Source organism: Coenobita brevimanus, chromosome 60 (assembly GCF_032717465.1).
Source record: "Coenobita brevimanus isolate Jiangsu-jjx chromosome 60, ASM3271746v2, whole genome shotgun sequence".
NCBI lineage: Eukaryota > Metazoa > Arthropoda > Malacostraca > Decapoda > Coenobitidae > Coenobita > Coenobita brevimanus.
In genome coordinates this window covers 20,646,722-20,790,900 of record NC_137013.1, presented here as the reverse complement: position 1 = coordinate 20,790,900, position 144,179 = coordinate 20,646,722, and positions in this window count along the sequence as shown.

Below are 144,179 nucleotides of genomic sequence, written 5' to 3'. Positions count from 1 at the left end.
AGGTCGACACCGCCCTCCATAAGAGAGCTGCAGGGTAGGAGTACGGCAACTGAGAGACTTAAAGATGCAGAGGTTCTGGTAGGTCACGCCATTGCTGCCACACACGGGGTCATAGGACGATGGACAGGGGACGTCGACACAAGGACCTGATGTGGTGCCTAAGGGAGTATGGAACAGGAAGGACAGCTTAGTGACAGGTGGCCATGTGTTTCCTTATGGAGTCTCGGCCAATTTAGTATAATTAATTACTGACATCAGAGAACAAACCAGGAACGAAGCATTGCAGAACTGCTAAATGATTATCTTATGCCACTGAAAGAGCCAATATCAATGACTGTCCCTAAAAGACAAAAGAAGCGGAGAAAGAGAAAATGATGAGGTACCTGAGAATAATACATAACCACTTCCTCTCCCATTGTCAATAATGGCGCAGTGTATCTCACCATGATTTATATATATATATATATATATATATATATATATATATATATATATATATATATATATATATTTGTGACCGACTCTAGGCATAGGCTTCACAGCCAGCTATCAAGGCTATATCCATCCATACATCATCCAATCCTACATTACCCCATGAGGAGCGAAGGAGCCCGGGGCTAGGCAGTTGGTACCGACATTTAAGATGAGAGTGACCAGCCTCACTCATCCCTGAGTGGTATTGCATGAGCAATCAACCCCAACCATCCCTGGATATAAACCTTCACCGGCTCGATCCAACTAGAGTGCAATAATTAACCACTAAACCACCAGACGCCAAAATTTGGTTATGTGGTTACCACCCAGCGTAGTAAGTGGTTTCCTGGTGTTCAGGAAACCATTTGGCTTGTTACTCAGTGCAGAGTCACCCACAGCCAGATGGAAGAGGAATGAATGAAGGAAAGAAAGACAGAAGAGGGAGTATAAAGTCACCCGTAGGCAGAAGGACAAGGAAAGAATGAAGGAAAGAAAGAAGAGGATGGAAGGAAAGAAGGATGGAGGAGAGGAAAGGGCAGACACCCGACAGCAGCACTACATCGAGTGAGTGGATGGTGTGTACCCCCACCTACCATTATATAATATATATATATATATATATATATATATATATATATATATATATATATATATATATATATACACACAGGCAGACAGACATATATACTGTATATGTCTCTCTCTCTCTCTCTCTCTCTCTCTCTCTCTCTCTCTCTCTCTCTCTCTCTCTAAACAGTTAGAATGGTCTTTGAACACGATTTTCAGGTTAGGAAAACCCCACAACATTTACAGTGTTAGGCTTAAAAGGGGTACAACTTGATTATGTTCTTCAAATATATAAATGAGACTACAATTATAAGCTAAGCTGATAGTACAGAATTATAGGTTATTCAGTTCCTGTATTAATTACAGTTGATTTTTCATGTAACAAAACCTTGTAATTACGTATTGTTATAGGACAATGCCAGTTATCTCCTTGACTTAATGATTTATAAAATATATTCAGTTCACTTCTCTCCCTACTCAACATTGCATTGTACGATACAAATATTAACTCATTATCATTGTCTTTCTAAGTGTTCGTAGTGATTGTTCTTTAAATTGGAAACAGAATACTGTACCAGTATCTTTTATAAATGATGCACACAAACCATAGATACTCTGGTATTTACTGACGTTTGTGACCAGCAGCTGAAGATTACCGAGCTGACGTTTGTTTCATCCTATAGTAGGAGATAAATACCACTTATCACATTCCACTGAAATGGACACGCAACGCAAAGAGTAATGTCAACACTGCCTACACACCTATACGCACCACCACCGCCACTTCCACTATTATTGATAAATAATATAAATATTACTGACACTTCATATGTGCATCATTATATTTACCGTTATTGCCATCACTATAAAATAATCATGACAACGAGGACTATGACGTCCACAAAATAACCACTGCCACAAACAGTACCTCTGCCACGCCTACTTCTTGTACAACAACAGTAACCACATCCACTTCCGCCGCAACAGGCAATGTCACTATCACAACAACTACCACTACCACAGTCACCAATAATCACCATCACTGTCACACTCACCATAATTGCCAAAACCCCTACCAATGCCACAACCACTGTCCCTGCCACACCTACTACCACTGCTATAACCATTACCACTACCACTGCCACAGCCACTACCACAGCCACAACCACTACCAAATCCATTACCATTCGTATAACCACTGTCACTACCAGTGCCAGTGCCACTACCAAAACCAGTACCAATGTCAAAATCAGTACAACTGCCACTCTGCCATAACCACGCCCATTGGAACAATCACTACCTGACACAATCACCGCTACTGTCAAAAGTACTTCCACTGTCATTACCAAGAGTACTAACACAACCACTACCTCAACCGCTGCCATTGTCACAGGCACTACCATTGTCACAATAACTACGAATGTCACTACCACTACCATGCCACAATCACTACCACTGGTACAACCACTACCACCTATACAGCTACAAACACTGCCACACCGACTGCCACTGCAGTAACCACTAATAATGACAGAATCACTGACACTGCGATATCCACTACCACTGAGAAAGCCACCGTCACTGCCACAGCTACTATCACTACCACAACCACCACCACTGCCAAAGTCACTGCCACTACCACAACCACTATTACTGTCGCTACCGCTACGACTACCATTGCCACAAGTATAGCCACGAGTAGCAGCCACAAGGTCTTACCTTCACAAGCTCCCACATGGTCGATCAGCAGGGTGACATTGAGGCAGCTGGCAGACTTGAAGTAGCAGAGATTGTCGTATGTCCGGCCGTTGTTGCCACACACGGGGTCGTAGGAAGCTGGACAGGCGACGTCGTAACATGGCAGAGGTGTGCTTGCTGAGGGAGTGTGAGACAGTAGGGTAGTCTTTACTGACACGTGGTCGTGAGTGTCTTGCCATATTATTAATCAGGTAGAGAGAATTTACTGACCGGTGGCCAAGTGTATCGACGTATTATTGAAGAGTTAAGGAGAACACAGTGACAGGTGGCCATGTGTGTCTTGACTTATTATCGAACAGTTAGGGAAAACTTACTGACAAGTGACAAGTGGCTGTGTGTGTCTTGACTTATTATCGAACAGTTGGGGAAAACAGATTGACAGGTGGCTGTGTGTGTCTTGACGTATTATTACTGACAGGAGGCAGTTTGTGTCTCGATATATTGTTAGACAACTAGGGAAAACGTAGTGACAGGTGGTTGTGGGTGTCTTGACGTATTACTGAGTAGTTAGCAAGAAATTTGTTACAGGTGGTTGTGTGTGTCTTGACGTATTGCTGGAGCTATAGAAAACTTGAGTGAGAGGTAGCCGTGAATGTCTTGACGTATGAATAGACAACTTCGGGGAACTTAGTGGCAGGTAGTTGTGTGTCTTGAAGTAACATTGAACAACTAGTGTGGCTGAGTGTATTCTGACGTAGCCTAATACTGAACAAGATGGGATAACTTAGTGGGTTGCGGCCGTGTGACTCTTGACATTATTGGATAGTTCGGCAGAATTTGGTGACAGGTGGCCGTGTGTGTCATGATGTATTTGTGAAATATAGGATAGAATTTAGTAACAGGTGTGCCGTGACGTATTACAGATCAGATGGGGAAAGCTGTGCGACAGGGATCTGTGTGACTCCAAGGAAACTGTTGCTTAGAGTTGTGTAATTACTGTTTACTCTAGTTTCGTGGGTGATCGGTGTTTACTGAACTGGCTCAGACCTACTCAGTTTAGCATATGACAACAATAATGAGTGACTTAAAGGGACCAATTAATGGTTGAAACAAGTGAGAAACAGGGTAAGTGTTTTGGAAGAAATTTCCATCGTTACTATATCCATTGTTTCATATTGTGCCACTGTAAATTCCGGTAAGATGCACTGCAGAAATATGAACATCTTTGTCCTGCGACAGAACTATTCTACTGTATCTAACGTCAAACACTTCTATTCAGTAGAATTAAATCCGGTAGTATCCACTTGCTTTCGTGGCAAGAAAGGACTGATGTTGAAACTGTCAACGAAGCAAAGCTCAGACCAATAGGATCTTATTCAATAACTTCAGCTTTTATTTTTTCTGTTGCTTTATGCACTTGAATCAGTTGAACAAGATTATTGATGACTAAAACTAAAATGATTTCTCCACATACATTTCCCTATACGAATTAGGTACCATGAACAGACATCGGTTCTCATTCGACATATATCCAAATATAATAGAAAGAAAATATTTCTATCGTTTTCTTAATTTTAATAGACATTGTTCCTCACTGGGGAAGAGTATTTAATTTTGTATGCCACCAATACTACCCAGAGAGCTTCCTTTACTCTGACGTCATTACATGCAAGATTATCGACAGTATGTTCTTTTGCAACCGATACGAGAGCATAGATATCTGGTTCCCTGAAATGAACACATACAGCAGAAAATAAACCAGCACTGCTAACACACTTACAGCCACTACTTCCACCATTCATATACATAATTCTAATATCGTTAAGATCACATCAATCGTTCAAAATAATTATCATTACCATTAATACAGCACATATAAAACAAAACTACGATTTCCACAAAAACCGCCACAGCCTCGACCACATCCCTTCTCAAAACCGCTGATACTGTCACACCCGCTACCAAAAAAAATACCACTGCAACAGATACAATGACTGTTATACACCACCGTCAAAACCACGGCCACAGCCACTGCCACAGTTATAACCATTGCCCTCAGTGCCGCAAGCACTATCACTCCTGCAACTACTGCTGCATGCTCGCCAAAAACCTTATCACTGTCAAAACCACTACCACTGCCACAGCCTCTAATATCACTGCCAACAACACTATAAAAACTGCGACAACTGCAGGAACCATTACCACTATCACTCCCACCAAAACTATGATTGCCTCAGGTAGACAACTGCCAACAACAGTATCAATAGGTCTTACCTCCACACGTTCCCACATAGGCGATCTGCAGAGCATCATTGTGGCAGCTGGCAGATTTGAATTCGCAGAGATTTTCGTAAGTGAGACCGTTGTTGGCACACACGGGGTCGTAGGACGGTGGGCAGGGAACGTTGGGACACGGCGGTCGTGCGTTTGCTGAGGGAGTATTGGACAACTGAAATAAGCTTCCGCTAGATAATAAAGCACATTCTGAGGAGATGTGACAATTACACACACACACACACACACAAACATATACTACATATATATATAAATATATATATATATATATATATATATATATATATATATATATATATATATATATATATATATATATATAATGCGAATTAGAAGGAACCAAAGGCCAGGAACCCGCAAACAATTCCTTCCAAGAAAAAAAAAAAAAACACAAGTGAGCCAAATTCAAGATCTGTACATTTCGAGATGCTTGGAGACACTGCGTTTGAAAGACTGGAGATCATAGAAAGTAGGAGATAGACAGAGGGAGACAGTTCCAGAGTTGGCCCGTTACATACATGGACTGGGAGTAACGGTTAACTCTTGCATTAGAGAGTTGGACGGAAAACGGATGAGCTTTTGTTGCTAGACGGGCACTACGTGCCCGTCATAGAGGTGGAGGGATGCAAGCAGGCAGTTCAGAGGAGCAGTGACCATGGAAGTAGCGATAGAAAAGAGACAAAGAGGCAACAGTGTGGCGAAGAGACAGAGGTTGAAGGAAGCCAGTAAGAGAAGGAGAGTTAATGAGACGAAAAGCCTTTGACTCCACCCTATTGAGAACAGCTGTAAGTGGGGAGCCTCCCCACACATGAGAGTTGTACTCTACACAGAGGCGAATAAAACCCGTGTATAAAGTCAACAACTGTGCAGGGGTAAAGAAGGTACGGAGTCGGCTTAGCACACCTAATCTCTTGGAAACTGATTTTACAAGAGATGTAATATGATCTTTCCAAGATAAATCCCAAATGAATGAAACCCCAGGCATGTTCAAGGATGATGCAGGATTAAGCTGAATATCATTAAACATTAGTGGGTACTCCTGTGAAAGATTTTATCGGGTTGATAGGTGTAAAAACCAAGTCTTTGATGCATTAAAAACAAGATTATTTTTACCCGAGTCAGAGATACGAGCCAAGTCAGACATTAGGTGTGCCATACCCTCATCCCTTGTTTGCTGAAGTAATTGCTGAGATGGACGTTGCGGGAACCGAATGGAAAGGTGAATGGTGGAATGATCAGCGTACGAGTGGATAGGGCTAGATGTACAGCTTAGAAAATCATTCATGAATAAAAGGAAGAGAATTGGTAATAGGACAGAGCCCTGAGGAACACCATTGTTGATAGATCTAGGAGAAGAACGATTGCCGTCTACAACAGCGGTTATAGAACGACCAGAAAGGAAGCTGTAGATGAAGGCACAGATAGAAGGATAGAAACCGTAAGAGGGCAGTTTGGAAATTAAAAATTTATGCCAGACTCGATCGAAAGCCTTTGAGATGTCAAGTTCAATGGCAAAGCTTTCGCCAAAGTCCCGAAAGGAGGATGACCAGGAGTCAGAAAGGTAGGCGAGAAGATCGCCAGTGAAGCGTCCATGACGGAACCCATACTGACGACCAGAAAGGAGGTTGTGATAGGAGAGATGCTTTAAAATTCTTTTGTTAAGAAGAGACTCGAAAACTTTTGAGACACAGGATATTAAAGAAATTGGACGATAGTTAGAGGGTTGGGAACGGTCACCCTTCTTTGGGACTGGCTGAATGGGAGAAAACTTCCAGCAAGAAGGAAAGGTACAAGCTGAAAGACAAAGGCGAAAGAGTTTATATATATCTGTCTATCTATCTACGTATATATATATATATATATATATATATATATATATATATATATATATATATATATAACTTACATACGCAGTCAAAAACACACACCCTCTCCCTTCCTATTTTTTATGTGTCCAACTCTGGGCATAAGCTTCCTGCTCCCAAGGCCCAATAGTCCTCCTACATACCATACACCTATACATGTCACCACTTTGGCGCTAACTCTCATAATCCTTATTGAATACATGCTACGACTGTCTCATACAGGGCTGGTGTATTGGTATTAGCGGAGGTATTTTTATGACATGTCAGCTGGTCTTCTGGCATATCAGTAACGTCTGTTTTCCATCCATTATATTACCAATATGCCGAGAATCGAACCCAGGACTCTCATGTGAGAGCCAGACAGCATACAACTACACCACGACCAGGTAAAAGTTACCTCTCATTGTCACAATCTTGTAACCAATCTCCCTCCGCCCCCACTGTGGACCTGAAGAGGATGATATAACCCCCTGGCACCCGGGCAAGTAGATGCTTTTAATCTATCCCAAGCACTTACGGCAAGTCAGAATGAAGAGAGAAACCTGTTTTGTACACAGGAAAAATCATCCAATTACTACCAGTATACCTGGTCGTGGTGTGGTGACATACTGCCTAGCTCTCACCTGTGAGTCCCGGGTTCGATTCCCGGCATACTGGCAACATATTGGATGATTTTTCCTGTGTACAACACAGATTTCTCTCTTCATTCTGATTTGCCGTAAGTGCTTGGGATAGATTAAAAGCATCTACTTGCCCGAGTGCCAGGGGGTTATCTCATCCTCTTCAGGTCCACAGTGGGGGCGGAGGGAGATTGATTACAAGATTGTGACAATGTGAGATAACTTTTACCTGGTTGTGGTGTAGCGGTATGCTGCCTGGCTCCCACCGGAGAGTCCCAGGTTCGATTCCCAGCATGCTGGTAATATACTGGATGATTTTTCCTGTGTACAAGACACGTTTCTCTCTTCAGCGTCTGTTTGTATGAAATTCAAATCCTTAGACTGATCCCTGCCCCAGCCGGGATTTGAATCTAGGTTCATTAGGACTGCAGGCCAGCTCTCTACCAATTCAGCCAGCGCTAAATATATAAACGATAAGGTCCTAGGTTACGTCATTCTCGACCTGCGTCAATCTCAAGGTTACGACACTCCGCTACAAGGAAATTAAACAAATAATAAAATAATGAAGACACAAACGTAAAACGCGGGTTTTAAAATGTTGTCTGCAGCGGGGATGGCTCCTTCCACTCTATTCTCTTCCCATCTCTCCTTCTTTATTTCCTCTCCTCCCTCACTCATTCCCTGTCGTTTCCCCATTCCTGTTTCCTTCCTTGACTCCCTCCTTCCTCTATTATCCCCCCTCTCGTTCTCGTTCTCCCCCCCTCCCCTCCGTCCATTTCCTCATTAATCCATAATCCCTCGTCTGTTACTTGTTCTCCTCCTCATTCATCTCATCTTTCGCCCTCCTTTTATTCCCTTCTTTTCTGAGCTTCTTACACCCATTTATCCATTTTCCCCCACACATCACGCTTCCTTTCCCCCCTCCCCTTTTATTTTCTGTCCTCCCTTCCCTTCTTCCTTTCCATTCCTTTACTATACTCCTCTCCCTTCTCCAGTCATCTCTGTTCTCCCTCTTTTTTCCCCTGACGTATCTTTTTCCTTCAATTTCTTTCGTTTCTCCCTTTTTCACTCACTCTTATCTCCCTTCTCCCTTCTTTTATTCATCACCTTCTCGTCTCGTCCATCCTGCATTCCCAGTCCCTCATATTTCACATCACCTCCCCCCTAACTCACTCCCTTGAGGTACAGTCAGGGAAAGTTCCGCGTTACCCACTGTTCATAGCATTGGTGGTCGAATAGTCACGAAGTTGCAGCCAGACCCCCCCATGTCTGGTAACTGTGAGTGAGCGGGAGTGTGGCTGGGGGTGGGTGGGTATCAATACATGTTTACTGTCAAAGGTATGCTTCTTTGGCTTCGTTTTGTCATGTTCGATAGGAATGATAGTTACAGAGACTGATCTTATAATTAGGACTTCCCATGTCATTCTGTCTGTAGGAAAACGAAAATCCTGTTAATCGCTCATATAAAATTTCTTTTTAGTATTATTATTATTGCACACTATCGTTGACTAAGTTCGAGATGAATAATTACCAAAATATAACTGAAAATGTTTGCAGGCAAATATTTACAGTGGGACGACAGAGGATAAATAGACAAATTTATACGAATTTACATAAATACATTACACACACACACACACACACACATATATATATATATATATATATATATATATAGAGTGAGAGAGAGAGCGCGAGAGAAATTGGAGAAATGAATTCCCCGAGCTAGGCAACTAAGGCCATATAGCCCCGCTGGGTTACAGGAGGGCGCTACCCCTCCCGGCAACGGTAGCCCGGGCTAGGCTCGAACTTGCGACCTCCTGATCACAAGCTCAGCGCGATACCACTGTGCTACCGCGCCCCCAGAGAGAGAGAGAGAGAGAGAGAGAGAGAGAGAGATAAGGATAATATAGTGGTGGTTTTGTTTTCGAGCCAACACAAAATATTAAAATATATCATTATGAATATCTCCTGGGGAAACATGTTAAAGTCGAAATGGAATGAAAGCAGTCAAACCTCTGTCCGAATCCAGCAAACTTCCATAACTTTCCTGACAACATTAGCACTACAGACATTTTAGTAATTTTTTTTCATAAAATGCTAGCATCATATTGTCATCTATCCTTACTAAATAAACTCAAGCACACCATTCCCAATGTATCACTAAACCCTCCTCTGCCCCCAATCCCCCGCCTTCCCCTCCTTCACACTCACAATTACCACACATGTAAGGTCTTGCTGCTGCTTCACATTAACCCGTCTCACACCAGTGCTTCAGGAGGTGGGTAATGCGGAACTTTCCCTGACTGTACAGCTGCCAGCACTGCCGCGTGTTACAGGGGCACGAGGGTTTGAAGAGATGGGCACCACTGTGATTATTTACTTCGAAACAGTCCACGTGAGTGAAGCGGAATAACGTCGATATAGTTCCGTTAAGGAAAGATGTTTGTTGTATGTAAGCTCCACTTATCAAGGCTGACATTTCAACCCCAATTATTGGCATAATTTACATTGTTCTACCTAAGTATCATAATCGCCTTTACATGACGTATTATGACTGTTCACAGTTTTGAGGTGAACTGACGTGTAAAGGAGGGTGGGAGGGGAGAGAGAGTGTTCCCCAGCCCCAACTGAGGTAAGAGGGAGGATGCCCCACATGGAGTCGGAGAGAGAGGGGGGGAGGGGGTGCTGTAAGCTTCGCACTTGACACGGTGAGACGAGACCACATCTGCTTCATTATCCTCAATACGGTAACTCAGAAATACTGAACAATCGTAAAATAATGAATAACTTCATGCACTATGTTTATGTTAGGGATAAATCATGATAAAAAGACAAAACTATATGTTTCAATTTATATATTAAGGAAATATTACGATGTTTAATCATAAACTGTGGGTGAAACCATGCTCATGACTTGAGAAGACACTGATCCAGACTGAGATTTGTGGACTGCAGCCTTCAGAGATCAAGGTCAACCCACTCTAGTAGTGTTAATCTTATGTTTATAATGATTATAACATCTTAGGCTAAAAGACAAAATAACACGGTGATCCTAGCATTAACACCTACTGTACACTGAGACAAAAATTGATAATGAAGTTAAATTGCTTATATATAAATAATTTATATATATATATATATATATATATATATATATATATATATATATATATATATATATATATATATATATATATATATATATATATCTACATATATATATCTATATCTATATCTATATCTATCTATCTATATATATATACATATTCATATATAAATCCATATATATATATTCATATATAAATCCATATATATATATATATATATATATATATATATATATATATATATATATACCCCCTGGGGGTAGGGCCCCCCTGGGGGTAGGGGGGTTTTTCAAGAATACTCCCCCAGTATCCCTACTTGTCGTAAAAGGCGACTAAAAGGGTTGGCGGAGGGTTAGTGCCCCTCCCCGGAAAACAACTAACTAAAAAAACAAACAATAAGCCTCGGACAAGGACTGACCAAACGTTGACGACCAAGGACCGGACAAAGGACATTGCAATTGGAACATGGAATGTAAGGGGAGCAAATGATGAGGTGAAAGAGAGAGAGATTGTCCAGGTGCTTGAGGATGCGAAAGTGGATGTATGTGGAATAACTGAAACAAAATGAAGAAGAGAAAGTGTGAGAGAATGGGAGTATGGATGGGGTATATGTGCAGGAGTAGGTGAGAATGAGAGGGCAAAGGAAGGAGTATGTATAGTTGTGAGTAAAAGATGGAAGAGGAGCATAAGACAGTATGGATCAGTTGGATCAAGGATTGTGTGGGTAAAGTTGAAAGTTGGAATACAAATGTGGGGGATTGTGTGTGTGTATGCGCCAACGCAAGATCGTGCTAGAAGAGTGAGAGAAGAGTTCTGGACAAATGTAGAAGTGTGTATGGAAAAGTTTGGAAGGAATGATAGAGTGTTTTTGATTGGTGATATGAATGGTAAAGTTGGGAATGTGAAGGTGGATGGAATAGTTGGTGAGTGGGGTGTGCCTGATGAGATAGATGAGAATGGGAGTGCGTTAGTGGACATTTGTGCTGGGAGGGGGTTGGTGATAGCCAATACCCTCTTCAGGCATAAAATGATCCACAGGTATACATGGCGAGTGATGAGAAGGGTGGGTGGTGAACTGAGTGAAAGGAAGGCAATGATTGATTATGTGTGTGTGGATGAAAGGATGCGAAGATGTATATTGGATGCAAGAGTTTATAGAGGTTGGGGGAGTGGACTTTCTGACCACTACTTGGTGGTGGCCAGAGTTAAAGTTCAAGTAAGATGGAGGAACAGAAGAAGGGAAAGACGAGAGGAAGGAGTAGTTGCAAAGAGAGTGGAAAGGCTACAAGAGGATGAGAAAAAGGCAGAGTATAAGAGAGAAGTGGAGGAACGATTGGGCAAATATGAGTTGGAGCAGATGGGGGACGTGGAAGGTGTGTGTAGAATATTTACAGAAGAAATATGTGCAGCTTGTGATGTGGTGTGTGGAAGGAAGAGAAGACGGAGGGGGGTGCAAGGAACAGCGTGGTGGACTGAAGAGGTGAAACGGGCTGTGGCACAAAAGAAGAAAGCATACAATGAATGGATGAGAAATAGGGGCGTGGAAGAAGTTGAAAGGCGGAAGAGAGAGTTATATGTAGAAAGAAAGAGAGAGGTGAAAAGATTAGTAAGAGAGAGTAAGAAGAGAGTGGATGAGGAATTTGGAAGGAATTTGAGTGTAAAGTGGAGGGACTGTAAGAAAATGTTCTGGAAAGAGGTGAAAAGAGTAAGACAGGGTGGAAGTGAAGTTAGCAGGGGAGTGAAAGATAAAAATGGTAGATTACTAGTGGAGAAGGGAGAAAAAGTGAGCAGATGGAGAGAACACTTTAAGGAATTGTTGAACGTGGAGGATGGAAGTAATGCGAGTATAAGTGGCTGGGGAATGGCTGGAAGAAGGAGGGAGGTGAGAAGACAGGAAGAAATCAGTAGGATAGAAGTTGTGGAAGCAATGAAGAAAGTTAAATCAAGGAAAGCCCCAGGAATTGATGGAGTGTGTGGTGAAATGCTGAAGCATGGGGGAGAGATATTAGTAGAATGGATGTGGAAGATGTGCAGATTGGCCTGGGAGGAAGGTAGAGTCCCGGAGGATTGGAAGTCAGGTATAATTATTCCCTTGTACAAAGGAAAAGGGGAAAAAGAAGTGTGTGGTAATCATAGGGGCATTTGTCTTCTTAGTATAATAGGAAAAGTGTATGGTAGGATACTTATTGACAGAGTTAGAGAAAGAACAGAGAAATTAGTTGGAGAAGAACAGGGAGGCTTTAGGAAGGGAAGAGGTTGTGTAGATCAGATATTCATTCTCAGATCTTTAGTGGAAAAGTTTCTAGAGAAGGGAATGAAGTTGTATGTGGCTTTCATGGATTTGGAGAAAGCATATGACAGGGTGGATAGACTAGGATTGTGGAAAGTGTTAAGAATATATGGAATAGATGGGAAGCTGTTGAATGCTGTGAAGAGTATGTACGATGGTGCGAAGGCTGCAGTGCGTGTGGATGGTGAACTAAGTGAATTTTTCTTTGAAAGTTGGGTTGAAACAGGGATGTGTCATATCTCCATGGTTGTTCAATCTGTACATGGATAGGGTAATAAAAGAGGTACAAGGTAGGGTAGTGGATGTTGGAGTGGCCCTGGTGAGAGAGGATAGTGTTTGGAAACTCCCTGTACTGTTGTTTGCAGATGATACCGTGTTGTTGAGTGAAGACGAAGGGGAGCTGCAAGGCTTGGTGGATGAGTTTGAGAGTGTGTAAGAAACGGAATCTAAAGGTGAATGTAGGGAAGAGTAAAGTGATGGTCTTTGAGAGAGGTGAAGTCAGTGAATGTACAGCGAGGTTGGATGGTGAGGAATTGGAAAATGTGAGTACTTTTAAGTACTTGGGTAATGTGATGAGTAAGGATGGAGGTTTGGAGGGTGAAGTGCTTGAAAGGGTACAGCAGGGAAGAAAGGTTGCTGGTTCTTTGAAAGCAGTGATAAGAAACAGGGAAGTGAGCATGGAAGTGAAAAAGTTACTACATGACAGTATTGTGATACCAACTCTAACGTATGGAAGTGAAGCTTGGACATTGTTGGAAGGACACAAGTCAAGAGTGAGAGCAGTGGAAATGAGTTATTTCAGAGGAGCCTGTGGAGCCACATGGAGAGACAGGCTGACGAATGAGGATATAAAGGAACGTTGTGGTGTTGATGTGGATGTGATAGGAAGCGTTATGAGGAACACACTGAGGTGGTTTGGCCATGTGGAGAGGATGGAGGGTCAAAGACTGACGAAGAGAGTGTATGTGATTGAGGTGGAGGGGGAAAGAGGGAGGGGGAGGCCGAGGTTGAGATGGAGAGATGGGGTGGAGAGGTATATGAGAGAGGGGGGTGTGAGTTGGGAGCAGGGGAGTGAAATGGCGGGGGACAGGGCGACTTGGAAGCGATTTGTTTGTGGCCACCCCAAACGGGATTGAGGCGTCTGGCAATAGATATATATATATATATATATATATCTATATATATATATATATATATATATATATATATATATATATATATTCATATATAAATCCATATATATATATATATATATGTATATAAAGTGAGTGTGTGTGTGTGTGTGTGTGTGAGAGAGAGAGAGAGAGAGAGAGAGAGAGAGAGAGAGAGAGAGAGAGATTCACACTTTGCCTATATCCTTATTAGCCAAGAAGTGATAGTGTGATTCAACTTAAGATAATTTAGGGTAAATTTTCGAACCATGTTGCCACCACCATCACCACCACCACCTCTCATTCCATGCCATGCTTAGTTTCTGGCAGACTATAAGGTAAAAGTGGATATAGCTTCCTCACCCGCGAGGTGAAGAGACCTGAGTTAAATCATCATTAAAGTGTGATTGGGTGCAGAACTAACAATTGATTTGATTTGATTAATTTATTACGCACAAAGGCGACAAACCTATTACAGTGCCATGCGGCCATATGTGAGGTGAGTACAGGGGAACTCGTGCCACGCAGAACACGCTGTCGAGCTATAACAAATTAACACCCATCAAAGTATGGATGACGCATGAGAATAACATCTAGGTTATCATCTTCCAGTAAATGTTTACAAGTGTCCACTAATGTCAGTCCGTGTGGTATTAAATCAGAGACACGTGGACATTGCAGGCAATAATGGTCAAGGGTGCTGGCACTGGGTGTGTCACACAACTTACAGGAGGAGAAATGAGGTGCGTCGCCCGCCCCAGCCACCTGCCACACAGGTTGGTAGCCCAGTCTGAGGTGGGCACACATCACATTATGTCAACGAACCATAAGACCACTGCGATGATATCTATGGGGACGAGAGAGAAAGTGGTCATAAAGTTGGATGGACGCACTGTGAGCCCTCTCAGCATTTCTGCGGTGGAGAATAAGGGAGCGGGCTGCTCTGAGTATTATCTGCTTGTAGCAAATGTGGGAGGCATTAGTGGCATCCACAGCAGGCGGATCCAGTCCACAAGCAGTCCTTGTAAGGAGGTCAGTGGTGTTGTTGGCTGTGAGATAAATATGAGAGGGAATCCACAGAAAGTGCACCACCAGTGAACGATCGCGGGCAGTGGCCAATTGACGGGGTATCTGCATAACGAAGTGTTTGTATGCAGGCCTGGGAGAGGAGAGGGCATGGAGAGCCGGCTGTGAGTCACAGATGATCAATCCGTTGTTGTTCGTCCGTATTAATAAAGTAACTGCATCCAGGAGTCCATGTAGTTCGCAATACATAGAGCTCGACGAGGTTGGCAGTTGACGGCCCAACCAGGCCCCTTGAGGTGGGTCCAGACTTGGGGGAAATACAGCACAGCCAGCACTCCCATCCTCCTGCAGGGAGCCATCTGTGTAGATATGGTGGGTCGAAGGGAGGGAAGATGACAGCCTGGCAATGGTCTCCAAAGCTAGCTGTTTCTGAAGCTGAGGCAGGTCAGCCTTGGAGGCCGGAGTGTATGAGATAGCAGGCACAGGGGTCTGCCTCAGCAAGCACCGGTACTTTGATGTTTAGCCGTCGGACGTTTGAACAAACAGTATTAGCTAGTGTGCGGCCACCACTGTGAAGCAGAGGCCTTGGTGCAGTGGGATCAAGGGAAGTCCGAATGATGTGAGAGTAAGGGGGAGAAAGATGAGGAGAATGCAGGCACTTAATGCTGAAGCATGTAACCACCGAGTATATTCTCTCAACAAGTGATGGAAGGCTGAGTTCAAGTTGCATGTTGACAATTCTGGTTGAGCCAGGGCAGCCCAGGATGAGTCTCATTACTGCGTTTTTGGAACTTCTCAAGAGGTTGTAAGGCTGTTCTGGAAAGTTGACAAAGAGCAGGGGAGTGAAAATCAACGAGTGATCGAATGAAAGCTATGTATATGGTTCTTGCTACAGGAACAGATACCCCAGCAGCATAATTAGTGAGCCACTTGAGAGGTTTTAGGCGCTGCTGTAGCCGGGTCAGCAGATCATGAACAATTGGATGCACACATTGTCTTGCAGGAATAGAGGAAGAAATCCGTACAGGCGCCCCCAGATAAAGGTACTGTGTGCACAGAGGGATAACACAATCCCCGACAAAGAATATAGGCAGTGTTCTTGCTGGACAGGAAGTGAAGATTCTATTCTTTTCTGGAGAGATAATGAGTCCGCATTTGGAAGCCGACTCGTGAAACAAGTGAAGGACACGTTGCAGATCTGCTGGGGAATTTGAGTGAATGCAGATGCCATCAGCGTAGCAAGTAATCGTGGTTCCAGGGATGTCAGGAAGGAGGGTGAGTAGACAATGTATGAGGATATTAAACCAAAAAGGACTAAGGACACCACTTTGTGGAGTACCAAGCTCAAAATCCTTAGCAGTGCTGTATGCTCCCTTAAAAAGAACACGAGAGGACCTATTAGACAGGTAACCATGTATCCATTGCAGCAGGTTTCCCTTAACTCCAAAATCTACTAGCTGGTCGAGGATGATGTCTCTGTTGGCAACATCAAATACACTCTTTAAATCAATGAAGGCCACTACACTGGTGGGGGATAGGAGGGTGTATAGCTCCATGAGGCAGTGATGTGTCCCTTGCTGTGGTAAAACGCCGTACACTCGGGGCAAGAGCTTATCCTGCAGCCTAAACAAGAGTCTTGTAAGGAGGATGCATTCCATTACTTTACTGAAGCAGGAGGTGAGGGAAACAGGTCGGAATTTATCAATGCCAGGTTTAGGAATAGGCACGATTGTACTGTGGGTCCAGGCTTGTGGCATGTATCCCAGACGGATGCAAAGGTTGAACAGCTGGAGAAGGGGATTACCAGGAACTTTCAGTAGGACAGAAAAAGTGATGCCATCATCACCTGAAGCCGTTACCCTACCCCTGGCGAGGGCCCGTCACAATTCATCATCAGTTATAGCCAAACCAACCTCATCGTCTGTCCTCAGTAAAGTGGCGGTGAGACGGAGTGCACGAAACTTTTTCTGGGTGGAAAGCATGTCCTGTATGTGTGCAGGAAGGGCACAAGCCTGTGACCGTGCAGACCAGGCATCTACAAGATCCTGTGCTTACTGTGCTGGACTGTGGTGGAGGACACTAGGGGGCCTCTTCTTGACAACCTTGTTGATAAGGCACCACATGGAACCAACAGTCGTTTGATGGTTAATGCTATCATTATGTTTATGCCACGAATCGGTATAAACGCAGTGCTGGAGAGCAACTAGATCATCCATCAACAATCGATACCAATGGAGACTCTCGGGGGAAGGTCATCTTTGAAAGGCAAAACCGTCTTCCACCCCCTTCCTCTCTGCTTGAGCGATGCGATTATCCAGAGTCCAGGTGTGGGCATCATGATGGCACGTAATATGTGGCCTGCTGACATAATGGGTGTAGAAGTCATGTGTGAGCTGACAAGTGATGAATACAACTTTTCAGGACAATGAAGGTCGAATGTGGGAAGAAGGTTGGTCATATAGGAGATGTATGTAGGGCAGTACTTGGGTGGGATTGCAATGCGAGTGCATCTGTGTACAGGAGAAGGTGTAGCAGGGAGGGAATAATGAAGGCTGAGAGCAAAGCGATCAGAGATGAGTGCGGGGATAGATGAACACCTGACCTGGGATGCCATGAGGCCGGATGTAAGGACGTGATCTAGTGTGCCTCCTCGAGAGTGTGGCCCCATCAGTGTCTCAATGGGTGAGCTGATTTCGACTAATATACTCAAGAAGTTTAGTCCCGTTACAGTTAACGGTGGCAGAAAGGTCCCCCAAAGAAGGGCGTTTGGTATTATAATCCCCCATGTATATCATGCCACGGATTGTGGGAGCTGGGAGAGCAGCTGTATTCAACCTGCCTTGTGCAGTGTACACATTGCACAACCGAATTGTGCAACTTCCAATGGTGACCTCAAGAAGCTGGAAGGTTGTCTCGTCGTCTACAGAGATTTGGAGGAAACGGTGCTGGATGGAGGAGTGGACATACGTGAGAAGGCCATTCCTAACTCGATGGACATAAGAAAGATAACCACTGAGAGTGGGTCCCTCTACCCCGAGTAGCGCACAACCAACAAATGATTCCTGAATGAAAATGATATCCGGGTGGCAACTGTATACATATCCTTTGAGTGCAGTAAGTTTAGACTAGTTAGTAAAACCACAGGCGTTCCAAGAGATGACATGCAGTTGTGCCATATTACCGAACTATGCCATGATGTTTGCAAGGGCCAGATGAGGAAGTAGTGGTGGCATAAGAAGTGCTACGCAGCGTGCCATGATGGGAAGACTCCCTGGGGGGAGCATTCAGTTGTCCAATGGGAGTGACAATGGAGTCTAGCTTCTCCGTAAGGGCTGTGACAGTCGTAATGATGACTTGTTGTAATTCAACCAGTCAATTTAATGTTGTCTCATGTGTGGCTTGCTTGCTAACCAAGCCAACAATGCGGGCTTCTGTTCCATCGAAACGTGCCTTAAGTGAGCTAATCCGAGTCCTGAGAGTGGCAACAACATCGCGAAGTTCAGTGACTGCAGCTGAGTCTGAACCGACAGTGGAGGCAGGGGGAGTGGCAGCACGGAGTGGTGGTGGTGGTGACGCTAGTGGAGTCCCACCGTTAGCAACAGGGGCCAAGTTAGCCCAGCGTCCAGTGCAGCCATGCCAAATATTAACCCCTTCTTGATGACATCAGGGACATCTCCAGTGCAAGGTATCTGGAGGTGGTGGGTTGGGTTGCATCAAGGCTGTATCAGAAACAGGTGGAACGGGTCGGTGGGGACAGGTCCAAGAGTCGTCTTGGCCAGAGCACCATGCACACCATTCTGGCGCAGAGCAATACCGGGAGATGTGACCAATGCCCCAGCATTGAAAGCACCATGGTTGCTCATCTTTCATCTTGCGAAACTCACAAGATGGGAGGCAGGGAAGGAAGCTGAAGGTGACAATTGGTGGTGGCGGGTGAGGAAGGCTCCAGGTGACTACCAGCCAGTTGATAGGAGTGCCATTCTGGTGGAAACGTCGGGTTGAGTAGATACCTGGCAGCTCCTTGGAAAGTTGGGATCAATGCAGACAGGATAACATGTAAGGAGATAAGTAGGAAACTTGCGGGGCCTCTCAGGTGGGTCTTGAATTTCCAAAGAAAGGGATAGGAACTCTCCTTTAGTTATGCTATCTACAATGTCCCTGCGACGTGAGGAGAAGTAGACAAAACGGGAAGTGATTGCAGACATCTTGACCTCCACTTAGGTGTGGTCAGGGTGAAAAGCACGGGTGACCTCAGACAACCACCGAAGTTTGATGTCCACAGCTGGGTTGTCTTTGAATGAAAGCTTGATGTAGTCAGCCCTGGGTGTGAACGCTGGAGGTGTAGAGGCAGGAAGCATCAGCGAAACTAAGAGGGATTGAACAAGCTGCGGGAGGCGAGGAGTGTTGGATCCAAGGACGGTTGCCTGCTGCAGAGGATCAAAAGTCTCCTGCCGCTTGGAGGATTTGGTAGCAGGTGATGAAGGCTCACTGTTGCTGTCCGAGGTGTTATGCACGGGGCACTTGACAGAGGAAGATGCCTGGCCAACAAGGTGAGGCTTGGCAGGTACAGATAGTGCTGGTTTCGTAGCTACTTCTCCAGCTAGCAAGACACTGCTACTATTTTGTTGTAGCTGTGGCCAGTCACTGTGAGTCATTTCATCTTCGTCACTCAGTGCTAGGTCAGCTTCAAGGTCCTCGAGGGTGGCAGGGCCGGATACTCCATGCTGCACAATTAGGCAGGTAGCAGGGTGAGCAGGACGTCAGCTTCACCAGCACGACAGAACAGACCAATGGTAGCAGGGGATGTGGAGTGACTCGTCCATGACGTCACACAGGTCGTACTGTGCATGTGCAGAAACGAGAAAACCTGACCAGGGGGGGCCCCGTCTGCCGTATTGAACTTTCCCCCAAACTACAGGCCAAGTCCAAACACCAGAAACACAACCAAAGGTAAAGTAAGCACTAGAGCTTTATGTTGCTCCCTGCAACGACAGAAGAGTGTTGGAAGGCAAGGACCAGCGGAAAAACCAGGAATATGAGCCGCACACAGCAATGGTTTGTTTATGTCAGGCTCTCTGGTGGGGAAATCCAGAGACCAAACAAGACGGATATGATTGGATGGTTCCTATATCCAGCTACTGTGCTGTCAGGAATAGTTAGCATATATTAGAGGACTGTTAAAAAATAATATTCGAGTTTATCCCTTCTTCCTGTCAAAGTTAAAATGGATTTCATTCAATAAACAAATCAGTTTGACAGAAGAAACGAATCGGACTAATATAGCGTCCGAAACACTGGTATAGTCAAGACCTTCATGCAAATCTTGACATAGTTTACTATATATAATTGAAAACATTTTACTCAGTATTATTTATAAACAATTAATATCGTGTCACTTTAATCCACAGTCCTACATGGACGTTATAAACTACCAGAAACTAAGCTTGTCATGGAATGAGAGGTGGTGGTGGTGATGATGGTGTGAACTTGGTTCGAAAATTTATCCTAAACAGTCTTAACAAGTTGAATCACACTATTATTTTTTGGCTAATAACGATATAGGCAAATCTCTCTCTCTCTCTCTCTCTCTCTCTCTCTCTCTCTCTCTCTCTCTCTCTCTCTCTCTCTCTCTCACATTACACACACACACACACACACACACACACATATATATATATATATATATATATATATATATATATATATATATATATATATATATATATATATATATATATATATATATATATATATATATATATATATATATATATATATATATATATATATATATATATATATATATATATATATATATATACTTACCACATTCATTTGGTGTATCAAAATCCTTCATTACTGTAGTTATTAAGCAATTTAACTTCATTATCAATTTTTGTCTCAGTGTACAGTAGGTGTTAATGCTAGGATCACCGTGTTATTTTGTCTTTTAGCCTAAGATGTTATAATCATTATAAACATAAGATTAACACTACTAGAGTGGGTTGACCTTGATCTCTGAAGGCTGCAGTCCACAAATCTCAGTCTGGATCAGTGTCTTCTCAAGTCATGAGCATGGTTTCACCCACAGTTTATGATTAAACATCGTAATATTTCCTTAATATATAAATTGAAACATATAGTTTTGTCTTTTTATCATGATTTATCCCTAACATAAACATAGTGCATGAAGTTATTCATTATTTTACGATTGTTCAGTATTTCTGAGTTACCGTATTGAGGATAATGAAGCAGATGTGGTCTCGTCTCACCGTGTCAAGTGCGAAGCTTACAGCACCCCCTCCCCCCCTCTCTCTCCGACTCCATGTGGGGCATCCTCCCTCTTACCTCAGTTGGGGCTGGGGAACACTCTCTCCCCTCCCACCCTCCTTTACACGTCAGTTCACCTCAAAACTGTGAACAGTCATAATACGTCATGTAAAGGCGATTATGATACTTAGGTAGAACAATGTAAATTATGCCAATAATTGGGGTTGAAATGTCAGCCTTGATAAGTGGAGCTTACATACAACAAACATCTTTCCTTAACGGAACTATATCGACGTTATTCCGCTTCACTCACGTGGACTGTTTCGAAGTAAATAATCACAGTGGTGCCACATCTCTTCAAACCCTCGTGCCCCTGTAACACGCGGCAGTGCTGGCAGCTGTAAATGTACAGTACGTTGTACAGCCAGAAACTCGAGTTACATACAAAATCGACTTATGTCACGTCTCAGGAACGGAACTCTGACTTGTATATATATATATATATATATATATATATATATATATATATATATATATATATATATATATATATATATATATATATATTATCGCTCTCCAATCGGATTGAGCTGGTGAAGGTTAATATCCAAGGCGTGGTTGGGGTTGGTTCCTCATGTAATGCCACTCAGGGATGAGTGAGGCTGGTCACTCTCATCTTAAATGTCGGGAGGACCAACTTCCTAGCCCCGGGCTCCTACACTCCGCATGGGGCAATGTAGGATTGGATGATAGAATATACAGTGTATATATATATATATATATATATATATATATATATATATATATATATATATATATATATATATATATATATAAACTTGTAGTTACACATAAGACGAACGAGACGTTTGATAGGCGCACGTACGACTGCAGTTCATTAGGAAGACAGAAATATTTACGAGGGAGGTGGGTGGAGAAACCTGTGGGTCCAACCCTGCATAAACTCTAGTTCGGGTAAAGATCTACCACCATTTCGTATTCTTATGTAAAACTAGGGCTTTGGCCTCACTAGAGGCATTCCCTTACCCGGCCTTCCATGGGGGGGAGGGAGGAGGCCAACGAGGGTTCCTTTATGCTCATAATGGGTTCAGCGTAAACACCTACCTATATGTAACCTTTTATGTTCCTACGTTAAATGCTATTACGGTGCATAAGGGATTTAGTCAGGGTCTTCGTGATTGGCTTCCGCCCGTCCCCCGTGGTTAGTGACATTGAAGCATTTCTTCCTTCCTAGAAGGTGGCCCCAGCAAAGATATGCTGTTGTGTAAGATTTCATTAGCTTAAAAAAAAAAATAATAATAACTATGTTATGGTAATATCCCCCACTCTCCTTGTATGGGATGCTGTCATCTGGGTTCCCATTTTGCCTAATATGTGGCCAGGATAAACTCCTACCAATATGAAGAATTGAATGTTCCTAGGTTAAAAACAAAGGCTGTAAAAAATTGAATTCCCAGGACCCATAGGGCTACCTGCCATGCGCGAAGAGCCACCCTAAATGGTTCTGTTCTTCCGAAAACGTGTTCGGGGTGAAGATTTATTGGTCAGTTTTCTACTACACAAACACACACACACAAAAAAAATCCATTTCTTTGGTTCATTGGGTCGTTCATAACTAGTACTATACGATCAGGCAAAAATTCCATCTTGCTATAAGGGCATGTAAAAATTCAGTATAGGAGGTGTAACATTTTTTAAGTCAAAAGCAGAAATGGCGTAAAATCTCTATTTAGGACCCATTTTGCTCAGATTTTATCTGGAGATTTCACTGAACGTGGCACTTATGGAAAAATGTCAAAGTAAAAAATTCAGGCCACCAGGGGGTGCTGTAAGCTTATATATATTTTGAAAGTTTGAAAATTTTTTCCCCAAAAAATCACTGGTAAAAGTGTTATTAAATCCTATTTAATGACCACATTTGCTCATATTTTAACTGAAGATTTCCCTGAGCTTGGTACATATTGAAAATGTCAAAAGCCAAAAAATTTTGCCACTAAGTGGTGCAATAATCTGATATAATTTGAAAGTTTGCAAAAAATTCCAAAAACTCACTGGTACAATGGGATTTTTTCTTTTTTCTTTTTTTTTTTTTTACCAGTTTTGCTTATACTTTAACTGGAGATTCCTCTGAGCATGGCACATATGGTAAAATGTCAAAAGAAAAAAATTCAGGCCACCACAGGCATTCCAACGCGTTATATTTTGAATGTTTGCAAAAATTCCACAAAAAATTGCCGGTAAAAAAGGGATAAAATTCTAACTTATGGACCACTTTTGCTAGGATCTGACATGGAGATTCCTAGAAGCTTGGTACATAAGGGAAAATGTCTAAAGCAAAACATTCAGGGCACTGTGTGGTGCAATATGCTTATGTCTTTTGAAAGTTGGCAAAAATTCCTACGAAATCACCAGTAGGAATGGGAAAACAATCCTTATTCAGGGTCCAATCTAGTTCAGATTTTGGTTTGAGATTTTCCTTAGGCTGGCAAAAAGGAAAATTGCAGAAAAGTTGAAAATTTTGACTGCTATGTGGCACAGAAGCCGATTTGGGGATATAAATTGGCAAAACTTTAGAGGAAAATCATTCATAAAAGCTAAATTTATAAACCAGTCTTCCTCAAATTTTCACTGAAATTATCCCTCTTTGTTTGGCATAAAAAGGACATTTTGAAGAGCAGAAAATAAATAAACTTAAGGTTACTTTCCTTTCAAGAAATGATGACTTAGAAATTATCCACGATAGTTGCAAAAATTACAGTCACAACAGTACTGTAATTTTTTCATAACATTCATTTTCACAAAAATGAAAATGATTTTTTATTCCAATTAACAATTACGTTTCCAGATTTTTTTTTTTTTTTTTCAGAAAATGAAGACTCGTTAGACGTGATAAGAGGAGACTATATGATGAAAAGGCGACAGAGACAGAAATTAAATTAAGTAAAAATGACGGTCAGAGCACAAGAGTAGCGTATCAGGCCATAAAGGAGTTAACTGGGACTGAAAGGAGAAGGAAGGAAATACCTGTACGAGATAGAAATGGTAATTTGATGACTAAAGATTTGGATATAAAAGGAAGATGGAAAGAGCACTTTGAATCTGTTCTAAATAGACCTATCCCAGCTGAAGAGGACATTTCGCCAGCCGAGAGAGATTTGCAGATAGAAACAGGGGATATAACTTTGGAAGAGGTAGCAAAATCTATAAAGAAGTTAAAGAATTTTAAGGCTCCAGGTGAGGATGGAATATTCCCTGAAATGCTTAAGGTGGAAAATGACGAGTTGATGAATGCGCTTTTGAAACTTTTTAATGTGGCTTGGGATAATGGTGGAATTCCAGAAGAGTGGAAGAATGGAGTGATTATAAAAATACCAAAAAAGGGAGATTTAAGTGTGTGTGGCAATTGGAGGGGGATAACTTTGACACCTGTAGTTGCAAAAGTCTTTTCCAAAATCTTGTTGAGCAGAATAGAGCCAGTAATTGATAAAATTTTAAGAGAAGAACAAGCGGGATTTAGAAAGGGTCGAGGTTGTAATGATCAGATTTTTATTGTAAGGCATCTAATGCAACAAGCTAATGAGATGAAAATGCCACTTAACATGTGTTTTGTGGATTTTGAAAAGGCGTTTGATAGTGTTTCACGTGGAGCTATGTTGAAAATTATGAGAATCTATGGTATACCAGAAAAGTTTGTAAATATTATTAGAAGCCTGCATGAAGGTACTTTTTGTAAGGTAATGGTGGGTGGTTCTTTGAGTGATCCATTTCAAGTTAGGTCAGGAGTAATTCAAGGAGGAGTTCTTTCGCCATTGTTGTTTGTTTTGGTTATGGATTATGTTATGAAAAAGGTTGTAAGGAGAACAGGTGCAGGAATTAACTGGACAGAAAATAAGAAGCTGATGGATTTGGACTATGCTGATGATATTGTACTGATTTGCGGAAGTATTTACGAGATGCAGAGGGTGCTCGATTGTCTGGTGGAGGAAGGAGAAAAAGTGGAATTGGTAATAAATTGTGGAAAGACTGAAATTATTAATATGAACGTGGAGAACCAAATCGATTGTGTAATTGGGAATAATGTGGTGAAGAATGTAGAAAACTTTAAATATCTGGGAACGATTGTATCATCTAATGGATCATTAAACAATGAAATTGAGGAGAGGATTAGACAGGCTTGGCGAGCTGTTGGAATGTTGAAATCTGTTTGGAATAATAATATGCTTTCGGTACATACTAAAGTGAAAATTTACAAGTCCATGGTTAGACCCATTTTAATTTACGGGCATGAGTCATGGTACAGTACAATTGCAACAGATCAGAAAGTATTAGGATTTGAGAATAAAATACTGAGATAGATTCTTGGGGTAAAGTGGCAAGACAGAGTTACAAATGAAAGAGTAAGAGATATTACGAGAGTGGAACCAGTTAATGAATATGTGAGACTGTCTCGCTGGAAGTGGGTGGGGCACATATACAGAAAAGAAGGTTGTTTAATACAGGATGTGCCAGAGTGGACTGCTAGAGGAAGAAGAGGTAGAGGTAGGCCGAGGGAAACCTGGTTGAGGACAATGAAAAAAGAAGCAGGAGAGGAGTGTTGGTGGGACCTGAAGGAGATGGCAAGAGACAAATATTGGTGGAGAGAGTTCATTGAGGCCCTATGTATCCCGTGGGGTGCCACAGGAAATGATTGATTGATTGATTGATTGATTGAATAGTTGCATGGGTGCATTCAGAAATGCTGCTATATTAATACGCAAACCACTGTGATAAGGTGTATGACTCGTCTCCAAAATGACGATTTTTACATAGGGTGACATTATTAATAGTTAGCAACTGGTGACTTGGTAAAAAATTATGCTTATTGGTAGGATGGTTTGCATGGAAATTCTGCTTTAAACTGACAAAAATAATACTTTTAGCAAATTTTTAAAACTACAGTATATAATGCAAATTCCTAATTCTAACGAATTTCTACTGAAACGTGAAAAAAAAAATATATATATATATCTTGAACTTTTTGTATTGTTGTTTGGTGATTTTTTAAAAATTTGACCACTATGAACTTTGAAAATAGGTAGCGAATATTTAATATGGAAAAACTAAAAAATAAAAGTTTTGGAAAGTTTCCAAGGAAAGTGGCATTTTTTGCAATTAATTTTTTTTTTTTTTTTTTGGGCAACAACTGGTGACATTGTTTTTCCTGTTGGCGACAACGGAACGATTTAAGTGAAAATTCTGGTTACCCTGACGCAAACAGAAACTCGTTCAAACTCGTATATTGTCCGTTACAGCATTAATTTCCAGAGAAAAAGTTTTGAAAATTCAAATACCAATATTTCTGTCTTCATCTGAAAGTATGGTTTATTGTGGGAGAATCAAAGTACTACACATGAATTAGGGGAGATCTTTTTTACTTCAAAGAGTTTTTTCTTTACGCCAGGGATCTTTCACAAGGAATTGTCAATCTTTTTTCTTTAAAAAACATCTATTATCTTTGGTTGAAGATATAATTATTTAGTAACCAGCATCTTGTCCTGATATATATATGCGTTGAAGATGTTAAGATTGTAGTCACCTCGCCCCGGTGACCAGCACCTTGTCCTGTGGACGCCATCACTTGCCCTATATGTCAAATTTCATGTTCTTCAGTTAAAATCTTTGGCCGATCGTAACGACTTGGTTTGACTGTCGGGGACCCACCTAATTAAAAAAAAGAAGAAAAATCTGTCGCAAGTAAAGTTCTACCTATTATTAAAAAATTCGTATTCCTTGGACATTGTTGGAAGGACACAAGTCAAGAGTGAGAGCAGTGGAAATGAGTTATTTAAGAGGAGCCTGTGGAGTCACATGGAGAGACAGGCTGACAAATGAGGATATAAAGGAGCGTTGTGGTGTGGATGCGGATGTGATAGGAAGCGTTATGAGGAACACACTGAGGTGGTTTGGCCATGTGGAGAGGATGGAGGGTGAAAGACTGACGAAGAGAGTGTATGTGAGTGAGGTGGAGGGGGGAAGAGGGAGGGGGAGGCCGAGGATGAGATGGAGGGATGGGGTGGAGAGGTATATGAGAGAGGGGGGTGTGAATTGGGAGCAGGGCAGTGAAATGGCGGGGGACAGGGCGACGTGGAGGCGATTTGTTTGTGGCCACCCCAAACGGGATTGAGGCGTCTGGCAATAGATAGATAGATAGATAGTATTCCTACAAAAACTACAGTCTGTATCAAACGGTTTTCGATGGGGCAACTGGGAATGCAGCCCCCGTGGGGAGCGACCCTCAAGAGTCTCACCCTGCCTGAAACCAGGCTTAGAGGGTGGTCTACCATTGTGCAAATATTCCTTTTCCTAACATTCCTCTCATAAGGCATGGACGCCATTCTTCAAGAAAGTACAGTCACAGTGAGTGAGGGAGTGAATTTGGAAGTGACGGCAAGTATTATATTCGGCCGCCATTGTGGGTGTACGAAGTATCTTATGGCGCTTTCGTGTATTTACGCCTGTAGGGGAGAGGAAAGTGAGTGAAACTGAATGCAGCCATAATATTCATATACAAAAAATTGGTTGGAAAGGACCCTGGAGGACATAATAAGTCCCTGGCAACATACCAGTGTGAATAACTTTCTCATTTCTACTGCGAAAATGTAACAAATTACGTAGCTCAAAATCAATATTTACATTATCATGCCTAAAAAAACAAATGCAGTTACCTTTAAGCTAACACTCTCAAAATATCTATCTATCTATCTATCCAGTATGTGTGTGTGTGTGTGTGTGTGTGTGTGTGTGTGTGTGTGTGTGTGTGTGTGTGTGTGTGTGTGTGTGTGTGTGTGTGTGTGTTTGTATATAGGGGAGGGCGGTGATGTTTCGGACAGTGGGATGGTTCGAACATGCATTCCCTGAGAAACGCAAGGGACCTAGGGCTGTGTGATCTTGTGTGAAAGTGGGCGAGTTTGTTTACTTCGACCACACGGAACCTCCAAACTAGAAACGCCTCACTTTTTGATGCAGGTCAGTTTTTTTTTTTTTTTATTTATTTATATTTATTTATTTATTTTTTGCATTTCCTGTGCTATAATTTGAGTGTACAACGTAAGCTCTACCTTTATGAATATCCCAAGCATCGTACTATGCATTATCAGAGTGAATCTGTGTTGCATGTAGAACATACTGCTATGAAAAATGAATGTTAAACTCTCTCGGGAGAAACTTGAGAGTACCCATCAATTATTACACAGATTCTGGATGATTCTGACAGTTGACGAGGGGGATGGTTCGGACAGTCCGAACACTCCCTCCGCTGTTACCAAGTCATGACCTTATCAAATGATAAAGCTTCTTCGTTTAATCATTTATATTTGAACACATAGTGAAACCCCATTCTAAATTGTTATCAGGGAGTATGTATTTATATTTTTGTTAATTTAACCTGTTCCTCAAAGTGTAGAAAGAAGGAAGGGGTATTACAACTTCTATTTCAGTGTTGCATGCTACATTATGTGTTAAAAGTCTTCAGTTAGTCAGTCTGAAATAGGGCCTAGAAATTGAAAAGTGCAGTCAATATTCGACAGAGAGAGAGAGAGAGAGAGAGAGAGAGAAAGAGAGAGAGAATTATGTATAATTTTGAAGCAGAAAGTTAGAGGTTCAGCAAGTTATTAATAAATCTAGTGAAGTTTATTTCAGTTATAATATATCTGTTTTTTATTTTAACAAATATTAAGAGGTTCACTTGGATTCTGAAGTTTAATATTGTACTTTAAGGAAATGATATGTCTTTGAATTAATAAATGTTTGTTTTTATCTAATCCAACTCACATAATTTTAAGAATATGCCGGATAATACACATGGCCGAACTATCCCACCCTTCTGTCCGAACCATCACCACGGGCAGGGATGGTTCGGACAATTTAGTCACTTGTGTTTCGTTAACTATAGCTTGAAGCTGAAAACAGCTAAGAATTTCATAATATCAGCCTAAAGAGCCAAATGATGTGGCAACATATTAACATAAACCAGATTACACTCCTGCATGAAACTGAATTATCATATTTTTTAAAGTGTCCGAACCATCACAGCCCTCCTCGTATATATATATATATATAGCAGCCGTGGGTCAGTGGGTTAGAGCGCTCTGCTCTGACCGTAGGGTCGGAGGATCGAATCCACCCAAGGGTCATTGGTAGACATCAGGAAGGGCTTCCGGTCATAAAATGCTACACGCTCCAAACCAAAGTCCTCTACCCAGGGGCAACGCCTTAGCCCTTATCCAAAAAAGGGGTACCTGGCATAAAACTCTCTCTCTCTCTCTCTCTCTCTCTCTCTATATATATATATATATATATATATATATATATATACGAGGAGGGCTGTGATGGTTCGGATATATATATATAGCTTCACTCTCATCTTAAATGTCGGGACCAACTGCTTAGCCCCGGGTTCCTACTCTCGTCATAGGGAAATGTAGGATTGGATGATGGATGGATATATGTATATAGGCTATATATATATATATATATATATATATATATATATATATATATATATATATATATATATATATATTTTATATATATATATATATTTTATATATATATATATATATATATATATATATATTATATATATATATATATATATATATATATATATATATATATATATATATATATATATATATATATATTATATATATATATATATATATATATATATATATATATATATATATATATATATATATATATATATATATATATATATATATATATATATATATATATATATATATTGCCAGACGCCTCAATCCCGTTTGGGGTGGCCACAAACAAATCGCCTCCAAGTCGCCCTGTCCCCCGCCATTTCACTGCCCTGTTCCCAACTCACACCCTCCTCTCTCATATACCTCTCCACCCCGTCCCTCCATCTCATCCTCGGCCTCCCCCTCCCTCTTTCCCCCTCCACCTCACTCACATACACTTTCTTCGTCAGTCTTTCACCCTCCATCCTCTCCACATGGCCAAACCACCTCAGTGTGTTCCTCATAACGCTTCCTATCACATCCACATCAACACCACAACGCTCCTTTATATCCTCATTCGTCAGCCTGTCTCTCCACGTGACTCCACAGGCTCCTCTTAAATAACTCATTTCCACTGCTCTCACTCTTGACTTGTGTCCTTCCAACAACGTCCAAGCTTCACTTCCGTACGTTAGAGTTGGTATCACAATACTGTCATGTAGTAACTTTTTCACTTCCATGCTCACTTCTCTGTTTCTTATCACTGCTTTCAAAGAACCAGCAACCTTTCTTCCCTGGTGTACCCTTCCAAGCACTTCACCCTCCAAACCTCCATCCTTACTCATCATACTACCGAAGTACTTAAACGTACTCACATTTTCCAATTCCTCACCATCCAACCTCGCTGTACATTCACTAACTTCACCTCTCTCAAAGACCATCACTTTACTCTTCCCTACATTCGCCTTTAGATTCCGTTTCTTACACACTCTCTCAATCTCATCTACCAAGCCTTGCAGCTCCCCTTCGTCTTCACTCAACAACACAGTATCATCTGCAAACAACAGTACAGGGAGTTTCCAAACACTATCCTCTCTCACCAGGGCCACTCCAACATCCACTACCCTACCTTGTACCTCTTTTATTACCCCATCCATGTACAGATTGAACAACCATGTTCACCATCCACACGCACTGCAGCCTTCGCACCATCGTACATACTCTTCACAGCATTCAACAACTTCCCATCTACTCCATATATTCTTAACACTTTCCACAATCCTAGTGGAAATATATATATATATATATATATATATATATATATATATATATATATATATATATATATATATATATATATATATATATATATAGCTTCACTCATCTTAAATGTCGGGACCAACTGCCTAGCCCCGGGTTCCTACTCTCGTCATAGGGCAATGTAGGATTGGATGATGGATGGATGGATGGATATATATATATATATATATATATATATATATATATATATATATATATATATATATATATATATATATATATATATCGCATTATATGTTTAATCAGAGCGGTGGAGACGGAGTTCTGGAGAAACGTGTGCAGATAAAAGGTAGAGTAATAGATAATGTGATTCCTGAAAGACGCGCAGTAATAAAGTCTGCCGACAACAGAGCTGAAGAGACAGTTCTTAGATGTCATTCCGATATGGAGAGAAGGATATGATTATCATGATGAAAATGGTATTGATGATTGAGTTTCAAGGTGGGAGGAAGCGTGGTAGGCTAAGAACTTGGATAGGTATAAGTGTGTAAGAAAGAGGGGGATGGAGACTGACGAAGCAAACGAAGAGACAAATTATCTACCTAGTTGGATGAATTTTGTATGAAGGAGTGCATGACACTTGTTTGACACTTTTTTTCTTCTTTTTACCCCACAGTCGTCGGATTTACCATGGCTGTTAGGAAATTATGAAGCCAAGTGTGGAAGTGAGTAGCTCTGAGTTGGAGCTAGAATTTCGGGAGTTTGAATGACAAATGAATCCGTGTTTGTCCCATTTAACTGGGAATGGTCTATCTTAATTTTCAAATTGTAATCTTTCCACTTTCTTGCATCCTGTACCCTTGCCCATCTCATTTGCAGGTGGGAAAAAGAAGCAGGATGATGATGATGATGATGATATCCCACTATCACAAAAATTACCAGTATCACAATAACCACGAACAATGCTAGCACAACCCTTCAGTAACAGTATCACCACTATCAAAAACTTGCTCAATCGGTGTAATGAACTATTTCAGTGTATTTTTATAATCTCTTTATGTTACCTTCTTGCTTAAAAGAAACCCTTACTAGTAAAGGGTTTAATGACGGTTTTCTTACTCCCTCCGTTTAGGGCAGTCTTGTCGGTGTTGAATAAAATCATCTGATTTTAACCAGAATATAATGAGAGAACGATGACTCAAGGAGTTAATCACTATTATCGACATTTCCTTTAAGACAGCCCATACTAAAATATCCCCGTGTTTACGACAATATAGGTAGGATTCTTCTCCATTTCCTCAGACATGCATTCAGATGGCGAAAACGAAATGCTTTGTTCACCAGAATGTCGTACATGAGGCACGTATCAACTTTAGTGGCAACTGGCCCTGCAGTGGATAAAAGACAGTAATCTCAAACACGAATGCACACTCTGGACCCACTTGGAAACAGCTAGGATTCATCATGAGATCAAATAATGCTTTCTGTGTAAACTTTGGTGGCAACTGTCCCAAAAATCTGGTTATGCTTGCTAACTTACTGTATGTGCACATGGTCACAATACTATTACTAGTTATCATCATGTTGTCTTTTCTGTAAGTAACTCAGGAGATGATGCATGATACTTAATTATTCTTAATAAAAAAAAATGTAAAATGCATATTGTGTGTCATGAGTTACTAACGTTTTATTTTGTTATTCGTTATGTCTTGCATCCACACATCATCTTTGATATTGGTGTGATCAAAGACTGCAACTTAACGCAGTGTATTGCCCCCCAAAAAAATCTTTAAATGTCTGGAATGAACTTCAGATGACACCGACGAAGTATACTAATACCACTTGGATACATCTGCCATAATCAGAACTACCGGTCACAAACATTGCAGGTTCACTGCAAATTCCATCACTCTGGCCTCATTTGCCGTTAACATAACACCATTACCATCTTAAGAAGCCTCACTAACAGTGCTCTATAATTACCACTTGTACCATTTCTAGATAGGTGGTGACGACCATCATTGCTCACTTGATGTATTGCTGCTTACGTCTTCCTTCATCTTTATCATTTTTTTCTGTGTCTACCCTCTTCTCTTCCAATTTCTCCCATTTTTCCTGTCACTTATCATTACTCTTTTTTCCTTTATAGGTAGCTTTACATCGAGTAACAAGCCTAATGGTGGTTTCCTATAAGCCTGGAAGCAATTTCCAACCCTGGGTGGTAACCATATAACCATCCAACACGTGTTCCCTACTTATCGACAAGTGGGTTGGCGGAGGGTTAGTGTCCCTTCCCGTAAAACAACTAACTCAAAGACAAACGGTCACCCCTTACGGGATTATGGCGTCTGACTATGCAGTAGATAGACAGACCATTGCTGGAACAACCACTGCTACAACCAGAATTAGCGACACTACAATCAACAAGACTATAGTGACAACAATGCCACATGCAAAAATCACCAGCTCTTAGCTTTACACTGACCCTCGTATAGAAACTTCAGGGAGGGGTTACGGCAGATGACAAATTTAAAAATGTAGTGGTGCTGGTATGTATGGTCATTGCTGCCACATATGGGGCTGTAGGATGGTGGACAGGGGATGTCGACACTCGGTGCTGGTGTGGTGGCTGAGACAGTACTGGCGAGAGGTTTGTGACAGATAACAAAGCGTGTCCTTAGGAAGAATTGGTTAATGTAATGCAACCTGTCACTGGCTTACGGAAATAGAGGAGGAAAGAAATGCTACACAGCTGGAACAGGTGTGATCATACTAGTGCAAGAGCGACTGGAGTGATACGTCAGATGATTGGTGACATGAGTGTGATGGTTGACATTGGTCCTGTGAATTACTTAATGGGTTGTTACGGATTTGTTACTATTGTTACTGCTGAACCTCAGTCTTCCTGACTTACCAGACACATCCACCACAAGAAAGCAACTGCCTCTTGAGGGCTGTCCCGTAAGTCCCCTACACCGATGATGCTGTGTTCGCATCTGTGTGGAGTGTGTGTTTTGAAGTTCTTCGTAATATTGGTTATGTTTTATTGGCCTGTTACATATGCAGGGCACGTGTCCTCTATAATTCCATCCATCCCAGATCTTAGTAACTGAGGAGTGGTAAGTGTTGTCCTAATCTAAGTCTAACTAGGTCATACTCGTGGTGGAGGATGTTGCGTGGGGGTCGAGTGATTGTTGTAATGTTCTGATTGAGGATTTGTATTGCCCTATTGTTAAAATGAGTATGTTGGTGCTACTTCATTGGTAGTATTAGAAGAACTGGAGGTGGGATATCTATGAGCAAATTCTGGTAATGGTTGTGGGGTACAGCAATTGTTTTGTGTGCCTGGTTTTATTGCACGGCTCTATTATATAATGACAGGGGTTTTATGTGCTAGCGCAAACAAAAGTACAGAACTATGTGTCTCATGTCAATATATTCTCTAAGTTTCAAAATATAATTGATCTGTGTGACTGGTTTTGGTTCAGCTAGTAATGGTGCATTAACCGTTATTCTGCATGATCTGCAAGGAGCAATTTTGGTGTTACATAGGATGAGGGCCTATACCCAAGAGGCATATAGTATTGCTGACCTGATATATCGCTTGTAGAGGAATGTGTTTCTGAATGTTGCCAAAGTCTGTCCCTGTAACTGCAATGAGAAAGCCGAGTCTGGTGGTGCATCACGGTTTCATGTCTTGCTTTTCGTCGTTGAGGGTGAGTCCGATGCTACATGTAGTTTCAAAGATCTTAGTGGACAGTGTGTGTGGAACTGATACATTGTTAAATGACGGTAAGGGTGTGCCTTTGGTCCATATATCTGCTGGTGATAAGTGTCAGGTGAGTTTGGCTGCAGCGATCGTCAGCCTGTTGTCCTCGACTCATACTTGAAAGGTGTTCAGGTAGTCTAAGTCCAGTGTGCAGTCAGTGTCTATGATATGATGTGTGGTTATAATGGTAATGTCATCTGCATGTGAGGCAATGTTTGTGGGCACTTTTTTGTGCAGGATTTTCATGCATGTATAGGCTCAATAGCATGGATGAACGAATGGAGACATGCGCAACTCTCACATGAAATATTCGTGCCTGTGATGACTTGACTGGAATGTAACATATGCTTCTTTAGCTGCTAAGTAGTTGGCAGTGCAGCGTTTAGTGTTGCCCACCAAGCTTGTGTTTTGATTACTAGTTTGTACTGGAGAGTGACATCAAAGACTTTCCTTATATTGTTTGTTACTATATAAAGCATACGTTGCATGTCTTCGGGAATAACTGAGTGAGTCTGAAGGTGTTAGAAAGTGTGGAAAGGCAAGAAGGTGGAAGGATATGATAAATGAGAGTGTGTAAAAGCAAGGTATTCAGTAATGCAGCTAGTAAACTGACAGCAGATCGAACTTTTTGCAAAAAGACTGTACAGAGAAATAAATGACTAAGTTTTTTACGCCTTTCCCTTCCTTGTGAAGTGATAGTCATGAGACTGAGCCTAATTCATGGGTGGAATGAAACGCGTATTATGCCTAAGTGTGACTGTTAGGTGAAGCCAGGATTCCCAAAGTTTGAACGGCGAGAATAGGTGGTGTCACCCATTCAGCTGGGCAGACTTTGCTTGCTTTCTTTTTCTATTACATTATTTTCTTTTCCGGGTTCTCTGGACCCCATCTTTCCTTATCCAGAGATGAGAAGAAAGGTATGGCTTCATCATCACCATCATCTTCATTAACATCATTAATAAATAATAATAATAATAATAATAATAATGATGATGATGATGATGATGATGATGATCATCATCATCATCATCATCATATCATCATCATCATCATCATCATCATCATCATCATCATAACTATCATCATCGTCATCATTATTATTATTATTATTATTATTACCTTCCCCAAGGAGGTTATGTTTTCACCCCTGTCAGTTTGTTTGTTTGTTGATTGGTTGGTTTGTGAGCAAGATTACACAAAAAGTACCGGATGGATTTCCACAAAATTTGGTAGAAGAATGGCCCTTGACCCAGAATACACTCCATTAAATTTTGGTGCGGATCCGGATAAAGGTGCGGATCCAGGATTTTTTTTTTTTTTTTTTTCGCTTTCTTTAACATTGCGAGATAGGGCGTTGGCGGAGGTATGCGCTCTACTGAGTGCCATTCTAGTTATTATTATTATATTATTATTATTATTATTATCATTACTATTATCTCCGCAAAGGAGGTTACGTTTGCACCCCTGTCCGTGTGTTTGTTTGTTGGTTGATTTGTGAGCAAGATTACGCAAAAACTACTTCGCGGATTTCCACAAAACTTGGTAGGAGAATGGAAATTAGCCCAGAATCGACTCCATTATATTTTGGTGCGGATCCGGATAGGGGTGGGGATCCAGGATTTTTTTTTTTTTTTTTTTCCACTTTCTTTAGCATTGCGAGGTAGGGCTTTTTTCGACATTTTCGTAAATTTTTTCGGTGAATATTGCATGGATCTTGATCAAAAAGATCAGGCATATTTGATTAAGAGTTATGGGTACTTTAAAATTATGGTGTTGCAACTTACTGGGTTATGAGTTTGATATTGGGTTAGACTTGACTGAATTAAAAGGCACTGCATGTTGGGCCTTGGTGGAGGTGTGCGCTCTGTTGAGTGCAGTTCTAGTTATTATTATTAATAATAATTTCATTATAATTATAATAATTATTTTATTATTATTATCATTATTATTATTATTATTATTATTATTATTATTATTATTATATGTGGTAGACAGGGGCGCTAGCCATCCACTCGCTCGATGTAGTGCTGCTCTCCGGTGTGTGCCCTTTCCTCTCTTCCTTCGTTCTTTCCTTCCTTCCTCTTCTGTTTTTCTTTCCTTCACTCTTTTCTCTTCATTTTGCCTACGGGTGACTTTACACTCCCTCTTCTTTCTTACCTTCATTCTTTCCTCTTCCTTCTGCCTGTGGGTGACTCTACCTTGAGTGACAAGTCAAATGGTTTCCTGTACACCAGGAAACCGTGTACTGAGCTGGGTAGTCACCATATAACCAAATTATGGCGCCTGGTGGTTTAGTGGGTAATTAAGGTGCTCCAATCGGATTGAGTGTGTAAGTTTATACCAAGGGATGGTTGGGGTTTATCGCTCACGTAGTGCCATTCAGCGATGAGTGAGGCTGGTCGCTCTCATCTTAAATGTCAGGACCAACTTAGCCCCGGGCTCCTACGCTTCCCATGGGACAACATAGGATTGGATGATGGACGGATGGATAATTATTATTATTTATTATTATTATTATTATTATTATTATTATTATTATTATTATTATCATCATCATCATCATCATCATCATTATTAGTATGATTAGTGAAGAAGCATTGTGGTGTGGATGTGGATGTGATAGGAAGTGTTAGGAGAAACACACTGAGGTGGTTTGGCCATGTGGAGAGGATGGAGAACGAGAGACTGACGAGGAGGGTGTATGTGAGTGAGGTGTAGGGGGGAGAGGGAGGGGGAGGACAAGGATGAGATGAAGGGATGGAGTGGAGAGGTATATGAAAGAGGGGGGTGTTAGCTGGGAGCAGGGCAATGAAACGGTGGGGGAAAGGGCGACATGAAGGCGATTTGTTTGTGATCACCCCTTACGGGATTAAGGCGTCTGGCAATAGACAGATAGATAGACAGATGATTAGTATTTATTTGTTCATGAATTGTGCGATGCTGGATGTTATTTTTGGGCAACGCGCCCTGTACAGTTGTAGGAGGTTCCACCTGCTCGCGCCCGCGCCCGCCTGTGTGTGTGTGTGTGTGTGTGTGTGTGTGTGTGTGTGTGTGTGTGTGTGTGTGTGAGTTAGTCTGATTATTGGTAAGGTGTTTCACAATATGTAATATTTCAGTCATGGCTTTTAGTGGGAGTAAGTCCTCCTCACTTAATTAAAAATTCTCAGTAATTCAGAAAGGAAGGTAGATATATGGCTCTGATTCTTAATACACACACACACACACACACACACACACACACACACACGTGTGTATACGGTATATATATATATATATATATATATATATATATATATATATATATATATATGTATATTCCACAATGGGCTGTCATTCGTAATGCGATATTTGTGGAGCATGATCTTCCCAATGAATTTTTGGGGGGGAGAGGGATGGCTCTCTCCTAAAAAAAAAAAAAAAAAATGTAGTGAGTATAAGATTTGTACGAAATTTCTGAGGTCAGTTCGTCTAATTTCTGGATAATATTTTCCAATCATGAAAACTTCCACCATTTTGGGGGGCCAGCCCCCTCCAAATCTTCAAAGGTATACATAATGGGGAAGTAGGGCAAACATGACTTTGACCTTTTGCACATGTTGTACAGTATAATGGACTCTGATCTGTAATGCTGTATTTGGGGATGGTGAGCTCCTCGATGATTCCTGGAGGTGTCAGCCCCATTTCAGAAATAAAAACGATCAGAAATAGGGGAAATGTATGAATGAAAATTCCTAGGCGAATTTCTCTGGTGATTCGATGGACTTCCACTCTAGACGATTTTCTAGCCATGATTTTTACGGGGGTCAGTACCCGTCACCTAATTTTAAAATCTCAAAAATAGTTGATGAGGGGCAGATATTGCTCTGATATCTCAGTACATGTTCAAAAAGTATTTCCACTCATCGTGCAATATGTGGGGAGCGTGACCCCCAGCGATTATTGGAGGGATCAGCCCCCTCTGAAAAAAAAGCAAACGATCAGAAATGGGGGAAAGTAACCATGTGGATGTCAATGAAATCGTCATACATATCACAGGATTTGGTATGTAGTTTTTCATGTTTTCTCTGGATGGACAGAAATAAACCGAAAATCTAATTCATTATTATTATTATTATTATTATTATTATTATTATTATTATTATCATTATTATATTATTATTATCATTATTATATTTTACTGTTAATTTCTCCTATAAATTATTTATAATATACCCTGTTTTCTTAGTCAGCACAGTTTTGTATTACGAGAATAAGAGTTATTTTATTTTCTTGTCATTTTTGGGGGTCGTTTTCGCATTAGCGATGAGAATACCAACTTAAAATAAATATTTTTTTATATGAGCCATAATAATACTGTATATTTGAGTTTATGACGTGTACTGTAGATGAAAGTTATCGCGTGTGCTGTGTATACTAGAACATACAACTGGTTACTAGATAGGGAAGCCTTCACATGGTGGCACCCCTGCCGTTATACAAACATCCCTCAGCTTCCTCCTTACCCTCCAGAGGGAGATTAAACGACTGCAAGAGAAGGGCCGCTTAAGGCAAAAGTCCACCAGATTCACGCTGGGATGAGCCAGGGACCACAACAACAATAACAACAGCAACAACAACAACAACATCATCATCAACATCAACAGAGATTAGTAGGAAATTTGTATCACACATTTATGAATGAATACCTAACGTACACAACGATCCTAAAACTACCAAGACCCCTACGGGTACCACCATCACCCCCACAAAATAACTTCTGCCTCTACTAGACTAATACACCATTACCAAAACTTATGCTAGAGCCACAACGAATTCCTCAATACAACCCTTGCCATTGCCACAAACACCACCACAGCTCCAACAACCACTACGCAGGCCACTAAGACTATGAGGGGTAGACTGTAGCACCAGTCGAGCAGGGCAGTACTCCCATGGTGGATGGAAAGCCGATGACAGGGAGACCTGCAGATCTCGTTTCATCAGCCCTGGGGACTAGATCCTGACCATCCCTCTTTGCTGAACTTTTTCAGTGTTTCAGTAACACAGAGAGTAGGCCAGCATGCTCTTCTGCACGAGTATCTCTAACTGTCAACACCAATCTACATGCACAGTACACACTACACTTCCTTTTCAAAAAAAAAAAAAAAAAAAGTACATAATAACCAGGCCTCGGAGTCCCCCGTGGGGGGGGATCATAAATGCCCCCATCCGCCCCTCTCCCTGTGACGACTCAACGAGATGCCTGGAACCACTGTCTGGCTCACTTCTTCATTTCTGCAACATTCGCGGCCTTTCCTCTAACTTTCTCTCTCTCGAGCACCACCTTTCCTCCTCTAAACCTCACCTTTTCTTCCTTACCGAGACTCAGCTGTCTGAGGCAACTGACAGCAAACCCTTTTCTGTTTCCTCCTACTTTCTCTATATTCATTTCAAAGCCAAAGGTGGCTGTTGTTTATATGTATGCAATGACTTATCTTGCTCTCGTGTTCCTGAACTTCATTCTTGTGAATTCTCTCTCTGGCTTTGGCTTTCCTGTCATTCTGTGACTAAATATGTCTGCACTGTTTACTTATCCCCTAATTCTACTGACTATCAAAAATTCCTCGACTATCTTACTTCTAAGATGGAACACATTCTATCCATTTCTCCTTTCTCTGAAATCTCCATTCTAAGAGATTTCAATGTTCACCACCACCTTTGGCTCTCCTCTCCTTTCACTGATCCACCTGGTGAACAAGCCTGCATCGTTTCTACCCTTAATGACCTAGAACAGCTTGTATAGTACCCTACGCGTATCCCTGACTGTCTTGGAGAGAGCTCTAACATACTTGACCTCTTCCTTACAACTAATCCTTCTGCTTACACTGGTAATCTTTCCCCTCTGCTGGGCTCCTCCGATCACAACTTATTGCCTTAACCTGTCCTAGCTCTCCGGTACGGCCTGTGGACCCTCCAAAGAAACGCTGACTGTGGCACTTTGGAGCTGTGGATTGGGAGGCCCTCAGGCAGTGCTTTTTTGATTTTCCCTGGAATGATACTTGCTTGCATGGCCGAGAGCCATCTGAGTGTGCTTTGTGCATTACGGACGTTATTCTCTCAGGCATGGAAGCATACATTCCCTTCTCATATCCTTTGACTAATGCAAGAAAGAATTGGTTTAATCTCACTTTTCTAATGCTGTCCGCAACAAGAAGATGGCCTATGAAAGGTACCAAAGCCAACCCACCCCTGAATCACATCTTTGTTATGTTTCTGCCCAGAATCGTGCTAAGTCTATTCTTCGCTCTGGTAAAAATTTCATCTGTACTAAATGCTTTCAACTCTCCACCTCAAATTCTTCCTGCTCTTTCTGGCACCTTGCCAAAAACCTTTCTAACAACTTTACCTCATCATCCTTCCCTCCTCTTTTCTACTCTCATGGTTCTGTAGCTATTTCTTCTACTGATAAAGCAGATCTCTTCGCTCAGACTTTCTCCTCCAATTCCACCTTAGACGATTCTGGTGCTGTTCCTCCATCACTTCCCCCTCTGACTTCCTCATGGCTAACATTAAAATTTCTTCAGCTGATGTATTTTCTGCCATCACTGGCCTTAATACTAACAAGGCATATGGGGCTGATGGAGTCCCGTATGTTGTCCTCAAGAACTGTGCTTCTGTGCTTACGCCCTGCCTAGGTAAACTCTTTCGCCTTGGTCTTTCAACTTGTACCTTTCCTTCTTGCTGGAAGTTTGCTCTCATTCAGCCAGTCCCAAAGCAGGGTGACCATTTCCAACCCTCTAACTATCGTCCAATTGCTTTAACATCCTGTGTCTCAAAAGTTTTCGAGTCAATTCTTAACAGATAAATTTTAGAGCATCATTCCCATCACAACCTTCTTTCTGATCATCAGTATGAGTTTCGTCAGGGACGCTCCATTGGCGATCTTCTCACCTACCTTTCAGACTCCTGGTCATTTCTCCTTTCGGGACTTTGGCGAAAGCTTTGCCATTGCACTGGAAATCTCAAAGGCTTTCGATCGAGTCTGGCATAAATCTTTAATTTCCAAACTGCCCTCTTACGGTTTCTATCCTTCTATCTGTGTCTTCATCTATAGCTTCATTTCTGGTCATTCTATAGCCGCTGTTGTAGACGGCAATCGTTCTTCTCCTAGATCTATCAACAGTAGTGTTCCTCAGGGCTCTGTCCTATCACCAACTCTTGTCTCTTTATTCATCAATGACCTTCCAAGCTGTACATCTAACCCTATCCACTCGCACTCTAATGATTACACCCTTCACCTTTCCATTCGGTTCCTGCAACATCCATCTCAGCAGGTACTTCAACAAACAAAGGATGAGGCTATGGCACACCTAATGTCTGACTTGGCTCGTATCTCTGACTGGGGTAAAAATAATCTTGTTGTTTTTAATGCATCAAAAACTCAGTTTTTACTCCTATCAACCCGACACAATCTTCCACAGGAGTACTCACTAATGTTTAATAATATCCACCTCAAGCCCACATCATCCTTGAACATGTATGGGATTTCAATCACTCGGGACTTATCTTGGAAAGATCGTACTGCATCTCTTGTAAAATCTGCTTCCAAGAGATTAAGTGTGCTAAGCTAACTCCGTACCTTCTTTACCCCTGCACAGTTGTTGACTTTGTACATGGGTTTTATTTGCCCCTGTGTAGAGTACAACTCTCATGTGTGGGGAGGCTCCCCACATACAGCTCTTCTCAATAGGGTGGAGTCAAAGGCTTTTCGTCTCATTAACTCTCCTCCTCTTACTGACTCCCTTCAACCTCTGTCTCATCGCCGCACTGGTGCATCTTTATCTCTTTTCTATCACTACTTCAATTGTCACTACTCCTCTGAACTGTCTGCTTGCATCCCTCCCTTCACCTATACAACGGCTGCGTAGCACCCGCCTAGCAACAAACTCTCATCCCTTTTCCGTCAAACTCACTAATGCAAGACTTAACCGTTACTCCCAGTCCTTCATTTATGCAACAGGTTAGCTCTAGAACTGTCTCCCTCTGTCTGTATTTCCTGCTAGCTATGATCTCCAGTCTTTCAAACGCAGTGTGTCGAAGCATCTCGAAATGAATGAATCTTGAATCTGGCGCTCTTTTGTATTGTTTTTGTTTTTTTCCTGGAAGGAACGGTTTGCGGGCTCGTAGCCTTTGGTTCCTTGTTTCTTGCTTAAAAAAAAAAAAAAAAAGCTGCAACAATTAGAACAACTGATACCATTGACACAGACATGACCAACTAACACCGCTGCCACAACCACTAGCACTGAGAACCAGGAGCACTGTTACAACCACTGCCACTGACACAAACAATGCCACTGGCAACCACGACCATTGTTACAAGCACTAAAACTGCAAATGCGACTACCACTGCAGCAGCCACGGCCAATGCTTCAACCAATACCACTACAACAGCCACACCCATTGCCACAACCACTACAACTGCCACAACGGCAGCCATTGCTACAACCACTGTCAGTACTATTGCCTCTGTCATAACCAGTACCACAACGAAAACCAGTTTTACTGACTCAAGCTCGACCACTACTACAGCAACCACAACTCCCATAATAACTGTCACAGCCAAAACAGCCTCCACTGACACAACCACGACCACTGCTAGAACCACTACAACTACCATAGCAAATTGAACAACTGTTACAACTGCCAGAATCACAACCACTGCCACAACCAGTAAATCTGCCATAAACACTAACACTGCCATAACCACTACTCTGACACAACAGTGACCAAAGTCACAAGCACGATGACTGCTATTACCTGTACCACAGCCACAACCACGATCACTGCTACAACCGCTAAAACTGCTAATGCGACTACCACAGCAACAACCACAGCCCATGCGACAACCACTAAAACTGCCACAATCACTACCACTGCCACAACCACCAATAACAGCTACAAGGTCTTACCTTCACAAGCTCCCACATGGTCGATCAGCAGGGTGACATTGAGGCAGCTGGCAGACTTGAAGTAGCAGAGATTTTTGTATGTCCGGCCGTTGTTGCCACACACGGGGTCGTAGGAAGCTGGACAGGCGACGTCGTAACATGGCAGAGGTGTGCTTCCTGAGGGAGTGTGAGACAGTAGGGTAGTCTTTACTGACAGGTGGTTGTGTGTGCCTTGACGTATTATTGAATAGTAAGGGAGAATTCACTGAGAAGTGGCTGTGTGTATTGACGTATCACTGAAGAGTTAGGAAGACAATAGTGACATGTGGCTGTGTGTCTTGACGTACCAGGTGTTACTGAACAGTTAGGGAGAACTTAGTGACAGATCGCCGTATGTGTCTTGACGTACTCTATTATTAGGCAGGTGGGAGAGCTTAGACTGCTTCATGAGAGAACATTGATTACGTAATGCAATTTTTTCAATCCATGTTACAGTGAACGAATAAAATGTCAGTGAACTGGAAATAATCTAAATATTCTAGTAAAAGTCCACAGCAATGACTGCCCCCGATTGTCTTATTTATTAAGGAGTTACTTGAGAAACGGAGTAAGTGCTTTGTAAGAAAGTTCCATCACCATCACTTCGACCGTTGTGTTGTGCGACTCTATATCCCGAAGAGATATGACTGCGTAATATCAGAAATTCAGCTGATCTATGCAATCAAATATTATATTACAACAAAAGTCAGACGGTTATGCTGAACTGAAGGAAACCCGGTGGCACTTACAGAGAAAATGGAGGAATAATCGGTTACATTGTCCATATACATGAACGATACTGTAACTGTCTGGGGTGAAGCTCGGGCCATGAGAATTAATCCACTTAATTTCGATTTATTCATTAGCTTTGGAAGACTTTTAATGTTTTATGTAATTAATCCTGTTATTGTTTTCCGAAGGGCTTTTTAATACTAGTTTATTTTACAGTTTTTGCTGGAAATTATCAAAATCTAAATAGCTCTATATAATACGAACATCTGTCTTATTGTGTGATCAGTTTTTTAAAGTTATCATTGTATGTTTTCCTAAATCTGAATTAGGTATTCTGAGATGATTTGTAAACTGTGATTAGAATGGAGAAGGAAACAATGAATAAGCGAGTTGGTGTGAGGAAGGTGGAAGGGGAGAGAGGGAGGGGGAGGCCGAAATTAAGATGGATGGATAGGGTGGGCAGATATATGTGAGTGTTGTGCGAGTCGAAGGGAAGCCATGCTGATGCCGGTGGACTGGGTGACATCAATGCGATGTGTTGATGGCCTTCCCTTCCAAATAAGATACCTGGTTTTAAACAGGTAGACAGACAAAATGCTAAAGAAACAAAAACAAAAAATTATCCTAAAACGATTGTTAACACGTAGAGGTGCAAAAAGTTGAGAAACATGATATAAATAAATGAAAAGCCGAGAACTCAGGCCTCGAGCTGTGGACGCAAATCTTCACTCGGTATGACTCCGCCATGCCTTGCCCACAAACTTGCCTTACACCCTCCATGACAGAGTAAGCTAAGTCTACCCCATATAACCTTGGCCTTCGATCCTTGATTGTGCTGACCTATTCAGTTCATCGTCCCTTCATATTATATCACTATCAAAAGTTTGGTGGAAATCCGTTGAGGGGTTCAGGAGATATCGCGCCCACACCCATTACCTTGACCTATGACCTTCTGACCTTTATGACCTAATCAGTTCATCGTCCCTTCATCCTGTATCGCTTACAAAAGTTTGGTTGAAATCGGTTTAGGGGGTTCAGGAGATATGGCGTCCACACTCATATGACCTTGACCTTTAACCTTTTGACCTTGTTGACCTAATAAGTACATCATCTCTTCATACTGTATCACTGGCAAAAGTTTGACATAGCCACTACAACTGCCACAGTTGCTACCATTACCACAGCAACTATCACTGCCACAACCAATACCACAACCACTGCCATTCTCACTACCACAACCACTGTCAATACCACAACAACCACTACTTATGTGGACACTACAGCTGCCACAGCCACTATCACAGACCCCACTATTACTACATTACTTACCTTTACCACAACAACTGCCACTACCATAACAATCCCACTGCCACAGCTGAGGTACAACTGTCACAATCACTGCCACAACCACTACTGTCATTTCAACAACCATTACCTCTGTCACTATCACCAAGGCTATAATTTTCCCAACCACACAACTGCCAACAACAATATCAATAGGTCTTACCTGCACACGTTCCCACATGGGCGAGTTGCAGAGCATCATTGTGGCAGCTGGCAGACTTGAATTGGCAGAGATTTTCGTAAGTTCGGCCGTTGTTGGCACAGACGGGGTCGTAAGACGGTGGGCAGGGGACGTTGGAACACGGTGGTCGTGCGTTTGCTGAGGGAGTATTAGACAGTTTAATATCACATACTTGTGTTTCTCCTGTTCATGTTGTGATCTTATGGAAGTTCTGGACTGTCGGTAATACTGCATCTTATAGCCCGTGTATCTCAGGTATATTGTACACTAGTAAAGTTAGCATCGGCCCTTCCAGCAGTGTTTCTTTATTGCCGTCTATTAGAATCTTTAACTTAAAATGGGTGTCTTTTGGAAGAATTTTTGTATGCCATTTCCACTGTCATTTACGCTGACAAATAGATTTAGGCTACACACAGATCGAAAACTGTGCTGTCCGCATCTCATAATTCATGTCTGTAGCTACGGATGTAAGTAAAGAGTATAGAGAAAGATAAGAGGGGACAGTCGCTCCATCCCCGTGTAACTCAGGATAACAGTGGCGCCCCAAGCGGCAGGCGCGGAAACAGAGCTGGAGAATATAAACATCATGTCGGGCAGTCAGTTGTGTCCTGCTAATAACTGCAGAAATTCTAGGCAAAAAAGGCCGGGCCTATATTTTTTTCGATTCCCAAAGGACAAAGAAAGGTGAGTGATATATTGACAATCACATCTAAACTAAGTTCACGCTGATGAAATTGTCAGAAATGTTGACCTGGTTGGTTATTCTCTCATTATTGCTTTGGTATTTAATTCATCGTGATTTATCTAGACACTACAAGTGGTTACTGGGCGTTGTTCTAGGGTATGAGGCTCTTTTTATGTTGCTCATGCTGTGAAATTTCTCAGTGTTTTATCTATAGACTACTATGGTTACTGAGTGTTGTTAACTTAGAGGTCAAGGAGATGGGTCCAGAATTCGAGGAGGGCAAATCTCCTGGGGAGGACATCCGAGTCTCTGTTTAGAAATTGTGTTTTTTGTGCTGAGCACTTCGAATACAACCAGTCATGAACACGGACAGAAAAAGGCGAAAATACGGTTCCTGATTTAATCTAAAAGCAAGCTTTCATCAGCCAGCTACACTTGTCTCACATGTTTTTATCAGCTTTTATCAGCAAGCTACATTTGTCTCCCATGCTTTTATCAGCAAGCTACATTTGTCTCCCATGCTTTTATCAGCAAGCTACATTTGTCTCACATGCTTTTATCAGCCAGCTACATTTGTCTCACATGCATTTATCAGCCAGCTACATTTGTCTCCCATGCTTTTATCAGCCAGCTACATTTGTCTCCCATGCTTTTATCAGCCAGCTACATTTGTCTCACATGCTGTTATCAGCCAGCTACATTTGTCTCACATGCTTTTATCAACTTTTATCAGCCAGCTACATTTGTCTCACATGCATTTATCAGCCAGCTACATTTGTCTCACATGCTGTTATCAGCCAGCTACATTTGTCTCACATGCTTTTATCAACTTTTATCAGCCAGCTACATTTGTTTCACATGCTTTTATCAGCCAGCTACATTTGTCTCACATGCATTTATCAGCCAGCTACATTTGTCTCACATGCTTTTATCAGCCAGCTACATTTGTCTCCCATGCTTTTATCAGCCAGCTACATTTGTCTCACATGCATTTATCAGTCAGCTACATTTGTCTCACACGCTTTTATCAACTTTTATCAGTCAGCTACGTTTGTCTCACATGCTTTCTTATTATTAAATTAAGGTTTAGTAAAACATGGAAGACCGCTTTTACTTTTGCAATTGAAATTTTTTTAAATTTAGTTGTAGGAGAGAGAGAGAGAGAGAGAGAGAGAGAGAGAGAGAGAGAGAGAGAGAGAGAGAGAGAGAGATTTGGTAAAAAAAGAAAAAAATGCTTGGTTGGTTTAAAGCCACCAACCCTGTATATACATTTATAAGATTTGCCGTTACACCCCCCTCCAAAAAGTTGCAGTGATTTTTTTTCTCTTGTAAAAAAAAAAAAAAAAAAAAAAAAAAAAATACGTTGTTGGTACAATAATTCCTATGCAGCAAAAGTGCTTTGATTAGTATTGCCATTGACATAATCATTATTCCATGACTGTTAATATGGAGAGGTTAAAGTATTTAACAGAATAATTTGAACCAAGAGATAATCTTCAACTACCGGTATATATTCATCACTATTATATATTTCTTTTCTGATAATTTACTGGCAACTCTCCCTTTCTCCCTCTTCTTTATCATTCTCTCTCTCTCTCTCTCTCTCTCTCTCTCTCTCTCTCTCTGGGGGTCATTCCTATGTTCCCAAGGATAGGTTAGGTTAAGTTAGGTTAGAAGGATAGGTTAGGTTAGGTTAAGTTAGGTTAGTTTAGGATAGGTTAGGTTAAGTTAGGTTAGAAGGATAAGTTAGGTTAGGTTAAGTTAGGTTAGTTTAGGTTAGGTTAGGTTAAGTTAGGTTAGTTTAGGATAGGTTAGGTTAAGAAAGGTTTGGTTAAGTCAGGTTAGAAGGATAGGTTAGGTTAAGTTAGGTTAGGTTAGTTTAGGATAGGTTAGGTTAAGTAAGGTTTGGTCAGGTTAGAAGGATAGGTTAGGTTAAGTTAGGTTAGTTTAGGATAGGTTAGGCTAAGTAAGGTTTGGTAAGTTAGGTTAGAAGGATAGGTTAGGTTAAGTTAGGTTAGTTTAGGATAAGTTAAGTAAGGTTTGGTTAAGTTAGGTTAGAAGGATAGGTTAGGTTAAGGTAGGATGTAAAACTAGGGAACATGCTCCCTCTGTCTGCACACATAGTTGTACGTTCAAACAGAACAGATATTTTCTTAAAATCATACTAATGCTGCACCAGATACAGTATTGTTATTATTTATTTGCAATGAAGAGTTTCAATTTCTTAATAGATTGGCCTGATATATTTCATTTATTTACTCCCTACGTCTCAACCTTTTGAATGACACTTGATTTAGTGCCAGGTTAAGTTTTAAATGGAGATGTAAACCACAGTCAGAGGCCAGCGTCCAGTCGAGAGGTATGAGTGTCAGTGACGAGCGCCACTCATTTGTATTTATTTACTAATTTTTTCCTGCAGAATATTTAGTAAGATTTCCAAATTACAGCATCGCTTTATATATATAGGCTATAATGGAACTTAAGATATTGTTACAACCCACATAAGGGCTAAAATTCGCCTTAAACACTGGTGTGGTGTGAGCCAGCACAAACGACTGCTATCACAATTTCCGCACGTGACGTCGGGCAGCGCCACCGTTCCCGGAGTTACACTTTTCCCATAGACTCGCACGACTGTCCCCTCTTATCTTTCTCAATACTCTTTGGTGTAAGCACAACCATTATTGTGGGTAGCAAAGTACAACTTACAGCACATCTTCCCAAATTATATACTTCGAATATTGCACCTTTGTATTATGAGTTTCATAGTGTTCATACATCTGTCAGTCTAAGTCTATCGAGAGAGAGAGAGAGAGAGAGAGAGAGAGAGAGAGAGAGAGAGAGAGAGAGAGAGAGAGATACATATAATTTTAACCTATCGGTCTGTATATACTCGTGTGTGTATATATATACCGTAGAGAGAGAGAGAGAGAGAGAGAGAGAGAGAGAGAGAGAGAGAGGTAGGCCGAGGGAAACCTGGTTGAGGACAATGAAAAAAGAAGCAGGAGAGGAGTGTTGATGGGACCTGAAGGAGATGGCAAGAGACAAATATTGGTGGAGAGAGTTCATTGAGACCCTATGCATCCCGTGGGGTGCCACAGGAAATGATATATATATATATATATATATATATATATATATATATATATATATATATATATATATATATATATATATATATCAGCCATAACTAGTCCACTGGTGAACAAAGGCCTCCCCCAACCTTTTCCACGAATTCCTTGACTGAGCCAATCTTTGCCACGTTTTCCCTGCAAATTTCTATATCTCATCTCTCAATATCCTGTCTGGCCTTTTTCTGCTACAGTTACAATCTCTTGGTGTCCAGTCAGTCAACCTCTTGCTCCATCGGTTATCCCTTATTCTTGCTGAATGGCCTGACCACTTCCATTTCTGTTCTGTTTTTTTCCTATAATATCTTTGACTTTAGTCTGCTCTCTCACCCAAGTTGATCTTTTCCTGTCTCAAAGATGTTCCCAACATTGACCTTTCCATTGCTCTCTGAGAACAGGTTAATTTATTTTCCATTGATTTTGTCAGTTTCCAGGTCTCACAACCATGCGTCATAGCTGGAATTATACATTCATTATAGACTTTTCGTTTGATAAAAACTGGCAAGCTGCTTTTCATGATGTCTCTATATTTACCGAAAGCTTTCCATCCAATTGTAATGCGTCTTTTTATTTCGCTATCATGATCTTTCGTTAATTTTAGTATTTGTCCCGAGTAGTTGTACTCCTCAACTTCAAGAATTTCATCGCTGATTCTGATGACGCTCTCTGCTATTTGTGGATTAAACATTAGTTTTACTCCGGTTCATCTTCAGTCCTACTTTCAGACTTTCTGTGTTCAGGTCATTTAACATGTCTTGCAATGTCTCTGCTGTTTCTAGATTAGGACAATGTCATCTGCAAATCTTAAATGGTTTAGCTTTTCTCCATCTATGTTCACTCCTTTGTTTTCCCAGTCTAGCTTTCTGAAAATACTTTCTAGGCATGCTGTAATTAATTTTAGTGAAATTGTATCTCCCTGACGCACGCCCTTCTTAATCTTAATTTTTCCGAGTCCTTATGTAATTTAACTGTAGCAGTTCCCTCTTTATACAGTATATGTTTTCGAGCAGTTTTACAGTGTTCTCATTCAATCCATGTTCTGGCAATAAATATATAATCGCTATGTGCTCCACTGAATCAAAAGCCTTTTCGTAATCAACAAAACCTAAGCACAGTGGTTTATTCTGTAGTTTTCTCAGTTAGCTGATTCATTGTATGCAGATGATCGGTGGCTGAATACCCGCTTCGGAATCCTGCCTGTTCACGAAGTTGGTTCTCCTCCAAAATTGTTGTTATTCTGTTCATAAGGACTTTAGTGAAGAGTTTGTAAATGACTGATAATAAGCTAATGGATCGATAGTTACTAAGATCTTTTGAGTCACCCTTTTTGTAGAGCAAAATAACTATTGCATTACACCATGTTTTGGGAATTTTCTTGTTTTATACAGTGGGTAAATAAGTGAGCAAGCCTATTTTGTACTTCTACTTTGTACTTCTACTCCTGCATCCACCTATATATATATATATATATATATATATATATATATATATATATATATATATATATATATCCCACCGTGTCCCGGCAGATTCTTCACCACTAACCCTCCCTCCCAATCCCGTCAGATGTTCGAAATATATATTTTTTTTTTTGGGCTAAAATCTCCGCTTTTTATGAAATACATTGAAAATTCAGAGAGAAAGTGCTCAGTTAGTTTAGAAATACCAAATACAGGTAACAGTACCATCACCTTTGTGCCGTGTTCTCTCAGGCCAGGCTCCAGAGAAGACGTTTTCTTTGGAGGGGTAATTATTCCAAACCACTCATTATATGTAAATATTTATTTATTTGGTGCGAATTTATATGCAGTACAAGAGTATATTGGTTTTCACACAATAATATAGGCAATATAAGCGTTGTTCACTCACCAAAAACATCAACATTTGGCACCTTCCTTTACGACGTTACAGCCTCATCACTTTACTTGTTTCTTCCTCAGGCTTCTTTCTTCCTTTGTCCTTCACCTCGGGAATCACTTTTGCCTTGAATTTCGTCATTGGAGAGACCGTGGTGCGACATGTCTTTACTGGCTGGGTCACTGCTAACAGGAAAGCTGCCGAGAAAATGGAGTGTGGGGGGGTTAGGGGGGTCAGGTGGATCCAGGCATTATCCCCACCTAGCTTTGGGTAGAGGAAGGTCTCTCACATATTCCCTCCAAAAATCACCCGTGACACTTGAAAAATGTGCAAATGATGGACCTCACAATTTCAAAATGTATGGATACTTTGTTGGGTGTCACCGTGACAAAACGTGGCAACATATCCATACGTTGTCAGGACGCCTTGGGATATATAATTATATACCTGTGTATATATATATATATATATATTAGATAGATAGATACTCTCTCGCACACACACACACACACACACACACACATATATATATATATATATATATATATCATCTTATCTCATCAGCCGTTTGAGTGTCTACTGCAGGACCGGCCTATCCCGACTGAAGTGGGGACGATACAGCCAATGTATCTCTACTAAGTGGCTTAGGCTGTCTGGCAGCGATTATATGTAGGGTGAGAAGTGCTTGTAAGTGTAATTGTAGTGTTGGAGTGGCTTTGGATGTGTGTGTAATCTGTGAACCAAGTGTAATCGGCCCGCACAAGCTGACTGTGCAAGCATACTTTATACAGAAGTGTGCAACACTGGTTCATCCAGAGCACCCCTTCTGTCCGCCAATGCAGTACAAGGCCAGAAGAACGATCCCAAAGTTTATTACCCTGGCGGGGTGCGAACCCTCGTTTTTCAGTGTACGAAAACGCAGTTTACCACAGTACCTCCATGTACATATATATATATATATATATATATATATATATATATATATATATATATATATATATATATCCCATTGGATCCCAGGGGTGCTGGGCGAGGCATGGCACTGGAAGGGCACTAAGCGTACCGCCCTCCACCTATCAGCTCATAGTCGCTAAGCTCCCTACTTTTTAAAGACTTGAAAAATCCCAGTTCTGTCCAATATTCTGGACACTGGGCTCCAATGGGTTAAAGAGACTGACAGGTTTGCCAGTCATTAACCCATTGGATCCCAGGGGTGCTGGGCGAGGCATGGCACTGGGAGGGCAATAAGTGTACCGCCCTCCGCCTATCGGCTCATAGTCGCGAAGCTCATAGGTCCCTACCCGGGGGTTCCCTACTTAATAGACTTGAAAAATCCCGGTTCTGTCCAATATTCTGGACACCAGGCTGCAATGGGATATATATATATATATATATATATATATATATATATATATATATATATATATATATATATATATATATATATATATTTATGTATATACACACATATATAGATATATCTCTGTATCTATCTATCTATATATATCTATATATGTCTATCTGTCTATAGACTGATAGATAGACAGATATTATAAGGAAGCAGTATTTTCTCCAGATGGGAAGCAAATCTAATTAGGGAAAATGAATACCAGCACTGAGATGAACATCTTGTTTATATATCTGGAACGTTTAGGCTTTAGCCATCGTCAGCCTAAAAATTTTTATGTAGCTTAGTTATACGACAGAATATAATAGAATAATGAGAATTTCACATCTCAATCAAGTGAATTTACACGAAAGTTCATGAATAGTGGAGAAAAAATGAATGGGTCTGTCTTACCACTTAACACACTGGTCAACAATTATGTGATATTCCATTGGGTCCCAGAGTTCCTGTGCAGGGGATCGTGCTGGAAGGGTGCTAGGCGTACCACCCTGTGCCTGTCGTCTCATAGTCGTGAAGCTCATGGGTACCTTCCCTGGGGTTCCCTTCCAGATTAAATTTTGAAAATGCCCACTTCTGTCCTATACTGAGGACACTGGGTGTCAATGGGTTAAAGGAACTGACAGACTTGCCCATTACATGTTTAACCCACTGGGTCCCAGAGTTCCTGTGCGGGGGATCATGCGGGAAAGGTCCTTGGCGTACCGCCCTATCCCTATTGGCTCATGGGGTACCTACCCCGGGGTTCCCTTCTTCATTAAATTTTAAAAGTGCCCACTTCTGTCCTATATTGAGGACACTGGATGCCAATGGGATGCCAATGAGTAGTGAGTTTGAGTCACAGAATCCCAAGGTTGGCTTTTAGAGGTGGGTGAGGAGAGTCTCTGCAACATGTTTTGATGTGTCGTCACAGGAAGTGTGGAGAATGGAGAAATCACCGGTATACATTGGCTTCAGAGTGTTCACGGATCGCTGAATAGCTGGGTTTCAATGGAGGGAGACCTGTTGTGTGTGATTTTCCTTGATGCGCCGAAATCCTGGCAGTGAGATGTCGTTTGGTTTGACCAATAAAAATAGAATAATATTAATACGCCAAATGATTTCCTGTAAACCAGGAATTCACTTGCAATGCTGGATGGTAAGCCTATAACCAGCCAACACGTGTTCCATTCGTGACAAGTGGGTTGGGAGAGGGTTAGTGCCCCTCCCCGTAAAACAACTAACTAAAAATACGAACAAGAAGCCTCGGACCAGGACTGACCAAAAGGTGACGACTAGGGACTGAACAAATGACATGGTGCGGATGGCTACATGGAATGAAAGGGGTGCAAATGATGAGATGAAAGAAAAAAAGATTGTCCAAGTGCTTGAGGGTGCGAAAGTGGATGTATGTGGATTACCTGAAACTAAATGGAGAGGTGCAAGTGTGAGAGAATGGGAATATGGATGGGGTATATGCGCAGCATGCAGTGGATGAGAATGAAAGGGCAAAAGAAGGAGTGTGTCGTGTTGTGAGCAACAAATGGAAGGAGAATATAAGAGACTATGGATCAGTTCGGTCAAGAATTGTGTGGGTAAGATTGAAAGTTGGACTACAAATGTGAATGACTGTGTGAGGGTATGTGCCAATGCAAGATCGTACAAGCAGAGTGAGAGAAGAGTTTGGGACAAATGTGGAAGCATGCTTGGAAAAGTTTGAAAGGAATGAGAGTGTTTTAGCTTGGAGATATGAGTGGAAAAGGGGATTGTGAAAGTCGGTGGAGAAGTTGGTAAGTAGGGTGTGCCTGCAGAGGTGGATAGGAATGACAGTGCTCAAGTGGACATTTGTGCCGGGAGGAGGTTCATGAACAATAACCTCTTCAGGCACAAATTGATCCATAGGTATACGCAAGTGCTTGTGGGCCCTTCGGACCCCTCGCACTTGCTCCTGTGGAGGGCTCTCGCACTGCTGTAGTTTATTTTAGTTGTACCTATGGGCAAAAAATTCTACGGAGAGGCTATGCCGGGCACCTGGAGCAGCGTTTTTTGGTCAAACTGTGATCGCTCATTAAATATAGTAAAAGTTTTTCAGTTGTGACGGGACCAAGTTATTTCATATCAGCGATTTTTTTGCAATTTTTTTGGTAATTTTGGTGCGATTTGAATGTGTAGTTTCGGCTGCCCAAAATACACACACACACACACACACACACACACACACACACACACGGCTAGTGCTATAGTATATTAGATGGCGAGTGATGACAAGAGTGGGTGTCGAGCTGAAAGAACGGAAGGCAATGAGTGATTATATATGAGTGTGGATGAAAGGATGAGAAGGTGTGTAATGGATGCAGAAGCATATAGAGGTTAGGGGAGTGGACTTTCTGACCACCACTTGGTGGAGGTGAGAATCATGGCCCAAATGAAATAGTGGAATAGAAGAAAGAAAGGACAGGAGGGAGTAGTTCATGCAAGGAGGGTGGAAAAGTTACAAGAGGATGGAAAAAAGGCGGAATATAAGAGAGAAGTGGAGGAGCGATTGGGTAAATATGTATTGGAGCAGATAGGGGACGTGGAAAGTGTGTGCAAGATATTCACAGAAGAAATCTGTGCAGCATGTGAGGTGGTCTGTGGGGTGAAGAGAAGACGAAAGGGGGTGCAAGGAACATCATGATGGAATGAAGAGATGAGAAAGGCTGTGGCACAAAAGAAGAAAGCATACATTGAGTGGGTGAGAAACTGGGGTGCGGAAGAAGTTGACATGCAGAAGAGAGAGTTATATATAGAGAGTAAGAAAGAAATGAAAAGATTAGCATGAGAGAGTAAGAGGAGAGTGGATGAGGAATTTGGAAGGAATTTGAGTGTATGGTGGAGGGAACGTAAGAAAATTTCCTGGAAAGAGGTAAGGAGAGTTAGACAGGGTGTCAAGGAAGTTAGTTGGGGAGTGAAAGATAAAAATAGTAGATTACTAGTGGAGAAGGGAGAAAAAGTGAACAGCTGGAGAGAGCACTTTAAGGAACTGTTGAACATAGAGAGTGAAAGTAATGCAAGTATAAGTGGCCGGAGAATGGCTGGGAGAAGGAGGGACGTGACAAGAAAGGGAGAAATCAGTAGGACGGAAGTTGTGGAAGCAATGAAGTAAGTCAAAATAGGGAAAGCTTCAGGAATTAATGCAGTGTGTGGTGAAATGCTGAAACATGGGGGAGAGATAGTAGTAGAATGGATGTCGAAGATGTGAAGATTGGCCTGGGAGGAAGGTAGAGTCCCGGAGGATTGGAAGTCAGGTATAATAATTCCCCTGTACAATGGAAAAGCAAACAGCAACACCGGAAGCTTCCAAATCTCACCCTCATTCATTAGGGCCACCCCCACATCCACTGCCCTACCTTGTACCTCCTTTACAACCCCATCCATATATATATTAAACAGCCATGGAGACATTACACACCCCTGTTTCAGTCCCACATTGAGATCAAAGAACTCACTCAGCTCACCATCCACTCGCACCGTAGCCCTAGCTCCCTCGTACATACTCTTCACAGCACTCAACAATTTCCCCTCCACTCCATATATTCTTAATACCTTCCACATACCTTTCCTATCTATTCTGTCATAAGCTTTCTCCAAGTCCATGAAGGCAGCGTACACTTTCCTTCCCTTCTCTAGATACTTCTCCACTAAACATCTTAGAACAAATATCTGATCTACACACCCTTTTCCCTTCCTAAATCCCCCTTGTTCTTCTCCAACTAGCTCCTCTGTCATATGCCTAACCCTATCAATGAGTATTCTACCATTATATTTTACCAGTCACACTAAGAAGGCAAATACCCCTATGGTTACCACATACTTCTCTCTCCCCTTTTCCTTTGTACAGAGGAACAATTATACCTGATTTCCAGTCCTCTGGAACCCTTCCCTCTTCCCAAGCCAATCTACACAACTTCCATATCCACTCCACAACAATCTCACCCCCATACCTAAGCATTTCACCACACACTCCATCAATTCCTGGGGCCTTTCCCAGCTTAATCTTCTTCATCGCTTCCACCACTTCCGACCTACTGATCTCTTCCTCCCTCCTCTCATCTCTTCTTCTCCCAGCCATTCCCCAACCACTTATACTCACACTGCTCTCACTCTCTACATTCAACAAATCCTCAAAGTGCTCCTTCCATCTCCTCAATTTCTCTCTCTTCTCCACCAACAATCTATTATTCCTATCTTTCACTCCCCTACTATTTCCCCTTTCACACTGCCTTACTTTCTTTACCTCCTTCCAAAACAATTTCTTACTCTCCCTCCATTTCACACTCAGATTCCTCCCAAACTCTTCATCCACTTTCTTCTTACTCTCCTTCACCAGTCTCTTAACCTCCCTTCTCCTGCTCACATATACCTCTCTCTTCTCTCTCTCATCTTCTCCCCTACCTCTACTCACCAACCATTCACCATATGCCTTCTTCTTTTGTTCCACAGCTCGTTTCACCTCATCATTCCACCATGCTGTCCCTTGCACACCCTTGCATCTCCTCCTCACTCCACAAACCGCCTCACACGCTGCGCTTATCTCTTCCGTGAATATCTTACATACGTCTTCCACCCCTTCCATCTGCTCTACCTCATACCTTCCCAATCTTTCTTCCACTATGCTCTTATACTCTGTCCTCTTCTCACTATCTTGCAATTTCTCCACTCTTCTCACAGGAGCTGCTTCCTCCTGTCTTCCCCTTCGCCTCCTCAACCACTTTCTTTGTAGCTCTACCTTGGCCATCACTAAGTGATGGTTCGAGACTCCATTCCCCCACCCTCTCCACACCCTCGCATCCAACACTTGTCTTCTCATTCGTTCATCCACACACACGTAGTCTATCATTGCCTTTCGTTCAACAAGTTCACCATCCATCCTCCTCATTACTCTCCATGTATACCGGTGGATCATCTTATGACGAAAGTAGGTGTTGGCTATTGCCAACCCCTTACCAGCACAGATGTCCACCAAAGCACTACCATTCCCATCTACTTCCGCTGGCACACCCCACTGACCAACCACTCCATCCACTCGTACATTCCCGACTTTGCCATTCATGTCTCCAATCAACAGCACTCTCTCGCTCCTCTCAAACTTGTCCATACATGCTTCTACTCTCGCCCAAAACTCATCTTTCACTCTTGCCACTCGATCCTCTGTTGGAGCATACACACATACAATCGCCCATGCTTGTATACCTACTTTCATCCTCATCCATACAATCCTTGCACCCACTGTTCCATACTCTCTTACATTCTCCTTCCACTTCTTTCTTATCATCAGACATACTCCCTCTCTTGCCCTCTCATTCTCACTGACTCCCGCACATATACCTACACCGTATTCCCATTCTCTCATCCTTTCACCTTCCCATTTAGTTTCAGTCAATCCACATATATCCACTTTTGCATCCTCAAGCACCTGGACAATCTCTCTCTCTTTCACTTCATCATTCACTCCTCTCACATTCCACGTTCCTACCCTCAGAATGTCCTTTGTCCGTTCCTTAGTCGTCAACGTATGGTCCGTCCTGGTCCGAGGCGCTTTATTTGCTTTTTTAGTTAGTTCTTTTTACGGGGTGGGGCACTAACCCACCACCAACCCTTTTAGTCGCCTCGTATGACAAGCAGGGATACTGGGGGAGTATTCTTGAAACCCCCCTACCCCCAGGGGGTTTGGACATGTGGAGAGGATGGAGAATGAAAGACTGACTAAGAGGGTGTATGTAGGTGAGGTGGAGGGAGGGAGAGGGAGGGGTAGACCGAGGATGAGGTGGAGGGATGGAGTTGAGAGGTATATGAGGGAGGGGGGGTGAGTTGGGGGGAGGGGAGTCAAATGGTGGGTGACAGAGTGACTTGGAGGCGTTTTGTCTGCGGCCACCCTTTGCGGGATTAGGGCGTCGGGCTATAGATAGATAGACAGACAATGGAAAAGGGGAAAAAGAAGTGTGGTAATCACAGGGGCATTTGTATTCTTAGTATAATAGGAAAAATATATGGTAGGATACTTATAGACAGTGTTAGGGAACTGATAGAGGAATTAGTTGGAGAATAACAGGGAGGTTTTAGGAAGGGAAGAGGTTGTGTAGATAAGATAATCGTTCTTAGATGTTTAGTGGAAAAGTTCCTAGAGAAGGGAAAGAAGTCGTACACGGCCTTCATGGATTTGGAGAAAGCATATGACAGGGTGGATAGACAAGGATTGTGGAAAGTATTACGAATATATGGGACAAACGGGAAGTTGTTGAATGCCGTGGAGAGTATGTACGAGCGTGCTAAGGCTGCAGTACGTGTGGATAGTGAACTAAGTGAAATGTTCAACTTGAAGGTCGGATTGAAACGGGGATGTGTCATGTCTCCATGGTTGATCAGTCTGTATAGGAATGAGGTTATACATGATATACAAAGCTGTTGGGCAGTGGACGTTAGAGCGGCCGTAATGAGAGATGGCAGTGTCTGGAAACTCCTTGTACTGTAGTTGCAGATGATACTGTGTTGTTAAGTGAAGACGAAGGGGAGCTGCAAGGCTTGGTGGATAAGTCTGGGAGAGTGTGCAAGAAACAAAATCTAAAGGTGAATGTAGGGAGAGTAAAGTTATGGTCTTCGAAAGAAATAAAGTCAGTGAATGTACAGTGAGGTTGGATGAGGAGGAAATGGAAAATGTGGGTGCGTTTAAGTACTTGAGTAGTGTGATGAGTAAGAATGGAAGTTTATAGGGTGAAGTGCCAGAAAGGGTACAACAAGGAAGAAAGGTTGCTGATTCCTTGAAAGCAGTGGCAAGAAACAGGGAAGTGAGCATGAAAGTGAAAAAGTTACTGCATGACAGTATTGTGATACCAACTGCGATGTATGGAAGTGATGTTTGGACCTTGCTGGAGGGACAGAAGTCAACAGTGAGAGCAGTGGAAATGAGTTATTTGAGAGGAGCATGTGCAGTCACATGAAGAGACAGACTGACAAATGAGGAAGTAAAGGAGCGTTGTGGTGTGGATGTGGATGTGATAGGAAGCGTTATGAGAAACACAATGAGGTGGTTTGGGCCTGTGACGTGGATGGAAAGTGAGAGACTGACGAGGAGTGTATGTGAGTGGGGTGAGGTGGAGGGGAGTAGAGGGAGGAGGAGGCCATGGATGAAATGCGGGGATGGAGTGGAGAGGTATGTGAGCTAGGAGCAGGGCAGTGAAATGGCGGGGGACAGGGCGACATGGAGGCGATTTGTTAGTGGCCACCCCTTACAGCTTTAAGGCGTCTGGCAGTTGATATACAGGTAGACATCTACTTCTCTTAAATCTGTACACCACCGACGACGTCACAGAATCGTGGATACGGTCCTCGAACTTGAAGTGGCTGGATAGCAATGTTTATAATGTAAATACTATCCCCATTGATGCCTGTGGATAATATTCAGAGATGAGTTTCCTGATTTTATTGTTTAATCCAATGGTGCGGTCCTATAAAGGGGATTACAAAGCAAACAAGAGCTTTTGGAGCAGTCTGAGCTTGCAGGGAAAGGGACATTATTTTGTTTAACTTTTTTCCTATAAGTGTTTCAATGAACTGTAAGGGAAAACCCTTTAGTCCAATATATTACCATTATCCCGTGAATCGAACCTGGGACTCTCAGGTGAGAGCCAGGCAGCAATCCACCATGGTAAGACCAGGTAAAAGTTATTTCACATTTTCACTGTCTTGTAACCAACGTCCCTCCGCCCCCACTGTGGGCCTGAAGAGGGTGAGATAACCCCCTGGCACTCGGGCAAGTAGACGCTTTTAATCTATTCCAAGCACTTACAGCAAGTCAGAATGAAGAGGGAAACCTGTACTTTACAGAGGAAAAATCATCCAATATATTACCATTATCCCAAGAATCGAACCAGGGACTCTCAGGTGAGAGCCAGGCAGCAATCCACTACGCAACGACCACGTAAAACTTATCTCACATTGTCACAATCTTGTAACCATTGTCCCTCCGGCCCCACTGTGGGCTTGAAGAGGATGAGACGATTTTCACCTCAGAGTCCCGAGTTCGATTCACGGCATAATTGTAATGGATGATATTTTTTTTTTTTATTGTGTGTACTGTAAAGTACAGGTTTCACTCGTCATTTTGACTTGCCGTCATTGCTTGGGACAGATTAAAAGCATCTAATTGCCCGAGTGCCAGGGGTTATATCACCCTCTTCAGGCCCACAGTGGGGCCGGAGGGACATTGGTTACAAGATTGTGACAATGTGAGATAACTTTTACCTGGTCGTGGCGTACTGGATTTCTACCTGGCTGTCACCTGAGAGTCCAGGGTTCGGGTCCAGGCGTACTGGTAATGTATTTTCGATGATTTCTTCCGTGTAAAGTACAGGTTTCTCTCTTAAAACCATTTAACTTTAGCATGTTTCGTAAATTATTTTATTCCAAGTGAAAGTTTTGGTAAGTTGAACTAATGTTCATTGCTCTACTTACCAAAGTGTATATCTAGTTCTTTTAAAATTGCACGGGAATGTTGGAAGTGAAGTTAGTTGTCAAACCTGTCTATATAGGCTTACGGTGGACGGAAGTGCTAAATGAGTTATCTATTTTTTCTACTAGTATATCTAAAAAATGTAGTTTATTATTTTCCTCTATATCAGACGTGAAGTGAATGTTGGGATGTTTGGAATTAAGGTAGTTTAAAAGCAGGGAAACATGGTAAGGTGAAGCAAAAATTACAAACGTGTCGTCAACATAGCCTCTGTAAAGCATGGGTTTGAAATCAGCTGGACAATTCTCGAGCCATCATGATTCATGGCAAGACAAGAAAGCATTAGCATGGGTCGGACCAAGGGGACTGCCCATTGCTACTCCGTAGGTTTGCTTGTATGGTGTAGTATTAAATGTGATTATCGATTCCTTCCCAGCAAGAAACGGAAGTTAATGAAAGTCATTTCGGGCAAAACCATTGACATTGTTACTCTCCATGTATAATTGGTCAGTAAAAAATTTTACAGTTTCGTTAAGGGGTATATCAGTGACTATTGATTTAAAAACAAAGGATGCCATGGTACACGTGCTGAATTTTATGTAACTAATTTCTTTTCCAAATGAAAAAGACTCTTTAACTGCTTATGTGTTATGAGTGATTACGGTAAGCAGAAAAACGAGAAACTTGCTGGGTTTTAATTCACAGTGCCTACCGCAGAGATGATGGGGCGAAGTGGGCAGTTAGACTTGTGCATTTACGCTTTAGGGAGTCAACATAATCAATATCCATAGAATACAATGTCTACTCACAGGTGAGACGTGTCAGAAGAAACAGCACGGGGGGGGGGGGGTAGGAGAAACAGCACTGGAGGGGTAGGAGAAACAGCACTGGAGATTGGCATTCACACTCGTAAACAGTACATTACACAATAATTTTATAACAATAGAGCATTAGGATACAAACACTGGCAGGACATTAGCTTTGCAATATAATACTGTACAGTACACTGCCTAAAACGCTGGATGCCAGAGTTGGTAACAGGACCAGGGAGTTGCGACCACGTGGTTAGAAGAGCAGCGAGCACAGATACATCTTCACTGAACGACATCCACGGGCGAGAATGACAACGCATGGGTATTCTCGGCTTGTTGAGTGAGGCGGATTCTGATTGGTTGGCGCGTAGCAGGCATTTTTATTGGCTCTCGAGTTTCAGGATTTCTCCTGGCGCCGATCAGCTACTACTTGAGAGCCTGTTGAAACCCCTCAATGCCAGATATTGCAATGGACCGCCGCTTGCATCCCGTTTTAGTACTGGATGTTGCATAAAAATTACCGGATGTTGCTTTAAGAGAGCCAAGATAGCTGCGCTGGATATTGCACTGGGCCAGATATTGTGATGATGGATGATGTGTGTGTGTATATATATATATATATATATATCTATCTATATATATATATGTATATATATATATATATATGCAGTATATCTATATCTATCTATCTATCTATATATATATATATATATATATATATATATATATCTATATATATATATATATATATATATATATATATATATATATATATATATATATATATATATATATATATATATATATATATATATTCAAGTGTATATTCGGGTGGTCCAATTTTTTCAGTTTGAAAAATCTGCTTCAGCTGCTGCGAGACTTCGTTCCTATTGATTAAAAAATGGTGTATGCAAATCTTCATGCTATATGGATAATTTTAACTGGTGTCACATCATGTTTAAAGTTATACTATTATGGCGTTATGTTAATATGCCTTTGGGTTACATAGATCCACCTTTATGCAGAGTATTAGCCTCTGTCTGGGGGTGGTATCATGGGAATCCAATTCCCACTCATTGTTGCCTAGTTTTGTGGCTTGTAATTGCTGCCAGCTGTAGCCTTCTTCGCATCTGGATACACTTGCTTGTGTTGCTCAACGACCTGGAGAAGAAACTGCCTTTGATCGTTCCTCGTCAACACTGGATTAAATTCTCGTATCAGTGCTACCACTCTTTCAGCAAAGTCATTTGTTACATGTAGCCCCTGGACGATGCGCTCAGCTTCCTTGTAATCCTCATGACTTTCCCATGTGGATGGACCGAATTCTACGAATGAATGAGGAAGGCCAAGCAGTGTGAAGATCTTCTTGGTGTTACTGGTCACAAAACTTGAAATTGTTTTCTGATTCAGTGCTGTCACCTCAAGTACAATTGTTGCTGTTTTAGCTGATCTTTGCTTCCTTATTCGTTAAGAGCTATAACCATTTTTCGCCTCTCTTTAGGGTCAACAGTTGGATATAAAAAAAAAAAAAGGCCAATCCAACTAATTGCTCTGACAAATACCACATGTGACGACCAAATGCTTTCAAGCAGACTTGTGAGATGTCCTTACCAGGATAAAGTGACAATCCAGGAGTAGCCTCAGATCGTTTGCTGGAGCTAGAGCTGCTTTTGTTGCCATGAACCATGATTTCAGGCATTGCTTCATGACGAACACAACAAACTGCTTCAGTCCTCGGCCTTTCTTCAGTGTGATGCTTGTTTGATGATGGAAAATATGGACTTTGATGCTGTATATAACTTCAGCGATCCATCTGGCATGATGGCAAGCACCAGGGCGCTGAAACCGTGTTCCACGGGGCGGTACACCACTCAAGACAACAATGGACAGTTCTAGCAGTTCTCAATAATTATCTCGAGGTTGGCTTTCTTGCAACTGCGTCAAACAAAATCTTATGAGCTCATCACGTTGCTCACTATCGATCACCGGCATTTCCTTATTGTCATTCAAGGTCTGAAAACATGTGTCAACAGTATTCCACTAGCCTTTGAACTGCTTGAATATGTGAATGTCGGGACCAGAGGACGGTCCAAGGCAAATGGTGAAGGCCTTTTGAACAAAGACCTCAAAAATGTGAAGCCGACAAGCCAGGTGGCGGAGATCCATGCGTAACTGTCTTTGAATAAAGGTGCGTGCCCCTGCCCACAATCCGGTATTGCTGGCAGTGGTGTCGAATGCCATTCCCACCATACGTTCGGATATACTGCAGTCATTCAAGGTTTTAGTGATGACATTAGTCGCGGTCTTTCCTGTCCTTGGTTCCAAACCGGGTACGTTCAAAAGCTTTGAAACTCCATAACCTGAGACGAGAATTAAAGGATGGGTCTAAGCAGGCAGTTAGGCCTGTGTATTATAAGGAGTCCATATACACAGTTATATACACAGCTTTATTTTTTTTTCTCTCGGGCTCCTGTCCAGGTATATTACGGTATGTTCTATATCCATAGCATACCATTTCTACTCACGGGACGCCCGGGAACGAAAGAAAACGGACCCGCTCCTGGGTGATGACGTCACACTCTCCTCTCTCGTCTCCTGCGTCCCAGCTCAAACCTTACATTGTTACACACTATTTTTTTTTTTCCTATCATATCTTAACATATGGTTGCATATTATGTCAGAAAAGAGGCAAATTAATAACACACTAATCTCAAGCCAAACTCTTGATTGGTTTAAGTCATACCCTGCTAGTATCATTATAAGCTTTGAAACAGTGTTAAAGCACATGGACTTGAAAATTATCATGTCGTACTTGAAAATTCATTGAACGTGAATCTCTCTCTCTCTCTCTCTCCCCCCCCTCTCTCTCTCTCTCTCAAGCAGTCCACATCTATTTATTACCTTATGAGTTTACTAATTTTTATTACAGTTTTTCTGGATGAAATGATTTTTTATTCAGTACATACGACAGTGAGCAAAATAATTACTTCATAAGGCAGAGAAACAAATTCAGCAGTTTGACTGGCTAGATTCTGGGCAGTGGCATTTCTAGGTTGCAGGGATTTAGCTCCATGATGACAAATTACTTTTCCATTGTTTTTAATTTTTCTAGAAATTCAAAGCTAGGTTTAATCTATTTTTCATTTCCCTTGGTAATTTCACCAGACCATTCGTCTTCTTTGTTTGATGCCTTTGAACCGAGGTAGCCATAGTGAGGAAATTTATGAGCTAAGAATCCAACAAAATACGCTTGGCCCTCTTCCTCAATAATATCTTTTAACCCTTTAACTTCTTAAATGAGTTATTTAAGAGGAGCCTGTGGAGTCACATGGAGAGACAGGCTGACAAATGAGGATATAAAGGAGCGTTGTGGTGTGGATGTGGATGTGATAGGAAGCGTTAGGAGGAATACACTGAGGTGGTTTGGCCATGTGGAGAGGATGGAGGGTGAAAGACTGACGAAGAGAGTGTATGTGAGTGAGGTGGAGGGGGAAAGAGAGAGGGGGAGGCCGAGGATGAGATGGAGGGATGGGGTGGAGAGGTATATGAGAGAGGGGGGTGTGAGTTGGGAGCGGGGCAGTGAAATGGCGGGGGACAGAGCGACGTGGAGGCGATTTGTTTGTGGCCACCCCGAACGAGATTGAGGCGTCTGGCAATAGATAGATAGATAGAACTTCTAAATCCAGGATGTTTGAAAAAGTTTCCTTGTCCATACCCTCTGCCTCTGGTTCATCGTTTTCATCTGACAACAGAACACCAGTGCAGACAGCGTCAGTTCACGCCGGAGATTATCTTTGTCATCCTCAAACAATGGAGCATGCTCATCACTGAAGCTGAAGAATGATCCTGCTGACGTGTTTACATCATCATTTTTTTTTTCTCCACGTTGTATTTTGACCTCACAAGTGAATTATTTTTTCCTAGAAGATGTGACCTAACCCGATGTTTAACAGCAACAAGAGATGGATGCCTAGCATATTTTGGTGGATTCCTAGCTCATAAATTTACTCAATATGAGTACAGTGGTTCAAATGTATCAAACAAAGACACATGAACTGGTGCAATTAGCAAGAGAAGTGAAAAATAGATGAAACCTAGCTTTGAATTTCTGGAAAAATTAAAAACAATGGAAAAGTAATTTGTCATCATGGAGCTAAATCCCTGCAACCTAGAAATGCCACTGCCCAGAATCTAGCCAGTCAAACTGCTTAATATGTTTCTCTGCCTTATCAAGTAATTATTTATTTTGCTCGCTGTCGTATGCTATTTAGAATGAGAGTATTAAAAAAAAAAGTAATTTCATCCAGAAAAACTGTAAACATAATGAGTAAACTGATAACTGATAAAAAGATGTGTAAAATTCTAACTGATTGCTTGAGAGAGAGAGAGAGAGAGAGAGAGAGAGAGAGAGAGAGAGAGAGAGTCATATTCAATGAACTTTAAGTATGACATGAAAATTTTCTAGTCAGTATGCTTAAATACTGTTGCCAGACTTTTGAGCATGCTTTTACTAAAACCAGTAAGTTGTTTGGCAAGAGATTCGTATATTGCTTATTTTCATCATTTCTGATATAATGTGCAAGTACATGTTAAGATATGGTATGAAAGAATGAGACATTTTAGTGTGTAATAATGTAAGGTTTGAGCTGGGACGCGGAGGACGAGAGGAGAGTGTGACGTCATCACCCGGGAGCTGGCGCGTTTTCTTTCGCTCCCGGCCGGTCTGTGACTTGAAAGTGCTCATAACAACAGTACAGTAGTTGTGTGTCATGGCTGAATTTGTGGCTTTTGTGGTGGTGCCCTGGTTGGTGCAGATCCTGCTGGCCTTGTGTTTTATCCTGGTTCTTGTCTCAATGGCGCCTCAAGCACCTGGTAAGAGCTGTCATATCATATTCTCCATGGAGAAGGTGGAGATAATTGAGAAGATAGAGCAAGGCTGGACCATTGCAAGGCTGATGGAGCTTTAAAACATGCCCCATACCACGTTGAAGACTTTGCAGAAGAATAAACATTGCATCAGGATGTTCGTCCTGGATCAACATGGTGAGACTCTGCAATGGCATGAATGCAAGATGATGGCCATGCCCCACATTTGTGAACTCGACCAGGCCTGCCTGACGTGGTTTCGACAACAGCATGCAAGTGGCATGATTGTGCGTCCCGTTAAGCTGAAGGCTGCAGCCACCAAATTCGCTGAGCAACTGGAGATCGCGGATTTCAAGGCGTCTGAATGTTGGCTGACTTGGTTTTAATTTCGACATGGGCAGTCCAACAAGATGACCTATGGTAAAGCGCTGGATGCATACAATGAAGGAACAGATAAAGTTTTGCACCAAGCTTAAAAATCTGATTGATGAAGAAATTTCTCAATCAGGCTTATAATGCTGATAAAAGTGGTCTGTTCTTCAGGTCAATGCAGGCTCATACCTTGGCTGACGAGAAGAAGTTGATACCTGGTCGTAAGACAAGCAAACAGTGTGTCTCTGTTTTGTGGTGTACCAGTGCAACAAGCTCCAATCGTCTGAAACCTGTCGTAGTGGGGCCTACTAAACAGCCACGTTGTCTCCATGGGTTAATGGATCGTCTCCCAGTAATTTCCACTTGCACAAGGCTTGATTTACCACCAAAATATTCAAAAACTGGTTCTATAATCATGCTGGGAAGGAGGCTGTTCGTTATCAAATGGAGAGTCTTGGCCATGACCACTACCAAGTGCAGGGTGTGCTGCTCCTCGACAATGCTCCTGCTCATCCTTCTGAGACTGAGTTGGTTGGAGATGGAGGTTGTTTGTTCATGCCTCCTAATTCCACCTCAACCTTGCAACCCATGGACCAGGGCATTATCGCAGGAACGAAGTGGCTGTACCAAAAGGGGTTTATGGATGACGTGATGGTTGCACTCGTGGACGAGGAGGAAGCAGCCCAAGGCATGGACAGTGAGGGTGTGGGAACCTTGGCCAACCTCAAGCAGTGTTCCCCAAAGTCTGCAATCTACAACTGGATGCAGGTTTGGAGGGAGCTCCCTGCTCTCACACTGGAACATGGTTGGAACAAGCTCCTCAGGAGTGAAGAGGCCATTGCTAACTTTACGGGTTTCATCCAGCCAATGGAAGCCACAGAACAGATAACTTGAGAACACGACCCATGATTGGCTAGAAGTGGATGAGGGAAACCAAGGGTGACAGACTGTGTTCAACAGGGAAATTGTGGAGTCCGTGATGGCAGGGGACATAGAGTCTGAAGTGGAGAACAAAGAGGAGGACAATGATGATGATGATGAAGTGGCAGAAATCCTGAGGCTCCAGCAGGTTCGTGATGCAGTGAACGTCCTTCTCGACTACTGTAAGTATCCTAATCTGTGGCCCTCTTTGCTGATGGCATGGCCTGTTGTTTGTGACAAGGTCTTGACAATGTGATAAAGCTGCAGTCGAGAAGGATCCCCAGGCAGTCCTTCATCACATCTTTTTTTCTCCCCATGGCACCTACCACTCCGTCACCACAGCCCTCGACCTTCTCGCAACATCCTCTGTCGCCCCAGCTGTGAATCTCCTCGTGCTGGCCTCTGCCACCCCAGCTCTCTACTTCCACATGTTTTTGTTGTTTACCTCAGCCAGGCACCATCACGACCACTTCATCTCAGCCATGCACCACAGCCATGGCACCACCACCTGAGGTCTCCCCTCAGTCAAAGGCCTCACTTAACGTCCACCTGACTCCCTCTACCACTCCATCTCCATTATCTACTTCAACACTCTTGGCAGAGATTGAGCCTGAGGTGGTGGAGCTGGAGTAATTTTAGAGGGAGACATTCGCCACTAGACCACATGGGATTATGTGTACTGCACAGTACAACACAGCACTGTACTGCATGGTGTACAACTCTACCCTCCATTGATGCCAGCATTTGGTGAGTACTTTGCATAAAATAATACACTATGTATAGTACTGTATTAATGTACTGTATTGTTTTTATATGCATAGTTTTCATCTTTTGCTCATGGTTAAGCTTTTAGGATAGAGGGTCCAGATGGATAGATTCACAATATCCGGCTCAAAGCCGAGTGTTTGCCAGATAAGCAATATCCGGCATTTCACTTAAACTAGTGTAGGGCTTGGCTGAATTGTAATGGATAATTGATACTTTACTGTATATACTGTATATCTATCTATCTATCTGTTTATATATATATATGTGTGTGTGTGAGTGTGTGTGTGTGTGTGTATGTGTGTCAAGTAACATATCAGCACTCAAACAGAGCAGTGCTTCTAAGGGAGATGATAATCTGATGATACGGAGAGATGGGGGTCCCATCTCAATAGCTTTCATGAATTAATTCCTGACCACGTACCTTTGCTGTCTTTTTCGGTGTTTCAGTGAAACGGAAAGTAATCCAGCATACAGTACCCTCCTAAACATTTTCTTGTTACTCTTTACACCAAACTACAGCACAACACACATTACGCTTTCCTTTAATAAAAGGGAGGGGGGGGGGGCCAACGTCCACCTTCGGATATCCCCTGGGAGGGGACCATAAATACCCTCATTTTAGTTCCTTTTGGTGACGAGGAAACGAGCTGTGGTAGATCACTGTCTAAAGCCTTTTCACTCAGTATCTCTAATATTTGCGGCCTTTCCTTCAGTTTACTCTCAGTTGAACATTAGAGACCCTATAGAAAGAGAGACTGGACAACCAGTATTTTCAGCAGTTTACTGACTGGTTGGCCGACATGGCAGAATTTTGGTGCAAACGCCTTACAGCCCGGGTAATGGCTGACTGCAGATTAGCCTAAAAATGCATCTCGTCCCCTGCTGTGATACATGATTCGTCGATGAATAAAATGTCGCTATTGAACATTAGAGACCCTATAGAAAGAGAAACTGGACAGCCAGCATGTTGCAGTGAATGGATATTTGCTGGGCATCACACAAGTACTTATAAAGATCAGTGATTACTGCTAGATAACACAAGGCCACTTCACTCCTTTTCATATTTTATTGCGTGTCTTGAGCATCTGCTATGCTATGTTTGCACAAATGATTTATTCTTATCCCTTAACCCCTCCGTGGCCGAAGGCCCGGAATTTTCCGTGCACCCCAGGCCGACGCCGGGGTCATTTTTTGAAGTTTTGAAAATTGATTTTTTTTTCTTGCCATATTGAAGAGAAAGTTCAGATGCACCTAACAGTGCAAATCCCAGCTTCCTAGACGCATTTTGTGGCTTGCAATGAAGCGCGGAAGTTGCAGAAATATCGGCAACCGATATGCCGCCCAGGGGACTGCCGCATCGCAACTGGGAAGGTGTTGTTATTTTTTTTTTATCCCACAAAACAAGGCGAACGGTGCTGAAATGTTGTGCATATATGACATATGATGATATCGAATGATTTCAGTACATAATATGTTAGGAATGGCTGAAAAAAATGTTATGAATACATTTTCACCTTTTTTATACAAAATATGTTTATGGTAGTTTCGAGTTATTTTTTCCGTTATCGTTGTGCCCATGCTTGGAAAAGGGAGCGAAAGAGCTGAATTTTCAGTCCTCAATGAGAAAACTGCACGTCCTCCAAGGCTAGACTCTGTCACGGGAGAATAAAGTGGAGGGTCAGTCGATTAGCAAAACAGAAGTTGAGTCGGAACTTCCAGCTCCCACACCACGAGCATGGCTAAAAAAAAGAATCTTAATGCAGTTTCAGAACTAAGAATAAGTCTAATTATTACGAATACAGATACAAAGCAGAAATAAATACATTTACAGACGGGGGAAAACGTACTTTTTCCGTCATAACATGTTCATCTTTATTATTTTACGTTCATCTTTATCATTTTACCTTGTTATTTTCACAATATATATTGCTGTCTCGTAAACAGGGTGGTTGTTTGTGTTTTGCAAGGGAGGAAAGAGATTGTACTTTCTGTCTGGGTCGAGATGATGGGTGTAACTATGTGTGTTTAGGCATGACCACGAGCGAAAAAATCGTACATCCACTCATCACGACTTCAGGTGGTGAACTGACAGATGATACGTGAGAGGGTGAAGTCAAGGTCAGTCTCATGTCCCAGATTTTCGTTCACTTCCCGAAAGTTTTCAGTTTTCTACAAGTTGCATTGCATCAAATGATCCAAACCATTACAGCAAACCTGAGCAAATTGGTAAAGATACCAAGACAAAAATGTATTTTTCTCTTATTATCATGTCTTCTTTGTATGTGCCTGTATTACTTCATAATCGTAAACAAGTGGTTGTGTGTGTTTTGCAAGAGAAGACAAAGATGTTATGTTCTGCCTGGGTCGAGATAATTGGTGTACCTTAGTCGTGCTTGTTTAGGCATGGCCAGGAGTGAAATAATAGAAAATCCACTCATCACAGCAGTAGGCTTTGAACTGCTTGATGAAGTGTATGGGAGTGTAGTGTAGGTCAGTGTGAAGGGGTTCAGAACGTTCATTCACTTCCCAAAAAATCTTTGCAGTTTTTTACAGGCCTAGCTCAAATGACGCCGGCAGCCATTGATTGGCTAAACGTCATTCGATGGCGCCGGCCACGGAGGGGTTAAATGGTGGGCTACTTTCCAATTTTACATCAGTGTGGTAAGGATTTTTTTTTTTGGAAAAAATAGTGTTATGATATCAGGCAAACATGCTTAAATGGATCAGAATAGTTGAAAAAACTAAGAATCGATGTTACTCTCTTCAGATTACGCGCAGCTGCATAATGGTGAGAGGTGAGAGGCACGCGGCTAAGAGCAGGCGGGCAGAAAGTTTTGTTTTCTGCTCTTATTTGTAAAAGCAGCCTAAAACATATTATTTCTACATTGTATACACTGTTCTGTTTTTGTGGTGCACTTTGAACACTACATACTATATTATAATGTAAAATTATTATCTTGCATCTCTACAGTTATAATCTTATGTATGTAAATATTATGTACAATTGTATATTACAGCTATTCACACTAATATGTCTTTAGTGTGTGGTATACTGTAAAGCAGTTGATACAGAGACCCACACCACACTCAGGGCACCACGTTGTCGCATCTCTGCGTTTACCTGGGCGTTTCACTGAATTCTTGCACACAACACACATCCTCTGTTGTTTACGGCCACTTGCATCAACTAGAAGTGACTCAAGGTAGTGTCGTGAGGTATATTCCTGTCCTAACAGACATTGTTTCCACATCTCCTATTTGTTTCATATAACAGGCCCGCAGAGTAGGAATGCATTCTGGAATGTCAACTGCCCTTTCCTTACCAGACGTTTGGGAACGTTGGCCGCCCTTTAGGGCTTAAGTTTGATGGAATTTAAAGACTGTTGTTCTTCTTTATATCCATGACTGTGATAAAGTGGTTTCCATCAGGATATTGTCTAGGCATACCTCCCAGTGTGGATATGGGCCAAATACATATGAAATAAACTTGCCTAGCAAAGTCGACGACACTCACTCGCAGATGAGCTTGCTCTCTTCAGTTTAATATCCCATAATTTCCACCTTGGTGGATCGCAAGAGAGTTGGAAAAGTTGCATAGAAGCTCCATCAGTGTTACTATACCCAAATGCAGAACAATGAAACCATTAATAAAGGCCAAAAAGGACCAGTAAAAGAACACAGCAGCACCCATTTTCTGGCTACCAACAGTTTGGTTTGTCAGCATATAATCTGGCTATTATCTCATTGTTCAGGTGTACTTTGAAGTAAAATCCATTTGTGATGATAATTAAAACGGAAATCTTGAGTAGCTTAAAATAACAAAATATAACATCTTACAGGCAGACCCTGAGATACCCCTAGATGTGATACCCTGGCATAGCTATGGGGTTAGAAATACCACCCTACCATGCCAAACGGTGGCCAAATTTTAGCAACATTTTACAGGCAGACCCCGAGATACGATACCCGTAGATGTGATACCCTGGCATAGCGATGGGGGGCAGAAATACCACCCCACCTCGCCAAATGGTGGCCAAACCTTGGTATAACGATGGGTTTTGTTTTTGTTTTTTTACCAATTTTGATATTATAGACTTACATTTTGTTTAAGTTGATTTATAATCAGTTTTTAGACTTAGATTAATATGTTTTAGTCATAGGTGTGCTGATCAATGTCATTTTGGGGTACAGTTTACTAAGTTTGATTTTTTTCAAACATACTTTTGATGATTTTTAGAGTTTATTTTTGGGTTTAGGTGAGTTATAAATGCTTTCAGGCTTAGTTGTTTTAAAGCTATGTGGGGGTTTAGGTTAGATAGAAACTTGTTTTTGGACTCATTTAGCCTAGGTGGGTTTGGGATTTCGTTGGGAGGGAAACCCAAAGCTCAAAAATGCATTCCTATAATTCACATGTTAGATCTACCCCGAGATACGATACCCCACCTTGCGATGGGCTTTTACTTAACCCCTTAACAACAGGCCATCATTTTCATGATGCTCAGGCACAATGGATCATACGCGGGGCATCACTTTTGCGATTCTGTGTTATTTTGAACTCTCCCAAGCTTTCAAGTGATGGCTTGTATCATCTATCAGTACTGCCGGTGTCCAACAATAGTAAGCACTGCTAATGTCATCTGTACTCCCATCCATTGTTGACAATTTAGCTATTTATCCCTGTTCTTGACTCCCCTCCCTACCTTCCCTCTATTACCCTCTCCTCTCGCCTGCCCGGCCGTGCTGCGCTAAGCAAATCTTCCCCGGAATTTTCCACTGATTTCATCCATTGAATTAAGCCCTATGTCCTATTCTTATACAAAATATATACCAAAAAAAAAAAAAAAAGGTAACTGATAGTGCCATACACCTGGAGTTGGCTAATTGTCACCTGGCAACACCCCACGTGCACTTGTTCGCTAATTTTCCCTGGTAATATCCCCTTGAAATATGCCGTATAATCTATTCTCGTAATAAAAATATATATAAGAAAGGAAGAGAGAAGCCTAAGTGATATTTACATTCACCTGGAACTACCTAAGTTCCTGCCAATCATTTCATGGCATATAAATTAGCAGCTGTCACCTCGCTGACGTTGTCAACCCTTGGCGGCCCCATATCCGCCTCGTCATTTAATTCAGTTTGTTTCTTGAGATGAAAGCACGTAGCACTCGCGCCCCTCCATTTCCGCCTCGTGTGAGAAGGGGTACAGGACTAAATGACTCTGCTGTGGAGCGTGAACTGGTGTAACGATAGGATTTTTATCCCACCGTTGTTCATCAGTGTAACGGTAGGATTTTTATCCCACCGTTGTTCACCAGTGTAACGGTAGGATTTTTATCCCACCGTTGTTCATCAGTGTAACGATGAGAAATTGGATTTCCCACCGTTGTTGTTCCCCAGTGTAATGATGGTAATTATATCCCATCATTATTTATCAGGTTTGTTCTGTTTAACTTACTTGTTGATAATACAAAGGGTACTCAACTTAGTCTCCCCTCAATGACTGATAAAGTATTCACCAAAGAAAAAAAAATGAAGGGGGGGGGAGTAACTTCGACTTTGAATGATAAAGGTTAATTGCATAAAGGATATTTTTGGTAGCGTTTGTATTTTTAGCCGAGTCGAGAATAAGTTAGTACCACGTGTGTTAGTCGTTCCCAAAGCGGAGGAATCTTGAACTGGAAGGGGAGTGAGTCACACGTGAGAGGACAAAATTCCCTTTGTTGGATATCAAAATTGCATATACTTTACTTTAATAAATCTATACTTGTTAAACAACAGATATTTTTTTTGAATTACATGACCTTTAATAATATGAAGAGTTGTAAATTAAGTACTAGTTTGGGCGATAGTAATACAGTACTGTTACCAAGCGAAACAATTTGAATATTTAACAATGACTCCTGAGTTCGTCACATTTCATTCCCGATTATCAGTTATTCTTGGGCTCGTCAATAGCCTCAAGACTGGGACATTCAATGACATGGACTGTCTTTTCGGGCTGGCATAGCCTCGAACCAAGAATATTCACTCATGTACTATTACGTCGGACAGTCTAAACTCATCACACAATTCACTAATATTTCATAATCACTCGGGCTTGCTTAAGCCTCGAGGAACAATTCGAAATTACATATCCTTACAACCACTAAATTCACTTTAACATTCCCAATATTTCTAACCTACTAATAAAAGAAGAGAAAAAAAAAAAACGGTTGATGAGTTTAAATTCGCTTTTCCGTTACATGATCACATTAACTTTCAAAATTCTGTACCTTATCTACTATCAAAAAAAGGTTCACCTGATTGATTCATAATTCAATTGCTACTACATTCAGTTATAAGTCTATTTGTGGGTAGTGTAAGTGTGTGTGTACATCAAGTCTATGGGCAAATTCACATGATGGCCTCGTGCAAACCCCAAAGTCACGGTGTCTGTGGACTGAAACAACGTCTGTTACTCGTAATGTCTGGTTAGCCAATGTCTGCGTTAAGCTTTTAACAACATTACTTCATATTGTTCACGACAAGCAAGAATTAAAACAAGCAAGGGGGGGAGAAAGGAGGAATGTGTACAGCTCACCTGAAACAACGTCTGCTACTCGTAAGGTCTGGGTAGCCAATGTGGCTTAGCTGGGCACGTAGGGACGCTACTGCTAGTCAAATGAGACTGTGTTTTTGCGATATGGTGGGTTTTGATTCTCTTCACTATTTATGTAGTAGAGTACACATGACGAATTGGGGAAAATTTGGGATTCATTCCTTACTACAGTTAAATACTGAATTTACCTCCATCCTGCCCTGAGTTTGGAGTAGCTTATGCCATCTAGTGACGGCTAAGGCAAGCGGAACTACTTGATCCTCACAAATTACATTATCTTTGCCCCTTCTGACTATTAATTTCACATATTTGGATTCTAGCAGCTTCATTAGTAAGCATTTCACAACAATGATACGGAAAGAATTGCATATCCATTATTATTCTCTTTAAGGTTTAAACTTGGCGCCCGGGAACGACGCACCACAAGCAAGGGGATGTTGCCCACATCTGTTATTCGTTACCTACCAGATGGGTGAATTCCCATATTTCAACACTCCCAGTTACACTACCTATGTATAGATACAGAGATATATACATATAAAAATAAAGTTGTCCCTATATCGATCATTAACACATGTACTACTGCTTAGAACAGGAGCCTTATAGACTAGTATTCAGATTACACTCTATCTAACTTAGAAATTACAGTACCTCCAAATATATACATGAATACTAAATTTGTGGCATTACATGGCTCCCACGTTCGGAAGACAAATTTTACCCAAGTCAATCATCTATGACATATGCATGGATGGAATGTTGTTACCCCTATAACTGCTATTAACACTTTGAATTGGAACATTTTTTCCCCACAATCGGTGGCACCTGTAGGTCCACATTAAACACCTAATGCGTACCTCGGAAGGTTGCTTACTCACTTCATTAGGAGGTATGATCACTCCTTACACTTGATGTGATGGGGGAATTTATGCCCCAGTCAGCCTCAGGTTTTGGAGGATAGCTTGTCGCTCACCGGAGCTTGACAGGGTCTCTCGAGAGTGATATCACCATGGGGGCGCTTCCTTCCACTCTTCCATTTGCATTCGCATTCACTCGGTTCTTTGTTTTCAGCATTCTGCCCGCAAGAAGGTGAGGGCTCATTCTGTCCTGAAGACTCCACTACCTCATAAACCGTGCTAACTGTAAGGTGAGGGGATTGATTACTCCCCTCGAAGTAAGGCACTTCCCGGTTCCAACCGGAACACTTTTCTCTCTTTTTTTCTTTTTACACCCTCTCCTCGGGGATGAGTTCACCCGGAACACAACCTCAGGCAGTTATGTTTCACAACATTCGTCTCATGCACTTATCTCTACTTTTCTGTTTAACACTCCTCTATGAGTCTCCGAGGGGTATTCCTCACTCACGGTGGTAATCGCTCATCTTCGAGCTCCGGGGCGAGCTCCTGTTGCAACGGTTCTAAGAGCCATTCCTCGGTACTATAATATGGTTTTACCTTTTCAGCAGCGCTTTGTATTCTCTTGCCACTAAATACATTTTCAATGATATAAACACTTCCCTCTAGCAACACTTCAATCACTTTATACGGGCCATCCCATTTGGCGTTCAGTTTCCTACAGGTACCCGGCTGTATGGTTTCTTTTTTCGCCCACACCAAGCTGTTGACCCCAACCTTCTGCGCTCTCCTCCGCCTGTTGGCCACATCCCGGTATCGCCTGGTCATCTTTTGGTGGGTTCTTTTAATAAGGGTGTGTGCTATCGCTAGGTCGTCCTCCTCTGCATCCACGGAAGGCAATGAGGTACCAATGAGGCGAGGGGGATGGCGTGAGAAGAAGGCATAATAGGGCTGTTGTCCTGTGCTCGAGTGCACTGCTTGATTTATGACGGTTTGGCACGACTGGAGCAGCTGAGGCCAACGCAAGGGGTGCCCATTGCAGAGGGATGCTAGGATACTCTTCATAGGCCTATGCATCCTTTCGGTGGTGGAATTTCCCTGGGGATGATAAGGGGTGACGTAGAACAAGTCCACCTGGTTCCTCCAGCAGAACTTCTTGAATTCTCCACTCGTGAACTCTCCACCGTTGTCCAGGACGATACCTCGTGGCGTCCCAAAGTCGGTGAAGTATTGCCCAAGACAGTGTATGATGTGTTGTGTATGTTTGTCTCTGAGTGGGTAATATTTCACAAACCTACTGTAGTGATCTACCACAGTAAGGACATATCAGTAACCCTGAGCTCCAGCAACCATATCAGTCAGATCGATCCCGATACGTTCCAATGGTTTACTTACAGGCGGGAAACCTTTCCAAGGTTGCTGTAACCCAGTTTCACCTTTGAATCTTTGACAAGTGGGACACTGTTTCACATACTCACATACATCTACTTTTAGATTTGGCCAATAGAATAGCTCTTCTGCCTTTTTGATGGTTTTCTTTTGACCTAGATGTCCTGAGATTTCATGAGCGTGTTTTATAGCTTCTTTTGTTAATGACTTAGGAATCACCAAGCAATATTGGATGCTACCATCATTTGTTTCCTGAGCAAAATATAATAGTTCGTCAATCAACGCAAACTGGCTCAACATGGCTTTCGGTAGTCTTTTAGTAGCGAGTTTCTCACTCCGCAAGTACTTAGCTAACTAATCCCACATGGGTTCTTCTCGCTGCTTATTTCTCACTTCGTCTCGGCTAAATCCAAGCCAGTTGGTTTCTGACTGGTGGAATATCACTCTGACAGGTCTAGAAAGCTGTTCGGTGACTACATTATATTTACCCTTGACATATTGCACGTTGTAGTTGTACTCGTGCATCTCGAGAATCCATCGGTTCATACGTGGGGATTTTGTTTTTCGCTTAAAAATGCTGGTAAGCGGTTGATGGTCTGTCAAGATAGTAAAGTGGGAACCCCACAAGTAATGGTGGAAGTTGCGGCATGTGAGAACGACTGCCAATGCTTCATTGTCAGTTGTGGGATATTTTCTCTCACAGGGATTGAGCTTTTTGGAAAAGTAACCAATAGGTAAGTTGGAGTTGTCTGGTTGTATCTGGCTCAATACGCCACCAATATGGGTGTTGCTTGCGTCGATGGTTACAATGAATGGTCGAGTCACACAGGCTCTTACCAATACTGGCGCATTCACTAAACACGACTTCACTTGATCAAACGCGGATTGGCACTCGTCTGACCATTCGAACGCTACTCCGGATCTTGTTAAGTTAGTAAGGGGAGCTGCTATTTTCGCGAACGAAGGTACATGTTTTCGGCAGAACCCGCACATCCCAAGGAATCTCCGGACTTCTTTGACTTTTGTGGGTCTTTTAATTTTGTTAATAGCCTCTATGTTTTTTGGGTTTTGGTCCAGTTTACTCCTGGCCGCTGAGATTTTATGGCCAAGAAAGGTTACTTCTTTTAATCCAAAAGTACATTTGCTTAAATTTAGCTTGGCCCCATTCTGTGTCAGTAAAGTGAATAGTTGCTGTAAGCAACTCAACAACATGGGGAAGTCATCAGCCCAAATTATTAAATCATCCAAATAATTCTTTACCCAGCCTTGTTTCAACAATGGAGTAAGTATGTCCTCCATTCGTCGGGAAAATATGGCTGGTGAACATTTTAGTCCAAATGGTAAGCGCCTAAATCTGTAAAGGGTGACTCCATCACTGAATGTGGTTAAATCACGGCTCTCCTCGTCCAACATGATTTGAAAATATGCCTCACGCATATCAAGAGTCACATAGTAATTATGACCTGCGGCCTCCTCGACTAATTCTTCTAGTCTGGGCAGTGGATAGATATCCGTGGCTAGATGTTGATTCACGTGACGATAACCTAAACACATGCGCTTGCTGCCGTCCAGTTTGTTAACTAATACAATAGGAGATAACCAGGCAGCTGTTGATCTTTCAATAACTTCTCTCTCTTCCATGTCTTGCAACATTTCAGCGATCACCTGTTTAGCTTGTTCAGGATATCGATAGATCGGTCCACGGCTGGGCTGTGAGTCTGCTACTTTAATGTGAACGGGGGACCGCTGATGGTTCCTAGTTCTCCTTTTTCCAGATGAAGAGGGGATCATGTTGCAGAATTACGTTAGCTAGTTCCTCTTGTTGAGCTAAAGCTAAGTGAGGCCATGTCTGTTTGTCACTTAGCTTTTGGAGTCGTTGAACACGAGTTCCGCTTTCATCAGTTTGATCACTGGTAGGGATCAGGTCATTATGAATTTTGGTAACTGAGTTGCCTGTACTTTCAGGAGGGTCGTCAATAATTTCATATGAGCCTAGAATGGTACCTTTCCGAAACAGTTTATCTTGTTTAGCTCCATTATTGAGGGGTAAATAGACTAAACCCTCTGAATTCACTTGTAATATGTAAGGGTGACTATTATGACTGAAATGTGCTTGTGAGTAGAACAGTAAAGTGGTTTTAGGCTCCTCACTGACTGGCACGGCTATGAATCTGGTTTGATATGGGGTGAGCCTCTCTACTGTTAAGAGATTAATCTGTTTCAACTGTTGAGGGTTCCTGACGGCCCTGATAGGTGTGGCCTGGACTCGCTCAACTTTTCCTTTCTGCCGCAGAACATAGTTTACAACGTACGGGGCTCCTCCCCACATCAGCGCTCATTGCGCACCATTCCAGATCAACGGAGATTGTCCGAGGACATCACATCCCAACAACATTTCAGTAGTTAAGCAGGCGTTCGGGATGACTGGACACCACTGTTGATGAACTTTCTTGTCTCCCACTCTGATTTCTACTTTGACCATACCCAGGATACAGAGCTGCGCTCCTGTGACGCCCTGTAATCTCGTTGGATTTCTCCTCGTGTTTATTTCTGTTCCTAACCGCTTCACGGTGGCCTCTTTGAGTAAGGTGTAACTACTACGTGTATCAACTACGGCTTCCACTACTTTATTATTCACGCTGACACTTATCGTGGGCGATGTTATGCCTGCTGTTAGTCAATTAGACTGATGGGGGAACTTTGGTTGGCGGTCTGCCTTGCATTTGGACTGGGTTGGTGAAATCTGTTATTGCTCCGCGTCGCTGTGCTGTGGTTTATGCGACCTGGGCAATCATGACTGCCTCTACGACATCCCAACCTACGGCAATCAAAACAGTGGCCTGGTGGTGGTTTTGCCCAACATTCTTGCAACGTGTGTGAACTCTTCAGACAATAACTACAATATTTTCGCCTCGGTGTTACAGGAGTAGATTGTTTTTGGTTGAGTTGTTCTAAATTTGTTTTCAAATCCTTTAATTGAGCTTTCAATTCAGTCACTTCCTTGTCTGACTCGGGTTGACGGTTATCATGGGATGGTCTTGGCGGAGTATCCACTACATTTGTATTTGAGGGAACTTCACTTTTATTGTCACTATCCGGCATTGCATTAACTCGGGTGGTGTACCTCTCTTCGAGAAGCTGCCTCTCATTTTCGATCCTGTCAATGAATTTATGGAGTGGATATCCGTCATCAAGATAACCTTCCAAAATTTCCCTGGACTCGAGCGGAAGACCATACCACAATTTCTTCTTAATTCGTTTATCTCGCGAGGGAAACTTTTCCTTTGGAAACTTCGTTTCAAGAGCCGCGTGCTTACACATGAATCTATGTACAAACGCCTTGGGTGATTCTTCCCAGTCATAAGTCATACTTTCTAGCTCTTGCCATGCTCGATCTACACTCAATTCAATGGCAAACTCCGTGCTCAAGAATTTGTTTAGTTCGGGCCATGACAGTGCAAAATGTTTCTTTTGGTAATTATGGATGAAAGTGGCCAGTTCGGAACCCATTCGACTTTTGGCAACTTGGATTCTGATCGCATTACTGGTATCGAATTGCTCAACCGCCTCACAAAACATTTCGAGGCGAGATGTGGCCTCTATCCCTTGAAGCTGATTTAATTCCAAAATTGGAATATCGCGCAGTTTTATGAGAGAGACCCGTGAAGTCATGGTGTGCGAACAAGGGGTCGAGTGTGTTTGTAAAAGAATTGTGGATTTTGTTTGTGAACACCTTCATTACCTTTGAGTAGGTCTAGTCACTTACATCGTCTCTGTAGGCCTCAATAATTTTGATAAATTTTGCATCCACTCGCTCTCTAACTGCGCCTCTCCAGTGTACTCCATCATCTAGATTATTACTATAGTAAGCCCAGTTAAATTGCAGGTTTTGATTTGGCAAGTGTCGGCGAATTTTCTGATTGACAGAGTTCCTTACTGTTTTATAGTCCTCGGATGAAACAAGGGCACTTGCTCCCTTGTACACTCTTGGTTCTAATTGGCAAACGATCACCCTGGCGCGGCACTGTTTCTCTAGCTCCCTGGTAACAGTCTTTATTCTGTGAAAACTTTCTTGAGGGGTAGTATTTTGGTCAATAACATTACTTCCAATCCACAAAAATACAAGGTCACATTCCCACTCCAATGCAGAATTTAATCGGGGGTCCTGAAAGAAATTCCTAACCTTGCCCCCAGTTGCCCGAAAGATTCTAATCTCCACGTCCTGCACATAGAGTTACGGAGGTATTTGGGAAGGACCAACCAATGCTACCCTTAACATTCTCACTCTCTTTGCTAGTCACTTCCCTTCACTTTCTCACAAACGCCACTAACTGGAGAACGATGATCCCAACCGCTGTGCCACCAGTGTAACGATAGGATTTTTATCACACCGTTGTTCACCAGTGTAACGGTACGATTTTTATCCCACCGTTGTTCACCAGTGTAACGGTAGGATTTTTATCCCACCGTTGTTCATCAGTGTAACGGTAGGATTTTTATCCCACCGTTGTTCACCAGTGTAACGGTAGGATTTTTATCCCACCGTTGTTCATCAGTGTAACGATGAGAAATTGGATTTCCCACCGTTGTTGTTCCCCAGTGTAATGATGGTAATTATATCCCATCATTATTTATCAGGTCTGTTCTGTTTAACTTACTTGTTGATAATACAAAGGGTACTCAACTTAGTCTCCCCTCAATGACTGATAAAGTATTCACCAAAGAAAAAAAAATGAAGGGGGGGGGAGTAACTTCGACTTTGAATGATAAAGGTTAATTGCATAAAGGATATTTTTGGTAGCGTTTGTATTTTTAGCCGAGTCGAGAATAAGTTAGTACCACGTGTGTTAGTCGTTCCCAAAGCGGAGGAATCTTGAACTGGAAGGGGAGTGAGTCACACGTGAGAGGACAAAATTCCCTTTGTTGGATATCAAAATTGCATATGCTTTACTTTAATAAATCTATACTTGTTAAACAACATATATTTTTTTTTAATTACATGACCTTTAATAATATGAAGAGTTGTAAATTAAGTACTAGTTTGGGCGATAGTAATACAGTACTGTTACCAAGCGAAACAATTTGAATATTTAACAATGACTCCTGAGTTCGTCACATTTCATTCCCGATTATCAGTTATTCTTGGGCTCGTCAATAGTCTCAAGACTGGGACATTCAATGACATGGACTGTCTTTTCGGGCTGGCATAGCCTCGAACCAAGAATATTCACTCATGTACTATTACGTCGGACAGTCTAAACTCATCACACAATTCACTAATATTTCATAATCACTCGGGCTTGCTTAAGCCTCGAGGAACAATTTGAAATTACATATCCTTACAACCACTAAATTCACTTTAACACTCCCAATATTTCTAACCTACTAATAAAAGAAGAGAGAGAAAAAAAAAAAACGGTTGAGTTTAAATTCGCTTTTCCGTTACATGATCACATTAACTTTCAAAATTCTGTACCTTATCTACTATCAAAAAAAGGTTCACCTGATTGATTCATAATTCAATAGCTACTACATTCAGTTATAAGTCTATTTGTGGGTAGTGTAAGTGTGTGTGTACATCAAGTCTATGGGCAAATTCACATGATGGCCTCGTGCAAACCCCAAAGTCACGGTGTCTGTGGACTGAAACAACGTCTGTTACTCGTAATGTCTGGTTAGCCAATGTCTGCGTTAAGCTTTTAACAACATTACTTCATATTGTTCACGACAAGCAAGAATTAAAGGGGGGGAGAAAGGAGGAATGTGTACAGCTCACCTGAAACAACGTCTGTTACTCGTAAGGTCTGGTTAGCCAATGTGGCTTAGCTGGGCACGTAGGGACGCTACTGCTAGTCAAATGAGACTGTTTTTGCGATATGGTGGGTTTTAATTCTCTTCACTAAAAAAAATTTGCCAAAAATCAGTTATTAGTCCTAGAATATTATAATTAAATAAGCATATGGCACATGCGTTCAGTTTTCTCCTGGGATGTTTGTTGAGCCTTCGTCGACTACCGTAGGACTTGTGGAGCTTCTGAAGTTGGGTAACGAAGTCTCCACTTTACACTTTCCGATACCCTGTACTATGGTTACCACTGCCTGATATTATAACTACAAACATTATTAATTTCAAGTGGTTTGGAATCCATATTCCCCCCAAAAAAAACACTGTGAAAGCAATGTAAATTACGAGTGCATACGAGCTTTCCACCTGCGGTCGTTCCCCGATGGTATTCTTAGCGGCGCTGTCATTTATTACTTATAAACACACTCACACTTTATATTCCTAGTACTTTATTACACTTATTTATATATACAATATTTATCCATATGTTTCAGTACTAGTAGTTTATTTTCACTCCAGGCATTCACTTTCTCGTTCAGTAAACTAGCATAGAGAGCGAAGCTTTCACTTTCACTTTCATAACTCCAAGTATTTATACACGCAAGAGCAAAGCTTTCACTTTCACATTCATATTTATACCCATATTCTTATATTACTAATTATTTACATATCTATTTACACTTTTATTTACATTATTTAGATTTTTATTTTATTTACACTATGTTATGCACCGTCACTTGCAGTAACTTGTAAAAACTATCTTCCACTGTTCAATTATATTTACATTCATCGCTTTCACTTGCTGTTTAAACATTATTTACACATTATTTACATTTCCACTTGCACTGTTTAAGAGTCACCAGAAAGATCATAGTCACTGTCCATCACTATCATTGATAAATTAGCCAGTTCACGTTCTACAGCAGTCGCTTAGCCCTTTACCCCTTCCCACATGAGGTTTAAAAGGGGTAGAGGTCACAGGGCCCTTTGAAGGGGGCTGAGAAGCGGCGGAATTGGACAGGTGCAAATCCGACATGGTTTCACCTCGACAGACGACAGTAAACTGAATTATGTGGCCTATCGGTAGGGAAGGGTTGACAATGTCAGTGTGGTGACAGCTGCTAATTTATATGCTATGAAATGCTTGGCAGGAAATTGACACAATACGTAACAAATTAGGTAGTTCCAGGTGAATGTAATTATCACTTAGGCTTCTCCCTTCCTTTCTAATACATATTTTTATTACGAGAATAGATCATACGGCATAATTCAACGGGAAATAAACAGGGAAAATTAGCGAACGAGGGCACGTGGGGTGTTGCCAGGTGATAATCAGCCCATTCCAGAAGTATGGCAGTATCAATTACCTTTTCTCTATTATATATTATTTTGTACAAGAATAGGGCATAGGGCATATTTCAATGGATAAAATGAGTGGAAAAATCTGTCCAAAATTTGCATAGCGCAACGTGGCTGGGCAGGTGGGAGGAGAGGGTAATGGAGGGGAGGTAAGGAGTGGAGTCAAGGACAGGGGAAAAATGGCTAAAATGTCAACAGTGGATGGGAGAACAGATGACATTAGCAGAACTGAGTATAGCCGGACACTGGTAGTACTGATTGATGATGCAAGCCACCACTTGAAAGCCTGGGTGAATTCAAAATAACACAGTCACAAAAGTGACGCCTCGCGGTATGATCCCTTGCTCTCGAGCGCCATGCAAGTGATGCCCCGCGGTTAAGGGGTTAAGGGAGCCAGAGTTACTACTGCCGCTAAGTGTGGGACCGACAACCTTTAGTGTGTCCCGTATCTTTCAGTTATCCCAAAATAACCCAACTTAAGCATTCTCTGTCATGTAAACGATATTATGTCATCAGTTTGGGTAGTTTATAGAGGTGCTTACAATATACAGTATTGTACAATAGTGTATATTAGTGGTTTCAGTGCTTTAGTACATTAGTGTTGTACTGTATTATGTGTACATTAGTGTTGTTGGCTGCAGTATTATAGTGTACATTAGTGTTACATAGTACTATGGTGTTCATTAGTGTTTTAGAGTATTAAAGTATGCTTTAGTGTTGTACAAAATTATAGTGTGTTTTCATATTGTACCCTCCAGTTGTATGCAGTAAAGTTAGAGTGTAATACTGTGATGTGTAGTGCTGTACAGTACTATAATGTGTCATGTTGTGCAGTAGTGTACTGTACACTGTCAGGACGAAATTCCCTAAGAATTGCCTTGTCAAGCCCCCAGAACAAAAGTCCGTTTTTAAGGTATTGTTTCAGTATAGGTTAAGATCAAGATTAGGTTAGGTTAGGTTAGGTTTAGGTCAGCTTAGGTAAATTTTTGTTATGTTAGGTTTGATTATTTTATGATTGGGTTATGGTAAGGTTAGCTTTGTTTAACTTAGGCTGAGTTTAGGTTAGATTAGTGTTGGGTTTGGTTTGGTTAGTTAAAGAATTAGGCTAGGTTAGGTTAAGCTTTGTTTACCCTTAGGTTATACTGGATTATTTTAAAATTGGATTCTTTAGGTTTGGTTAGTTTATTTTTGGAATGGGGTAGGTTAAAGTTAGCTTAAATTGTTAGCCTAGCTTTAGTTTAGGGTAATACTGACTTAGTTTATGTTAGTTTTAGCTAGGGGAAGGGGACAGGGGGATTTTGGAATTCCAATGGAGGAATAAGTAGAAAAGGCCCAAACGATCATAAAAACTTTCTGTGTTAGTTATAGATTTGATGTTTTTTGGCTTTTGATTTGTGTCTTTTAAGAGTAATGAAAAAATTTGAGTCCTCAAATAATTGTCATGCCACATAAAAGTACAAAATCTTCATAACTTTCCCCCAAACATACCAAAATTTCTATAAGGCCACAAAATTCCATACCATAAAAATTTTGAATTAACTCTAGAGTATTTATTTATTTAAAATAACTCCCAAGAGGGGATTCAACCCCCCTTGGGAGTTAGAGATCAAGGAATCATCCAGTATTTTCTGGCAAAAATAAGGAATGACCAAGGATCGTCGGTAAATTTTTACAAGTTGCCAATACAGTACACTCCCCCAGTTTGTGCAGTATATTTTTCTGGTAGTTTTTGATGAGATTTGAGTGATTTTGACCTTTTTGTCGGAAATGCTTTGTTTTGCCTCTTTTCCACTCATGAACTTTGACTGCATGAGGAGGTGAAATGAAGCATTTTCGACAGAAAACGAAGGCAAAAATCACGCAAATCACATTAAAAAAAAATACCAGAAAAAAAAAAAAATACTGCACAACCAGTTAACCTAACCAAACAGACCTAACCTAACCTAACCGACGGAAAACGAAGGTAAAAATCGCTCAAATCGCATCAGAAACCACCAGAAAACTATACTGCACAACCAGATAACCTAATCAAACAGATTAACTTAACCTAACCAACCTAACCTAACCAAACCTAGCCAAACTTAGCCTAACCAAACCTAACCTGCTGCAGTGGAATGCTTACCTTAGAGATACGATGTTCCAGGCTGTGCAGTATATTTTTCTGGTAGTTTTTGACGAGATTTGAGGACCTTCATTTTTGTCGGAAATGCTTCATTTTACCTCTTTTCCTTTCATGAACTTTGGATGAGGAACTGAAATGAAGCACTTTTGACAGAAAACAATGGCAAAGACAGAAAACAAAGGCAAAAATCACTCATATTGCATGAAAAACCACCGACTGGAAACGCTTATTAACGCGTGAATAATCAATATTACACTCGAGGCTCAGATCACGTCCTTCTTTGGAAGGCATTGTGAGAAGAATTTGAATTTTCCACCCAGAAGGAATCAAAGACCGTGCTTCAAATTGACTGGTAGAATAACATCACGAGACCTAAAGTATGCCAATGAGTGGGTGAAACAGACCTAGCAGATGTATGCGCAATCAAAAGAAAAAGAAACATATGTACGAATGCACGTATTTTTTTACACGGACTGGCCGAGTGAAGATCCAAAGTATGTTTTTTTTGGAAATTATAATGTTGGGTCTGGTTAGTACTTGGATGGGTGACCGCCTGGGAACACCAGATGCTGTTGGCATCCCTAGGCTACGTGTCAAGTGGGGTTGGTGGAGGGTTAGTGCCCCTCCCTGTAAAACAATTAACTCTAAGCCGTTGGCCACCCCGTTTGGGATACATGGCGTCTGGCAATGGATGGATGGATGGATAATTTATTATTTGTAAATATCATTTTCCGAATGGGATTATGGAGTTAATTATCATTCTTAAGTAATGTACGATGCATTTATAGTGGTAATATTACTGAACTGCATGTTGGTGTTTTTTTGGGGAAATTATAATTAAATTCGTTATCTGTAAACATCAGTTTCCGAATAAGATAACGGGGTTCATTATTATTCTTAAGTAATATACTGTGCTTTTATGATGGTAATATTACTGAACTGCACATTGGCAACTTGTAAAATAAGATCGAATAGTCTGTGAACCTTTGGCCAAGGTTAAGGTTTGATATGGTAAATTTATCTTGTTAGGTTTAGCTTGTTCTGGTGACTTAGGTTAGCTTGTTCAATTTAGTTATGTTCATTCAGGTAAGTTAGTTTAGGTAATTTAGTTAGGTACAGTTGGGTTGTTTGATTAACCTTTGGCCTGCGACATAATCTCATAAGGGGGTGTCTCAGAAAGCTGCAACATACTCAGGGGCATCTGATTGTAAGAGGGGGCAAAATAAAAGAAATTATACATATATGTGCTGCTATAATATGTCAAAATACACACACTCCAAATAAGCATAGGCATATACTTACATGAGTTACATGACATACACCAAATGCATAAAGTGACAGAATGCATGAGTCGACTCAGATCACTCAACCATCCCTGAACAAGAACTGAAACACACTTTGGAATTCCAAGGGAGGGGGCAACTGACCACCCCCCTCCAGACGCCCATGAACATACTTCTTATGAGCGAGATTTTCAACAGTGCACCACAAGGGTTCTGAAGGATCAGCATGACAGAAAATTTATGGGATATTAAGGTAATGGGTAGCTCTCATACTCACCCCCTATCTCGAGGTCAGGTGCTACGTAGCACCAGAAGCAGTGACCCAAATGTACCCACTTCGTAACGCATTTCCCGCAATATTATCACCCCACAAAAGACAGTCGTGGGTCAGAATTGTTTAGAATAACATAAAATCTAATGTAAGGTTAATAGGAGGTAATGGAACAGAAGCAGGGTGGTAAACAATGGGTGTAAAGGTTGCATCCTAGGCTCTGATTGGAGCGTGCGGAGCGAGATGGCAGCCCACCTGACGAGAGGGGAGTCTGACGACAGAGAATCTCTTCTGCTGCCCCAGTTCGCAGTACTCTCTCTCTCTCTGAAAGCATTAAGAGGGAGGGGACAACCGATTCTCATTGCATATTTCCTCCATCCCTCCTCGACAGTCGACACCTCTCCACCCTTTCACACACACACACACACAACTACCACCACCCTCCCTCACACCAGATATCGCTCGTATACTCTCTCTCTCTCTCTCTCTCTCTCTCTCTCTCTCTTATCCATGTTTTGGTTTCGTTCTTTACCCATAGCTTGCATTTGTTATTGTTGTTTGAATGTGTGTGAGTGTGTGTGTGTGTGTGTGTGTGTGTGTGTGTCGCACGTAAAAGTTTTCCTGTAAAATTTTCCTTGTTCTTTTTTTTTTTCATGCTTTTGACTATCACACATTTCCCTGGCTGGATGCATTAAGAGAGAGCTGGCAGTACGGTCTCACCGCATTTCTTTCCCTCCTCGACACCACTTTCCACCCTTTCCCTCCCTCCACACACACACACACACACACACACACACACACACACACACACCATCCTTCCTTATACCAAAATTAATATCGCTCGGCTACTGGCCGAGTGATATCCACACCTACGTAAATACTACGCTTATCACACTGGGAAAAATGATGTCATATTCCTATAATTACATCTAACTTAGGTGCAGTAGTAGGCTACTGTGAGAAAATAATTGTATCCACATACACTATACGTTTTCAAGCATCACGATGGGGAGAGCATCGCCTGGCCTCCACAGACTGATCAATTTCTATGGTTGGTAGCTTTATGGTTGATGTTAGGTAAATACTATGCTCACCACATCATTAACAATAACATACCAACTCACTGATAAGATTACATTCAGCTAAGGCACTATATTTATGGTAGAAGGAAAAAAATCATAACAATAAATATACCCATCAGCCCCCATCCTCAAACCTGTCCTTTTCCTCAAAGCATAGTTTTTCGTGTTCCTGCCAAAAATGTAATTTCTGACAATTATTTCTCCAAAACTATGCTGATTCAAAAAAAAAAAATGTGAGAAGCTAAGCATTGCAATTTCTCAGCCACTGATATGCATTTCAAGGAAATCTGTAACAGTGACCAAAATTGTCAGATCGCTGCTCCACAGTGGATATTTGCAAGACCACTCGCCGCAGCCCACGGGTTTAAGGGTTGGATTCGGAGGTTGGGTTAGGTTTAGTTATCTTAGCCTAGGTTATTCAGTTACCTTAGGTTAATTTAGGGTGTTTGATCAGGATACATTACTGTTGAACAAATAAAGGAAATGACAAATTTATTTTCCTAGCTGGGACTTTAATCCTAGGGACTTGTTCAAGGGGCCTTTGTTTTACCTATACTGTAATGTACAGTAGTGTGCAGTGTACAGCAGTGTCTGTGTAGTTACGTACAACACGCATTAATGTTGTAGTACAGCTGTAATGTTAAATGTAATTCAGTCTGTACAGTATATTGAAAGTAATGTACATAGTAATAGTACTGTAGAGTACTGCTTCACAACATGCAGCGGTGGTCGTAGTTGTGCAGGTCACAATGTGAGTAATGTTTTTTGCTCACTCTGCACTTCCCAGACTGACAAGCATATCATATATTTCACTAAAATGTGAGAGGGTCTGCCCCCTGTTTTGTTTTTGAGTTCTCTTCCGCTGATAGTCAGTGTCTCCAAACACGATGATTGGCTGAAGCTTCTAGGCAGAGAAGCATCCTGTAATGTGATTGTCCAAAGAAATCACCAGCTGAGCGAGGAAAAATTCCCACAAACACAGCGAGTTCTCGCCCACCCTTAGCCTTAAGGTTACCGTACAATGGTGGGAAAAATGTTTGTACATGGCAAAACATCGACCATTGTATGGGGACCGTAGTAGCAGCGCCTTTACGGTAACCTTATGGGGAAGCGTTGGTGCATCTGCTCCCCGGGCTGTGAGGCATTTGCACCAAATTTCCGGCATGTCGGCCGACCAATCAGCGAGCAGCTGAAGATATTGGCTGTCCAGTCTCTCTTTCTACCGGGTCTCTATTGAACATCATTGTCGCCCAGGCTAACATTCCATATCATTCCATATCTGAATGAGACTCAGCTGTCTGAAGCAACAGGTGGCAAACTTTTCACTGTATCCTCCCATTTTCTCCACATTAATTCCAGCCTAAATGTGGTTGTTGCATGCTTGTGCGCAACAACCTTATTTGGTTTCGTGTTCCCATATATGAAGACTTCAAATTTTACACTCCGTATTTATAACTATCCAGTCAGTCTCTGACAAAAAAAAAAACTGTGTTGTGTACTGATTCCCTATTTCTCCCAAGTCTCAGATAAATATCCTTTGACTGTATGCTTTCAAAAAATTCAAATAATTCTCTTCTCTCTTTTCCCAGTATCTACATTTTAAGCAATATCAATTTCACTGATTAACCTGGTGAACAAACCTACATCTTGTCTCAACTAAACGACCTAGAACAGCTTGTACTTTACGGCACACTACCCATATCCCTGGCCGTCTTCAAAACAACCCTAACATACCTGAACTCTTTCTTATCTATACTCTTTCCACTTACTTTGTCTCTCATTTTTCTCCTTTGAGGTCCCCCCCCCCCCCATTTCTGTCACAAGAGTATAATGGCTGTGCACCCTACTGAGACGCGGTGTGTGACACTACGCCCTTGCTGGAAGGTCATTAGGCAGTACTTCTCAGACTTCCCTGTAATGAGTATCGCTTCAACGGCCAAGAGCCATCCGAGTGTGCTCTGCGTATGACGGAAATAATTCTGTTGGACATGAAACCTTACAATTCTTTTTCTTACCGTTTTACTAAACCAAAAAGGCTTGGCTTAGTCCCACTACGAGAAGGTAGGTTTCAGATTGAACTGACGCTAATTGACCACTGAATCAATTGATTCGTGTGTTTCTGCCCGGAATTTTCCTAATTATGTTTCTAAACTTGTTAATGGCAACTTTATTTGCTCCAAATCTGATAATCTATATCACTATACTCCTTCCAGTCTTTGTGGCATCTAACTATGAACGTCTCCTGTCACTTGAATTTTTCCTTTTTCCATTTTCTTATGGTTCTGTTTCTGTTTCTTCCTCTGACAAAGCTGAACTTTTCACTCGAATTGTTGTCTCTCACTCCAGCTCCGAACGAGGCTGTACTGTTCCTTCATCTGTGTCTGATTTCCTCATGCCTGTAATGAAGTTTCTTCAAATGATGTACTGAGCTTTCTGCCCTCACTGGTCTTAAGAGCATGAAAGCATGTGGTTCCTCTTCTTGTTATCAACAGCTGTGTTTTAATGCTGACACCTTGCATAGGCAAACCCTATCACATTTGTTCGTCTGTCTGCACCTTCCCTTACTGATGGACGTTTGCTTCCATTCATTCAGTCCCAGAAAAGGTTTGCCGTTCATAATACTCTGTCCCCTTGATTCTTTGCCAAGTTTTTGTAATGATTTATTTTTTTATTTGCTGTATATTTTGTCTCTATACAGGCTTCAGCAGCGCTTTTATGTTTAGTGATCTACAAATGAATATAATTAAGAAAGAAAATGAAGACAAATAAAGGAAATCTCACTCATCGTAAAATGGTGTAAATAAGAATAGTAGTAATTACACATTCCATTTTGATAGATCATATCAAATTACACACACACACACACACACACACACACACACACACACACACAGTTACTTACCGACTTGAAGCTGCCCTTCTGCTGCAGAAGACGACGCATGCTATAGCCACATGGTTGGTGTGTTCTTTATCGTCTTTTGTGCCAAAGTGTGCGAGTGTGTAGTCCAATCCTGGATCCGCAGACCTTGCCACACAGTCGGCATGTCAAGTCATGGTTTGATGGGAGAACTCTGTTTTGGTTGAGCCTCCATTGTCGACGATCTTCTGTGGCCAGGTTCCAAGCGTCTTCGAGATGATTGGTTCTTTTTGCTGCTGAGGGCTCGGCTTTTTTTTTTTTTTTTTTTTTTTTTCGTCCAAGGCATTGGTTCAATATCTTGTAGAATGATGCTACATTTCTTCAGAGTAGTCCTTATGATCTTTATATCTTTTCTTCTGTCCCCCTGGGTTGCAGCATGCTGCAGGGAATTGGTCATCAGAACCTGCCGAAGTAGCGGCGCTCAGGCTTGCAGAACGCGGGTCCGACCCATCTCAGCTACTGTTTAGCTAGCATGACTTCTATACTGTTTGACTTCGCCTGCTGGGGAAATTGTGAGTGAGGGACTTTATCCTTCCATGTGAGTCCTAGGATGTGCTGTCAGCATCGGATGTGAAACAACTCAAGATGTTTGATGTGATGCTGGTAGGTAGTACAAGATTCAGCGCTATTTAAGAGGGTGGAGAGTTCGGATATCAGTATTCACAGTACACACACACACACACACATATATATATATATATATATATATATATATATATATATATATATATATATATATATATATATATATATTAGCAGGGGTACCCGGCATTGCCGGGCCAAAAAGGAGAACACTTTAATTCTACGTGTTCTATTTCAAACTTTCTACACCAGAAAGACCACGTACCTCTTACGCTTTTGAAGAGGGAATATAAGAGGTTCCTTTTACGCTTTTGAAGAGGGAATATAAGAGGTTCAGGAACTTCTACTTCAGCTTTCACAGGCTAACACAATGTATTTGTGCACACGAGTGTTATTACTGGTGACCTCAAATGACCTCGGAGGTCAACCTCGCATAGCCTATGTCCTAACTGGAGGTCATGTGAGTCTCCATCCCCAAAACTGGGCTGCTGGATCCAGTCGTTCGAGCAAGTATTACCGGTGACCTGAAATGACCTACTGATGCCCTCAAATGACCTCGGAGGTGAACCTCACATAGCCTGTGTCCGAACTGGATGTCATGTGAGTCTCCCTGCCAAATATTGGGCTGTTGGGTCCAGTCGTTCGAGAATGATTTCTGGTGACCTCAAATGACCTCCAACCAGTGATCTCAAATGACCACTGACGTCAACTTCACATAGCCTATGTCTGAACTGGAGGTCAAGCGAGTCTTCATGCCAAAAATTGGGCTGCAGGGGTACCAGGCATTGCCCGGGCCAAAAAGGCGAACACTACCAGTGACCTCAAATGACCCAGATCTGAATTTTGACAGCCTTCCCAAAACCATCCTTGGATAACCCTGATTCAGAATACATATAATTCTGGCCCTTGGTTTGGGCATGACTGAAGGACAAACAAACAAGCATACAGACAACGTGGCCCATATATATATATATATATATATATATATATATATATATATATATATATATATATATATATATTACAGAACAGAGGAAGGAAAAACGAATGATTAAAAAGAGTAGTCCATACACCAGATTATTGGCTTCCTCCATTCATAAAATATCTGTAACAGTTGGATTTGAACAGTTGTAGGTTGAAATTTGTGGGGAAACAACCACGGAAGCGAGTTCCAGAGAGATGCAGTTCGGGGAATAAAAGATTTGTGATAGGCAGCGGTTTTGCAATATGGCTGAGTAACATTCCAGTCATTAGCGCTACCATGTGTCCACTGTGCCACAGTGGATGCAACTCTGTCTGAGCATTTGCCATAAAAGTATCTGTAAAATAATGCAAGGGAGGCAACATTCCTTCTTACCTGAAGGGGAGGTAGTTTATTTGTAATACCAGGGTTATTAATAATTCCAGCAGCTTTGTTCTGAATTTTGTCTAGTTGTTTTAGTGCAACCTCTCCACATCCATTCCACAAGGGTGAGCAATATTCAAGCTGAGAGCACACGTGACTCTTATAAATTATAGTTAACTGCTCGTCAGTGAAGAAGTTACGGACTCTGTACAATAATCCAAGTTTTTTTGAGGCGGTTTTATTAAGTGATCTGACATGAGAGGTCCAGCTGAGGGCATTGTTAAGTGAAACACCGAAAATTTCAATACTTTTGGAGATGGGAATATTAGTAGTACTGAAGGTATTATACGAATTGGGCAATATCTGTCAATTACTAAATTGTACAGTATATATTTGGTTTTACCAGCATGAAATGAGACAAGATTATTTTGTCTCCATTCACTGATCTTAAATCTTGATTTATGGAGATGGCTGTACTGAGTTGAGAGTCAGAGATATTAAACTTTGTAAATGGATGTTTGTGTGTGAATGTGCTGTGACGTGTTGAGTCACCTGCATATGAATGGATAGGGTTGTGGGTGACAGATAAGTGATCATTAATTTGAACTAAGAATAAGGTTGGCACCAGAACTGATCCCTGTGGCACACCGGCATTGATTGAGTGGAAATTGGAATATACATAATCTATTTTTACTCTTATTTTTCTGTCGCCGAGATATGAGGAAAACAGAGGAACAAAACCCGTTAGTCCATAGCAAGAGAGTTTGGACAGCAGGGAATGGTGCCACACCCTGTCGAAAGCTTTAGAAATATCAAGGGTTGCTACATGAGTTTCATCATGTTGGTCAGGTGACTGAGTCAGAAGAGTAAGTATGCCAATGGTGGATCTTTCGTGGCAAAAACCATTTGTCTATCACTAATTAAGTTGTTGGGTTCAAGATGTTTAGTTATGTGCATATTACTAACACTTTCAAATACTCTACCAGGAGAAGATGTGATAGCTATTGGTTTGTAATCAGAGGGGTCAGAGAAACTTCTTTTCTTGGGAACTGGATGGATATTAGCTTCTTTCCACGAATTAGGAAATGAAAAAATACGTATGCATAGTCTGAGTAATTTAGCTAGAATAGGGGCAAGTTCTAGGGAACATTTTTTCAAAAAAATTGGAGGAATTTCATCTGGACCTGGAGCTTTGTTGGTTGGTAAATTGGCAAAGATGGATTTTACGTATCTAGTCTGCATTTTAAGTGGAACAATTTCGGGAGAGTCAAGTTCTAGTACTGGGACGTTCTGGCTGACATCCTCTGTGGTAGAATTTTTGGCAAATGTACTAGCAAAGATACTCGCTTTCCCAAGCGGGTTATTTGTAATGTTGCCATCTGGCAATTTTATTGGGGGAATGGATGATGATTTGTTAGAGTTGACCAGAATATTCTATTGTCATTAGGGTTAAGTAGTATTGATGCTTGATTCTGAAGAAAGTTTAATTTGGCGAGATTTATTACAGCTTTTGCATGGTTTCTCGCAATTTTAAGTTGACAGAGTGATTCAGATGTTTTTATTTTAAGTAAGAGTTATATGCTAATGGCTTCTGTGCCGTTGCTCTGGCATAGTTGCTATCAAACCATTATGGAGAGTTCGATCTTTTAGTGAACTGTTGGTTTGGTATGAATAAATTCATGCTAGGTATATTAAGTCATTAATGTGGGACTGGTTAGACTTAACATCACTAGAGAAGAAAGATTGCTATGGGATGTCAGCAATATAATTTCTAAATCCATCCCAGATTGCCCTATCAAAGTGCTATCAGGTCACCCTTACAGGTTCAGAACGGGGAGGCTATGATGAGATTGTGATAAAATCTACTGTATTGTTGACTTCTAATGCTTTATCTTATTTCATACTTTGCAAGGTTGTTATTGTCTCTTCAATATTTATGACTGGAATTTCTGCCTATGGGTGACTATACACTGAGTGACAAGCCAAATGTTTTCCTGTACATCAGGAAATAATATACGATACTACGGTGGTGCTAACCATATAACGAAATTATGGCGCCTTTTGGTTTAGTGGGTAACTCAGGCCTCCAATCGGATTGAGCCTGTGCAGGTTTATATCCAAGGGATGGTTGGGGTTTATTGCCCACGTAATGCCATTCAAGGATGAGTGAGGCTGGTCATTCTCATCATAAATGTCAGGACCAATTTGCCTAGCCCCGGGCATCTACACTGCTCATGGAGCAGCATGGGATTCGATGATGGATGGATGGATGGATTTCTGTAGATACTAGGTTTCCTTTGGTGTGTGGTCTGTCGTCTCAGTTGTATACTCGAATATGACAGTAGAATTCTTCTACCACTTTCATAATTTCTCCACTATTATGTTATTTCACCATTTTCCTTCATTAACCCCTTAACCGCGGGGCGTCACTTTCGTGAAGCTTGGGAGCAAGGGATCATACTGCTGGACGTCACTTTTGTGATTCTGTGTTATTTTGAATTCGCCTGGGCTTCCAAGTGGTGGCTTGTATCATCTATCAGTACTGCCAATGTCCAACACTAGTCAGCACTCCTAATCTCATCTGTACTCTCATCCATTGTTGACAATTTAGCCATTTCTCCCCGTTCTTGACTCCCCTCCCTACCTCCCCTCCATTGCCCTATCCTCTCGCCTGCCCGGCCGTGCTACACTAAGTAAATCTTCCCTGGAATTTTTCACTAATTTCATCCATTGAAATAAGCCCTATGCCCTATTCTTATACCAAATAATATATACAAGAAAGAAATAAGGTAAGTGAGAGTGCCATACACCTAGAATTGGCTAATTATCACCTGACAACACCTCACGTGCATTCATTCGCTAATTTTCGCCGTTTATTTCCTCTTGAAATATGCCGTATAATCTATTTTCGTAATAAAAATATATATAAGAAAAGAAGGGAGAAGCCTAAGTGATATTTACATTCACCTGGAACTACCTAATTATTGCAGGCCACCCCACTGTATTCTACGCTAAGTAAATCTTCCCTGGAATTTTCCACTGATTTCATCCATTGAAATAAGCCCTATGCCCTATTCTTATACCAAATAATATATACAAAAAAGAAATAAGGTAAGTGATAGTGCCATACACCTGGAATTGGCTAATTATCACCTGACAACACCTCACGTGCACTCGTTCGCTAATTTTCGCTGTTTATTTCCCCTTGAAATATGCTGTATAATCTATTTTCATAATAAATATACATAAAAAGAGGGAAGGGAGAAGCCTAAGTGATATTTACATTCACCTGGAACTACCTAATTTATTATGTTTTGTCTTGGTTTCCTGCCAATCATTTCATTGCTATATATTAGTAGGTCTCACAAGGCTAAAGTTGGTAGTATTGCACTCACCCTAGCCAGGCGGCAGGAGGCCACCACTATCAGTTCACTGTTGTCTTTGAAGGTGAAGGTACGTCTGATTCACTCCTAACTTCCTCCACTTTTTAGCCCCATCCAAAGGGCCCTGTGACCTTTACTCCCCACTAAACCTCGTGTGGAAAGAGGTAAAGGGCTGACAATTGATAAAGAGTGACTAAGATCTTTCTATTGAGTAAAACAGTGCAAGTGGAATTGTAAATAATGTGTAAACAGCAAGTGAAAGCAGTGAATGTAAATATACGTGAACAGTGGAAAATAGTTTTATAAGTTACTTCAAGTGACAGTGCATAACAGTGTAAATAAAGTAGAAATATAAATAATGTAAATAAAATAGAGAACGTAAATAGAAATGTAAATGAGTAGTATTATAAGAATATGAGTATATACACTAGGAGTAATGAAAGTGAAAGTTTCACTCTAGCATGTATGAATACTATGAGTTATGAGAGTGAAGGTGAAAGTGACATTCACTCTCAATGCTAGTATACAGGACGAGAAAGTGAATGCTACGTATTTTAATGAAAGAAATTGAATGCCTGCAGTGACAATAAACTACTGTTACTGAAGGAAACTTATGGATAAAGACTGTAGATATATATAAGTGTTATATAGTAATAGAAAAATAAACTGTGAGTGTTTTTATGAATAATAAATGACAGAACACCAGCGGCGAACTAGCACAAGTGGGAAGGTCATACGCCCTCGTAATATTCATTGTTTTCACAGTTTTTTTTTTTTTTTTTTTTGGAGTATGGATTCCAAACTATTTGAGAATCATAGAGTAGTTTTTCTAGTGATAATATCAGGCTGTGGTAATCATATTACGGGTTGTCGGGAAGTGTAAAAGTGGAGACTTTGTTACCCAACTTCAGAGGTCTCCACAAGTCCTACGGTACTCGACGAAGGCTCAACAAAAACCCCAGGAGAAAGCTGAAGGTATGTGCCATAAGCATATACGATTTTAATATTTTAGGACTAATAACTGATTTTTGGCAAATATTTTTAGAGAGTCTATCGGAGCGCGAATATGCCTGCGGGGGCCGCAAGAAAAAGCAAAACAAGACCGCGGTTAAAGGGTTAAAGCTTACAGCTGACTTTTCCGTATCCCTAGTTTCCTCTTCGTTGTCTTTACGCTAGTTCCTGTGATTAAGGCTTCGTTTACTTTCTGCTTGTTGAATTTCTGCACATCTTTTTGCCTTTTCTTATTTATTGTCTTTGTTCATTCTGTCGCTTCAGTTTTATATTACTTTTATGTTTCTATGTTTCTGCATTAATAGTATCGTTACGTTTAATATATAGTTTACTGTTCTTTTGCTTTACTGCCTTCCCTCCTATTTCAAGTGCTTCATCTTTCAAAATCATATTGAAATTTTAATTTATTTCTTTAACATCGAGACTTTCATCATTAACGACTGAATACCTAATATGACTGCTGATAATAAACTTTGGTTCCTAAATTTTGCTACCTTCTTTCTCAAGTTAGGCAGGCTAAATTAGGAAGCATCGTTCGTCTTTTCTTATATTAATTCTCAGTTAACACTTAATCACTTTGTGATCGCTACCAACGTTCACTTTGTTGATAACTGCTACGTTTTTTCACCATATCATGTCGGTTTGTAAGGAAATCAATCTCATTTTTAACACGACCTGGAGAATTCCAAGTATAATTTCTCTATGTTCTCAAAAAAGATAGTCCTGATTTTCAGAGACCGAGAGTCTGCAAAACTCTGCCAGAGCTTGACCTCTTCATTTTTTTATTTTACACCCTAATTCCCAACTGAAGTCATTCTTGCTACTTTTGCCAACTTTAGCATCGAAGTCACCCATCATCACCATATAGTGGGATTTTCCTGTGTTAATAGATGTCTATACATCTTCATAGAACTTAGCAAAACTTGATCGCTATTACTAATTTTTAGCACATACACCTGAACTACCTATAATCTGATGAAGGCAGAAATTCGTTAGAGATCTTAGGGTTCTGGATGGGAAAGAAATTGCATACGACCGAGGAAAACTGAAACTGTTTGTCAGAGGCCTATGTCTTGCAGTGCAATGTTACGGGTTGATGATGATGATGATGATGATGATGATGATATACAGTATATATATATATATATATATATATATATGACATGTGGAAGTGTAGGAGGACTACTGGGCCTTGGGATAGGCTAGTGCCCCCGAGATATAGGGCTAGTGCCCCCGAGACATAGGCCCTGAAGCCTTTGCCCAGAGTCGGACACATTAAAATATATATATATATATATATATATATATATATATATATATATATATATATATAAAAGAAAGGAGGAGACGATGTGTGTGTGTGTGTGTATGTGTGTTTATAATAAAGACCAACATATTTCAAAGAGTACGTATACCGCTGAAATGTAAGTGATTATGATAAATATCATGTTGTTTATTATTCTGGTGACTTTTGGCGTCTCTAGAAGCGATGCCACAGCCCATAGTGACCAAAAATTGAGTTGTCTCTTGCTCGTACCAGGATTCGATTCCTGCCGCCACTGGGTTGACAGATTAGCAATCGTGATGCTGACCACTCAGCCATCGCAACGGTGTTTATTGTTGATTCTTATATAATGCCGCTCAAGGAAGAGGAAGACTCCTCAACCTCACTTTTAATGTCAAGACTAAATAGCTTAGCCCTTGGCCACTAAACTTCAGTTAGGGCAAAGAAAGATTTCATGAAAGAATCAAACGAAAGAATTCGGAGGCCGGATGCTAATCTCCCACCAAAATGTGTTGTTGGCTAAGGTACAAGCTACCAGCAAACAAAATTTAAAGAAAAATAGCAAAACTCTACGGAATTCAGTCACCGCGCTCCACATAAAGCCAATCAGTAATATTTGGCGACTGTCATTCGATCGTCTTTGATCTAATCCTCACCAAAAGTAATCGGCTACTGCACATCTAGATAGTTGCTGTTTCTTGAAGGCTCAGTGAATATTAGTCGAACAACATTTCGAGATATTTTGACAACATATACACACAGACACTCACACACACAGACACACACACAGGCAAAAACTGTATTGCCTCACCTTGCTGAAGGTAGGCGATAAAGATGGACAAACATTTTTTATGCATGGAAGAAGGAAACAAAGGCCAGAAGCGGGGAAGATTGTTGCTTCGTAGAAATAATGAAAACAAAATAATAGAGGGCCTAATTCAACATCCGTTCATTTAGAGAAGCCTGGACACATTGCATTTAAAAAACGGGAGATCATAGGCAGTAGCAAACAGACAACAAAAGACACTTCCAGAGTTTACCTGTTGCATGCATGAAGGACCGGGAATAGCGGTTAAACTTTGCATTAGAGAGTTGGAAAGAAAAAGGTATGACAGTTTCCTGCAAGACAAGTCCTATGCTCCAGCCATAATGATGGAGGGATGTAAGCAGAAAGTTCATTAGAGCAGTGACCACTGAAGTGGCGATTGAAGACATAAAGATGCAAAAGTGCGGTGAGGACATAGGGGCTGAAAGGAGCTAGAAAGAGGAGGAGAGTTAAGGAGACGAAAAGCCCTTGACTCTACCTTGTTCAGAAGAGCTGCATATGGGTAACCTCCCCACACTTAAGACTTGCATTCTACACAGGGGAGAATAAAACTCCTGTATAGAGTCAAAGACTATGCAGGGGAAAAAGAAGGCATGGAGTCGGCTTGGCACACCTAATCGTTTGGAAGCAGATTTTATAAGAGAAAGAATATGATCGTTCCACGATAAATCCCTAGAGAAATAAACCCCAAGTATGTTCAAAGATGATGCAGGTTTAAGTTGGATGTTGTTAAAAATTAGAGCATAATCCTATGGATGATTTTGACAGGTTAAAAAAATGTAAGACCTGAGTTTCTGATGCATTAAAAACAACATCTTTTCCCAAATCAGAGATATAAACCTAATCAGACATTAGGTGTGCCATAGCCTCATCTCTCATTCTTTGAAGTAGCTGCTGAGATGGGCGCTGTGAGAAGCGAATGGAAAGGCGAAGGATGGAGTCACCAACGTATGAGTGGATAGGATTAGATGTAGAGTTAAGAATGACATTGGTGAATAGAAGGAAGAGAGTTGTTGATAGGACAGAGCCCTAAGGAACACCACTATTTATAGCTTTAAGAGAAGAACGATGGCCGTCAATCACTGCAGCGATACAACGACCAGAACGGAAACTAGAGATGAAGGCACAGATAGAAGAATAGAAACTGTAAGAGGGTAGTTTGATAATTAAAGATTTATGCCAGATTCGATCGAAATCCTTTCAGTTGTTAAGTACAATGGCAAAGCTTTCACGAAAGTCCCGAAAGGAGGATGGCCAGGAAACAGAAAGAAAGGAGTGAAGTTTCTCAGTGAATCATCCCTGGCTGACCCCATACCGGGAATCGAAGAGAAGTTTCTGACAGAAAAAGTGCTTTAAAATATTTATGTTAAGAATAGATTCAAAAAAAGAAATACAGGATGTTAAAGTAATTGGAGAATAGTTAGAGGGTTGTGAATGGTCACAGAATCTTTGGGATAGGCTAAATGAGACCAAGCTTCCAGCAAGAAGGAAAGTTACAAGTGGACAGAGAAAGGCGAGAGTATAGCTAGGCCGGGTGTAAGCACAGAAGGACAGTTCCAGATGACAAAAGGAAGGACACAATCAACCCTATATGTCTTGCTTTACTGAGGCCCGTGAAGGCAGAAAGTACATCAACTAAAGGAATTTTAATGTTAGTCCTGAGGAAGTCAGAGCAGGGAAGTGATTAAGGAATAGCGCCTGAATCATTAAGGTGGAACTGGAGGAGAAAATCTAAGCAAAGAGTTCTCTTTTTTCAGTAGAAGAAACAGCCAAATTGCCATTAAAGCGAAAAGGAGGAGGGAAGGATGATGAAGTAAATTTGTTACAGAGGTTTTTAGGAGTAGGAAGAATTTGAGTCAGAGAGTTCGGAACATTTTGTATGAATGTCATTTTTCTTAGCAGAGTGGAGAACAGACTTAACACGGTTCTGGACTGTTGGCTCCAGCACCATTTGTAAGCCTTCTCCTTACTGTGGACAGCATTAAAGCATGCGTATTTAAACACTGTTTTTCCCTTAGTTACAGGATAAAAGAAAGGAATGTTTGCTTCCATACCAGAGAATACAACCTCCATAAAGTGCAGGGCACACTCAGATGGCTCTCGACCATTCCAGGGAAATCAAAGAAGTACTGGCTGATTTCCTCCCAATCAGCAGCTCCAAAGTGCCAGAGCTGCGGCTTTTTACGAGGGTCCACAGGCCTTACTAGAGCGGTAGTACAGGCAAAGGTGATAAGGTTGTGGCGAGTGGTGCCCAACGGAGTGAAAAGATATCAGCGTAAGCAGAAAGATTATTCGTAAGGAAGATGTCAAGTATGTGGAGATCTTTACAAGGCGGCCAGGCATATGGGTAGGGTGCTGCATAAGGTGCTCTAGGTCTCTAAAGATAGAGAAGATATAGTTTGTTTACCAGGTGGATCGGTGAATGGAGAGGAGAGCCAAAGGTGGTGGCAAACGTTGTAAATCACCTAGAGTGAAGATTTCAAAGAAATAAGAAATTGATTGGATGTGCTCCATCTAATAGGTATAATAGTAAAAAAAATTTCATAGTAGACTTGGGGAAGAAGTACACAACACAGATATATATAATTAGAAATAACGGGACTGTCGACGCCAGAGAATAAAAAGCTCAGAAGATTTAAGTTCAGGAGTCAAGAGTAAAATATGTTGCTGCGTACATATACACAACAGCTACAACTGGCTTTGGAATAAATATAGGGAAGAAAATGTAAGAGGAAACAGAGAAAGGTGTGCTGTCCGTCTTGTCGGACAGCTGAGCCTCACTGACGAATAGGTGAGGTTTAGAGGAAGATAGATGGTGTTCAACAGAGAGATAATTAGAGTGAAGACCACAAATGTTGTAAAAATAAATAAGGCATGAGTCAGACATTGGTTTCGAGTACATCAACTGGCCATCACCGGGAGACGGCCGGATGGTGAAGGGTTTTGTCCCTCCCCCCTCTGGGACTTGTGCACTTTCTCCCTCCCGTTTAATCTACAGTACAGTAAAAGCAGATCTCTCTCTCTCTCTCTCTCTCTCTCTCTCTCTCTCTCTCTCTCTCTCTCTCTCTCTCTCTCTCTCTCTCTCTCTCTCTCTCGTCTGTGTGCGTGTGAAGCAGACTGCCGAATCATCTTGCTGGTGAAGCTTGGTGGGTGCCTGGGTAGGTTGGTGGCAGGATGGATGGGTGGGTGGGTGGGTGGACAGATGAGGTTGGTTGTTTGGGTGCGTTGTGTGGATGGGTGTGGTGGTTGGAGTGGATTGGGAGGTGAGTGCATTGGGTGAGTCGGGAGGATGGGCAGGGTGGGTAGGTGGTTGGGTTGATGGGTGGGTGGCAGGGTGAGTGGATGAGGGGAGTGTATTGGTGAGTGGGTGGGGTGGGTAGATGGCTGATCAGGATGGGTGGGTGGGTGTACTAATAGGAAGAGAGGGTGGATGGTTAGGTTGTGCAGGTGAATGGGTAGCAGGGTTAATGGGTGTGTGGAAGGGAAAGGTTGATCAATAGTGGAACTGGTCCACGTGGTTAATAGATACATGAGTTAAATAGGTCCATGTGTGAAAGTAGGTCCATGGAGGAAAAAATCCTTGAAGAAATTCGCCTTGGTAGAAACATAGTAGATTAGAATAGATTAGAATAAGTCCTTAGTGAAATTGGTCCATGAGAATCAATATGTCCATGAAAGAATATAGGTAGAAAGTGGGAAGAAGACTCGTGGAGAAAACAGGTCTTGGGGAGAACATGGGTCCACAGTGGGTCCACAGAGGGAAAATAGGTATATGGGTATGAATACGTCCATGAAGAAAAATAGCGTCGCGGGGAAACAGGTCCATGGTTAAAATTTGGCCCATTGAGGAAAATAGGTCTATGGTGAAACTAAGTAAATTGGATAAACAGGTGTATTGGGAAAACTGGTCAATGTAGGAACAGTTCCATGGGGCAGAATAGGTGGGGGGTCGACGCTTAGGGGGTGTAGCTGGAGACGAGCTTATATGCTTGAAATCCAAGTAATAACCGTGTAGTACAGTTCTTAAAAATTCATCACCACTCGAACCAGCAAAGACTAAATTCCTCCCAAATAAAATTGATTATGCCTCAGCTCGATCCTTTCGGTGTATTACTAGAGTCAGAGCAGCACATTTTCATCTAAACGAGCTATCAAGGCTAATCGTGAAAATTATGTTAAAGTGAAGGGGAATGCCTGCCAATATTATTCAGTTGACTGAGCGATTGTATGATCAGTGCCCCAGAAAAAAAAAAAAAAAAAAAAAGCTTATGCTTCCAACTTTGCGAAGAAGAACAGGCCTTGTCCTGATATGCAACACATACTGAAATAGAAGGGGAGTTTCAGCACTGAATGTTGGGGGGTGATCTATGGGGCATCTCCCGAGTGACTGGTGATTTATTTCGCAGTCAGTCACTGGAGTTAAGTTTAAGTTAATGATTTAAAAAAAAATTTATAGTGTTCGAATACCTGCAGGTTAAAAATTCTTAATGTAAAGAAAAATGAACACTGGTTGTGGGATGGTGATCCTCCTTATTGCCAAGGATAATGGTAAGAAGGGATAGGAGGTAGCCGTAAGATGCAAAATGATTACTGACTGGTCGGACACCCTGTATTATGTGCAGGGGCTGGAGGTGCAGGGGTGAACTGATGGGTGGATATGACATGGCTCGCTGTGAGCGGAGAGTGGCAACTCATGACCAGGTCCCGGTGCCCTAACTTTTCCCTCTGCATATATTAATTCATTCAGTCGCTCATATCACTACTCCAATTACATCTCTTATGAATCTAAGGAGCAGATAGTGGAGAGATGGCTAGCGGTACTAATATGGCTCGGAGGTGTGTGTGTGTGTGTGTGTGTGTGTGTGTGTGTGTGTGTGTGTGTGTGTGTGTGTGTGTGTGTGTGTGTGTGTGTGTGTGTGTGTGTGTATTCCTAATCATCAAGAGCTTGAGTCAGTCCACAGGAGGACAAAGGTATCTCCCATCTCTATCCACTTTTACCTATCGGCTGTTATTCAGTTCAGTAAAACCTCAACAATTCTCAGTTTTTCATATGTACCTTCTCTTTTGTCTGTTTCCTCCTCTTACATCACTTCGAAATTGCCATTACGTTACATCAACTGTTCACATTTTGTTTATTCCACGAAAAACATGGCCAGACCTCATCTACTTTTACTGTTTGTTTATACTAATTATCTTTTATTTTCTCTCTTCCCTTAACCAGGTAACTTTCCATTTCATCTTAGTCTCCATCCATCCATCCATCATCCAATCCTGTGTTGCCCCATGAGAAGCGTAGGAGCCCGGGGCTAGGCAAGTTGGTCCTAACGTTTAAGATCAGAGGGACCAGCCTCACTCATCCTTGAGTGGCATTACGTGTGCAATAAGCCCCAACCACCTTTTGGATATAAACCTACACAAAGCTCAATCCGATTGGAGCCCCTCAATTGCCCACTAAACCACCAGGCGCCATAATTAGGTTATATGGTTACCACCCAGCATAAGAAATGGTTCCTGGTGTACAGGAAACCATTGGCTTTTCACTCAGTGTACAGTCACCAATAGCCAGAAGGAAGAGGAAAGAATGAAAGACAGAAAGACAGCAGAGGAAGTGTAGTCACCGGTAGGCAGAAGGATGAGGAACGAATTAAGGATAGACAGAAGAGGAAGGAAGAAAGAAAGAAAAGGACAGTCAACCAAAGCAGCACGACATCAAGTGAGTGGATGGTGAGCGCCCCCACCTACCACATCTTAGTCTCGTATTTAGATTGGCATCCGCGGTATTCCCCAACCTCCTGCACCTCTCTACAGCACCACCAACTCTCCCATTCTCCTTACTTTATGATTTATTCGGTTATGTTATGGGTTTCATTCTTTGCGATCGGCTCCCTGTGTGTGTGTGTGTGTGTGTGTGTGTGTGTGTGTGTGTGTGTGTTTTACAGAAGCAAAATGACCACGGAAGAGCAGGTGGAGGGCTTGAGGGGGTGATTTTTTTCTCTTTGAGTAACTGTACCTGTGGTTACCGGTGTGATGTTGTGCCCTCGTATCCCAGAATAATGGGTGAATAATCCAACACAGGCTCAAAGGTCTAAGTTACGAGGAAAACCACTGTTGTTCAGTGCTTCCCTGGCACCTGACCCTACCGATAGTTAACTTGCCCTAAAATTGCCATCTCACCATATTCAATGTTAAACTGTAACAATAGCTCAACACAAAAGTATGACACTATACGGCAGTACGTTAGTTTCTGACCTGATAACATCTCCCCATCATTACTGGTAAGAAATATAAAGAGATTAATCTATCTATCTATTATCTATATACCTAGGCTGCTTCCCCCAAGGAAAGGAAGGTAGCCGAGACAGGACGACACACTCCCCATTTACTCATCCATTCAAACACATTCATTCGCATCTTAGCCCCAAAGGGGAGAAAAGACAGATCCTCACCGCATCACACCGCACAAGGGTCAACTGCGCAATGCAATCAGTGACATCCGCTGCAGGGCCCGACAGCAGAACTGGTTTACCCCTGCCACATCATAACAGACCCATCCCCTTACCCGCACCTGACCTGACCAGCTGATCAGACTAAATGCGGGAGAATATCCCCTCAGGGCTGCGTCATCACTTATTCATTCACAATTTCTCTCCATTTTATTTATGTCACGCACAGCCACTCTTCCTTGCTCAACAGACATCCCTCTCACATCCAGCGCTCTCTTCACACTGTCCATCCATCCTATTCGTGGTCATCCTCTCAGCCTTACACCTCTCACATCAGATCTAGTTATCTTTTTCACCAATCGCTCATTATCCATTTCTCTCCATATGCCCAAACCATCGCAACACCCTCTGCTCAACTCTACCAGCCATCTCCCGAACAACTCCAGTTCTCCTTCGCACTTCATCATTTCGCACCCGATCCATACGCGTCACTCCACACATACCCCTCAGACACCTCATCTCCATTACATTCAAACTTTTCCTCTCTGCTACACCCATATAATGCAGTTGGTACCACAACACCCTCATACAGCCTTCTCTTTACATCCATTCTAAGCGAACAACATTTAAACACTTTTTTCATTCCTCCCAGCACCTTTCCTACTTCATTTATTCTAAACTTCACTTCTGCATCTATTCTTCCATCCACAGCAACATGTGACCCTAGATATTTAAAACACTCTACATCCTCAAGCAACTCACCATTTAAGACTATATTCATCCCCCTACCATCTATCAACCTCGTACACTTCATCACTTTACTCTTATTCTCATTTACTTTCAATTTCCTCCTTTCACACACCCTTCCAAACTCCTCTACCAACTGTCTCAATCTGTCCTCTGAATCAGTCACCAGTGCAGTATCATCTGCAAACAGCAGCTGCTTCAGATTCCACTCTCCACCATCAACATTCACCAGACTCAGACCTCCACCTAAAACTCTTGCATTCACCTCCCTTACAACACCATCCATGTAAATATTAAACAACCAAGGCGACATCACACATCCCTGTCGCAGCCCCACTCTCACGGGAAACCAATCACTCACAGCATTTCCCACTCTTACACACGCTCTACTATTTACATAAAAACTTTTCACCCCTTTTAGTAACCTACCATCAAGTCCATACAATTTTAAAACAGTCCACAAAGCCTCCCTATCAATTCTATCATACGCTTTCTCTAAATCCATAAATGCCCAAAACACATCCTTGCCTTTCGCTAAATACTTTTCACACACTTGTCTCACAGCAAACACCTGATCAACGCATCCCCTCCCTCTCCTAAAGCCACACTGCTCATCACCAATCACTCCCTTTGTACCCTCTCTAACTCTCATAATTAACACTCTACCATACACCTTACCTAGAACACTCAACAGACTTATACCCCTAAAGCTAGTACATTCATACTTATCACCCTTGCCTTTATACAACGGGACCACACAAGCACTTGCCCAGTCAATTGGCACCATACCTTTCTCAAAGCACACATTCAACAATCTTACTAACCAGTCAACAATAGTCACTCCACCACCCTTCAGGCATTCCACAGCACACCCATCCATACCTGCAGCTTTCCCTGTTTTCATCTCCTTTACTACCTTCTCCACTTCCTCCTTCGTGATCAAAGAATCATTCAACTCTCCCAACACATTTATTCCTTGCACCCTTCCATCCGTCCCAATCTCAGCCACCCTTTCCTCCTCTACATTTAACAATCTTTCAAAATACTCTGCCCATCTCTTCCTTACTGCATCCATCTCGATTAACATCCTTCCATTCTCTGCTTTTACTCGTTCTTCCTTCCCAGATTCTCCCTTTCGCACCCTTTTCACCTCCTTCCAAAACATTTTCTTATTCTGTTGAATTCTCTGTCAGCCGCCTACCCCACCTCTCATCTGCTGCTACTTTAGCATCACGCACAGCCCTTCTCGCTCTATTCCTCTTCTCCTTATACCTTTCATATGACATCTCATCCTTCCTCTGCAGCCACACTTCATATGCACGTCTCTTCTCAGCCACAGCCATACTTACTTCCTCGCACCACCATTCACTTCCTTTTCTTACACCACCACCCATACGTCTCACACCACACACCTCTTCTGCATGCCCCACCACAGCACTCTTAAACAACTGCCATTCCTCCTCCACGCTGCCATTTTCCCGATCTTTCACTGCGTTCCACTCATCTTTCAATTTCTCCTGATACTCTATCTTTTTCTCTCTTTTATCCAACTCACTGACTTTCAAAACCTCCCTGTCACACCTAACCCTCCTAGCTCTCACCCATCTCTTACCTACTCTTAACTTTCCCTCCACCAGGTAGTGGTCAGACATACCTCCACCCTCCCCTCTCAGAACTCTCACATCCAACAATCTTCCTATTACATTCCTAGACACAACCACATAGTCCATCAAAGCTCTATCAACAACCCTTCCACCCTCCTGTCTCACCCATGTATACTTATAAATATCTTTCTTCTCAAACAGCGTATTCCCAATCACCATCTCTCGCTCAACACACATCGCTATCATTCGTTCCCCATTTTCATTTCTTCCAGGCACACCATGCATACCAACTACGCCTTCAAACTGCTACATTTCCCACTCTAGCATTCAAATCTCCCATCATTACCACATTTACATTCGCTCCAAAACTCTGCAGACACTCATCATCATCCTTCCAGAAAGACTCCCTCTCTTGTTCATCCCTTTCACTACCAGGCCCATATGCACTCACAAACACCCACAACTCACATTCAAATTTTGCTTTCACCCACATCAGTGTCGATGACACCTCCTTCCATTCAATCACACATTGCTGTACTTCCGGACTCACTAACAAGGCTACACCTTCTCTTGCCCTTCCTCTATCAACACCTGACAATCTTCCATTCACACTTCCAAACATAGACTCCCCCTTCCCTTTCATCTTCGTTTCACTCAAAGCTAACACATCCATCTTTCTTCTCACAAACATTCTCCCAATCTCCTCCCTTTTAGCCTCAATCGTACTACATCCACGCACATTCATAGACCCAATCTTCAGGGTACGGGGATAACTCCATCCCCCATCCCTTTCTCTGGCCTGTCTCTTTTTAGGAACTAAAAAACAGAGGAAGGGGTCCCTAGTCCCCTCACCCCACCCCTTTTAGTCGCCTTTTACGACACGCAGGGAATACGGTGGCAGTATTCTTCCTAACACAACGTGGCCGCAGAGTAGTAGTACCACCCCATAGCGCGGCCCGGTTGTGTCCCCCCCGCCACAGGGGGGATTAATGCCAGAATTAAATGATAGTCATTCGGAAATGCCATGGCCATGATTTAGAGTAAAAGTATTGTCTAATTCTGCCACTAAGATATGGGAAAAAAAGATGGAAGAGAACACAAATCTCTGCCAATTTAAAGTGAACACGCTGTAATCTAAGCATTTTTTTTTTTTATGTGCTCGACTCTGGGCTTAGGCTTCACAGCCTGCTCCCGAGCCCCAGTAGTCCTCCTACACACCATACACCTCTACATATCACCACTTGGGCGCTAACACCCACCGTCCATATTGAATACATGCTAGAGCTGTCTCATACAGGACTGGTGTATTGGCATTAGCGGGGTTATTTTACAACATGTCGGCGGGTCTTCTGGTAGATCGGTAAAGTCTGCTTTGTATGAAATTCAAATCCTTAAACTGTTCCCTGCCCCAGTGGGGATTTGAACCTGGGTCCGATGGGACCGCAGGCCATCCCTCTACCGATTGAGCCACCGCCTCCCCCAAATTGTTCTTCCTTGCTTTATCGTGCTCGCTTCTCAGGTTTGTGGCCTCAAGAAAGGGCTTGCTGTGATATGTGGCTCACAAGTAATTCCAGAGTTAAGGCCTCTTTGACCAAGTGTCCAGACGCCTGCAGTGCAGACAATGTTTGTGTCATCACTGGACGTGTTCACCATACTGCATTACACGATTTTTTTTTTCCATAAGAGGAATATTACTGTCATTACAAAGACCACTATTACTATCCCAGCAATCGCTGTTAGTCTTGCTGATGCTGTTACTATCGCTTTTAGTAAAAATATCACTAATATTCCCCAGCCAACTATCATTACAAGTGTAAAGAACATTTTGAAAAAATGCATCGGGAGTATGGATGGGAGAGCCGAAAAGGAAAAAAGAAAGGGGGGATGGACATTGATATCATTGCACACATGTCATGTGATTCATGTTCTGATGCAGAGGGGGGAGGGGGGTCATCCTTTTTGGGATTCTTCATCTTCTGCCTCTTCTGCATTGAAAAATGTGATTCTCCACACTCAACATTTACAGCTGTGCATTACTTGGAAACAGAGCGTGCATGTACCTAAAGACATGGCGCAATTGATCTTTGTACTTTAACCCTTATTCGCTAGTTGACGTGCATGCACGACAGGATTCAGGGCATGCAGGGCCGCCGGTTGCCTTGCTGTACCGCACTCACCTTCCTGCCACTGTTTGAGTGCGGGACCGTTTTCTGTGATACATACGGGGTAGGTAGAACCCACAGGTACCCCGCAGTTGTGCGGTTCCGTCTGTACTCGGCAGTGGTAGCAATAGGAGCCATGTCATCTTCCTCGGCGGCGTCCGATTCCATTCCACCGTGTCAAGGGCCGATCGCCTCATCAACCCCCGCTAAAGTCATGCCCTTTGTGCCGGGGAAAGGGCTTAGTGACAGTGCCATAGGACGTGCCCTAGACGAAACTGTGTCCTCTAGGACATTTAGGGTAAAGAGAACTACCACATGGAGAGCAAGTTCTCTCGCCCTCCATCCCTTACTCTCTCCCCGATGCCAGAGAGGGCTCTCCAACTTCTACAGGAGGAAGGGAGAGCCTACGAGAGTGATGATTTTGCTGATGAGGAGGCGGTAGATGACCCAGGATATCGGGAAAGTGGCCGTGGACCTGGTGGACATCTACGGAAAAAATGCCGCAGAGCCATTTCCTCCACACTCTCCCCACCTGCTCGCTAACGTATCTTCCTCCACTGCTCCCCCACATCTCAGCCTACCACTTCAAGGGCAGAATCACCTCAACCAGGCCCTTCAGGAGTTGTATTGCCTAGACAGGAGCCACGTGGTGATACGCAGCGCCAAGCGTCTTCAAAGGAAAGTTCAGCGTCAGGTGAGTCATCACCTGCTTACTGCCCCACCTCTCCCTCTCCCTCTCCCTTTCCCTCTCCTTCTCCCTCACCCTCTCCTCCCCTCCCCCCTGCCCGTGGCCGTGCACGTGGTCGTGCATGAGTGACTGGAAAACGTAGTGCAACTGCCGGATGGCCTGCTCTACCACGTGTGGGTAGAGTAGATACATTTGTGTGGGAGGATGGTGCCGGCTTTGAGCTGTCTGTGCTGGCATTTGATGAGGAGGGTGCAGGTGTGCAGGAGGATGCACTTCCCCCCAGGCCTTGGACTATTAGTAGTCTATTCAAGGCAATTTTCACGACTGCAGTTATGCAGTACCTGGTTGATAAAATTAATTTCCACCAGGTCATGTGCGTGCATTGGGTGGATGTACCTGCTAGCTAGAGCATGCACATGCGTGAATGGATACCTGTAGAGGTGGGGGAGATGTTTGTGTGGCTCACCCTGACCATGCTGATGGCGCATGTAAAAAAACATGTGCTTCACGACTATTGGTCGGTGGATGAACTCGTTGGCACACCTGTCTTCGGAAAGTACATGGCCCGTGATAGGTACCTGGCAATCCTGAGGTTCCTACATTTCAATCGAAATTACGGGCCTCCACCGGACGACAGGTTATGGAAAATAAGACCAGTCCTGACAATGCTGAAAGAGTCATTCTCCAGGGTTTTCCATCCGTTCCAGAAAGTGGTTATTGACGAGTCGCTGATGTCATTCAGGGGTAGGCTTGCATTTATTCAGTATGTGCCATCAAAGCATCACAGATTTGGCCTGAAATTCTTTGTGCTTTGTGACTGTAAAACTTGATATGTGCTGGATGTAATAGTTTACCCGGCGACAGATGTTGATATACCTAGCGATGATCCTCATGGATTCTCTGCATCAGTAGTGAAAGTGCTGATGGAAAGGTATTTCAACAGGCACCACATTCTATACACCGATAATTATTACACAGCCCCGGCGTTGACAAAGTATTTGCTTGACCATGGTACTGGGTCCTGTGGAACTGTTAGGGCCAACAGAAAGAATTTCCCAGTATTTCCGGCAAATACTAAGAAAGGAGACCTTCTGACAAAGAAATGTGGGAACAAGTTAGCCCTTCTCTGGCATGATAAGAGACGGGTTAACATGTTGTCTACAGTTCATAAGGGTGTGCTGGAGGAAACTGGTAAAACAAACTACAGGACCAGGGAACCCGTGGTAAAGCCAGATGCAGTCAGTGATTACAAGATAAACATGCGGCTGGTTGATAAATCGGACATGCAAATTGGTGAGGTCGATTGCCTACGTAAGTCCTGCAGGTGGTACAAGAAAGCGTTCTTACACCTTCTTGATATCGCCGTCCTGAACAGTTTCATACTGTTCAAGGAGCTTGTAAGGAAACCTCTCTCTTTATGAGAGTTTGAGAGAGAGCTTGCACGCGAACTCCTTGAGCAATATTCAACTGCTCAGGTGACAGGTGCTAGGTGGGGGACAGCGGCTTCAGCTGACAGGCTCAGCTGTGCTGAGTATTTCCGTCGGCACAAAATTGTGGAGATCGGGAGAACAGCAGCAAGTCGTCTGGCATACAGGCGGTGCCACGTCTGCCGCACAACCAATCGCCGTCCCCCAGCACGAAAAGAGACCTCGTACCAATGTGCAGAATTCAAGGCCCCTCTATGCCCCAAATGCTTCTCAGAGTATCACTCCGAGCGTGAGTACTGAGCAGGTGTGTGGGGAAGTGTAAATAATGTACAGTAATGCACAAGTTTGTGTATTTTCATAATTGAGTGAAAAGTGTGATAGTATGGGTGAAGTATAGTAAGTGCTGAGATGTATGTCATTTATAATAAGTTCAACAAGTGTAAATAAGTGATTTATAGTAAGTGCAATACAGAAATTGATACTGTGTATTGGATATTGGTTTGAAAATTATTGGAAATATTTTGCTTTTGCCTCCGTGTTACCTGAAAGAAAACCACTTGTGAGCGGGCCACAAAGAAAAATACCTGCTTGGCTAAACCTAAATTCTTTCACTCAATACTCAGGGAGATTGTGCCAAATATGAGCATCAGTGTGTCTGTGATGTGACGTACAAATAATGTTAGTTGTGTGAAACATTTATATGATTTTCACTATAACCCTGAATAGTACAAAGCAGTATGATTTACAGAACAAATAATTACCTCATACTCTACGATAAAGCGTGAAAGAGCAACAACATTTACTTGTCAAAGTGTAATTACGCGCAGTGGTGATGTACAGTGCATTTCTAAGTGTCATAGTAAAGGAGAAATATGATTATTTACGGAAGAAGTGAGAAACGAAAAACGAGGTAAAGGAGAAATATTCCTTACGGAAGAAGTGAGTACAGAAAAAAGACGAGATATTTCCTTTTCCACACACCTACGGGGCGTAGAGGCATTATGGAGCGGGTGGTAAATCCTTGGGTGAGCTACATGAACTGGGTGATGACTCATTCTCACGGCGGTGAATAAGGAGCAATGGAAAGAATGAGTGGAATCTTCCACATTCCTTCGAAGGACGCACGGGTAGTGTTACGATCACCACTCCAGGCAGTGCTGCCAACGTTAGCCGGCTGGGCCAAGGCCGCAGCCAGTGACAAGCGCTCGGAGCCGCGCGCCAAAACATGAAAAACCACTCGTCTTCAACTCATCCTTACTCATCGACGGGACCACCTAGAGACCTTGGGATACTATCATTGGAAAGAGGAAGAGTTGATGAGTCTTATGAACTTTTATTTGAATATCTAGCTATTAGAGTTTGTCAGATATGAAGGTTTGAAGTAAGGGTATTTTTGCCAAAATCTCAGAAATCGCCTGTAGGGAGGCGTGTGCCACGGCCGGGAACCCCCCGGCGGCTAAGGGTTAAGCAAAGGAAGTTGCGTGCTTGATGGCAAATTTGCTTTCTTTAGAAAACGCTTAGTCACTGCATTACCCCCGGTGATAGCAAGGTGTGTGATGGTTTTTTCATAGGCTATACATATGTAGTTTTTCACTTTAAATGAAACTGAGAAGAAGAAGAGGAAGAAGACTGATGACATTGCACGTTTTTCACCTCGCCTAGACGGAGTCCGACGAGATATTGTTTTTGATGGTTTGTTTGTTTCTTTGTTTGTCTCATGTTTGTGTCTTTGTTTGTTAGCAACATTATGGAAAAACGGGTGAATGAAATTACATGAAACTTTCAGGATATGTGGCCACTAGTCACCAAAGAAAGTGATTGAATTTTGGATGTAATTGAGTGGCCATGAAAGGTCAAAATCAAGGTCACGGATTTTCAGAGGGCTATAACTTGAGAACGGTTGAAGATAGAGATATTTGTTATTATAAACACACAGGAGTTCGTAATATGGGCTTCCATTTGGCACCAAGACCTTTGACCTTGAATGAATATGAAAGGTCAAACTCAAGGTCATGGATGTTAAGGGGGCTATAACTCAAAACTGGTTGAAGATAGATATTGTATTTACCATTATCAACATATAGGAAATCCCATATGAGTTTTCATTTGGCACCATGACCTTTTACCTTGAGTGACCTTGAAAGGTCAAACACAAGATCACGGATTTTCAGAGGGCATTACTTGAAAACATTTGCGCCACTACCTTAGAGTTTAATTGTGCACCGACACTAAATGGCAGAAACGAGTCGGTATTTAATAGCAATAAAACAACTGCTGTCAGGCGAGGTTTATTGTGCCTGGCACCACTTGTTTTTTCATGTTTTTAACCTGTCATAACTTGCCTGTGCGTGGCTTAGCTGACTTCATTTTTTTCAATACAATCACAAAATTACATGATAATATGAATATGAACTCAAAATTCGCTTATCTTCTGTAAGTTTGACTTGCTGTTTTTACTGTTTCCTGCCCATCGCTACTAATAGTACTACTATGCTGTGAATCACTACAGTTACAATTACCACTATTATTCAGCACAACAGTTACTCTTGTCAACACAATACCACTGGTTCAGCCAGTAAAACCAAAGCTCCCCCTAGCTTCACAGGTACCATTAGCATCATCAATAGTTTTTACCTCTACACCGTCCCTTCCAAGTAAGCTTTAGGGTGGCGCTGCGGCAGCTGACAGATTTAAAAATGGAAAGGTTCTGGTAGGTACAGCCGTTGCTGCCACACACGGGGTCGTGGGACGGTGAAGTGGCGACGTCGACACACAGTGTTGATATGGTGGCTGAGGCAGTATTGGGCAGGGCTTAGTGACTACTGACAAAATGTATCCTGAGGAGGTATTTGACAGTCAGGTGGCAGTGTGCATCCCGAAGTAGAATTGTATATATGGGGGCAATTTTGTGACAAGTGGCAAAGTGTGTCCTGAGGCAGTGTTTGACAACTGGAGAAATTAGGAAACATTTTGAATTTGATAAAGAAAATATCCTAAATAACCTAAACATACTGTATTACTTGGTATATCCGAAAGCAACAGTGATCCATGGCGTTTTCTGGAAGGATGCCACTGCGTTCGTTGCCACATTTATAGTTCAGGATGATAAAGTAATTGCTAAGTCAGTTAATGACTATTAGGGATGTCAGCTGGTGTTTGAATTTCTAAGATCTTTTGCATATTACACCTACATTTTGTCTTGCATATTATTTACTGTACATATTATTAATTAATGATGTATTTTGCATCAGTAATACACAAGTTTATATTATTCCTTTCATGGACAAAACAAATCTAGTGTCCTATTCGAGGTAACGCCAAAGCCATTTTATTCAGCTAAGAGTAAAATAAAACTGTAAACACTGGTACCATTAATCCTCTCATGGTCAAGACAAGTTTCGTATTCCATTTTGTCTTACAACAGTCGGGTTTATCCAGTTCAGAGTGAGTCAGGACCTTGGTAGTGTTGATAATGACATACCATGAATCAGTAACATAACAGAGGATTCTGAAGTGCATTAGGTGAAAAAATACTCGCTGAGGAATAGTTGCTACGAGCTGCCCTTAGGCAAAAAGAATATTGCCGTCAATCTGTCACACGATACCTGGCACCTGACATCAGCAACATGATTAACCAATAACCTAGCCGTTACCATTAGTAAAACATTTCCTGGTACCAATTCAAATGCTCATGATAAATCTGCAAAGGTCACAGAGGCAACTTCAGTTCGTACTTAGTCCACTTTAACGTGACAGGGATTTCCGTCCTTGTGCAGTACATTTCACGTAATTCATTGGTGCAGTAGCGCAATGCTATGGCTCCACATCCCTTCCCTATCACTTTTTAATGACTTACACCATACTGTAATGCGAATTTCTTGCTAAACCTTGACATTCAAGCTGGAGAGGTGACAATCTTTAAATCAGATAAAGTCGACAGAGAACAGTCTTTTCTCTGTCATTAACAGAGTATTTCTTGGGACTACAAAGGTCACAGGCAAAAGAAGCTTCTATGTAGCTATGTGAGCTAAAAGGTTTATCAGCTACTTGTCGGCCATTAATCAGTTTTTGCTAAGTTCGAATCCTCCTCTAGAATATATACAAAACACTCGAATTTACATTCAGTCCTCATGTGTACTGCTGGATACGTTAGGTAAAGGGGACACAAACCAGACAAAAGTCTAACCGGCCCGAGATCTGAAATCTGGTTCTACCAACTGTTTGCTGGATATGTTAACTAGTACAACCACGGCTCCCCAATTATATACTCAGTGCACCCACATTTATTCTGCGCGCACACACACACACACACACACACACACAACGGGAGAGTGGAGGGAGGGGAAGGAGACCAACTTAGTACCCAGAACAAAATTCATACATAATTTTCAAGTGTAAACCCTAAAGTCCTTCCCCTTAACCCTTGCAACAGTCCAGAGGTAAAGTTCGTATTTTTTTTTTTTATTCTTCTTACCGGTAAACGATATTATTCAGCTTTGAAAGGACCTCAAGCAATGAAAGGGTTAATGAAGACAATCTCACCCATTCACTAGTAAAATTTCTTCCAAAACGATATACAGTCGATTTGACTTATTTCAGGAGAAACTTTTCGAGCTGGAGGTGTTACAGGGAGCCGGTGGACGAATCTGTAGAGAGGTAGTCCTGTCCTACTGGACTCGGGTTCGAAACCTGTCTGGGGCAGGGAACAGTTTCAGTATCTCTAAAATTAGACTTTACTGACCTACTTTAAGAGCAGACATGTTGTAAAACACCGCCGCTAATACCAACACACCAGTCCTGTATGAGACAGCCCTAGCATGCACTGAGTATAGACAGTTGATGTTAGTGTCGAAATGGTGACATGTGGAGGTGTAGGGTACGTAGGAGGATTACTTGGCCTAGGGAAACGGACTGTCAAGCTTATGCCCAGAGTCAGACACATAAATAAAAGATACTGAGTTCATCAACCCATTCAGTACAGGAAATTTTTCCTTACCTGGAGGAAATCATGACGTGGTAGCAAGAATAGTAATCTTAGAAGCAATAGTAGTAGTAGTAGTAGTAGTAGTAGTAGTACAGTAGTAGCAATAGTTGCAACCCCAGGTTCATATGAACTCGAACATGATGGACTGCAGGCCAAGGCTACCCGTCTTCGGCAGTCCATTATCGTACTTTCGTCAAAATATGGATGGAATTGAGGGACGTATGTATAACCGGAGAGTTCCACCGCCTGGCCATGTCGGTGACACGACGTGAAGGCGTCCCTCCCTAGTAACGAGGCAAAGAATGGAATATTTAGGATGTTATCATACTGAAAGGGTCAAGGTTATCAGTCACGGTGTGGTAACAACATAAACAAATCTTTGGGAACCCCGTCTGCCCCACACGCCTTATCAAAATTAATTTTAATTTGTTTTCGTTGGATTTCAGCCGGTGAAATCAGATCTTCAACGTCGGGAAACTCGTAGCATTGTTATAATCATTATGATTCTCGTTACTGGTGTGTGTGTGTGTGTGTGTGTGTGTGTGTGTGTGTGTGTGTGTGTGTGTGTGTGTGTGTGTGTGTGTGTGTGTGTGTGTGTGTGTGTGTGTGTGTGTGTGTGCTTTCTTCAAGGAGCGTTGGTTTCATTATTAATTGATCAATTGTTAGGGGTCACCTGGAAACTGAACTTTCCAGTGTTTAATATGCTATACTCAGATCGTTTCTACCCTGGAACAACTTTATCACCTATTTAGGGCAGGGTCTCTGTTACTCTCAGTACGTGACTCTGCTATGCCTTGATAAACAGTGACATAATTGTAACAGGTTTTATTTACAATCGTATGTTTCATGAAAATTGATAATAACATAGTTTGTTAGTTAAAAATTGTTCGTTTACTTTCTCATATCATGTGGGCTTATTGTTTTGCATTCCCTGACCCTGAAGTAAACCATGATTTCCAACGTTGGACGCAGAGGTGAGTAGTCGGGTCCTGTCCATTGACACTGCACAGTAGGTATCAAAGCGTAATTAAATTATGTAAGTGTGTAGGGATGACGACGACGCACCTACAAGCCTTAACAAAGAAAATTCTTTAGAACTCTCAAATATCATAGTGTAATATTTTTATAAGCATGTAAACTTAATCATCATGCCTTTTTATACCTACAACACCTTTGTGCGTAACTAAAACAGAACTTTAACATGCTAAAACACAAACGACAATAACACCGATTTCTTCATAACTTTTTCCTCATTCTTCTTTATTATGTACTTCTATCTCTTAAATTACAAAACTGATCATTTAAAAAAATTCTCCACTGGGTCTGATGCACGGTAAATCTTGTTCCAAAAAGGTCAGAGGTAATAGGTCAGGAATAGGTTAACTTTACAGTTTTACTCCGATACAGACCAAACATACCAGATGGGTAGGGGGCAAGCGAAGGGTCAAGTGGTTCAATACTGAGAACAATTACTGGTCGAAAGGAAAGGTCACAGGACATGCTCAAACCTTAGACCCTTTCAATCAAAAGGTTTTTACATAATTCAGATTATACTTGTAAAACGGCTTAAGGTAAACAAAAATTATATTTCTCTATTTTGAGAACAATAGTCAAAGGTCACGGTCACAGGGCAAGGTCAACTTAAACACTTTTGATCGAGTTCGGGCCAAGCTTAGTGGAGTTCGAGAACAATTAGTCAATGGTCAACGTCACTGAGTTAGGTCAAAAGCTTGGTAGATCAATCGTAGGACATGGGTGTTGCATCTCTCTCAGAGCTCCTTCAGAGGGTTAGTCAGAACTTTCTTCAACTCCTTCACTACTACAACACACTTTTTTAGCTGAGTCATTTACAAAAGTCTCCAAATCTTCTTCGAAACCTGCTTTTAAGAAACAGTGAAAAAATATAATCGCGCGCGCGCGTGTGTGAGTGTGTGTGTGTGTGTGTGTGTGTGTGTGTGTGTGTGTGTGTGTGTGTGGAGAGAGAGAGAGAGAGAGAGAAGCAACCGTGGCTCAGTGGGTTAGAGCGCTCTGCTCTGACCGAAGGGTCGGAGGATCGAATCCACCCAAGGGGCATTGGTAGACATAAGGGAGGGCATCCGGTCATAAAATGCTACACGCTCTGATCCAAAAGTCCTCTACCCAGGGGCAGCGCCTTAGCCCTTCGGGGATTCCTGGCGTAAAACTTTTTTTTTTTTTTTAATATACAGTAATATTAAAATGTATGAAGAGGTAGGGATGACAGTGTCAAAAGCCATCGGAATAAAGTTGGAGGCAGTGGTCCAGAGCGATCCATTATAGTGCACCTGAAAAGTGCCATGATAATGGCATACCTGATGACCCGCCATGTAATGCCTAAAAGTATGCAATAATGAAAGTAGATATGGGGTCCTTCTACTGCCTCTGACCTTGTTCCGATGGTGTGGGCACTGTTATCTCTACATCTTCAGATATTTTATAAGAAAAATGTATGATTATTCTTGTTCTATGTAGTCAGTCGGATGAAAAGTACATTCAGCTCATCTAAGCCGCTAACATACTGTTACGGTATGTTCTATTACCGTACTAGTAAAATGATCGCGACAGTTCAGCTATTCGAGGTTTTATTTTTGCAACCACCGGATATTTTTTCAGCTTAGGAGAGGCCTCTAGTATCAGATGGGTTAATGTAAGTTGAAATTAGTCCTCCCATCTTGAAATACCCATCCTAAAACTCAGTGAAATCATCTAGAGATAGCAGTGTAGAAATATATTCTCAGGCTAAAGGACCTGACTACCCTTAGCAACGGCATCTACACTGTGACTGATATATGAACATAAGCATTAGGTGACTGAACATCAGGGGCTGTATTTTTACAAGATTTTAGGTAATTTATGCAATAAAATATCTCCATGGCAGTTAATCATCAGAAATAATTTAGTTCTGTTGCATTATATAATTTCATATTCTCACAAGTTCGGCTGTGAAATGTTTGGGTCTTGTCTTAGTGAAGGTATATGTTTAGATAAATATTTCATACACAACTTCAGGTCTACAGACTGTGAATACAGCCCCACATATGTTTGGGTACGAGTAAGGGCCGTATTCTGGGTGACGCTGGGAGCTTCGGATGCATCTTACTTGCCGAAATATTATGCATATTACATCTTGTCATTATCTCCTGTGTTACAGTGTTTATATATTTTAATACTGCTATCATTAACCTTAGCATAATATGCAAAATAAATCGCTGAGGAAGAAGTAGTGTGAAATCTTTTATGTCACCCATGGGGATTCTGATGCATCCTAGAATATGTCCCAGACCACTTAGCCCGTCTAAGCAATTTACGAATGCGTCTACTGTATAAAGGAAGACGTCTTTTCCTACCGCAGATGACATCTTCTGTGTGTGTGTGTGTGTGTGTGTGTGTGTGTGTGTGTATATATATATATATATATATATATATATATATATATATATATATATATATATATATATATATATATATTCTTGTTGCTATTACAAGCTTATAGTTAGCTTAAGAAGAGTCCCCTAGCAGTGAAAGGGCCAATGACAGCTTTATCTAACTCCTACAGGTCAAATCTCCTAACCTGAATAAAATCCCCCTGACATGGCGGGAGTCAAGTAAAAAAATTATTATTATTTTCTTTTTAAATTTTCAGGCGATTTATCACCTACTCAGAGATTATCCTTATTCTTCCTAATATGGAAGACATTGTAACGCCTCTTCTTGGGCGATTTAATTTGTAGCACGTTTATAAGCATTCCAAGATCCCTCTGGCTACAGCATAAACCCCAGCCATTGTATTTCAGCTACCTAAAAGTAATTTTATCTATTACAGGCATGGCTTCTCCTCTTCTTGTGTCTTGGGGCTGTGACAGGAAAGACGGTCAAGTGAAAAAAGGAACTGGAAAGTAAGTGGCACAAGGAAGAGAAGGGGAAGGTGTAATGGAGACCTTGATACGGTACAGAACACTGAACACAAAATCGCGAGAGCACAGAATGAAGTTGTCAGCATCTGGGATAACTACTGGGTGTGAGCTATGATCAGTACAACTCTAGATTTCCATTCCATCTAACGCCAGACGATTTTATTCAGCTGAATGAGTTAAAGCAGCCTGAGAGTTAATACTAACACCGTTAACTCTCCTGTGGTCAGATCGACTCCAGTATTCTGTTCCAGGTAATGCCTGCTTATTTTGCTCAGCAGAGTCATGAGCGCTCCTGAATTACCGTGGTATAGTAAAAAAAAGTCTTCAGTAATAAAAGTGGAAACACGAGTGTTGGGGAATAGTCAGAGGAAGTGATATATAACTTATTTTTGCTTCTACCAGCCAATTTTTACTCAGCTTTGGGGATGCTTCTTGCGGCGAGGAGGTTAATTCAGTCTATGTGCAGTTCGAAAAACTTCTCCAAAGCTGCATCAAATCTTCTGCAGATATTAAAAATAAACTGAATAATACATCGTTAAACATAAGCTGTTCATGGAGAGGCAGCAGAGCGTCTTTTGATCATGCAATCGCAGAAGGAGAATGGATATTATTCGAATCGTGAGGTTTATGTTGTGTGAATGAATGAGAAAACGAGATACGTAGGATGAATGGGTTAAATATATGAAAGAGAGAAGTAGGAAAATGGAAGAGTGTAGCCTACTCAGCTATCAGCTAAAAAGGTCCAACCGCCTCTCGCGCTTCTCTCTTCAAGGACTTTGAAAATCATTCAGGCGAATCCGCAGGAGCCTATAATGATAAATATAACTGGCTACCAATGAGTGCCAGACTATGGAAAGAAAAGCAAAGGAGGCAACAACATTTTTTTGTTGTCAACAGTCACTCCATGGCCGAGACTGACCCTCGTACAGTCAATAATATTTAAAAAAGAAAGAAAAAAAAAACTAGACTTCTCCTGTGCTTTACTGTACGTTTAGAAACTTCAAGCTAAAACTTTAAAGTTCTAAAATGTACTTCCTGTTTCAATCACTTCATATTTTATTCGATTATGTCTCTCATTACAGTAACATAACCAGTGTTTTAAACAACTTATGTTTAGAACAACTCAAGTATTCTACTACAGCTATCGTCAGATGAATTGCATCAGTTAAGTGAGTCTTATGAGCCTGAGAAAGACCTAAACACAGGGTGAAGTATCCCTTATGCCCAGTTTCATTAAAGGTGGAGGTCTCAGTACTTCATTTCGTGAGTGTATGTCAGTGCACATGACGGGGTATGAAACGTGGCAGTCAAAGGAATGGTCCTACTTCACAGGTACTGGAAGAGCAATTTAACCATATGAGGTACGTTAGTAAGGAAACCAGAGAATATCAAAGTCTGAGAGAAGAGTGAATAATATTGGGGTGTGGTCTAAATGCACCTGACGCTCAGATAATAATTTCCTGTCTATCTGGGGGATTTACTAACCCTAGATACTGAAGTAGTAACAGGGTTATGATGATGATGATGACTGGTTTAGCTTCTGAAGGGAATAACTGTATCAATGGTACAGTAAGAAAGAACAGGTTATAAACAAAAACTTGTTAGAAATTCAAGTTATCTGGTACTGTGCAAAAAAAATGAAAAGTAGCTGCAAATTTGCCTCTGTAATTTACCCACACACTATTATTTCCAACTCGAGGAGGTAATATGTTTTTATATATTCATTCAATCTCTAGACGATTTGATTAAAGCTTTATCAAATCCCTCCGGTCTGAAAACCTCTAAGCCGAAGATGAAAGTCTGGACATTGCAATACTAAACAAAACAAAAATACATTACCTGATTGAAGGCGTTAAGTTGTGTTCACAGTTCAGACACATAATCAAGCATCATTTAGAGATTTAATTGTTTTCAGGATAAAGTGATCGCTCCCTGAATTCTGTAATGAATGGAAGTTCATTCAAAATGGCAATTAACCCCTTCAGTCCGATGTGAAATTTTTAATTTTATTTGCTATCTCCAAACGGTTTTATTAACTTGGGAAAGATTTTTTCTAACAGGTGTTAGATATGCCTTTCATTTATCCCATCACTACTTGGGCTCTTACCTTACCTGAATAAGATTGTGTGATAGGAGGAAGAATAAAGTCAGAATTACTCCATCGAAGTAAAGAAGCGGATAATAGTGTTCATCTCATATGAAAATTAAATTGTTTCACTTACCCCTTGCAACCACCTGCACCCTCGTCATCATCATCATCATCATCATCGTTACGAAGCAGCGTTTCAGCCGCACCATTTTCATAGTAATCTGTAAAAAATAAAGCCAGTCACTACTACTTAACAAAAAATAAGTATAACCAACATCCCAACCTTTTTTTCCACGCAAAGATAGGGTGAAGTAAGATCCAGAAACAAGGAAAGAGAATGTAATGTGAAGGGAAAACTATCATGTTCACTGAAATGGATCAGACACTCATTTTCACATCATCCAAGCCCCCGGAATCCCGGCTACATCTTACGGGCCTAATAATCATTACAAATTTTGGGGGCATTTTATTTTTTAATACACCTGTCTACTGAGTCAGTCCACCTACTTAGAGGGTAAAATGAGGGCGCTGAATTCTTGTCACGTACTCCTCCGTACATAATTAGTCTAACGTTCTCGATGTAACATAACAAATATTTGGCAACAAGTGAACGACTTTCCTTCATCTGATCAGCGTCGCCTGACGTTATCCAGAACTACAAATTACCCTGTGGGACAGTCAAAGAGTTACCCCTTCAGTACAATTACTTTTTCTGTTTCATTCTTGCTGCCACTACACAATTGTATTCAGCTTAAGTAGAGTGCATTAGTACGGAATGGGCCATTGAGGGCTATATTTAACTACTCAATTTCGAAGACTCTCTCCCAGGTTAACGAAGCGAGAATAATCTATATAAAAAAAAGTCTTCGTACTGAAAGGATTAATACACATAGCTAAGTACAATTGCCTGATGTTAGCTGTAATATAATGCTGAAGATAATCCGACCATGAAACTGGGAGGGACAGTGATGCCAGTATGTTCATGCAATGAATCCCAAGTGAATAAAATCGTCTGACGTTTACCTGATTAGAATACTAGAGTTATCCTGAACATGAGAGGGTTCGTGAAGAATGTATCTAACCCCTTCAGCTTGAACATTTTCTTCTAAGTTAAATAAATCGCCTGGAGGAAGCGAAAATAATTTGTTAAAGACATTTTCCCTCTGATAGGATTTACCTTTTCAGTCTGGTGGCGCTCTTTATACCTTAATTTTGCTATATGCGGGCAATATTAATCAGCTTTGGACAGACCTTTGGAACTGTAAGGGTTAGATATAACTACAATAACCACTTCACTCTGCAAAGTCACAAACATTGAATAAAATCGATTGGTGTTTGGAGAATATGGACAATACGTCCTTGGGCTGGGGTGTTAAACAGAAAGTTATACGAGAGCAGTTTAGAGAATCACGAGTTAGTGATAACTCTTATATTCCTGACCGGCTTGACCAATGAAGAAGCTCACTGGCTTATTCCGTCACGAATAAAATGTTGCCCATAACTTCTGTTTCTCTAAATAACCCTCACTGATTCCTCCAGGTCATACAATTGCTCGTTTCGAAGCTTTAGTAATCGACAATAGAGTTACAAATAACCTGTAGGAGAATATTACAGCGTAAACGATAAATACCTAGAGGAAAAGTGCTACGAAGTCTCCTGTGGCAACGAAAATAAGGGCCGTAATATCTCGACAAAAACTTCTGTGAGGTATTCGTAGAGGTGGTCGTGTTACTTCTTCCACTGGGGAGAGTACATTGCCGCCCGCACCAGCAAGCGCTGGTGTTGCCTGCTCCCTTGACGTCATGCACGGATGCCAAATGTATGTGGCCACTTTACTGTACATTTTCTCAGATTTACACGGGAATATTTATCAAGAGAATGGCTTATATGTCAAGAGCTATGATCCTCTCTCTCTCTCTCTCTCTCTCTCTCTCTCTCTCTCTCTCTCTCTCTCTCTCTCTCTCATGTTAATCCTTTTAATCTGAAGTTGCATGTAAGATTGTTTGGATATGTGTTTGTATTAACTCACAGCGACCAATTATGCAAAAATCAAATTAATGAAAATCAAAGTAATTAAAAAAATACTTTGTTAGGTAGATTTGTTTATCCTGCAAACTGGTTAAAATCCCAAACAAATCTCCAAAGACGGTAATTGTTGCCATTTTTTATTTTTCGCATTTTGCCTTTCTAATCACCCTAATGTTGTAGTATTTGGTAATTATTTGTGAAGATGAGGTGATATACTGGCAACCTAATACACACAAATAAAATGCATGAATATGAACCCCGCTGTAGTAGATAAGTGCATAGTGTGGTTGGGGCAGTCGCGATCAGAAGGTCGTCCACTGCATCGCTAGGGACATGCTCGCCATGTAACCCCCTGACACATCAACGCAAAAAGCATAATTCAGAGGCAGAGAAACACACTAAACTTTTTTTTTTTTCTGCTTAGTGATGTTAGCTAGCAGAGGAAAATGAGAATGAGAAGAGATAATTTATTATGCGAACGCATAGTACTTTTCTGGATGACTATTTAAATTGCGCTGGAAAGATTTAACGGAGTTTGTTGATGGGTTTTACAACTATCACAAGACGCACCTGTATTACCTTATGGAACTTTTCACTATGGTCACGTATTTTTAATTTATTGTCGCTACTGGCAGACGATTTTATTAAGTTTTGGAAAGGTCTCGCGTATCGGAGTTATTGAAAACTATTATTTAACCTCCCCAGTTCGAAAAGTCTTGAAGGATGAACAAACTTGTCTGGTGGTAAAAATATAATAAAAAGACATCACCGCTATTAGGCAGTTAACCTCTTTGCTACGAAAATGTATCTTTTACTTCATTCACTCTGTCTCCAGTCGACTGTGTTCAGCTCTAAAGATATTAATCGAGTATCTTACTGACTGTATGAACCATTCGACAGCAATGAGATCTTTTAGAATTAATAAAATAATTTCACGTTAGGTACAACAAAATGGAATATGTTCTTGGGCTGAAGGGGCTTCCTTATACTATAATGCAATTACGGTGATTCTGCGTTCCCTTAACTTTGTCATTTATGCTAGAACTATGTAGTGACGAGCATCTTTTCTACATTCATGTTCTCCTAAACATTTTCTCAGTATGGCCTTCATATTACTTCCGGCTACTGCAACTCACTGTCAAGTAGAATTATTCATATGGCGTTGGCGGGAATAAAAGACTTCTGTTTGTCCGATCAAAAGAAGGGTAATGACGAAAGTAAAAACACTGTCAGCCTCTGTGATTACACCCGTGAACTGACAGCATCAGCTGGGTGTTACAGTGACCAGCATGTGTTTGTCTGTCCTGTCTCTGTCTTCTGACAAAACTCAGATTTGATCCAATTTCATCCAAACTTGGTTGAAGGACTGAGGATCAGCCAAGGGGTGGATCTGTTGTGTATGAGAACAATAGGTAAAAGATCAAGGTCACAGGGATAGGTCAAAATGTGACCTACAGGCAGTTATGTGAGCTTGAACAGTGTTTATCCAATTTAAACGAAACTTAATGGAAGGCTTGGGGTAAGACACGGACGTTGATATTTGATTTGAGAACAATTAGCCAAAGGCCAAGGTCACAGGGTAAGATCAAGGTTTGAACCTTGTGTCCATGGGCAAAATAACAAACAGTTTTGATCTGCTTTGAACCAGACTTTGTGGAACGGTTGGTGATCAGCCAAGAGGCTTTGCTACTGTTGTCGAGAACAACAGGTCACATAGCAAGGTCAACTTAAACAGTTGTATCCAATTTAAACAAAACAGTTAGGATGGGTTCAGAATAAGACAGGGATAAAGGAATTCGATTTTGAGAACAACCCGTCAAAGATCAATGTCATAGTGAAAGGTCAAAGGTCAAGGTCACATAGATAAATCTACTTGTATAGTTATGATTTGAGTAGGAATATTGTTGGTGGAGGGGTTAAGGGTCAGACAAGAACTACATAGTTCAATTTTGAGAGCAATCAGATGAGTGACAAGGTCACTAGACAAAAGTAACCATTCTGCCCTCAGACCAGTTGGTGTGTGCGAGTGCTGCACACCGAGTCCTCCTTCTTGTTCACTCTGAATGAAATCGCCTGTCAAAGGCGGAAAAAAATACTAGAGTTGTCCCGATCATGATGATGATTAACTTCCAGATTTTCGTTCTTGTATACCCTACTGTATTCCACGTATGGTAGCTTAATGGCAGAATTAGCTGATACTAAAGCTCAACACCTTTTTCAAAACACTTTTTCGATACTAATATTCTAATTTCAATCCCAGGTAGTACTTTAGCACTCGAACTAAAGAGATAATAATTTTAGGCCAAGGTAATGAGGACATAGAATAGAGCAGATCCTCTGTTTCAAGCAGATTATCAGGATGCATATATGAACATGTGCAAATAAGGATAAACAGCTGGGGTGAGGGAAGAATGTCAAAGGTCACTGCATGAAAAGAGGAAAGTAGAGAGGTATTTCACTAGAGAACTAAAGAAAATCGCCAGAACACAGGTAGCTTTCAGTTAGAGACAAAAGTTCGAATAATATTTCACCTCTTCTGTGTTACACTTTATTCTGGTGGCTAATATTCATATACTGCGGGAGGCTTATTAAGCCTTCTGCCCATAGCTGTTTCTCTTTTATATGATGTATTGAAAAGGAATTTGTGAAGTAGACGAAATGGAAAAATTGGAGAAATTTTTGTCCCTCAGTGTACGTATGTTGACAATGTACACCTGCGTCATACTGGCGAATTGTCAGCTGGCATCATTGTCTTAGAACACCAGTTATAATGGCTTATGTTCCTTCTAAACTTAATTAGGAACACAGCAGTCCACGCCACTTAACCCTTCAGTTGCGAACAGTGTTGCGCTTACTACGTACTGAAAGCAGTGGCACTATTGCTATCACTTCGTGGATCAAGATATGGGTTCACTAGCAGTACAGCTACATTTTCGGACAAGCAGTGCACCTGTGCTAATTTAGCAGTGACTGCTACTTTAAATACATATACATTTTTGTCTAATATTTTTGCAGTAATTATGTGTCGGCATTTTTCACTGGACCTTATTTCAGGTTAGTACATCCCAAATGCTAGCTTTTTTTTTTTCTTAACTCGTTAATAATATCCACAGGAATATAACTTATTGCAGTACCCCGTATGAAGAACAATACAAACACTTTCATATTCATTAGGAAACTTATGGTTTATACCATATCACGTTGCTCCATTATTAAAAAGATTTTTCATTGCCAGATTTGCCAAATTTTGGTTATGAATAACCAAAAGGGGTACCCGGCGTTGCCCGGTTAAAACATTTAGTTCGTGGTTACCGGCATTGCCTGGGACCCTGGATGGCCATTCTCCCTGTGGCAGATGACCCCTGGCGTCCCATTTTACCCATTGAACCCATGTTCCTCCTTTGGCCTATTTCCCCAGGGATATATTCCCTTAGACATTTTCTTACCATGGATCTGTTTTCCCACTACCCACCCATTCATCAACCCTGCCCACTCACCCCACCCGCCCCGCCCTAGCCATCAATCTGTCCATCAGTCCAACCCGTTGTAGTTATTACTGATATGGTTGAAAAAGTATAAAGCTCTTCGGTAACTGGCATCTTTATGCTTTCTCCAAGTTGACTTAGTTTTTGCCAAATAGTTCTGCTTCTTACCATAAGGGACAGCACTTTAGCAACGTAACATAGACATTTAAATTCGTCGAAAAAAGCTACACCTGTTACAGCCGTTTAAAGAGTTCTATAAGCATCCCCCTCCATTTCTATAGAAGAAAGACAGACACACCCACACACCTACACACCAGACACACACGAACATAATGTATATGTAAATAAATAAATAAATAGAGAGATAGATAGAGAAATAGATACCGGTAGATAAATTGATATATATATATATATATATATATATATATAATATATATATATATATATATATATATAATCATCATCAGCCGCTGGAGTTTCCACTGCAGGACCGGCCTATCCCAACCAAACTGGGGACGATACAGCCTATGTATCGCTACCTAGTGGCTTAGGCTGTGTGGTAGAAATTGTATGTAGGGTGAGAAGTGCTTGCAAGTGTAATTGTAGTGTTGAAGTGGGTTTGGATGCGTGTACAGTGTGTGAACCAAATGTACTGGGCCAGACAAGCCGACTGGGTGCAAGCATACTTTTCAGTATGCGACACTGGTTCAACCACAGCACTCCTTATGTCCGCCATTACAACAAACTGTCTGGCCTGTGGCCCTCTTTTGAAGATTTTCGACATGTTACACTTGGCGCATGTCATGTGCCACGTGCAAGGCCTGGGTATGATGAAACCTGTCAAAAACAAATATTAAAAAATTGGGCTATCATATGGTGCAAACCATGCAGTGATAGGCCGTGTGGCTGCTGAAATATAAGCTTCTTAAAAGCATTCTCTCACATACGAGCGGCCCGACCTTGCCTGACTATATATTTTATGGAATTTTCCATTTGCTATTTCTCCTTTTTTCTAAAGTCATCGTGGGGCACTCTTTTCCTCTTCGAGGGCCACATGTGGTGGGCCACCAGTTTGACACCTCTGCCATAGACAATATCACCTATGCTGATATTTGATTCTTTTGCCTTCTTATTACATGATTCCGTCATTTCTTCCTTGGACATTGTTGTTTCTTAAATTTTGTGTGTATTTCTAGGAATTCACGTAAGTAAAGTTTAGGATAATCATCGTAATTGTATATTGGTACTTGTTCGTCTTCCATTATCTCGTATGCGAGACGTTTGTCTGTCTCGTAAATGATGAAATGTGGTGTGTCTCCTATAGACTTGTTAATTGCACAATAATTAATGCTTCATCTCTGGGGATCCGATCATCCCAGTTTGCATAAATTTCGTTGAGAATGTGACATGGTACATCTAATACTTTCATATTCTGTCTTTCCATCAATCCACTGGAAGCTGGATGGTAGGCTAAGACATTTACTTTCATTTCATTGTATTGTTTACATATGTCATGCAAATTTCGGAGTTAAATTCACCACCATTATCATTTATTAGCATCTTAGGTTTCGTGAACCTACAGATAACATAGTGAATGATTACCTACACGGCTGTTTCTTCTGTTTTATCCTTAATTGGAACCAAAATCACATATCATGAGAAATGATCAATTGCAACAAAAAGGTATTGGCTGTGACTGGTGGTTAAGGGTACCTCGAGTAATCAACCGCGACAACATCCCACGGTTGGTTAGGTATAGGATATTTCCCTATAAGCTCAGGTGATAACGTGTAACCTTTGTGTCTTGCACATGACCCGCATCTGTCAATGAGATCGTGTACTGTATGTATTTGCATAACAGTGGCCAATAATATGACATCCAGGCCTGCCTTACTGTTCTATCTTTGTCAGGATGCTCTGCGTGTGGACTATTATGTATTATCCCTAAAATGTGAGGTATCATTGTACTAGGAATAACTAACTGCCTAATATTCCATCTATGATTTGGTTGTCCTGGATTTACTCTATATAAGGTATTGTTTACTGCTGTGAACGATATCTTGTCCCCAGATTCAAGGTGATATATTACTTTAGACCATACTGGGTTTTTTCTTTGTGCCTGGGAGATTTTTTCAGTAGTGGGGATTGTTTCATCTTTGTTGGACAGTGATTCTCATTGACTTATTGTGGCGACAGTGGCTAATGGATTCTGCGGTAAATCTACCTTACCTTTAATGACGTGAATATGTGCATTGTAATTCTGGATTGTACATTTCCATCGTGCTCTTCTCCCAGGGAGGGTTTTTTCATGGAACATGCCCAAGAGAGGCTTATGATCCGTATCCAGGTGAATTTCTTAATTATATATTAGATCACGAAATATTTGTAGTGGAAATATCACCACTGGGGCATCTAAGTCTGTATTACAATAATTTTTCTCTGCTCCTTTTTTTTTTTTTTTTTTTTTGGCAAGTGCAATTGGTTGGTAACTTCCACGTTTATCTTCTTGCATCAATATAGCAATTAAGCCTTTGAGAAAGGCATCTGTGCAAATTATCAACGATTCATTATTGTTTGGATATGCCAAGGAAGGTACACGCATAAGATTTTTTTTTAAGTCGTTAAATGCTGACTTTTGTTCCTGTCCCCACTGAAATACAGCTTGCTTTTTTAGCAGGTGGAATAAAGGCTCTGCTGTATTAGAAAGTCCTTGTATGAATGCTTTGTACTATCCTGTTACAGCTAGAAATTGCATTACTTCATCCACTTCTCTTGGTTCAGGGAAATCTCTTGCTGCTTTTATTTTATCATCCGAGGTGTCGATACCTTCTGCATCCAGCCTGTGGCCTAGAAATTCAATATATTTTAAGCAAAATTTACATTTTGACAGCTTTATTTTAAAACCAGCATTGGCTTAGTTGTGTAGGAACTGGTCTAATTTCTGTAAGTGTTATTTAGTGTGTGTATTGTGATTATGATGTTGTCCAGATAAACAAAAATACTGTCTCCTAGTATGCCTGATAACACACTATTCATTAACCACTGGAATGTACTTGGGGCCGTACGAAGTCCCACTGGCATCCTTCGGTACTAAAAATATCCACTATTTATAGAGAATGCTGTGTATTTGCATGATTCTTCATCTTACTCTATTTGGTAACATCCGCTAAGCAAATCGATTGTGGAAAGTACATGATTTTTCTGGTCCAATATTTTGGAAGATGCCGCTTAATAATGGCATGGGAAACCAGTCTGGGACTGTATGTTGGTTTAACTTGCGATAATCAGTGACTGCACGCATTTCACCATTTTGTTCAGTGGCGCAGCGACGGAGGGAACGACGATGCCATACCCCCCCCCCCTTTGACTCTGAGGTCGACATTCCAAATAGTGCCTAGCATCATGGGCAACCATCACTGTTTCCGCCCATTCGTGGAAATAACATGGAAATATCAGGTATATTATTTCATACAGTTCCATGTTTCAACAGTGAATTAGGGTTGTATTGGACATTATCAATCACATTTACATTTAAAACATTATCCGATATCCTGTTCTTCATAAAATTTACCATCCACATGGAGTTAGAAGCACCGATAATTGCGGTATTGGCGCAAATACACACGTACAATAACGTCTATCATACATTACGCCTCAGAAAAGAAAGACTAAACATGAGATAAAGATTCTAAAATGATAAAAATGATGGGGCTACCTACTTGCAATCCATGAAACAAGTTAGCCTGAACGGCTTGCTCTGCTGTACATCCACAGAGACATGAAATTGGATTTTAACAGGGTGATTGACGAGTATTATCGTAAAAACCACCCTTTAAAGTTGACTTGAACATCGTACATGCTGGCTGACGGTGACCGCGTACTGCACTGATGCATATGAATTTCTACCACAATTATGCACCAGGACAGGTTCCTCAGTAGTTGCTCACCTGTTGGTGGGTGGCATAAAATGACCAAGCACGCTGGCCCTCCTCGTAAATCTTAAACCAGTACATTCACTGTGCTGCAGAGGAATTGTAGGACTCGTGGGAATAAACTCCACAATATAGCAATCCTGCTATCAATACACATACCAGAGGTTACTTCTTAACAGTTGTGCTTGGTGGATCACCCTGATCCTGCACAGTTCAAACACTACCACTCGTATAGAAGATATGATGGTCACGGAGTTGCCATATACGCACACAAATCACACCCACAAACAGAAGTGGTTCTAAATTCAACTACTTCAGTCTAATCTCTGTCTTCTGCACGATTGTAAAGCGACTAGTGTGGATGAAAGTACTGGTAATTCTTCGGCCATTGACTTATCCCTGGCCTCCCCAAGTATACATCAGGATTTCTCGTGTGACCCTTATGCCGACCCCTTGGGACTCCCATCTGTCTTTTGGACGCCATGTTCTTTCGGACCCTCCACCTCCAAAACTTACCTATAAGAAAGCAGATTGGGGATCCTTCTCAAGGATCGCCGATTTAGATAAATATGGGGAGACCATAGATGTAATAGCCCAAAACTGAACTAATTCCATCGCACATGAAGCTGAGGCTGCTATTCCCGAGACTTCTCCAATTCATTTGAACCATAGAGATCATTGCTGGACGCCAGATTGCCAACAAACATTACTGAAGTGCAATTGGAAATACATGATTTTGACAGTCAGCCAACTGAAGAAACTTTAATGCATACAAACAAGCAAAGGCTGAAGCAAGAAGAAAAAGTAGAAGGGCTAAACGTGACTCCTGGCAGTACTTTGTGTCCATGGTGAATCATTATACCCCACTGAGTAGTCTGGTCCACTATTAAACTACTAAATAATAAAAGACCTTATATCCCTGTGACCGCTCTGCAGGTGAACAACGTCTCTGATGATCCCGTGGACGTAGCTAACATCCTGGCCAGTTTTTCTCCTGTGAGTGGCTCAGCCCTTTACGACCAATGTTTTCAAGACCACAAATACATGGCTGAGCTCCTAGTATTAGGCTTGGCCACAGAAGACGTAGACTTCCAGTACAACCAAGATTATACAATAGTTGAACTTCTCCTTGCCCTTAAATCCTGTAAAGGCACCAGTCCTAGACCAGATGCTATTACGTATAGCATGATCCAGCATCAAAATCAGGACAATCTGATTAATCTGTTAGCACTGTACAATGACCTTTTGGCGTCCCGAACGTTCTCAAACTCATGGCACTTTGTGCACGTCATACCGATACCCAAACAAGCTGGTCATCTTATGAATCCCACTTCATTTCGCCCTTTTGTGCTAACTTCATGTTTTTGTAAGGTCATGAAATAAATGGTTGCTGTTATGCTAGGTGTTTTTAGGTCGACTTCTCATCCTAAGAACACTAGCTACTGAGCTTGGGTTCTTTTTTGAGACCGGAACTAGAATACACTACAAGAGGAACAGGGCATAAAAACTCTGGTCAACCAACCTTACACATGTATTATCTTAGACTCACACAACACTGAGCACAATGTAAATACAATCTGGGCACAATACACTATACAGGCTTGAAAGTCATTATCTCGACAGGAGGACTCCAATCAGGCTACTGAAGTCTTGGGCTGCATACAGGTATTGGCCAGGTGTGGGAGGGGTCTTGTCAGGTGTGTCTGCCCTTAGAGGGGCCGTGTCGTCTGGAGCAGGCTGCTGGACGATGTGAAGAGGGGCCCTTCCCTAGTGGGGCCTCAGAGGGGAGTTTGGTCCTAGGGGCTGGGACTGAATAGGGAGAGTAGGCGCGCTTGTCTGCGCCCACTCTGAGAAGTAGGACGCCATCCGATGGGGCTACATGCCCCAGGGTCCCGGGGGTGCCCCTGGGAGTCTGAGGGCTCCGGTCTCTCTCTGGTTGCATCACCATCAGGGGCTGCCTACATTGTCCCTTCCTTTGGGAGTCTGACAGCGGGTGGTCTCGTTCAGGCACTGGCTGCACTGCACGGATCCCCAGGATCACGATGGGGCCTCGTCAGACTTCCTCCAGGTGTAACTCCTCCCAGGGGCTGCCTGTGTGGGAAGAGATGGAGGGGTGTCCCGCTTGGCCTCTGGAGGGGTGTGCCAAGCAAGGGACGTCCTCCATGGGGAAAGACACAGTGGGTGAGGGGCAGGCAGTGACAGTGCCCACCCCAGCGTGGTTGGTAGCTGTCATCGAGGTCCCTAGGGCGGCAGGCGCAGAGCGGCTGGTGGCCGTCTCCTGCCTGTTGGTGTAGCTAGTGACTGTCACTGGGGCCCTGTTAGGTGGAGTGCAGGTGGTGGCCATCACTTGGCTGCTGGTGCAGCTAGTGGCTGTCACCGAGGTCTCATCCCTTGTGAGGATTGCGAGCAAGGTGTGGCTAGTGGCCATCACCTGGCTGCCAGTGCAGGTAATGGCTGTCACCAAGGGCCTGACTCCTGTAAGGACTGCAGGTGAGGTGCAGCTTGTGGCTGTCACCTGCCTGCCAGTGCAGCTAGTGGCCGTCACCGAAGTCCTACTCCTGGGAGTGACTGCAGATGAAAGGAAGGCAGCGACCGTCCCTTCCTCAGTGCGGCTAGTGGCTGTCACTGGGCTCTGCGGAGGGGGGGATGGAGCTGTAGAGAGGTCTGTGGCCGTCTCTTACCTAGTGTGCTAGTGGCTGTCACTTGGGTGCTGTCAGGGGCTGTTGTGTAAGCTTCATCCCGAACCTGGCAAGGGCTGGTCTGGCTGGAGAGTAGTGCAGTAGCACTGTGTATCTCTCATTGGGTCCATTGAGGGGAAGAAGGGTGCAAGGTAGTAGGGGACATAGGCCTGTCCAGCCCAGGCTTTGCACGCGCCCTAAGCACCTCTCAGTGGTCTCCCCCTGGGTTGGGTGTCGCGACATCCCTCTCATGGTGTTTTGTCGGGGTGGGCATTTCACCACCGTCTTGGAGGGAAAAGTCACCTCCCCGTGGCTGGAGGTAGTAGGTGTCCATGGTGGTGGTACTATCAGTTGGTGTTAGGTGATGGAGGAGGGTGGTCCATTGGGCGGTGGCTATGTCTGGTTCTCGGTGGTGTATGTGACATATAGGGTGGAGGTTTGTGGTGTTTCCTGAAGGAGTTGGAGGAGGTAGTGCATGCCACAGATGCGTCATTTCTTGCTGTGGGCTGTGGCCCACCTTAATGTCTTGTGGTGATAAGTGGCCTGTGTCTCCTGGTTGAATACTGGCGACTGGTGAGGTGGCCTGGGTTTTATGCGGTTGCCGAGGGAAGGTGCAGGTCTTCTCCCTGGAGGGTTGGGCTGGTGGGAGTTTCCATTGGACCTGGTGTTAATGCAGTGTTATGAGGGATGTGTTGGGTGCGTGAGGGGTGAGGGTGGGTTGCCTGGTGGTGTGGGTATTATTGGGGGACTGGGTGAGGGTGTGGTTGTGTATCTGGCCGGCAGGTGCAAGAGGCGGCCGGATCTGGTTGTAGTGGTGGTGAGGGTGGGTGTGGGTGCCGGGGGGGTACTGCAGCCCTGTGGTGTGGTGGCTGGGTGTGTTGGTGTGGTCCGGGTGTTTGGTGGTGGGGGTGGTGGTCGGGAAGTGGGAGTGCGGTGTGGGACGGGCTTTGGGCGTGGAGTGAGGAGGGAGAGGGGGAGGAGATGGTGCGGGTGTAGAGGTGGTGTTGGGTGGCGTGTGGTACTGGAGACGTGGCGGGGTGGCCCTGGGGTGGGCTGGGGGTCTCTTGGCCAGGTGGCTGGACTTGCGGTGGTGGTGTAGTGGTGGGAACCGAGGTGTTAGGTGTGGTGGGGGAATTGACTGGAGAGGAGGAAGTGGGTGAGGATGGTAAGGAGGAGGAGGGTGTGAAGTAGCGGGTGTATAAGTCCAACGGGGAGTCTGGAGCGGTGAGTGGTGGTGAAGTGGTGTGGTGGGTGGGGGTAGGAGGGTGGTGTCATTGGGAGGTTTCGGTTGGGAATGGGGGTATGTGATGGTTACGATAAGTGTGTGGGGTGTTATGGTAGTTGATGGTGACTTGGTAAGGGTTGGGGACGTGGGTAATGGTGTAGGGTCCCACGAACCATGGTGAGATTTTGTTGGGTATTAATAGTTAGGCCACTATTACCGAGTCACCTAGTTTGTAGGGGTTGGATGGGGCGACGTCCAGTTGCAGGTCCTGATGCTTCTGCAAGTGGTGCATTTAGTAATTGCTTGAGGTGGTGAAGGGGATCGGATGTAGGGGATGTGGAGGGGGGCTGGAGGTGCTGTTGCAAGGGTAGGAGGAAGGGGGTCTCCCTAAATACTCATTGGTGTGGGGAGATGCTGTCGTCTCGGGGGCAGGAATTCATCCCCCACTGTACAATCTTGATGTGAGCTGGCCAGTCTTCGTCTTTGGTCTCTTCCATTCGAGCCCACACCTGGTTGAGGAGGGTGCAATGGTTCTTTTCACATATTCTGTTCCCTTGGGACCAGTAGGGAGAGGAGTGCGGGATGTGGTAGCTGAAGATGGTGGTGAGTTCTTCCCATATTCTGCTGGTGAACTGTGGGGCACTGTCTGAGTGTAGGGCTTGGGGAATACCAAAGTATGGGAAGATGTGGCGTACGAGGGCATCGGCCATGGCGATGACGTGGTGTTCCATGGCCAGACAGGCAATAAGGAATTTCGAGTATGTGTCCATGAAGGTGATGGTATGCTTGTAGCCAGCTTTTGGTGGAAGAGGGCCTACTACGTCCATGGACAACAGTTGCCATGGTTTGTGGGGAGTGATGCTTCCCAACGGGCCAGATGTGTGGGTAATGTTCTTGCCTAGTGCGCAGGCCCAGCAGGCCTGGGTAACTTGTTTGGCCAAGTTGGAGGGGCCAGGCATCCAATAGGTATCGTTGAACGCTTGCAAAATTCTCTTAGTGCTGAGATGAATCCCGTTGTCCGAGTGGAGGTGGGTCATTGCATCAAGGGTGGTTTCGGGGTCGAGCAATATATGCCCTGACTGGGTGAACGGGTGATTGCCCTCTTGATGGAGCTTGGAGAATACCTGTGGCAGTATCCAGTGGGGGCAATCCTTGTTGCGCCACTGCTGTAAGAGATTGGGTTCGACATGGACGGAGTTGATTGGTAGTCAAGACAGGGCGTTGGCATTGGTGTGTAGTTTGCTGGGGCAATAGGATATCTCGTAGTTACTGAGGGGTTTCTCACCACCTGATGAGTTGAGTGTTGTGGGTGCTGGACTGGTATAACCATTGGAGCGATTGATGGTTGGTGATGATGGTGACGTGTGTACCCGAGAGGTAGGCTCGAATGTGCTCCAGTGCCCATACGACGCCTAGGCATTCTTGTTTGGTGGCACCGTAGCTTCTCTCGGTTGGTTGAAGGGTGCAGCTGGTGCAGGTGATGATGTACTCCCGCCCTTCTTGTACCTGGGTGAGGACAGCTCCGATTGCTACTAGAGACACGTTTGTGTATAGGATGAAAGGGAGGGTGTAGCCGTGGAATGTGACGATCGGGGCAGTGATGAGCTTGGTTTTTAGGGTGTCAAATGCTGCAATCCACTCGTCGGTCCAGGTGAAAGGCTTGCCCCTTTTAGTCATATCGTGGAGGAGCTTGGCAATGTGGGTGAACCTTTTTACACAGCGCTGGTAGTAAGAGGTGAGCCCCAGGAAGGTGCAGACTTCATGGACACCTCAGGGTAGGGGGAGATCTGCGATGGCACACAGCTTGTCAGAGTCAGGTGCTATTCCTTTTTTTGAAATAATGTGCCCCAGGAAGGAGATGGTTCATGCAGCCAGGACACATTTTGATGGTCTGAGTTTGAGTCCAGCCTGGCAGCTGTGCAGGAAGACCTTTTTGAGGCGCTGGAGGTAGTCTGCCAACATCTGTCTGAAAATGATTATGTCGTCCAGGTATGCCAGGCAGATTTCCCAGGTGAGGCTACTGAAGATGGACTCCATTAATCTAGAAAACATAGTGGGGGCGTTGCAGAGTCCGAATGGGAGAATGTTGAATTTATAGTGTTTTCTGTTACTTGTTGAGAAAGCTGTTATCCCCCTGTCCTCGGGATGTACGGGGACTTGCCGGTATCCTGATTGCAAGTCCAAAGTGGAGAACCAGGATGCTTTGTATAGGGAGTCAAGGGCGCTGTCTATCCTGGGTAGGGGAGTGGCATCCTTGGTGGTCACATCATTCAGTCATCTATAATCCACACAGAAACGCATGGTGCCGTTTTTCTTCTTGACCAGAACAACAGGGAAGGACCATGGGCTGGTGGAAGGTGATATGACACCGGCATCAAGCATTTCCTGGACATGCCAGTCTTCCTCAGCTCGTTGTTTTGAGCTTTTCCTCCATGAAGGTTGGTGAATAGGTGATCCAGTGGTGTGGGTTTCATGTGTCAGGTACGTGGTGTGGCCGATGTCTGCTGGTCCTAATGCGAAGAGGTCTTGGAAATCCAGGAGGAGGTGGCAGAGGCTGTCCGCTTGGTGAGGTGAGAGGTGTTCAGGTAGAGGGGGTAGGGTGGCAGAGAGAAAGTGGGGGTGCACAAGGCTCGTTCTCCTCCATTTCTCCCGCCACTAATCCTTTGGGCAGGGTGAGGGTGGTGGTGGAGACATTTGCGATGCATACTGCCCCAATGTAGGGGGGTGGAGGAAGGTAGGGGACAGGAGGCAGAATGAGAGGGTTCCGAGTGGTAGGTTGGGTAAAAACAGGACTGAGGCTCTGCTGGACCTGTTCAGGTGTAGCCAGGCCTCGTGCTGAGGGGAGATTGTCAGAGTGGAGGCGATAGTTGCTGGGAAGGTGGGGTGTGGGGGAGTGGTGGAGGGATAGGAGGCAGGGTGGAGGACATGGGGAGGAGGGGGATTGTATGTGCAGAGAGGCTGAGGGGAGGGGTCTGGAGGCTTCTGGAACTGGAGACATCGCTTGTGACAGTCGATGTTTGTATGTAGCTTCTGCAGGAGGTCCAGCCCCAAATAACCATCAAATGCACGGCAGGTCAAGTAAAAAACGATGAACTTGTGTTGGGTAGAGACTTGCTGGTGGGTGTCAGCATGCAGGGCCCGGGTTTCCCCACATATGGGCAGGGGGCTGTCCCCCGCACCTACGAGATGAGCTGAGGTGGGGAAAAGCGGGCCAAAGTCCGATTTGTGATGGGAGTAGAAGTAGCTGCAGAGGAGGGACCTGGCTGCTCCCGTGTCGACCAGTAGCTTCACCTTTACCCCATTCAGTCTCGTCTTTTCGTAGACTGGGGGATGGTATTTTTGTGAGTTGGCCCCCACCACCATGCAGAGGTGCAGGGGCAGGCCTAAAAAATCCAGCTGCTGCGGGATCTCGTCTTCCTCTGGCTTCATTTCCCTGGGGTCAGCACATTCGGAAGATGAGGCATCGTCCTTGGCGCCTTCGTTATCCAGGGTCGAGACCTTTCAGTGCCCCTGGGTGGCTGCCCTGTCAGGCAGCTTTTAGCTGCTCTCAGTTGTCATGGAGGGGACATCTGTGACTGCAGGCAGAGAATTCCCACGGGTTGCTGGAAATGAAGTTTGCATTTTCCTTAGGGGTGGGGCATCTTTTGGTAGTGTGTCCTGTGTAAGTTGGGCATTGGTGGAGGGCTTGTGTGGGCTGGGTGTGTCCGTGGTTTGTGGTGTGGTGCCGTCTCTTGGATGGGGAATTTACTTATGGTGCTGATGTGCTGCGGGGTGGATCACGATGGGGCCTCGCCAGACTTCCTCCAGGTGTAGCTCCTCCTGGGAGCTGCCTCTGTGGGGACAGAGGGAGGGGTGTCCCACTCGGCCTCCGGAGGGGTGTGCAAAGCAAGGGACGTCCTCCATGGGGAAAGACACAGGGGGGTGAGGGGCAGGCGGTGACCGTGCCCTCCCTGGCATGGCTGGTGGCCATCGCCGAGGTCCCTAGGCTGGCAGGAACAGAGCAGCTGGTGGCCGTCTCCTGCCTGCTGGTGCGGCTAGTGGACATCACTGGTGCCTTGTTAGGTGGAGTGTGGCTGGTTGCTTTGCTGTCACTTCCCTGCTGGTGCAACTAGTGTCTGTCACTGAGGTCTTGTCCTCTGTGAGGATTGTGGGCGAGATGCGGCTAGTGGCTGTCACCTGCCTGCTGGTGCAGTTAGTGGCCATCACTGAGGTCCTGTCCCCTGTAAGGACTGCAGTTGAGGTGCGGCTGGTGGCCATCACCTACCTGCTGGTGCAGCTAGTGGCCATCACCGAAGGCCTACTCCCGGGAGTGACTGCAGACAAAGGGCAGGCGGCGACCATCCCTTCCTCAGTGCAGCTAGTGGCTGTCGCTGGACTCTGCGGAGGGGGGGATGCAGCTGTAGTGAGGTCTGTGGCCATCTCTCGCTTAGTGCGGCTAGTGGCCGTCACTTGGGTGCTGTCTGGGGCTGTAGTGTAAGCCCCACCCCGAACCTGACGAGGGATGGTCTGGCTGGAGAGTAGTGCACCAGCACTGTGTATCTCTCGTCGGGTCCGTTGAGAGGAAGAGGGGTGCAAGGTAGTAGGGGACATGGGCCCCATTCTGCCTGGGCTACCTCTCTGTGGTTTGCCCCTGGGGTTGGTGTTGCGACATCCCTCTCGTGGTGTTTCGTCTGGGTGGGCTTTTCAGTTACTATTAGGCTTCTTGTAGAATAGAAGAGTTTGTTAAGTGATTGACAGCGTTGCCTCCATGAATATAAATGTTAATTAGACCATTTAATGAAATTTGAGCACTGCATTTCGAAGTCATTTACTAAGAAAGAATTCACGATAGGGGTGTTCTTGGACATCCATAAAACCTATGACATGATATGGTGACACAGTATACTAATGAATCTCTATGGTTTATTAAGTAATTTGCTTATATTTACTTACAATTTAACACTATTCGATGTACCCCAGTACATTTTTGTTATGCCCTAGCTAGTTTATACCAGTAAACTCTAGTTTTTATGTAATGCATGATTTTAAGAATGTTTTCTTATTAAATCATTAGGAATGCAACAAGTGGTGATTCAGCCAAAAAAACTGGGTTGAAGTAGGCCCTTTCTCTAATATTAACGATTTTTTCTCGTGGAGAGCGCTAAACAAAAAGAAAACACGCG